Source organism: Apodemus sylvaticus, chromosome 4 (genome assembly GCF_947179515.1).
Source record: "Apodemus sylvaticus chromosome 4, mApoSyl1.1, whole genome shotgun sequence".
Classification (NCBI taxonomy): Eukaryota; Metazoa; Chordata; class Mammalia; order Rodentia; family Muridae; genus Apodemus; species Apodemus sylvaticus.
Genome location: NC_067475.1, coordinates 125,147,060 through 125,291,238, shown reverse-complemented (window position 1 = coordinate 125,291,238; position 144,179 = coordinate 125,147,060). Strand labels below are relative to the sequence as shown.

At 36.7% G+C, this 144,179-nt stretch overlaps 1 non-coding gene and 1 pseudogene across 1 annotated transcript; one reads left to right on the top strand and one right to left on the bottom strand.

The window, feature by feature from the left end:
• The first annotated feature begins 5,268 nt into the window (after nt 1–5,268).
• LOC127683800 (U6 spliceosomal RNA) lies at nt 5,269–5,374 on the top strand. The gene has a single exon (XR_007977604.1). It is a non-coding gene; the product is annotated as a U6 spliceosomal RNA (small nuclear RNA).
• Nucleotides 5,375–37,599: 32,225 nt separating this feature from the next.
• Nucleotides 37,600–134,882, bottom strand: LOC127683704 (heterogeneous nuclear ribonucleoprotein F-like; annotated as a pseudogene).
• Nucleotides 134,883–144,179: the final 9,297 nt, after the last annotated feature.

Here is a 144,179-nt window from a genome sequence, read left to right as displayed (position 1 = left end):
TACAACTTAAAGGACCAGCAAATATCTTCAACAAAATTATGGAAGAAAAGTTCCCGAACCTAAAGAGACAGAAGCCCATGAATATACAAGAAGCCTACAGAACTCCAAACAGACTGGACAAGAACAGAAATACCTCCCATCACATAATAATCAAAGCCCTAAATGTACTAAACAAAGAAAGAATACTTAGGGCAGTAAGAGAAAAAGAGCAAGTAACATATAAAGGAAGACCTATCAGAATTACACCAGACTTCTCACCAGAGACCATGGAAGCTAGAAGATCCTGGGTGGAGCTCATGCAGACTCTAAGAGAACACAAATGCCAGCCAAGACTACTATACCCAGTGAAACTGTCAATCACTATAGATGGAGAAACCAAGATATTCCATGACATAACCAAATTTACACAGTATCTTTCCGCAAACCCTGCCTTACAAAGGATAATAGGGGGAAAAAACCATTACAACAAGGGAAACTATACCCCGTAAAAAGCAGGATATTAAACTTCTTTCATCAAACCCGAAAGAAGATAGCCACACAAGTATAAAATTAACATCAAAAATGATAGGAACTACTCCTTAATATCTCTTAACATAAATGGACTCAATTCCCAAATAAAAAGACATAGACAAACAGACTGGATACTTAAACAGGATTCTACATTGTGCTGCATACAGGAAGCACACCTCAGTGTCAAAGACAAAAAGTACCTTAGAGTAAAAGGCTGGAAGACAATTCTACAAGCAAATGGTCTCAGGAAACAATACGGAGTTGCCATTCTAATATCAGATAAAACTGACTTTCAACCTAATGTCATTAAAAAGAGACATGGAAGGACCCTTCTTGCTGGTCAAAGGAAAAATCCAACAAGAACTCTCAATCCTGAACATCTTTGCTCCAAATACAAGGGTGCCTTCATTCCTAAAAGAAACTTTACTAAAGCTCAAAGCACACACTGCACCTAACACAATAATTCTGGGTGACTTCAACACTCCACTCTTATCATGGACCTATCAGGAAATTAGAAACTAAACAGGGAGACAGTGAAACTAATTGAAGCTTTGGACCAATTGGATTTAACACACACACACACACACACACACACACACACACACACACACACAAGTTTTCATCCCAAAGCAAAAGAATATACCTTTTTCTCAGCACCTCATGGTACCTTCTCCAAAATCGACCATATAGTTGGTCACAAGACAGACCTCAACAAATATAAGAAGACTGAAATTATCCCATTCCTCCTATCAGAATGCTTTGGAGTAAAAGTGGTCTTTAATAACAATAAAAACAACAGAAAGCCCACATAAATGTGGAAACTGAAAAATACTCTACTCAATGTTACCTTGGTCAAGGAAGAAATAAAGAAAGAAATCAAAGACTTTTTAGAATTTACCTAAAATGAAGGCACAACATACTGAAATCTATGGGACACAATGAAAGCACTGCTAAGAGGGAAACTCAAACCTTTGAGTGCCTCCAAAAAGAAATTGGAGAGAGCATACAATAGAAGATTAACAGAACAACTGAAAGCACTGGAACAAAAAGAAGCTAATTTACCCAGGAGGAGAAGAGAGGAAATCATCAAACTCAGGGCTGAAATCAATCAAGTAGAAACTAAAAGAAGCAAACAAAGAATAAATAAAACCAGGAGCTGGTTCTTTGAGAAAAGCAACAAGATAGATAAACCCTTAGCCAGACTAACCAAAGGGCACAGAGACAGTATCAAGATTAATAAAGATTAGAAATGAAAAGGGAGATATAACAGCAAAAACTGAGGAAATTCAAAAAATTATCAGATCCTACTACAAAAGCCTGTACTCAACACAACTGGAGAATCTGGATGAAATGGACAATTTCTTAGACAGACACCAAATACCAAAAGTAAGTCATGATCAAATAGATCATCTAAACAGACCCATAACCCCTAAAGATATAAAAGGGTCATAGATAGCCTTCCGACGATAAAAAGCACAGGACCAGATGGTTTTAGTGCAGAATTCTATCAGACCTTCAAAGAAGACATAACACCAATACTCTTCAAACTATTTCACAAAATAGAAACAGAAAGAACACTGCCCAACTCCTTCTACAATGCCACAATTAAGTTGATACCAAAACCACACAAAGATCGAATAAGAAAGAGAATTTCAGGCCAATTTCCCTTATGAATATCGATGCAAAAATACTCAATAAAATTCTTGCCCAACTAATCCAAGAACACATCAAAACAATCATCCACCATGATCAAGTAGGCTTTATCCCAGAAATGCAGGGATGGTTCAATATAAGGAAATCCATAAATACTATCCACTACATAAACAAACTCAAAGAAAAAAAAACATAATCATTTCATTAGATGCTGAAAAAGCAGTTGACAAAATTCAGAATCCTTTCATGCTAAAAGTCTTGGAAAGAACAGGAATTCAAAGCCCATATCTAAACATAGTAAAAGCAATATACAAAAAAACTGGTAGCCAACATCAAACTAAATGGAGAGAAACTTGAAGCAATACCACTAAAACCAGGGACTAGACAAGGCTGCCCCCTCTCTTCCTATCTCTTCAACATACTTCTTGAAGTCCTAGCTAGAGCAATTAGACAACATAAGGAGATCGAAGGGATACAAATTGGAAAGGAAGAAGTCAAACTATCACTATTTGCAGATGATATGATAGTATACTTAATGATCCAAAAATCTCTGCTAGAGAACTCCTACAGCTGATAAACAACTTTAGCAAAGTGGCTGGCTACAAAATCAACTCAAACAAATCAGTAGCCTTTCTATACTTAAAGGATAAGCAGACTGAGATCGAAATTAGGAAAATGATACCCTTCACAATAGCCACAAACAGCATAAAGTATCTTGGGGTGACTCTAACCCAACAAGTGAATGACCTATATGACAAGAACTTCAGATCTCTGAAGAAGGAAATTGAAGAAGATCTCACAAAATGGAAAAATCTTCCATGCTTGTGGATTGGCAGGATTAATATAGTTAAAATGGCCATTTTGCCAAAGGCAATCTACAGATTCAATGCTATCCCCATCAAAATTCCAACTCAGTTCTTCATAGAGCTAGAAAGAGCAATTCTCAAATTCATCTGGAATAACAAAAAACCCAGGATAGCTAAAACTATTTTCAACAGTAAAAGAACTTCTGGGGGATTCAGTACCCGAGACCTCAAATTTTCCTACAGAGCAATAGTGATAAAAATTGCATGGTATTGGTACAATGTCAGGCAAGTGGATCAATGGAATAGAATTGAAGAACAAGAAATGAACCCACACACCTATGGTCACTTGATCTTCGACAAAGGAGCTGAAAGCATCCAGTGGAAAAATGATAGCCCTTTTAACAAATAGTGCTGGTTCAATTGGAGGTCAGCATGCAGAAGAATGAAAATCGATCCATTCTTATCTCCTTGTACTAAGCTCAACTCCAAATGGATCAAGGACCTCCACATAAAACCTGACACACTGAAACTAATAGAAAAGAAACTGGGGAAGACCCTTGAGGACATGGGCACAGGGGAAAAGTTCCTGAATAGAACACCAATATCTTATGCTCTAAGAGGAGGAGGAGGACGAGGAGGAGGAGGAGGAGGAGGAGGAGGAGGAGGAGGAGGAGGAGGAAGAGGAGCAGGAGCAGGAGCAGGAGCAGGAGCAGGAGCAGGAGCAGGAGCAGGAGGAAGAAAAGGAGGAAGAGGAGAAGGAGAAGGAGAAGGAGGAGGAGGAGCAGGAGGAGGAGCAGGAGGAGGAGCAGGAGGAGGAGGAGGAGGAGCAGGAGGAGGAGGAGGAGGAGGAGGAGGAGGAGGAGGAGGAGGAGGAGGAGAAGGAGAAGGAGAAGGAGAAGGAGAAGGAGAAGGAGAAGGAGAAGGAGAAGGAGAGGAGAAGAAGAAGAAGAAGAAGAAGAAGAAGAAGAAGAAGAAGAAGAAGAAGAAGAAGAAGAAGAAGAAGAAGAAGAAGAAGAAGAAGAAGAAGAAGAAGAAGAGGAAGGAGGAGGAGGAGGAGGAGGAGGAGGAGGAGGAGGAGGAGGAGGAGGAGGAGGAGGAGGAGGAGGAGGAGGAGGAGGAGGAGGAAGAAAAGAAGAAGAAGAAGAAGAAGAAGAAGAAGAAGAAGAAGAAGAAGAAGAAGAAGAAGAAGAAGAAGAAGAAGAAGAAGAAGAAGAAGAAGAAGAAGAAGAAAAAGAAGAAGACCACAAGAATTGACAAATGGGACCTCATACCACTACAAAGTTTCTGTAAGGCAAAGGACACTGTCAAAAGGACAAAACATCAACCAACAGATTGGGAAAGGATCTTCATCAACCCTAAATCTGACAGAGGGCTAATATCTAATATATACAATGAACTCAAGAAGGCAGAACCCAGAGAACCAAATAACCCCATTAAAAAGTGGGGTACAGAGCTAAACAAAGAATTTTCACATGAAGAACTTCGGAGGGCTGAGAAGCACCTTAAGAAATGCTAAACATTATTAATCATTAGGGAAATGCAAATCAAAACAACCCTGAGATTTCATCTCACACCAGTCAGAATGGCTATGGTCAAAAACTCAGGAGACAGCAGGTGTTGGCAAGGATGTGGAGAAAGAGGAACACTCCTCCACTGCTGGTGGAATTGCAAGATGGTGCAACCACTTTGGAAATCAGCCTTGCAGTTCCTCAGAAATCTGGGCATGACACTTCCAGAGGACCCTGCTATACCACTCCTGGGCATATACCCAGAGGATTCTCTGGCATGCAATAAGGACACATGCTCCATTATGTTCATAGCATCCTTCTTTATAATAGCCAGAAGCTGGAAAGAACCCAGATGTCCCTCAGTGGAGGAATGGATACAGAATATGTGGTATATTTACACAATGGAATACTACTCAGCAATTAAAAACAATGAATTCATGACATTTTTAGGCAAATGGTTGGAACTGGAAAATATCATCCTAAGTGAGGTAACCCAATCACAAAAGAATACACATGAAATACAATCCCTGAGAGGTGGATATTAATTAGCCAGAAGCTCTGAATACCCAAGACACAATTAGCATAACAAATAACTCCCATGAAGAAGTAAGGAGAGGGTCCTGATCCTGGAAAGGCTTGATCTAGGATTGTAGGGGAGTACCAGGACAGAGAAAAAGGAGGGAGGTGATTGGAGAATGAGTGGAGAGAAGAAGGCTTATGGGACATATGGGGAGGAGGGAACTAGGAAAGGGGAAATCATTTGGAATGTAAACAAAGAATTTAGAAAATTTGTGCTCGCTTCAGCAGCACATTGACTAAATTGGAAAGATACAGAGAAGATTAGCATGGCCCCTGTGCAAGGATGACACGCAAATTTGTGAAGTGTTCCATATTTTTTCCATGAATGAAAAAAAAAAGAAAAAAAAAGAATATAGAAAAATTTATAAAATGGGGTAAAGAGCAAAACAAAGAATTTCCACCTGAGGAATATCAAATGGCTGAGAAGCATGTAAAAAATGTTCAACATCCTTAGTCATCAGGAGTATGCAAATCAAAACAACCCTGAGATTTCACCTCACACAGGTCAGAATGGCTATGATAAAGAAGTCAGGAGACAGCATTTGTTGGAGAGGTTGTAGAGAAAGGAACACTCCTCCACTCCTGGTGGGATTGAAAACTGGTAAAACCACTCTTGAAATCAGTTTGGAGGTTCTTCAGAAAACTGATCATAATACTAACTGGAGGACCCTAATATACTACTCCTGGGCATATACCCGGAGAATTTTCCAGCATGTAATAAGGACACATGCTCCACTATGTTCATAGGAACCCTATTTCTAATAGCCAGAAGATGTCCCTCAGTGGAGAAAATGTGGAATATATATATATATATATGGAGTACTTACTATTCAGCTATTAAAAACAATGAACTCATGAAATTCTTAGATAAATGAATGGAACTGGAGAATACCATCCTGAGTGAGGTAACGCAATCCCAAAATAACACTCATGGTATGCACTCACTGATAAGTGGATAATAGCCTAGAAACTTGGAATACCCAAGACACAATTCACATATCAAATGATGCCCAAGAAGAAGGAAGAACAAAATATGGACACTCTAGTCCTTTTTAGAAGAAGGAACAAAATACCCACAGAAGAAGATACAGAGACAAAGTGTGGAGCAGAGTCTGAAGAAAAGACCATTCAGATACAACCTCACCTAGGAATCCATCCCATATACAGTTGCAAAACCCAGACACTATTGTGGATGCCCACAAGTGCTTGCTGACAGGAGCCAGATATAGCTGTCATCTGGGAGGCTCTGCTAGTGCATGACAAATACAGAGGGGGACACTCTCAGCCAGCCATTGAACTGAGCACAGGATTCCCAATGGTTGAGATAGAGAAAGGACCATAGGAGCTGAAGCGGTTTGCAGTGCTATAGGAGGAACCAGAATATGAGCCACCAAATACTCCCAGAGCTCTCAGGGACAAAACCATCAACCAAAGAGTACACTAGGAGTTACCCATGTACACAGACACATTGGCGGGAGAGGATGATCTTGTTAGACACCAAATGGAGCAGATGCCCTTGGTCCTGGAAAGACTTGATACCTTAGTGTCGATGAATACCAAGACAGGGAAGCAGGGGTGGGTTGATTGGGGAAGGGGAAATGGCTTATGGGATTTTCAGGGGAGAGAGAACCAGGAAAGGGGATGACATTTGAAGTATAAATAAAGAATATAGCTAATTTAAAAAATGGGTTATGGAGCTAAACAGGGAATTCTCAACTGAGTAAACTCAATAGCTCTAAAGCACCTAAAGAAATGTTCAGCATTCTTAGTTATCAGGAAAATGCAAATCAAAAAAAAAAAAAAAACCCACTGAGATTTAACCTCACATCAGTCAGAATGGCTAAGATGAAAAACTCAGGGGGACAGCAGATGCTGGAGAGGATGTGGGGAAAGAGGAACATTGTTCTTCTCCATTGTTGGTGAGATTGCAAGATTGTTGGTGAGATTGCAAACTGGTAAATCCTCTCTGGAAATCAGTTTGGTGATTCCTCAAAAAATGAGACATAATACTACCTGAGGACCCAGCTATACCACTCCTGGGCATATACCCAGAGGTGCTCCTATATGTAATAAGGACATATGTTCCACTATGTTCATAGCTGCCTTATTTATAATAGCCAGAAGATGGAAAGAACTCAGATGTCCTTCAACAGAGGAATGAATACACAATGGAGTACTATCAGCTATTAAAAACAATGAATTCATGAAATTTTCAGGCAAATGGATGGAACTCGAAAGTGTCATCCTGAGCAAGGTAACCCAATCACAAAAGAACTCACATGGTATGCACTCACTGATAAGTGGATGTTAGCCCAAAAGCTCAAAATAAATAAGTTGCAATTCACCCAGCAAAGGAAGCTCAAGAAGAAGGAGGACTTAAGTGAGGATGCTTTGGTTCCTCTGAGAAATGAAACAAAATATTCACAGGAGCAATAAAGGAGGCAAAGCGTGGAGCAGAGACTGAAGGAAAGGCCACCCAGAGACTGCCCTACCTGGGGATTCATCCTATAAACAGTCACCAAACCCTCACACTATTATGGACAACAAGAAGTACATACCAAAAGGAGCATGTCATGGTTGGCTCCAGAGGGGCCCTGTCAGAGCCTTACACATATTGAGGCAGATGCTGGCAGCCAACCATTAGTCTAGATATGGGGTCCTCAATGGAGGAGTTGGAGGGTGATCCAGAGGAGCTGAAGGGGTTTACAGCCCCATGAGAAGAACAATGATGTCGACCACCCAGATGCCCCAGGACTCCCAGGAACTAAACCATCAACCAAGGGGGTACACATGGGTACCAGCCAAAATTGTGGCAGAGGAATGCCTGGTCAGGCATCAGTGGGAGGAGTGGTCCTTGGTCAGGTGAAGGCTCAATAGATGCCCCAACAAAGGGAAGTTGGGGGTGGGGTGGGATTGGGTCAGGTGGAGGGTCATATACTTGGAGGCAGGGGGTGGGAGGTTGGGGGTTCTCAGGGAGGGGGAAACTGGGAAAATTTTACCATTTGAAATGTAAATGAAGATTATATTCAATTAAAATATGAAAATAAATAATAAATAAATAAATCTCTGCATAACTTAACAAAAACTTGTATTACTTAATCATCTAAAAGCAGTTTATTCTAGCAGTTATAGAAGGACTGCGTCTAAGCCTTGTATTCTTAAATGTGTTATATAGGCACAATGCCTACATGGGAGTAACAACGTTAATTCCAGTTTCATATCAATAAATTCTGAACCAATATAAGAGATTACAACCTCAACTTTGTATCAATTATAAAGACTTCTACCAATGTAAGATCTGGCTATGTAATGTTTTGCTTAAAAGTACATTTGCTAACCTATCCCTATTTATCTATTTCTATAATTTCTATGATATTACTATATTCCCTTTTTCTTTTCCACTCCTTCTCCTTTACCTAAGAAAGAAGGATAGAGAAGAGGAAATGAAAGGTAGAAATCCCTGAGTTTAAGTTCTTTAGTTCCCTCCCTGTCCAAAGCTACATTTGTAAAGTATCCTTAAAATGATAACACACCTATAATTCTTAAGATAATCAGAACCATCCACTCCACATACGGAACTGGGACAATGATTGTCTTCTGTCTTCTTCTAGCTGAATTGGGGGGAAGAATTCCCATCTGGGGGCCCAAAGGGAAAGAAGATAGTTTGAGAACTAGCTGGCATCATCTGCCTTCCTGTCACTATGTGGTGAGAGAGTTCGTGGATGTAGATTAGATGACATCTTGACCACGACAGTCTGAAAGTCTGGAGAGGCAAGTAAAATTCTGGAAGCAAGTCTTTAAAAGAATCAGTTTTGATGTAGTTGAAGTAGAGTCAAGTGCGAATGGTCCTGGAATCTCAGCATCCTGGAGTGTGAATCTTTTCAGGGCTGTCTTTCTCTTCTTTCATCCCTGTCATATACAAAACTTAAAAGCAACAAGTAAACAGGTAAAGACATTCACACAGAGCATGCAGGGGGCACAGTTTGGCCAATGAAGATCATTAAAGAAAGACGACTGACTGCCTTTCCTCAGGTTAGCTTGATCACCTAGCCAACCTACAATGTAACTGTATATCCATGTCCTCATAAAGGATGGTATGTAACACCTAGTAAGTGTTAATGGCTGTGTATAGACATTAAAGTCTCAGCCAGTTCCAGGGCTGTCTCCATATACAGAGACATAAACATCACCACATATACAGCACCTATTTTGTTGATTGTGTTAATCTCCCTTTTCTTCTCTGTCACCAAGGTCTTCAGGATGTTTCCCTTTGTCATGTCTGATTTTTATCAACTTGGAAGGAACCCACAGCTTTTCTTTTCCTGTGGAAACATAGGCATAGCCTCTCCCCGAGTGTAACACATTGCCCATTCTCCATTCTGATGTTAGAATAGCCTTAATGTAAGCAGGCTGGTTTAGTTCAATAGTTCTTTCCACAATCCAATGTCTTTCAGCATCTGTAGTGTTTTGTTCATTGGCATTTAAAAAAATTAAAGTTAAAAAAGTACTATGTAATCTATCCTTGGGGGTTCTTGCTGATCCTTTTTGCCTATTAAGTATCTCCTTTAGAGTTTGATTGGGTCTCTCCACAATTTATTGTTCTGTAGGATTGTGTGGTATGCCTTTAACATGTTTTATATTGTAGTATTCAAAAAACTGCTTCATCTTATTAGAGATATACACCAGCCCATTGTCTGTTTTAATTTGTGTTGGTATTCCCATAATGGCATAACTTCTAACAAATGTGTAATTACAGAATCAGCCTTTTCTGATGGTAATACAGTTGCCCATTGAAATCCTGAAGATGTGTCTATAGTATGGTGCACATATTTCAGTTTGCCAAACTCTGTAAAATGGAAGACATCCATTTGCCAAATGTCATTTCTTTGGGTACCCTTAGGGTTATTTCCCATAGGCAATGGAGTCTGCTTATATAATGAACAAGTAGGGCACTGCTTCACAATTTTCTTGGCTTGTTACCAAGTAATAGCAATACAAATAGGTTGGTCAGTCAACCACCTTAGCTGTTGGTGTTTTGGCAGCTGTGGCTCCTTGGAGGTAAAGCTAAATTGTCAGCTTCTGCTGTATCTTGTTTATGGGCAACTTGGACAGTCTGTAACTGCCTTTGATAACATTCCCTAACTAATTTAAGATTTTTAGTAGGAGCCTGACTAGTTTCTTGGTTAGATACTGAGACTGAGGCGATATTAATTTGGATTTTCACTGCTGTAATAGATCTCTTCCCCATAAGTTAATGGCTATATCAACCATGTATGGCCTCAATCAAGAGATCTGGTACTTTGCGTTATTTTGGATAAGATCCCAACTCCTTGAAGTTGGATGTCTACTTCTTGAAGTGGCCAACTTACAGGCCAAGATTTTGGAAAGATAATGGTGGCATCTGTTCTAGTGTCAACCATTACTTCAATCTTAACATTGTTTACTAATATTCTTAGTTTTGGCCTGTGATCCTGTATAGAAGTTTGCCAAAATATTCGTTTTGGGGTTCCTTTGAGGCTTTCTGAATTGTCTATAGAACTTGCCTCAGACTTATCTGGTCTCAGAACATCTGTTTTTGAAGCAGTAACACTTAATTGTCCTAAGGAAGAGAACTCTCCCTGCCTGGCATTGGGGTCATCGAAAGGCCCCCTGGGAGTTTTTTGGCAAGATGTTGCTCCATTTGTCTGTTCTTGCTCTACATTCCCTAGTCAAATGTCAGCCTCTGCCACATCTTTGACATATTCAAAAAGGCATAGGCCCCCTTTTGATATTACTTTGTTTTTTTCTACAGTCATTTCTGAGATGACCCCACCTACCACAATTAAAACATTTGAAATCTTGGGTCATTTCTAGGTGTCTGTTGGCATTTTCTCCTTTTACAGTCATATCAGGTGAGCAAGATACCACATCAGTTGTAAATCTAATCCACTTTTCTCTTCATGCTGACCTTGCCCTCAGTGGTCTGATTACTTCTTTGCATTCAGTATCTGCATTCTCAAAAGCTAAAGACTCAATTATTGTCTTCCTCACTGCAGAATCTGATATACTCCTTTCCACAGCTGAGGTTAGTCTTTGTAAAAAGTCAGGGAAAGTTTCTTGTAGACCTTGTATGACTTGAGTAAATGGTTCAAGTCTTTTCCCTCATTCGGCAACTTTGTCCCAGGCCCTTAAAGCTGACAATCGACACAAGGCTAAGCTTTCTTCATCATATATAGCCTGCACTTCTATCTCAGCAAAGTGATCTTCATCAAACAGTTGGTCTACAGAAATCTCTTTACCCCTGGCTCTATTTTGTCATGCTATCTCCCTCGCCCTGTCTCTCCACCATGCGACCAATTGTAAATTAGCAGCAGGTTCTAGTATTGTTCTTGCCATATCCTTCCAGTCTTGTGGGACTATTTTATTTCTAATAGCCCAAGAAGTCAGAATTTGCTTCACAAATGGCGAATGTATTCCAAAATTTGTGACACTTTCTTTAAATTTTCTTAGACCTAACACATCCACAGGTTGCCATTTGAATTCCTGATAACCCTGTGGATGATCATCATCTGGAGGTCTTTGTTGTATATTGACAGGATAGACTAAAGTTTGTATTTTATTAGCCTTTGGATGGCTTTCTCTACTTTTATCTTCTGTCTCTCCCTGAATATTTTCCTTTTCCTTGAGTTCCTGTATTTTCTGTTCAAGGTTCTGTCTCCACATTTTGATCTTTTCTTTATATCACAATTCTGATAGTCTACTGTCCATTTTATTTTGATTGATTAATTTTAAAAGGTTATTCTCTAAGTCTAGCTTCCAATCCTCATTATTTTTTTTCTGTTGCTCTGTCTGATATGTGAACTGCTGCATCCTTTGTTCTAGCATTACTTGTAATTTCTTTTCTAAGGCAAGGAATTTTTTGTCTAGGACTCTGTCTTTTGAGATGACATAGTAAAATCAAGAGAATAAGTATTGTAATACCAATGTCTTTTTCCTCTAAATCCATTCCTGTCCAATCATTCAAAATATTATCACATAGAGCCAAAAAGGTCTTCATTGTTTTTCCTATCTTTAAGTATCAAGATGCTATATATCTCTCTTATATTAATGAATTACCTGGTCTGGAACACTTTGTATATACTGCTCAAACTGTTCCGGGTTTCTGTGGCAGTTAACGGTTTATCTCATGTTTGTTAGGTTCTAAACAACACGTTGGGCACCATTTTGTTGCTACTTTGTTTCCAAGCCAGTTCCCTGGTAAAAGAAAGCTCAATTTAATCATGAGATTCCACCTCACACCAGTCTGAATGGCTTAGATTAAATATTTAGAGAACAGCAGATGCTGGCAAGGATGTGGAGAAAGAGGAACACTCCTCCATTGCTGGTAGTTGTAACCACTCTGTAAATCAGTCTGGACTAGATGTTCCTCAGAAAATTAGATATAGTTCTACCTGAGAACAGTGCTATACAACTCCTGGGCATATACCCATAAGATGCTTAAACATATAATAAGGATACATGGTCCACTATGTTCCTAGAAGCGTTATTTACAATAGCCAGAAGCTGGAAAGAACCCAGATGTCCTTCAACAGAGGAATGGATACAGAAATCGGGGTATATTTACACAATGGACTACAACTCAGCTATTAAAAACAATGAATTCATGAAATTCCTAGGCAAATGAATGGAATTAGAAAGTGTCATCCTGAGTGAGGTAATTCAATCACAAAAGAAAGGGCATGGAATGTACTCACTAATAAGTGGATATTAGCCCATAAGGTCAGAATAAACATGATACAACTCACATACCTCAAGAAACTCAAGAAGAAGGATGACCAAAGTTGGGGGTACTTCAGTTTTTCTGAAAAAGGGAAGAAAATACTCACTGGAGTCATTATGGAGACAAAGTGTAGGACAGAGAATGAAGGAAATGCCACCCAGAGACTGTCCTATCTGGGGATTCATACTATAAACAGTCATCAAACCCAGCACTATTATGGATGGCAAGAAGTGCGTGCCAAAAAGAGCCTATTATGTCTATTAAGTCAGGGATCATCTCCTGAGGTTCCCTGCCAGAGCTTTACAGATATAGAGGCAGATGCAAGCAGCCAACCATTGGACTGAGCTCGGAGTCCCCAACAGTTGGAGGGAGGAATGGAGGAGCTGAGGGGATTTGCAGCCCCATGGGAAGAATGACAATGTTGGCCAATCAGATCCTCTAGGGCTCCCAGAGACTAAGTCATCAACCAAGAAGTACACATGGTTCCAGCCACAATTGTGTCTAAAGATTGCCTTGTCGGGCATTGTTGTGAGGAGAGGTCCCCAGTCCTATGAAGGCTAGATAGATATACCAGTGTGGGGAAATTGAGGGGGGCTAGGTGGAAGTGGTTTGGGCGCAGGTGTATCTCCTTGGAGGCAAGGGGTGGGAGGATGGGTTGGGGGACTTTCTGGGAGTAGGGGAAACTGGGACAGGGTATAACATTTGACATGAAAATGAGTAATATATTTTTTTTACAAAAAGAATGAAAACATTCAGATGACTTATTGGTACTAGGTAAATATTTAAGCAACTTGAAAGTAAAATCAGACCTCAGGAAAGGGTATTTTTGATGGTATAGCCTATGAAGCATAGAAACTTCTAATCTTCTTGCATCTACTTCTTGTGTGTTACTATTACAGGTACTACATGCTAGTGTTGGAGGATTTGGTAGCTTTGATATATAATTTTAATCTCTTTTAATGTAAATACTATTTCTCTAATAAAAGTATATATACACAATTCCTTTGTTTATAATGATTGACTTTTCAATATGAATAATCTTTGTTGTTTAAAAATTCTGCCTGTATTCTCCAGTAGGATAATAAAATACAAATTTTTTTACGTGAGACAGACAGAAAAAGTTATGGAGCAAAGACTGAAGAAAAGGCTATCCAAAGACTACCCCACCTGTGGATCCATACCATATACAGTTGCTCATAGGGCTTATAGGATAAGTGAAACAAGTATGGCTAAATTTAAGGGCAATACCACAAGAATAATTGAGAAACACATTTTTTTTGTTTGTTTTTTAAAATATGAGTCATGCTATATTTTTAAATGTGATTTATTTTGTTGTTGTTGTTTGCAATTCAAATGATATTCCCTTTCCTGGTTACCCCTCTATGAACCTCCTTCCTCCTTCCCCCTTTCCCCCTTACCTTTTGCCTCTATGAGTGTGCTCCTCAGTCCATTCACCTATTCCTGCCTTACCCTTCCAGTATCCCCCTATGGTGGGGTATAAAGCTTCCCTTCCCTCCCATTGATGTCATCTGGAGACCTCCTGGTTGGTGTTTTAGTCCCTGGGATTTCAGGGTGGTCGAGTTTGTTGGTGTTGCTTTTATTATGGGATTGCAATTCCCTTCAACTCCTTCATTCCTTCCCCTACCTCTTCCATTGTAGTTCCTAAGCTCAATCAGATGGTTGGCTGTAAGTATCTGCATCTGTATTGGTCAGGTTATGGTAGAACTTCTTAGAGAACAGCCATATATAGCTGCTGTCAACAAGTGCTTCTTAGCATCAGAAATAGTGTGGGTGTTTGGTGTCTGCAAATGGCATGGATTCCTAGGTAGGGTGGTTTATCAAAAGCCTTTCCTTCAGTTTCTGTTCCATTTTTGTCTTAGTCTTTTCTTTGGACAGGGATATTTCTAACGGGGGTGTACTTTACATTAACGAAGGGAAACAGCTTCATCACAAATCCATCAAGTAACCCTGGTGAAAAGAGTTTGGAAGTCCTAGCCAAAGAGGAAGCCCAGAATCCTCAGAAACCACAGATCCCGTTGCTGTTTTGTTTGACAGCTAATAGTACAGTGTGATGAACCCACATTTGAGGGAAGTTCAACCAACCAGATGCCCAAGAGCTCCCAGGGACTAAACTACCAACCAAAGAGTACACCTGGAGGAACCCATGGCTCCAACCAATTATGTAGTAGAGGATTGCCTTGTTGGACATAAATGAGAAGAGAGGCCCTTGATCCTGGGAAGACGCGATACTCCAGTGTAGGGGAATACCGGGGCAGGGAGGTGGGAGTAGGTCATTAGGTGGGTGGGGAGGCACACTTATAGAAGTAGGAGGAGAGAGAATAGGATAGGAGTTTTCTGGAGGGGAAACCACTGGGAAAGGGGATATTTGAAATATAAAGAGAGAAAATATCCAACTAAAATAAAGTTTTCTCCTTCCACCTCTTTGATGTCTGAATCAGCAGCATCACACCAAAAACACAGCTAAAAAGCAAGAAAGGAAAAAAAATGTAATCAAATTCACTAGGTAAACAAGTAACAGTGATATAGGAATCAGTAAAACCCTACCATTGACAATGCTAAATTAAAACTATCTTAACTTTTGCTTGACAGTGTGCACCCTAACAGTAACACAGTATTATGGAGGACTCCTGAACAATTAATAATTTTGTTGAAGTCAATAATCCAATTGTTAACTTTTGGAATAATTTTCAAAAATTGTAAATTAAAGCATAGATGTTAACTGGACAAGTACATATATATGTACATGTATGTATGTACACATGCATATGTATATTTATTATTTGTACATATATAATATTTTTGTAAAGTATTGATGTTAAGAAGACAGAAAATTATACATTTTCTGTCTTCTTGTATGTATATAATAGGTACAATATTTATATATGCATATATATAATATATATATATATGCATCTGTGTGTCTATATAAATATACATGTATATTCACATATGCCATAGGGTACAGATCTAAGTCAAGAATTCTTAGTCCATGAAACTCAAATGGCTGAGATCCATTTTATAAATATTATGGCTGTTAACTTTGTGTTTTGAGGAACTCTTAGCAGTGTGTGTAGGTGTGTTTCTGACTCTTGGGTCTTCTCTTGGAACTCTTTTCCTTTTATTTGGATTTGCATTGTGTAGCTGGATATGAGGACTTTTGTCTTGTCCTATGTTTTGCTGTGATTTGTTGTTGTCTCTTAGAAGATACTTCTTTGTGGGAAAAACAAAAGGGGAGTGGAACTGAAGAAAGGGGAAGGGAGAGGGAACTGAAAGGAGTGGTAGAGATACATTGTATGAGAGAAGAATTTATTTTCAATTTAAAAAATCAGGGGAGAAAACCCTAAATAAATATTCCACATCCTTATTTACTGGAGAAATGCAAATCGAAACTGCTTTTAGATTTCCTCTTATAGTAGTCAGAATGCCCAAAGATAACAGAATCATTGGTAGTTCATTTTGGCAGGGGCAGTAGGAGTAACCATCCTTTTCTGGTGAAGACCAAATTTGCCCAACCACCATGGAGATCAGCAGTGACCGTTATTCTGCAAGGTTTTAATCTATCTCTGGATCCAGCAATACCATTTCTTGAAACATTACTCAAAATGTTTTATCCTATCACATAGGTGCTAAACCATGCTAAACCATGTTCATTGCTGCTATATTCATATCCACCAGACAGTAGAAACAATTTAGATGTCTGTCAACAGATGAATTGATACAGAAAATGTGGTAATTTACACAATGAAATATTACTTAGCAAGCACAAACAAAACGAAATAATTACTAACAAATAAAAGCCAGGAAACCAAGCAACTACCTACAAAAAAAATTTCATGCCATTGTCAGGTGAACACATGGATTTAGCTGTAAAAAGAGAAAAAACATACATCCTGAGTGCTAACCCAACTCAGAGAAACAAATATAGTACACATTCATTTATTATGGATATTTGCTTTTAAGCCAATGATAACCAAGCTATAATCCATAGAACTAAAGGTTTTATGTATAATGTTCTAGGTTGGGAGTAAGAGCTCTTTATAATACATAGTGATGAATTGTGAAAGAATTATATGAGTGGTTTAGTTGGAGAGGAGAATGGTTAAGAGAGACGAGTAGGGAGTATTGAGGAGACAGCTAAAATTAAGAGCCTTTGAGGGGTAATACAGAAACCTAATAGAGTAGAAGCTTCCCAAATGTGTATATGTATATATATATATACACACACACACACATATATATATATATATATATATATACATACACACACACACACACACACACACACATATATATATATATATATATATATATATATATATATATATATATATATATATATATATATAAAAAATCAAAATGAAATCATCACTAATTAATAGGGGGAAAAGATTCCCAGCTGTCAATCTGTTTATTAGCTAGGACTTATTAACAGCTAATTGAGTTACTGGCCATAAAAGTCTAATGAGAATCTCCAAACAACTCAGGCTATTGCTTAAATCCAAAAGATATGACTAGTCCAACTACTTCAACAGAAATGGCTCCCTTCTGCACATTCAGCTCTCTTTGGTGAAGATCTATTCCTACAGTCCTTATTCACCTTCACTAGTGGACTTTTAGTGTATTACTTACGAAACTGAACTATGCTGTATAACTTAGACACTCTCCAGGATTCTTATGCCTTCATAATATATACCATGTGGGCAATTTGTATGCATTTGCACATTTATATTCAGTCTCAAGATATTGACTTGCCATCCTTAGACCAAGGGCTGTAAAGTACAGGGTTCACTGTAGTCGTGCTGAGTTCATTAATCATAGCTGATTCTTCGGCCTCAGCTGAACAGCACACAGAGTTTTAGATGAAATATGATAGGAATGGGCCATAGCTCAGTTCCCATAGAATGATTTTCCCCTCTGGAACCTCACAAATGAAAACACTATTGTCTACTTGTCTACATTTCTCTCATAGGTTTTTATAATCTAAGATCCCCGGAGTACAGACCATTAGGCACTGTGTTCAGTGCTCTACAGCCATCTTGGCCCCAAGTTCCAAATTCTTCAACAGCCCTTCCACAGAAATAATCTGAGCCGAATATGCCACAATGTGGGATCTATCACAACATCTATGCTCTTCTGGAATAATTTCTGTTCCAGTTTCTTTTCTGTTGCTGTGATTAAAAATCTTCTGGTCAAAAGCAACCTAGTGGAAAGGAAAGGGTTTATTTTATTTTACAGGTTACAGCCCATCGTTGGTGAAATTCAAGGTGAGTCTTGAAAGCAGTGAGTTGAAGAGAGGTGTGCTTATTATTCCACACATCATTAACTCTGACCAAGAAACTCATTCCCAGCCAAGGGAGTTAACATTTCTAGCTCTTTGAGCACCCTCGTACTTAGCTAACTTTCTTACAAATTTAGGGACCACCTGCCTACAAACTGATTCAACCACACAGTGGGATAAAACTTTGTACATCAATTAACAATGAAAACAATCTCCCAAAAATGTATCTCCAGGCCAATCTTAACTGGACAATTGTTAAATCAAGACTCCCTCCTTAGTTGTCTCCAGGCTGTGTCAAGTTGGCAGTTAAAGCTAATTGGAATAGTGTTTATTTACAGTAACTAGTCATCACAAATCTGTTTAATGTGAATTACTTATATGTGTTGGAATATGGATCAGATTATCACAAAAAATAATTCAAAATTGTACAATGAAGTTATCTATTAGGGATCTGATATCATCATCACTATCTAAAAATTAGAATAAAAAAATTAGAATTACAATGAGCAAGTAAAAGCATTAGAGGAAGGACTGAAGGAGCTGAATGGGGATTGCATCCCCATAGGAAGAACAACAATATTGACTAACCAGACTCCCTCCACCCTAGAGCTCCCAGGGACTAAACCACTAACCAATGATTACACATGGAAGGACCCCATGGCTACTTCAGCAGATTTAATGAAGGATTGCCTCATTTGGCACCAATGGGTAGAGAGGGTCTTGGTACTATGGAGACTGGATGCCTCAGAATAGAGGGATGCTAGGGCAGTCAGGTGGGAGTGGGAGGGTGGCTAGGGAAGCACCCTCATAGAGGCAGGGGCAGGAAAAGTGGGATAGGGGCATGCATAGGGGACACTGCAAAGGGGAACAATATTTGAAATGCAAACAAAGTAACCAATTAAAAAAAGTATTATTTCCTCCAATATTAGGTACCTCAGGAAGAAAATCCTTTTCCAACAAGAAGCCACACCTGCCTTCCCACAGACCTCTCCCATTGTCTTAGGTTCCTCCTTCAGACACCTCCTGCCTAGCCAACTGCCAGACATTCAAGTAGGATGTCTACTACATGTAAAGGCACCAATTCCTTCCTTGTCTCCATGTCCTAGCCACTAATGGTATAAGCACTCCCTGCTGGATCAGAGGTTAGGCATGTCACCAAGCCTCCTGTTCCTAATCAGGTAGAGACCCCATTATTCAATGATAGATCATACCAGTCAGAAGATCAGAGAGGAAACAAGCAAAACACCCAGTCAAAAAAGACAAACTCTGAAATCCTCATATATACCTAAAATTATCACAGATCAAGATGCCTAAATGCCAGCTTCAGTACATAATTAACAAAATCCAGGGCAATATGTCACCACCAGAGCCCAGCTGCTCTGAATATTCCAACATGCCTGAAGCAAAAGAAAAAGATCCTTAAACCAAATTTATAAAGATGATAAAAGTCTTTAATTATGAGAATAAAGAAATCAAGAAAAAGACAAGCAAAACACTTGGGAAAATGTCTAAATCCCTTAAAGAAAGCAAAAATACAAACAAACATAAAAAACAAAAACAAAACAAAAAACCCACAATTTAAGAAATTGAATAAAGGTGTTCAAAATATGAAAAATGGAAATAGAATCAATACAGAAAACACACCCAGAGGAGTTCCAAAAATGAAAAAAATCTAGGAATTTGAGCAATCCCTTCAGATGCAACAATCAACAACAGAATACAAGAGATAGGAGACAAAATCTCAGGGGTTAACATATTGTAGAAGAAATTGATACTTCAGTCAAAGAAAATATTAAATCTAAAAATTTCCTAATAGAAGACGTCCAGGAAATAAAAACCATTTTAAAAAGACCAAACATAAGAATGATAGAAAAGGATAAGAATCCCAACTAAAAAACCAAGAAACTATTTTCACCAAAATCACAGAAGAAAAAAATTATTCTTTGTCTTTATTTATTTACTTATTTACACTAAAGATTTTATTCTCCCCCTACCCCTGGTCCAACCTCTGACTGTTCCATATACCATACCAATTTCCCAAACCCCATCTCAACTGGGATATCTCCCCCACCCCCTACCCACCCAACCAGACCTCTAAACTCCCTTGGGACTCCAGTCTCTTGAGTGTTAGGTGAATGTTCTCTAACTGATCCCAGACCTGGAAGTTTTCTGCTTTATATGTGTTGGGGGCCTCATAACAGCTGGTGTATGCTGCCTGGCTGGTGGTCCATTGTCTGAGATCTTGGGGGTTCAGGTTAATTGAGACTGCTGCTCCACCTACAGGGTCACCCTCCTCTTCGGCTTCTTCCAGCCTTTCTCTAAATCAACCACAGGGGTCAGCAGTTTCTTGCCATTTGTTGGATGCAAATATCTGCATCTGAGTCTTTCAGCTGCTTGTGGGTCTTCAGGAGTCTGGTCATGATAGGTGCCTTTTTAACAGTGTTCATTAGCCTCAGTCATAGTGTCAGGCCTTGGGACCTACCCCCTTTTCCTACCCTAAAGAAGGGGGTGCCTATAAAATTGAAGAAGCATACAGAACAAAAAATAGATTGGCTTAAAAAAGAAAGACTCCTTGCTATATAATATTTGAAACAATAAACATACAGAACAAAGAATATCATAAGAAGCAAGGGTAAAAGGCCAGGTAGCATATGCAAGCAAACCATTTAGAAGTATACCCAGCTTCTCAATGAGGAGTCTAAAAACCAGAAAGACCTAGATAGATGTCTTGCATACCATGATCCAACCATAAATGTTAGCCCAGACTACTATACTTAGTGAAATCACCATAGTAAACAATGTATTTCATTGTAAAGTCAATTTTAAACAGTCTGTATTCACAAATATGCCTCTACATAACATTCTAGAAAGAAAATTCCAACTCAAGGAAGTTAACTACATCCATGAATTCACAGGAAATAAATCTTACACCAGCAAAATCCAAAAGAAGGGAATGTATGGATACATAAACATATACAGACGACACACACACACACACACACTCACCAACACACACACACATATATATACTCTACCACCACCAGAAACAGCAACAATTACAAAATAGAAATTAGCAATCACTGGTCATTGATAACTGTCAATATCAATGGACTTAAACCCTCCCGAAAATACACAGATTAACAGGATGGATGTTAATTGTATCTATATAAAATTTTCCATGACAGTCTTCAATTCTAACATGTTTTTCTATATTTTTCTACAATTTTATCAGAAATACTTTCCATATAAATCTTCAATTCTATCATAAAATGCTTCTGTCCCATATTTCAATTAATTTCGCAATGTTTTACATGTCTACCATTTTACTCTTTAATTTTCCATGAAAATTGTCAATTTTAATGTGTTTGTTTGAAATATTTTCCATGTAAGTCTTTAATTTTATCATAAAGTGTTTCCACTTCCCTTTACTTCCCTTTTCAATAAATATAAAAAAATTAAAAAAAAGAAAAATACCCAAGATCCATCTTTCTACTGCACATGGGAAACACACATCAACATCAAAGATAGACAGTCTGTCAGAGTAAAGTGTTGCAAAAATATTTTCCAAGAAAATGGGCCTAAGAAGCAAACTGGTATAGCCATTCTAATATTTAAACAATTTCTTTAACCCCAAATTCATCAAAAGACATAAGGGAAGATACTTTACCTTCATCAAAGGAAAATTCCAGCAGCGTGATACGTCTTTTTCTTGCTCCAAGCACAAGAGCAGCCATGCTTTTAGAAGAATCATTACTAAAGCTTAATCCAAAGATTGTCCCTTACACATAGATAGAAAAAGACTTCAATATCTGAATCTCACCAGTGGACAGGTCATCCATACAAAATCTATAGGCAAGAAACAATGGAGCTAACAGGTGTTACAGGACTAGGCAACTAATAGATATTTACAGAATATTTCACTACAACACAAAATAATAAACTCTCTTATTTGCAACTCTCCAAACTTTCTTCCAAATTGATCAGATGTTCAGTCACAAAGCAATTCTCCAAAATACAAGAATATCAAAATACCCCTGCATCATATCAGACTAACACATATTACATATGGATTTTATCAACAAGATCAAGAGAAACTCTACAAACTCATGGAAACTGAACAACTCTTAACTTCATGAAGATTGGGTCAAGACAGAAATAAAGATAGAAATTAAAGACATTCTAGAATACAATGAAATTTATTTCATCATGTGCACAAACTTATGGAAAGAATGTGAACCTAAGAAGAAAATATTCCAATTAACAAAATCAGAAGTAAAAGGGCGGCACAATAGATACCAAGGAAATTCAAAGAATCAGTAGGTCATACTTTAAAAAACTGTAATCTACAAAATTGGAAATTGTAAAAGAAATGGTTATCTTTCTCTATACCTACCTACCAATAAGCTAAGTTAAATTAAGATCAGATAAAAACGTTAAATAAACTTTTAACCCCTATGAAAATAGAAGCTGTCTGTAGAAGCTGTTATTAAACACCTTCTGTGTTGTGGCTGGAAAAATATTAACAAAAATAAATACATATCCCTCATATATACAAATGACAAATGGTTTTAGAAAGAAATGAGCAAAGCAAAACCCCTCACAATAGTCACATACAATATAAAATTTTTAGAGGTAACCAGAGCCAAGCAACTAAAAGATTTGTATGAAAAAACCTTCTTAAGTCTTTGCACAAACAAATTAAATTAGATAAAAGAAGTTGTAAAGATCTCCTATATTCATTGATCAGTAAAGTTAACATAGTAAGATTGACAACCTACCAGAAGCAATCCAGAGATTCAACACAATCTCCACAAAATTAAATCACAATTCTTTACAGACTTTGAAGGGCAATACTAATTTTCATATGGAAAAACTAATAATCCAGGATAGTTAAAACAATCATGAGCAATAAATGAATATTCACAGAAGACACTATCACTGATACTACTGAGATATAGCAATAAAAACACATGGCTTAGCCATAAAAACAGAGAAGGTTATAGATGTAAATCAATGGAGACAGACATAAATCCACACACGTATGACCATCTGATCTCTGATGAGTTAGAAAACACAATAGAAAAAAAATATTTTCAGCAGATGATACTGGTATATATGGATGCCTGCACATAATAAAAATAGATCCATTATTGTTACCTGCACAAAATCAGGTCCAAGTAGACCAGAGATATCAATATAAAACCAGACACACTGAATTTTATTGAAAGGAAAGTAAGGAAAAAGCTTGAATTAATTAACACAGAGGTCAATTTTCTAAAGTAGGACAGTAGTAGAGTTGGCACTAACATCGACAATTAAAAAACAGGACCCAGCAAGGCAGCAGCAAGAGGCTGCGGCTGCAGCAGCCCATCCATCCAGTGGAGAGGGCCGCACCCACCAAACCAAGGCGACATGGACAAGGCAGGTCCTATGCCCACTACTACTGGCCACCACCTGCAAGCTGGGCTGCATGTAGAGGAGTTGCAGCACTTTTTAACCACACTGAAGCCCCATTAGACCTGTGCGTCCTGCCAGCCAGTTATGAGAGGCACTCTGCCATCTTGGCTCCCAGACTCCAGAGAGAACTGACAGAGCCAGGTATGCAGACACAGTCCGAGGCTAACATTGTTTGGGTTTAAGCCTGGGAGGCTTTTGCCTGCACAAAGGTCCTGGGCAGCTAGGTGGGCTGTCTGTGTGCCTACCCGGCCAGGGCGTTGTTTGCCCTGAAGACTGTCCAGCACTTGCAGAGGTGTGTGGCCATCTTGGCTATTAGACGCCAGAGCGATCTTAGGGACAGAGCCAGCTATGAGGACATAGCCCGAGGCGAACATCGCTTGGGTCTAAACCTGTTAGGCTTTTGCCTTCACCTAAGCCCTGGGCAGCTCGGTGAGCCATCTGTGTGCCAACCCAGCTAGGAGGTCGTTCGCCCTGCAGACTGCCCATCACTTGCAGGGGCGTACCTTGACATCTAGGCTACTTAACAGAACCAGTTAGCAGGCATAGCCTGAAGCAAACATCACTTGGACCTAAGCCTGTCAGGCTTTTACTTGGACTCAGGGCTGGGGCAGCTAGGCAGGCCATTTGTTCACCAAACTGGTTGGAGGATCTTTTGCCCTGCAGAGGGATCAGCACTTAGAAAAGGTCCCTGCAGCATCTGTCATCATCACTCTCTAAAGGAGCAAAGGGGCAATACCAGGTTCACAGAGACAACTTAGGCCAGGTCACACTAGCGCTCCAAGGGCACACAGGAGGAGGGCAGCACATCAGCAATCTGTGCCAGGGGAAACCCAGTCATCCAGAGGTGCTGAAATAGCCTTACAGGCTCACAGGGTTTCAAACACCAGCCAGTGAACAGAACAACTAATGCCAGAGATAACAAGATGGCAAAAGGCAAATGTAGGAACATTACTAACAGAAATCTAGGAAGTATGGCAGCATCTGAACCCAATTCACCAACAACAGCAAGACCTGGATAGCTGAACACACGAGAAAAACAAGATTTAGATTTAAAAGCACAGGTCATGATGCTCCTAGAGGAACACAAAAAGGACATAAATAAATCTCTTAAAGAAATACAAGGGAACATGAGTAAGTTAGAAGCCCTTACAATGGAAACACAAAAATCACTTAAAGAAATTAAAGAGAATAGGGGTCAACAGATAGAAGCCAATAAAGAGGAAATGCAAAAATCACTTAAAGAAATGCAGGAGAAAATGAGTGAACAGGCAGAAGTCATGAAAGAGGAAACAAAAAAAAAAAATCTCTTAAAGAATTAAAGGAAAACACAAACAAATGATGGAACTGAGCAAAAGCATCCTGGATCTAAAAACAGAAGTAGAAACAACTAAGAAATCACAAAGAGAGACAACTTTGGAGATAGAAAGCCTTGGGAAGTAATCAGGGGCCATAGATGCAAATATCAGCAACAGAATACAAGAAATGGAAGAAAGAATCTCAGATGCCGAGGATACCATAGAAACCATTGACTCCACAGTCAAAGAAATGCAAAATGCAAAAAGCTTTTAACCCAAAACATCCAGGAAATCTGGGACACAATGAGAAGAGCAAATCTAAGGATTATAGGTACAGATGTGAGTGAAGATCTAAAACTGAAAGGGCCAGCAAATATCTTCAACAAAATTATGGAAGAAAATTTCCTGAACCTAAAGAGAGAGATGCCCATGAATATACAAGAAGCCTACACAACTCCAAACAGACTGTACCACAGCAGAAATACTTCCTGTCACATAACAATAAAAACCCTAAATGTACTAAACAAAGAAAGAATATTAAAAGCTGTAAGAGAAAAAAGCCAAGTAACATATAAAGGAAGACCTATCAGAATTACACCAGACTTCTCACAAGGGACCAGGAAAACTAGAAGATCCTGGGCAGATCTCATGTAGACTCTAAGAGAACACAAATGCCAGCCAATACTACTATATCCAGAAAAAAAAATCATCATAGGTGGAGAAAACCAGGATATTCCATGACAAAACCAAATTTACACAATATCTTTCCACAAACCCAGCCCTACAAAGGATAATAGGGGGGAAAACTCCAATACAAGGATAGAAACTATACCCTGGAAAAAGCAAGATAGTAACCTCCTTTCATCAAACCTAAAGAAGATAACCACTCAAATATGAAAAAACATAAAAAATGACAGGAAGCAATAATCACTATTCCTTAATATCTCTTAACATCAATGGACTCAATTCCCCAATAAAAAGACATAGACTAACAGACTGGATACATAAACAGAACCCTACATTTTGCTGCATACAGGAAACACACCTCAGTGTCAAAGACAAAAACTACCTTAGAGTAAAAGACTGGAAGACAATTTTATAAGCAAATGTTCTCAGGAAACGAGCCAGAGTAGCCATTCTCATATCAGATAAAATTGACTTTTAACCTAAAGTCATCAAAAGAGACAGGGAAGGACACTTCTTACTGGCCAAAGGAAAAATCCACCAAGAATAACTCTCAATTCTGAACATCTACACTCCAAATGCAAGGGCACCCTCCTTCGTACAAGAAACTCGACTAAAGCTCAAAGCACACATTGCACCCAACACTCCACTCTCCTCAAAGAACCGATCAGGAAAACAGAAATTAAACAGGGACACAGTGAAACTAATTGAAGCTTTGGAACAACTGGATTTTAACAGATATTTATAGAACATTTCATCCTAAAGCAAAAGAAATATATCTTTTTCTGAGCACCTCATGGTACCTTCTCCAAAATCGACCATATAATTGGTCATACGATAGAACTCAAGAAATATAAGAAGACTGAAATAGTCCCATGCCTCCTATCAAATCACTGTGGAGTAAGAGTGGTCTTCAATAGCAACAAAAACAACAGAAAGCCTACAAAGACATGGAGGCTGAACAATACTCTACTTAATGATACTTTGGCCAAAGAAGAAATAAAGAAAGAAATCAATGACTTTTTAGAATTTAATGAAAATGAAGGCACAACATACCCAAATCTATGGGACACAATGAAAGCAGTGCTAAGAGGAAAACTCTTAGCCCTGAGTGCCTTCAAAAAGAAACAGGAGAGAGCATACACTAGAAGCTTAACTGAACACCTGAAAGCTCTGGAACAAAAAGAAGCTAATTCACCCAGGAGGAGTAGAATACAGGGAATCATCAGACTCAGGGCTGAAATCAATCAAGTAGAAACAAAGAGAACCATACAAAGAATCAACAAAACCAGGAGCTGGTTCTTTGAGAAAATCAACAAGATAGATAAACCCTTAGCCAGACTGACCAAAGGGCATAGAGACAGTATAAAAATTAACAAAATTAGAAATGAAAAGGGTGATATAACAAAAGAAACTGAGGAAATTCAAAAAACATCAGATCTTACTCAAAAGCCTATACTCAACTAGAGAATCTGGATGAAATGGACAATTTCGTAGACAGATACCAAATACCAAAATTAAATCACGATCAAATAGATCATTTAAATAGTCCCATAACCCCTAAGGAAATAAAAGGGGTCATAGAAAGTCTTCCGACCAAAAAAAGCACAGGACCAGATGGTTTCAGTGAAGAATTCTATCAGACCCTCAAAGAAGACCTAACACCAATACTCTTCAAACTATTCCACAAAATAGAAACAGAAGGAACACTACCCAATTCCTTCTACAAATTCATAATTAAGCTGATATCAAAACCACACAAAGGTCCAACTAAGAAAGAGAACTTCAGACTAATTTCCCTTATGAACATTGATGCAAAAATACTCAATAAAATTCTTGCCCACCGAATCCAACAACACATCAAAATGATCATTCCCCATGATCAAGTAGGCTTCATCCCAGGGACACAGGGATGGTTCAATATACGGAAATCCATCAATGCTATCCACTACATAAACAAACTCAAAGAAAAAAACCACATAATAATTTCATTAGATGCTGAAAAAGCATTTGACAAAATTCAGCATCCTTTCATGCTTAAAGTCTTGGAAAGAACAGGATTCAAGGCCCATACCTAAACATAGTAATAGCAATATACAGCAAACCAGTAGCCAACATCAAACTAAATGGAGAGAAACTTGAAGCAATCCCACTAAAATCAGGGACTAGACAAGGCTGCCGCCTCTCTACTTATCTTTTCAATGTTGTACTTGAGGTACTAGCTTGAGCAATTAGACAACATAAGGAAGTCAAAGGGATACAAATTGGAAAGGAAGAAGTCAAACTATCATTATTTGCAGATGATATGATAGTATAATTAAGTGACCCAAAAAACTCCACCAGAGAACTCCTACAGCTGATAAACAACTTCAGCAAATTGGCAGGTTATAAAATCCACTCAAGCAAATCAGTAGCCTTCCTATACTCAAACGATAAGCAGGCTGACAAAGAAATTAGGGAACTGACACCCTTCACAAAAACCACTAACAATATAAAGCACCTTGGTGTCACTCTGACCAAACAAGTGAAAGATCTGTATGACAAGAACTTCAAGTTTCCGAAGAAGGAAATGGAAGAAAACCTCAGAAATTGGAAAAATCTGCTATGCTCATGGATTGGCAGGGTTAATATAGTTAAAATGGCCATCTTGCCAAAAGCAATATACAGATTCAGCACAATACCCATCAAAATCCCAACTCAGTTCTTCATAGAGTTAGAAAGAGCAATTCTCAAATTCATCTGGAATAACAAAAAAAAAACCCAGGAGAATTAAAACTTTTCTCAACAACAAAAAAATTCTGGGAGAATCAGTACCTGGACCTCAAGTAATAATACAGACGAATAGTGTTAAAAACTGCATGGTATTGGTAAGGTGCCTGGCAGGCAGATCAATGGAATAGGATTGAAGATCCAGAAATGAACCCACACACTCATGGTCACTTTATCTTTGACAAAGGAGCTGAAAATATCCAGTGGAAAAAAGATAGCCTTTTCAACAAATGTTGCTGGTTCAAGTGGAGGTCAGCATGCAGAAGAATTTGAATTGATCCATTCTTATATCCTTGTACTAAGTTCAACTCCAAGTGGATCAAGGACCTCCACATAAAACCAGACACACTGAAGCTAATAGAAAAGAAACTGGGAAAGACCCTTGAAGACATGGTCACAGGAGAAAAGTTTCTGAACAGAACACCAATAGCTTATGCTCTAAGATCAAGAATTGACAAATGGGACCTCATAAAATTACAAAGTTTCTGTAAGGCAAAGGACACCATCAAAAGGACAAATCAGCAACCAACAAATTGGGAAAAGATCTTCATCAACCCTACATCTGACAGAGGGCTAATATCCAAAGACACTCAAAGAACTCAAAGAACTCAAGAAGGTAGACCCCAGAAAATGAAATAACCCTTTTAAAAATGGGGTACAGAACTAAACAAAGAATTTTCACCTGAACTTCAGATGGCTGAGAAGCATCTTAAAAAATGTTCAACATCTTTTAGTTATTAGGGAAATGCAAATCAAAACAACCCTGAGATTTCACCTCACACCAGTCAGAATAGCTAAGATCAAAAACTCAGTAGAAAACAGGTACTGGCAAGGATGTGGGGAAAGAGGAACACTCCTCTACTGCTGGTGGGGTTGCAAATTGGTACAATCACTGTGCAAATTAGTCTCGCGGTTCCTCAGAAAACTGGGCATGTCACTTCTGAAAGATCCCACTATACCACTCCTGGGTATATACCCAGAGGATTCTCCAGCATGTAATATGGATACATGTTCCACTATGTTCATAGCAGCCCTGTTTATAATAGCCAGAAGCTGGAAAGAACCTAGGTATACCTCAACTGAGGAATGGATGCAAAACATGTGGTATATATACACAATGGAATACTATTCTGCCATTAGAAATAATGAATTCATGGAATTCTTAGACAAATGGAGGAGGAGTGGCCCCTGTTTCTGGAAAGTCTTAGTGCAGCAGTATAGGGCAATACCAGAACAGGGAATTGGGAAGGGGGGATGGGGTATTGGGAGGAGGGAAGAGGGCTTATTGGGCTTTCATGGAGTCGGGAGCTAGGAAAGGGGAAATCATTTGAAATGTAAATAAAAAATATATCAAATGAAAAAAACAAAAAAACAAACAAACAAGCCCCATGAACTGAATATCTTTAAACACTGTCAAAATGTACCAGTCTGTCTGGTACAAAGTTGAGCAGTACTCTGAGGAAGGAGTGAGGATGATCTCAGTAAAGACAGAAAAGAAGACTCAGAGATAAAGGTTAGAGATCAGGAGAGCTGTCCAGTTAGTGCTATGAGTTTAGCTCCCTTAGGTTTTTCATAATTTACAGTAGGATGGGAAACAAAGTCATAAACCATCAGAGATAATGGTTGATGTACATTCAATATTTGTGCCCATCCCATTTCTTTCCTCAAGATTAACAGAACATTCACTCCTCCCTGTGCTTCAAGTGTAGCCCTTCTCTTTTTTTGATTTTTTTCTTAATTTTTATTAGATATATTCTTCATTTACATTCCATATGTTATGCCGTTCCCTGGTTTCCCGCCAAAATTCTCATAACCCATCTTCCCTCCCCCTGTCCAATCAACCCTCTCCTGCTTCCCTGTCCCAGCATTCCCCTACTGTGGCAGTGTAGCCCTTCTTATCAGTCCATGTGTTTGCAGTCTAGGAAATCTGTCAGTAGACTCTGGTGTGATTTGACTCTGCCTAACAGCCAGGATTTCATAGAAGCAGCCAAATGGCCCCCAGTACAATGAGGACAAAACAGTAGTGTGTAATCTGAGGATGGGCTTTCACCAACTCTATGCCTTATAGAGAGCTCATATCCAAAATATATAAAGAACTCTAGAAATTAAACACCAATCCAATTAAAAATGGATTTACACATTTAAACAGAGAATTCACATCGGAAGAATATGGCACTGATGAAACTTAAAGAGATGTTCAACATCTTTAGCCATCATGGTATTGCAAATAAAAACCACTGTGAAGTTCTCCCTTAAGCTTGTCAGAATAGCTGGGATCAATAACACAAGTGATAGTTTGTACTGGTGAGGATGTGAAGCAGGGGAACACCCCTCCATTGTTAGTGGGAATAAAAACTCATACATCCACTGTGGAAATCAGTATGATCATTTCTCAGAAAACTGAGAATTTATTTACCTTCCAACTCAGTTATACCGCTCTTGGATATTTACCCAAAAGACAACCCATTTTACAATAATGACTATTCCCCAACTATGTTCATAGCAGCTTCATTTATAATATACAGAACTTGGAAATAACCTAGATGTTCATGTGCTGAAGAATGGATTAAGAAAATGTGGTTTTATATATACAATACAGTATTACTAGGTTGTTATCAAAAATGATATAAAATTTGCAGGCAAATTGATGGAATTAGAAAATACCATCCTGAGTAAAGTAACCCAGATGTTGAAAGGCAAACATGTAGCCACTTACAAGTAAATGAGCTTTTAGTTAAAGGATATTCACACTGCAATCCAGAGACCCAACAAGACCCTGAATCAAGAAGGGTTATAGAGGAGAAGCATGGCTATGCCTTAGAAAAGGAAATAGTTTCTGTAGCAGGGTGAGAGGCTGGTAGGAATGGGACCAGGAGGTCAAGTGGAGAGAGAGAGATGGAGTGATGAAAGGAGAGGGTATGGAGAGAGGCAATGGGAATAGTTGAGCATTTAGAGAGCAATTAGAAACAATGCAGTTTAAATTTCCTGGAACCACTAATAATAAACCTAGAGAGGACTCCTAGTATCAGAGGATGTGCAGCCTGATCCAGACATGTGTAACCAGGTAATGCTTCCAGCGATGGGTCTGGAACACCAATCCTAGCCCAAAAGTCTTATCTGTCTTGCCTGCAAGGCGTGCTGGGGCAATGGTGATTCAGGGTTTGTGTGGGTTTGACAGCTATGGCTGGTCTAACTTTGAGGTCCAAGCCAGAAGAGGGACTAGATGCTTGAATCTACTTTCATGGATAATCAGGAACTGGAATCTGGAGGGCTCAGGGACCTAGGGAAGAACCAAACAAGACTGTCAGAATTGACAGCATTTGCCTGCTTACTAAAACTTTTTCTTCTTACTTAATTACATTGTCCAACCTTGATATAAGGCTTTATGCCTCAACTTATTGCAACTTGTTGCTCTATGTTTCCATGATAGCTCTGAGAGACTTGCCCTTTATTCATGTGAAGTGGAGGATAAGTCATTCTGCAGAGACGGGGAGTGTGTGTGTGTGTGTGTGTGTGTGTGATGAGTTGGGTGGAGGGGATGGAGGGAAGGATACAGTCCAGATGCATTGTATAAGAGAAGAACAAAGAAAAAAGAAAAAAAATCAGTCACTTTCCAGCTGCTAATTGAATACCATGCTTTCTCAGGCTTGATCCAAGAGAGTTGAGTTAGCAGTGTTGTGTCTTTCAAAGCCACAGACCTGAGTAGTCCACTGGGCTCTCTTGTACTCATGCCATCATGATGGGCATAGTACTGACTGCAAAGAGGAAGGAGGGACCTTTTGGTATATGAGCAACACTACTATTATTCTCCCTTTGATGGCATGGTAGTAATTTAGTCAATTTATTTATATTTTTCAACTAAAATATACATACTGTTTTATGTGTACCCACGGTTGTCCCTTTCGCAACAAATTAGATTCCTCTACTCTCAAATTCAAAATAAATGGAATCAACTGGTGTGCAATATTTAATTATTTAATTAATGTTTTAAATTATGAAGCACAATTTATACCATGGACAGCAGTGGGACATAACAGAAACAGCTCTGAAGTCAATACAAATATGAACTCTAGGGAAGAGCGTGGGATGAGCTTCCCAATGAATTGTAATTAGCAATAAAAAACAAACAAGCAAGCAAATGCTCCATAGTTCAGGCAACTGGGAATTAGCCCACAGAAATACACTAAGTATCAAAAATCTGTTTTACAAAGCTTCCATAGTATTCATTCAAAAGTATTTTTACAACCAAAATTTAAAAGCAAAATAATTAGTGGTTTAGTGGTTTTCTAGCTTTAGGGGAATGTTTAAAGTGGCAGAGAAAGCAAATGAAGCTCTAAGAGAGGAAGCTGCTCCAGTCAAGATGGCTCAGTTGGTAAAGTATGTGCTGTGCAATTCAAGGGCATAAGGTTGGTTCTGGAGATCCAATATAGAAAGGCTGGCAGCTGGCCTATAAACCCAGTTCTGGGAATGGTAGGACAACAGAAAAGTAGGCCCTGATATTTATTAGTAAGCCAAACTAGCTAGCATGGTCAATTTGACAAACTAAGAACTTGGCCACAAAATCCTGCTTTAAAAATATGGAAAACACATATTTCTTATGTTATCAAGAACAACAAGCAGATATCAGGGAAACTATCCTCTCACCTTCATTCTCAATAGCGCAAATAAAACATGTGCACCACATAGATGCATGCACAAAACACATACCACACTAATAAGTACAAGCACGTCATACCTCTCCAACACACACCTCAATGGAGGAAGCTTCTGGATCTTGGTCTGATAAATCTGTTTAGCATTTTAGATGCAATCTGACTACTATAGACATTTAAAATTTCGTAGAAATAAAAGTAGAATTTAATCAGAAAATGGAAATGCCATGGCCATTATTGGATTATGCTAGTTTCAATTCTGATGGGTAATATTTTCAGATTTTGACATTGCTTTTACAGTTGGGAGATGTTGGAAAAACTACTCTGAGCTACTTCTACTTTGTTTCTTAGTATGTATGTATTTCAATAAAACTTTAAAAGCAAAATAAAACAATTTACCTTTTAGTTAAAGAGTCATAAGAGCCTAACCAAAAACTAATGTTGCTTTTAGAATTGCAATGAGACTTTGATCACATTTTTGAACACTTATTTTTAGAAGTAATTGCTTTTAGAAGTGATCATAATTAACTCTATTTTGTTTTGCATGAGTTCAAATTATTTATTCATTTTTCCTTTAATTGAAAATAGGGTTTTTTTTCCCACATAATGTATTCTGATTGTAGTTTCCCCTTCCCCTACTCCTCCCTGTTTCTGCATATCTGGACTCACAGCCTTTCTGTCTTTCATTAGAAAACAAGCAGGTTTATAGTAATAAATACTTTAATACCATATTATATTATTAGAAACAAAATATAAGATGAAACTAAAACCAAGTGATTTATTATGATGTAGTGTCAGCTTTTGCAGATATCTAGGCTTGAGAAGGTGTGTGTTGGCCTAAATGTCCTGTTAGAATCTAAAATACAAACAATAGTTCTCACACATGGTAGGAGATTAACAATATGTTACTTGCTTGTCTTTAGCCTCTAATGCCTCTGTTGCTCAGCATGACCCTGAAGTGCCTGCCTCCACTTCCTAGGTGCAACAATTCAGAGTGCACAGTTGATCTTAACTTGACAATTAATAAACAGACTTCAATTTGGTATGAAGCACTAGCTCTTTTGCCTCCTATATCTATATACATTTTGGTAATACCTGCTTTTGGTTCTTCTTTAAATCTCAAAGTTTATTCTTTTCTTCATTCTAGAATTCTCAGACTCTAATTCCTAAAATAGTTGTACCTAGAAGACCCTGTTATAGATCTTTCTATATAAATCCAAGAATTTCATCAAATCCCAGTAGAGAAATACATAATTTATTGTCAGAAAAGCAATATCTAGCAAACAGTGCAAATATTGTTTTTCAGTTGGAATTTTAACAGAGATAGGAGAACTCCATATATATTTCAGCAGTGTTTAAAAGCAATACATAAATGATATAAAAGTTTAAAGTCTCTCTGAAAAAAAAAGGCATTTCCCTTATTTTTTATTCTTTGATTATTTAGTGGTTTTTTTACATGGTCAACCCACCTATTCAATAATTTATTATTACTTAAATCTTGAATATAAACCATATTCACTAGGAAATATTGCTTATATGAAATGCTCTCCTAAATGTTAAGATTTGGATGGTATGTTAAACTTTTAGATTTTTAAAAAAAATATTTAATTATCATGTATCTATCTATCTATCTATCTATCTATGTATTTATTAATTTTTGTATATGAGTAGTGTATGTGTATGTATGTGGAGTATGTCCATACTTGGTATCCATTTAGGCTAGAAAGGTATATTGCCTATAGTTTCTGGGAACCAAATATGGGTCCTTTGCAAGTGCAACAAGTGCTCTCAGCTGCTCAGCCAATCCTTCAGACCTTGCTTTAGATATTTAAGGTAGCAATACGATTTATTCATTAAAAGTATAGGATAATGTGCATCATTATAGAATAAATAAGATATTTTTGTGGAAAGAAAAGGTGAAAAATGTTTTGAGGAAAGCAGGTTTTGCAATTTTTTTTTAAATATTAGTAAATGAAGATTGGGTGTGGACAATGTAGTCATTTAAATGACTCATATACTGGTAATAAAAGCAAACCTTTAAGAAACAATAGCTATTTTATGTTAGGTGGCTGTCATTGTGAAACAAAAGTTCCTCACAGAAAATTGATGTCCAAGTAAAAGCATGATGATTTTTAGAGCTGGGAATAATGTTTCGTTATTGTATATTTTCTTTTTGTAATAGAAGAATATTGTCACACAAGATAATATGATCCATATGAAGCAGGTGGTTAAGAAGCAAATAAATTACCAGCAGATTTCTAATTATAATGCACTCTTAGTCTTTGATGATAAACAACAGATGTGTGTTTACGAAAATACATTATAGTAGAATCAGGTCAATAGAGTCTAAATGAACAAGGCTTAATTTATCTGTACTTTCTTTTGGATTCAAGGGGATGGCCTATTTAAAAGAGACACTATATAATGCAACATGAGTTCAAAGGAAATTAATTTAAATGAGCTAATCGATTATCATTTTCTTCAGTTGTCTAAATAGAAAAGGAAGTATTTCAGAATGCAAACTGACACAAGGAAAGTAACTGATCAGCATTTTATTGTAAAGATATGAAGGAATATTCTAGAACAATAGAGGACTCAGTGCAATTCTCTATCTTTTGCTTTTTATTTTTACATATATTTGTTGTGTTTGTGTGTGAGTTTGTGTGTGTGCGGGAGTGTTCAGACATATGTAAGACATGATGGGTTTGTGGCCATAAGAGGACAATTTTTAGAAGTTGATTCATTCCTTTTACCATGTAGATGCCAAAAATAGAATGCAGATTATATGGCTCAGTAGCAGGTATCTTTATCCAACTGTAACATTTCATTGGTCTGTCTGTTTTTAAATATAGTTTCTATATTGAAGGTGTTCACTATTTGCTTGCACTTATCTCTAAAAATTAGAGATATTTATTTGCAATATTGTTGTATGTTTAAAGGGTTATTGAATGAAAAATCACATTTGCTTTTATGGGAAAAATGTTAACAGAAAATTCAACAAGTTTCAGTTAGAAAAATATACCCAAGAGAAAATTATAATACAAAAAAGGCTTTAGTCTGGGCATCAGGAATTGCTTTAACTTAAAGATTTTAAATGAAATATAAACTAGAAGGAAGGTGCAAAATACTTCTCTTTGCATCAAGGATCTAGCACCTTGGAGCTCTCCAGAAAAAATACATTCCCCTAGTATATTCACTGTGATGTGCTTAAAGATTCAGTCAACATACAGAAAACTACTTAACTCAGAATATCATTCTTAAGAAACGATAATTGAGAAGAGCAGAAAAAGAGCATACTCAATATTACATGCTAGTAGGAAAGTTTGTATGAAAACACTAAAGAAATCATTTCTCTAAAATTCATATTTTCACAAACTTGTGGTGCCAAGTGTATCTGGCAGATACCTCTACTGGTCTTGACTGGTTATTGGCAGCTTGTGAGATTTAAGCATTTCCACACTAATAATCATATCCATTTATGCTATTCTGACCACGGAGGCTGACCCTCTTTTTTTTAATTGAATATCATCTTTATTTACATTGCCAATGGTAAAACCTTTTTTGATTTTCCCCGTCCCCAAAGACCCCCAACCCCTCCTCCAACCCCCTCCCTCCACATATATGCCCCTCCACCCAACTCACTCCCACGTCCCCCCTTGATTTCTCTTTGTTGGGGCATCTATTGAGCCTTTACCACTCCTCCCACTGATGCCTGAGAAGACATTCCTCTGCCACATTTTTGGCTGGAACCATGTGTACCCCTTTGTTGATGGTTTAGTGCCTGGGAGTCCTGGGGCATCTGGGTGGCAGAAATCATTGTTCTTCCCATGGGGCTGTAAACCCTTTCAGCTGCTCCGAACCACCCTCCTGTTCCTCCATTGGGGACCCCACACCCAGCCCAATGGTTGGCTGCTAGCATCTGCTGCTTTATTTGTAAAGCTCTGGGAGGTCCCCTCCAGAGACACCCATGGCATGCCCCTTTGGGAATACATTTCTTTTCGAACATAGCAGTGTCAGAGTTTGGTTACTGTTTATAGGATGAATCCCCAAGAAGGACAGTCTCTGGGTGGACTTTACTTCAGTCTTAATTCCTCACATTGTCTCCCTCGTTGTTCCTGTGAATATTTTGTTCCCTTTCTCAGAGGAACCAAAGCACCTTCACTTAAGTCCTCCTTCTTCTTGAGCTTCCTGTGCTGGGTGAATTGTAACTTGTTTATTTTGAGCTTTTGGGTTAACATCTGCTTATTATGAGTGCATACCATATGAGTTCTTTTGTGATTGGGTTACCTCACTCAGGATGACACTTTCTAGTTCCATTCATTTGCCTAAGAATTTCATGAATTCATTGTTTTTAATAGCTGAATAGTACTCCATTGTGTATATATACCACTGCTTCTCTATACATTCCTCTGTTGAAGGACATCTGGGTTCTTTCCAGCTTCTGGCTATTATAAATAATGCTGCTATGAATGTAGAGGAGCAAGTGTTCTTATTACATGTGAGCATCTTCTGGGTATATGCCCAGGAGTAGTATTTCTTGGTCCTCAGGAAATACTATGTCTAATTTTCGGAGGAATCACCAAACTGATTTCCAGAGTGGTTTTACCATGAAGCTGACACTTTAAGAGCTACTCACTGACTGGCTCTGCTGCTGTCACCCCTGTGCTCTGTATCATCTGGCTGCTATGAAGCCTGATTGCTAGCCTCTGTTGTTGAATTTAGGGAGAGCTCCTGTGTCTCTGCTGCATGTAGATCCAGTCCTTCAATGAAGCCACCGCTGTTTCTTCAAAAATGGCAAACACAACATCAGATTCTCTTATTTCTCTCCCATCAGAACCAATCTCAATGTGAACTATCACAGCTTGGAGTGGAGAGAACTCATAAATATCATTCTCCATTGCTTTTTAGGGCAGCCCTCCTCTCATGTGGAAGAATGGCCTGTGGTGCTCGGCATTGTGAACTTTCTGTGGTCATAAGTTCCTGAGAGACATTAGATGATGTCATAGCCAAAACCAAGGTCACTGTGTTCTTCATAGTTCCAAGAGTCTGCACTATAAACATCAGACTTGATCATATCCAGGACTGGCTGTTTCATAATGCCAAAGTACCTCTGGGCTATGCCAGGTCAGTCATAGAACCCAGTTCTCTACAAATACACAATGCACAGAGGTGAATCAGAATATGACCTAACTTCTTCCTGACTGCTCTTGAAGACTTCAACATGCCTGTGCCCTATTCTAGTCTTGTTCTTACCTAGAAATTTTTTGCCTCAAAATTGTGATGCAAAATGAATGAAAGCCTCCCCTTTAATGTTACCTTCAAAGTCAATAGGTGATGTGATGCTATTTGGTACTGTTTCCAGCCCTAAGAAGTACCAAATGATTTCTTCCTTTGGGAATCCAAATGGGAGTCCCTGAGTCCTCACAAAGCATTCATTGTTACTGTTGGCACTGATTGAATCAATGTAATTCAAGACCCAGTCTATGTTGGTTCTTAAAGACTTGGCCTCCTCAATAAACCAATCTCTGTCCTTCGTCGATCCAATTTTATATCCTCTTCTGAATCAAGTTCCACACAAGCCTCACCACTCTACCTGCCTTTTTATTATAAATGAAATAAACACATGTGATCCGATCATGAGTTGTCTAGTCAGACAGGCAATTTTATATCTCTTCAGTTAAGCAAGATCACGGTGGGCCACAAAGTTTGACCACACAGTCTTCACCTCCCTCCAGGAACTGCTTCCTAGGCACTTGACAGGGTTGTTGTCACACAAACTTGGCAATGTTTTTGTTGTTTAAAGTACCACTACAGATGCCTTATGTAGAAAGGACTTATGAAAGATAAATGTTTTCCATAGAAGAAGGCACAAGGAAGCTATATTCTTAATAATCAACAGAGCCTATGAACCTCAACTTCTGACACTTTAAAAAATCTAGAGGGATCCTGGGAAAATAAAGGTGCATCTTCATTTAGTTCTCAACCTTCAGGAAAACTAGGCAGAGTTCACAAATGACAGAATTAAGTTGGACACTAAAATACATTCTGTAATGAAGTTGATGCCCTTAAGAAGTGGGCATTTTGGCAGCAGCAGTGGCAGCAGCAGCAGCAGCAGTGGCTGGTCCAGAGGAAGGGCCATCAGCAGTAGAACCAAGCGGACAGGGTCCAGGCAGACCCTGCGACCACTACCACTGGCCATCACTGGCCAGCCAGGCTGCGAGCAGTGGAGGATTTATGGCGCCTTTCACCACACAGAAGCCACATCAGAACTCTGCCTCCCGCCAGTCACATACGAGGCCTCCATATTGGTTCTCGGTCGCCAGAGAAATCAGAATGAGGTACGCAAATATAACCTGAGACCAACATCGTGGGGGTCTAAGCCCGACGGGCGTTGGCCTGCACCCAGGCACTGGGCTGATCGGGGGGCGGGGGGGGGCACCAGGGTTCAAACCCGGCCAGGAAGTTTTGTTCCCAGGGCCGGCGCACGTGCCACCACAATTTTGCCTAAGGGAAGCCAGAGAGACCTAGCAGGCAAAACCAAACCGGCTAACAGGCATAGCCCGAGGCAGACATAGCAGGGGTCTCAGACGGTAAGGCCCTGGACTGCTCCCAGGTCCTTGGCTGCTCGGTGGGCCATCTGTGTGACGACCCAGCCAGGAGGTTGTTTGCCCGGGCCGGTGTGCACCGCCACCATTTTGTCTACAGGAAGCCAGAGAGACTAGCAGACAAAACCAAACCAGCTAACAGGCATAGCCCGAGGCGGACATAGCAGGGGTCTCAGACGGTCAGGCCCTGGACTGCCCCCAGGCCCTGGGCTACTCGGTGGGCCATCTGTGTGCTGACCTGGCCAAGAGGTTGTTTATCCGGGCCGGTTTGCGCACCACCTCCATTTTGCCTACAGGAAGCCAGAGAGACCTAGCAGGCAAAACCAAACCAGCTAACAGGCATAGCCCGAGGCGGACATAGCAGGGGTCTCAGACGGTCAGACCCTGGACTGCCCCCAGGCCCTGGGCTGCTCGGTGGGCCATCTGTGTGCTGACCCAGCCAGGAGGTGGTTAGCCCAGCAGACTCTCCCAGCACTCTCAGGGAGCGCGCACATGCCACCATCCTAGCCACCTGACAGAACCAATTAACACTCACAGCTGAGGGGAACTTTGCTCCGACATTGCCCTGACAGGCTTTTGCCTAGACTCAGGGACTGAGCAGCTAGGCTAGCCTTGTGTGCACCAACCCGGTTGGGAGTTCCGCTGCCCAGCAGAGAGATCAGCACGCAGAAAAGGTCCCTGTAGCATACAGCCTCAGCTCTCCCTGAAGGAGCAAACGGGCACCTTCTGGCTCACAGACACAATCTGGGGCAAAGAACACTAGGGCTGCAAGGGCACCCAAGAGGAGGAAAGCACATTAGCAATCTGCAACAGGGGAAACCCTGCCCTCCAGTGTTGCAGAAATAGCCCTAGAGCCTCTCAGGTGGCTGAAACACCAGCCAGAGACAAGACCAGTTAGCTCCAGAGAACAAGATGGCAAAGGGCAAACACAGGGACGCTACTAACAGAAATCTAGGCAATATGGCAGCATCTGAACCAAACTCTCCAACATCAGCAAGTCCTGGTTATGCCAACACACCAGAGAAACAAGATTTGGATTTAAAATCACTGTTCATGATGCTGCTAGAAGAACACAAAAAGGACATGAATGAATCTCTTAAAGAAATAAAGGGGAACATGAATAAACTAGAAACCCGTATAATGGAAACACAAAAAACACTTAAAGAAATGCAGGAGAATAAGGCCCAAGAGATAGAAGCCAATAAAGAAGAAAGGCAAAAAAAACCTTAAAGAAATGCAGGAGAACTTGAGTCAACAGGCAGAAGTCATGAAAGAGGAAACACAAAAATCTCTTAAAGAATTACAGGAAAACACAGACAAACAAATGATGGAACTGAGCAAAACCATCCTGGACCTAAAAACAGAAGTAGAAACAACTATGAAATCACAAAGGGAGACAAGTTTGGAGAAAGAAAACCTTGAGAAGAAATCAGGGGCCATAGATGCAAATATAAACAACAGAATACAAGAGATGGAAGAAAGAATCTCAGATGCCAAAGATACCATAGAAACCATTGACTCAACTGTCAAAGAAAAGGCAAAATGCAAAAAGCTTGTATCCCAGAACATCCAGGAAATCCAGGATACAATGAGAAGACCAAACCTAAGGATTATAGGTATAGATGAGAGTGAAGATTTACAACAGAAAGGGCCAGCACTATGGAAGAAAACTTTCCTAACTTAAAGAGAGAGATGCCTATGAATATATAAGAAGCCTACAGAACTCCAAACAGACTGGACCTGAGCAGAAATACCTCCCGTCACATAATAATCAAAACCCCAAATGCACTAAACAAAGAAAGAATATTAAAGGCAGTAAGAGAGAAAGGCCAAGTAACATATAAAGGAAGACCTATCAGAATCACACCAGACTTCTCGCCAGAGACCATGAAAGCTAGAAGATCCTGGGCAGATCTCATGCAGACTCTAAGAGAACACAAATGTCAGCCAAGACTACTATACCCAGCAAAACTCTCATTCACCATAGATGGAGAAACCAAGACATTCCATGACAAAACCAAATTTACACAATATCTTTCCACAAACCCAGCTCTGCAAAGAATAATAGGAGGAAAACTCCAATACATGGAGGGAAACTACACCCTGGAAAAGCAAGATAGTTACCTTCCTTCATCAAACCCAAAAGAAGATAACCACTCAAATATAAAAAGAACATCAAAAATGACAGGAAGTAATAATCACTATTCCCTAATATCTCTTAATATCAATGGTCTCAATTCCCCAATAAAAAGACGTAGACTAACAGACTGGATAAGGAAACAGGACCCTACAATTTGCTGTATACAGGAGACACACCTCAGTGTCAAAGATAAAATCTACCTCAGAGTAAAAGGCTGGAAGACAATCTTACAAGCCAATGGTCACAGAAAACGAGCAGGAGTAGCCATTCTAATATCAGATAAAATTGACTTTCAACCTAAAGTCATCAAAAGAGACACAGAAGGACACTTCTTGCTGGTCAAAGGAAAAATCCACCAAGAAGAACTTTCATTCTGAACATCTATGCGCCAAATGCAAAGGCACCCTCATTCATAAAAGAAACTTTACTAAAGCTCAAAGCAAACATTGCACCTAACACAATAATTGTGGGGGACTTCAACACTCCACTTTCCTCAATGGACCGATCGGGAAAACAGAAACTAAACAGGGACACAGTAAAACTAATTGAAGCTTTGGACCAATTGGATTTGACTGATATTTATAGAACATTTCACCCTAAAGCAAAAGAATATACCTTTTCTCAGCACCTCATGGAACCTTCTCCAAAATCGACCATATAATTGGACACAAGGCAGACCTCAACAAATATAAGATGATCGAAATAATCCCATGCCTCCTATCAGATCACTATGGTGTAAGAGTGATTTTCAATAGCAACAAAAACAACAGAAAGCCCACATACACATGGAGGCTGAAATATACTCTACTCAATGACACTTTGACCAAAGAAGAAATAAAGAAAGAAATCAGAGACTTTTTAGAATTTAATGAAAATCTAGGCACAACATACCCAAATCTTTGGGGCACAATGAAAGCAGGAAATGGGGAAGTGGGAAGGGGTGGGCGGGAGGACAGGGGAAGAGAACGGGGCTTACGGGACTTTCGGGGAGTGGGGGGCTAGAAAAGGGGAAATCATTTGAAATGTAAATAAATTATATCGAATAAAAAAATGAAAAAATAAAAAAACTAAAAAAAGAAAAATGGAATCATGAAATTTACAGGCAAATGAATGGAACTAGGAAAAAAATCATCTAAGGTAAGATAATATAGGCCAAGAAAGACAAATATGGCCTATATTCACTTATTAGTGTATATTAGCCACCAAGTAAATGATAATCATCTTACAATCTATAGACCAAGAGGACTTAGGTGAAGAGGAGGGCTATAGGGAAGAAGAATGGGTATGTTTGGGAAGGGGAATGGAATTGATTTTGAGGTAGTCTTGGGCAGGTGCGGGCAGGAGCAGGAGGAATCAGTTGTTGAAGAAAGCAGGAATGGAAGGAAAGAGTATATGTATAAATAGCTATAACTGAGGGATGGCTGTTTGGAAGTGGTGTGGAAACCTAGTGTAATAGATACTTCCTGAAATATATGATGATGATCCTAATGAGAATTCCTAGTAATGGGTATACAGTATAAGAAGGCCATCTCCTAGAGACAGCCAATGCTCCCCAGTGTCTGGACTGGGTTGAATTTGATTAAGTTGTTGGTCAAGGAGTGTCATGCAGATTCCCTAAACTAGCCAGACCAAAGCTAGGACAGAAGGTTGCTCTCTAAAAACTGACAACCAGGCCCCATTTCAGAGCAAAACATCCTCACACTTCATTGGACATGGAGTTGTCAAACTTGTGCTTGCTTGAAGTCTTCACCTGTACCTTCTAATCTCTTTGTAGTGGGAAGGAACTCTGTATGCTACCAAAAAAGATGTGGACAGCAACATGGGTACCAGTCCTTTGACTTACAATCTGTCCTGTCTGCAACATACCCTGGGGTAGAAGTGCCACAGAATTTGTTGGAGGAGCCAACTAATTTCTGACACTGATTGAATGGACAGGAACTAGACACTGAATATCATAGAGATCCAAGGTAGAACCCATCATGACACATGAAAATAAATGAGTGAATGAATGAATAAATGAAAGAACAAAACTTCTTAAATAAATAAATAAATTATTCTTAATGACATTCTGTTATACTTATAGATTGGTTTCTTGTCTAGTCAACATCAGAGAGGCTTTCTCTGGCAGCAGATGGAAGATACAGAGACTCACAGCCAGACATTTGGAGAGAATGTCTGATGTGGAGGTCTCCATCAAATCCCTCCCCTAAGAACATAGGAAATTCTGTATAAGAGTGGGAGAAAAGACTGTAGAGGATACCATGAGAACATGCTCTACTGAATATACTAAACAGAACTCACATGGATTCACAGAGGCTGAAGCATCAAGTATAGAGCATGTAAAGGTCTGTACCAGGTCCTGCATCAGATATATATCTTGTAACTGTTAGCTTTGTGCTTTTATAGGATTCCAACTTGTTGTAACAGAGTTGTGTTTGACATTTTTGTTTGGTCCTGGGGCTCTTTTTCTTCTGTTGGATTTCTTTGTTCAGTTTCTGTATGTGGGTTTTTTGCCTTGCCTTATTGTATTTTGTTTTGTCTTGCTAGGTTGTTGCCTCTTAGAATCCTGCTCTTTTGAAGGGCTTCCACTCTATTGACAGGAGACAGAAGGGGAGAAAGAGAAGCACAGAGTTAGTGGTTTGGTGGTGGAGCTTGGAGTAGTAGAGGGAAGGGAAGCTATTCTTGGGATGTATTGTATAAGAAAAGATTTCATTTTCAATAAAACAAGAAAAATAAATTAATACATAATATATTTGCAGCTCCTATATATGGGTTACTCCTTTCTTTCTAACACTTTCCATATAATGTAATTTCATCCTGGTGTGCTATGCAATAGAAAAAAATGTGTTAAAATTTCAGAGGCTTCAATATATTCTCTTATTTTTGTCATTTTAATGGATTTTGAGGGACTACATTGCTGATGTCTTAATACTTTCTGTTTAATTGATTGAATTAATCATTACTAAATTTTTAACTTGATCACAGTTTTAGAAAAATTTTGCATTTTTCAAAATAATATATTGTTCATGTGAAGTTCGATAACTTACTGAATCCTTTTCATTTATTCATATCAATATGAAGTTATTATATTTATTTAGTTTCAGTGCCTTCAAAAATACCAAAAACCATATTTGATAGAACCTGTTTGCTCTCTAAGAAATTATACTATAAATTGATATTTTATAGGGCTTAATTCCATTGAATCACAACTACAACATTGAGAAAGGACCACTAGCAACTATGTTAGATGTTTTTATACTTTCAATAAGTTAAGGGATTCAAAGAGATATTAGAGCTCAGATCATAGAAATTCATAGTATGTAATTATATGTACTTTATATATATATATATATATATATATATATGCTATATAAATATAAACTAAATATAGAACTTAACATTACCTGGAATTTATTGAAAAGTCAGATAAGGTAAAAAACAAACAGGCATAATTTTTATGTTGACTATCAGGAAACAACAGAGGGGCATCTCTGTGACGTCAGTTGGCAAAGTTAATATTTTCAAGGAGCATAGTGTGGGACCTCAATTATCAAAATGAAGGAAAGAAGCACACGACTCTTGAAATACTCTAAAATATCTGTTCTCTGGTCTTTCTAGGTGTAAAAATGAAAACGCATGAACAATATCAAATAGCAAGACAACACCTCTTCTCATGCACATTGATGCATTTTAGGAATCATTGAGAAGTGTCTCAAAATACAATTGATGACTGAAGATGATGATAAGACTTTATTCAGCTCAGTTATACATACATCAGCCTCCATGTTTGCATTATCTATGCAAGTAAAATCTTTAAAATACAGCTTTGCGATGTGTGTGTGTCTATCTCTGTTTCTCTGTCTCTGTGAGTGTGTGTGTGTGTGTGTGTGTAGGTAAGAACAAGCATGCACATATATGCATATAATCTTTGCTGCATGGAAATTAGTAGTTAGGAGTTTGGTGTTTCCGTCACTGAGCTGCTGGGCCACTGATTCCTTATCATCCACCTGGATCCCTTTCCTTATGGCTTAGCTTTAGGATTTACACTGCTTTTATATTTTACAATATCATAATATTTCACAATAATCCATGGACATGAATTCAAGTCTTTATGTTTAATTAGCAAGTTCTTTACACACTGATTCATTTCTCCAGAATTGAATTCACCTCTTTCCTAATTTTAGGAGCAATAAAAGTTGTTTGTGGGACAATTTTTATTTAGCTTTAACTTGGGAAACATTAAATGATGGAATCTTTGTTTCATAAATCAATTATATAGAGCTACTCAATTCTTGAAAAACATTTAACTTTCTACAAGCTTGGAAAAAGCAGTAGTAATAAGACAATACTCAATTATATTCATTATACTTTCTTTTATATTCTAATGAAAATTGAAACATGGCATTGTAAAGATTATCTAGGATAGTACACGGTATTTAATAAAGACAAAAACAATTCCCTTTTAAAACTCTTCCTTAACTTTGGAAGTCTATTCACATTTATAAATCTGTGGTCTTATTTTTTGAGATGATGACTAGCAAATGTTTATTTAAACCTTGGACTATTTACAAACACATCACACAGTTTTAGATGACTTTCAAAGCTGCACAAGTCAAAGCATCAACTTTATGCTTTTGAAATACACTCATTTATGTGTGTGTATTTGTGTGTGTGTGTGTATGTGTGTGTGGGTGTGTGTGTTTGTGTGCCACACAGAATGCTTATAGAAGTCACAGGGATTGCTATTCTACCATTGCTACTCTCCTCCAGACCATGTACATTTCAGAACATGAACACAGATTGTCAGGTTTCATGGCAACTCCTTTAAAAATACTGGAAAACAGATGGCGGGGGGCAAGTTGGAGGGAGGTGGGACTGTGTTGGGTAGAGGGGCATATACATCAAGTCAGAGGGTAGTAGGAGGGGTATGGAATCGTTGGGGAGGGGGGCTTTTGGGAGGGGGAAATTGGGAAAGGTTTTACCATTGGCAATGTAAATAAAGAAGATACTCAATAAAAAAAAAATACTGGGCCATCTAGTCAGCCCCATTTTTTGCTTTTAGAGCACAGTGGCCACTGATGCATCTGTCCCTTTAGACGCTTTGCACCCAGATTTCATATGACAGGTTGTGAGCAAGTTTTCTTCACACTTGTCTTATGCTGTGGTTTATTCTATATACTCAGTGGATCCTTATCATATGGACTTCTTAAGATGGATGTCAGAACAGGAAGCAGATGAGTAGCATACTTCAAGCTTAGAATGTGTAACCTCATGCTGGAAAATTATGTAAAACCATCAATTTATCCCACAGTAAGCACTAATATCAGAACGAAAGCATAATTTTAAGCAAAAATTTATTGATGAATTGATTAACTAATTGTAGTTAAAAACAGGAGTGATTCAAGCCAGTGACTGCATCACAGAAAGCTTACCCTATACAAGGTAGAGATACATAAAGGTTCCATTGTGTAAGTATCCTGAATACTTGCAGAAGGCTCACACCATGGGCAAGTCTCCTCTCCAGCACTCATTTGTTCCTTATCTAGCCTCAATTTGTTGCAAGCCGATCAGGTTTGATTGTTTTCTGAGTCTTGTTAGCTTCCTTTCTCCCACCAGAGGCTTATTTCAGAGAATTGTAATTAACAACATGTTCAGAGATGTTGCTGTGTCAGGAGCACACTTTTTTTAAAAGCTATAAGCTCCTGGTTAATCAGAATGGTTTACCAATTGTTCATGTTTCTGATCATTCTTACAATTACATAGCAGTTGCTCTGTTAAACTACATGCTGATCCTTTTAACAGGTCAAACAAAGCATTACAAGGACATTACAGAGAATATTTAATATCATAGTAATAAAATACATAGCTATATGAATTCTAAAATAATGTTAAATTAAATGTTCATTTTTTACGTTATTTAAACAATGAAAGAATAGACTTGTAACAGTTCAATTATGTTAAGTCTTGTCTGTTTAGACCTATAGAAGATACCACTAAATTACATAATGTTCAATATTGATCTTGCAAGGAATCTAGTGATAAAATTAAAAGATACATTCTCTATAGACTACAGAAGAATGTTAAATCTTGTGCATATTTAGTAAGCAACTCTCTCAGTCTATGGAAAGATTACCTATTCTTTATAGGATTGTTCAAATTTGATACATGACAAATAGGAGCTCTTTTTCTTAAGAATATTCCTAAGTTAAAATGTAGTTCATTGAGAGAACTATGCATCTAGGGTGGGTGTAATGCAGTAGGATCATTGTTGTTACCTCTCTTTCTAGAATGCCTCAGCATGTTTGGGCCTAATGGATTCTTTATTAAAGAACAATATTTTTGCTGTATTATTATTATTATTATTGTTATTAATTATTCCATTTGTTACATCTCAAATGATATCTCACTTCCCAGTTACCCCTCCACCAACCGGCCATCCTACCCCTGCCTTCCACTCTCCCCTTTGCCAGTATGGGGGTACTCCCACACCCACACACTCTCTCCACCTTACTACACCAGCATCTCTCTATGCTGCAGCCATTCCAGCATCTTCATATATTTTGAGGCATACTGCAGATCCCAGTAACAGAAACAAATTGAGAAGACCAAAGCAGAGGATAACAATGATAAAAGTCAGATCATGATGCTGGCAAATAAAAAAGGGAACATGAACATATGAATAGAAAGGAGGAGTGACTCACTGACCCAATGAAGGCCAGAGGTACACTGGCAAAAGGACAACCACTGTAGCATACAATGCTGAGAACCTAGATCTCTGCAAGCACGATGCTGCTGAAACATCACCCTCATTCTTCACCCTGTACACAAATACACATAAAATCAGATCAAAGGCTCATTGTTAGACCTGACACAATGACACAACTATGTCTTGCCATGGAATTTTTGAATGTGACTTCAAACCTCACAAGAAATGAGAATAAAAGCTGTGTGTGTGTGTGTGTGTGTGTGTCTGTCTGTCTGTCTGTCTGTCTGTCTGTCTATGTCACAGGTGAAATGCTGGAGTGATTCACATCAAACAAAAAAGCTTCTGCCCAGGAGACATGAAAAAAAAAAAAAAAAACTAAGCAAAGCCCTCTTCAAAAAAAAAAAAAAACAGAACTATAGAAAACATGCCAACAAATGGTGCAATTAAAATTAGAAAATGTTCTGATTAGATCTTGTATTTTCTTTTAAAATTATTTTATTGTTTATGTATAGATGATTTGCCTCTGCATATATATATACTTACCACTTGCATGACTATGGTCCAAGAGGGCCAAAGGAAGCTTCAGAAAAACTTACAGATACTTGGAAGCTGCTATGTAAATATTGGGAATTCAATCTGGGATCTCCTGAAAAGTTACATATGACCCTAAACACTGAGTCATCTCTTCAGCACATAATGAGATTTTCTTTCCTTTCCTTTCCCATTCTTCCTTCCCTTCCATTCTTCTCTCTTTATTCTTCCCTTCCTTCCTTCCTTCCTTCCTTCCTTCCTTCCTTCCTTCCTTCACTTCATCCTCCCTTCCATTCATTTTTTTCCATTTTATTTTATTTTATATTTTATTTTATTTTTTGAGACAGAGATTTTCAACACAATCTTGGCTCTCCTGGAACTCACTGTATAAACCAAGATGGTGTACAACTCACAGAGATCCATCTGCCTCTGACCACTTAATCCTAGGATTAAAGGGTTATGTTACTATTCCTGGATAGAGTTTTATCTTGAAAAAAAGATGCAAGAAAGTTTTTCATATAACCTAGATGTGCTTATCATTAGCTCTAAGGAAACAGAGGTAAGACTACGAATAGATAACATTTCATCCCAAACTGAGTGCTTAATATAAATACCAAAGTCAAATAGTAAACACTGTGCTGAACAACTAGGTATTTAGAGCACTTTCTAGTTTTAAAGGGGACCATACATTAACTCCCGAACACACAACTGGCAAATCTAGCCTGTATCTTTAATCCCAGAGCATGTGATACACTTTTCTGACCTCTGCTGGAACCTGTGATTGGGGGGGGGGTACATAAACAGACCCATAATTATAGACATAACTTAAAATATAATACAGAATGCTAATAAAGGTGTGAGCAAATGAACTCATATACTGCTGATAGTAATTCAAATTATCAGCACTGACATTATGGAAAAGTTTGTAAGTTGCTCAAAAACCTAAAAGTAGATCTGGGACAAGATCCAACTATGTAACTTCTGGGCATGTAGCCAAAAGAAATGAAATCATGACAAAGATATCATATAAGTCCATTATTTATAATTCCTAAGACATAGACTCTGTAGAAACCCATTTGTAAATGAATAAAGAAAACTTGGAGATTATACAAAAATTCATTCAGTCTCATACATGCAGAGTAATGGATAGAATTATAGAATTAAACTGCTTTGTGCTAAGATAAATAAACTATGCTTAGAAATACAAATAATATTTAGTTACTCTCTTTCATAAACAAATATTGAAAGTAAATAAATCTTGAGCATATATGTGGTACAGGGAAGTTAGTTATGACTAGCGCACTTTCTATGGGCAATATTATTTAATCATTTAACATGTCATTCAAAAATACCACTGTAACCTTTTGTTCATTATACTAATGACAGGAAACACAAGAGATATTATAAGAACAAAAGTATCAAATCAAATCTTTATGTGATAATTGTATATACGGCACAAGAACCATGATTTAGAGAAAGTGTTTTCAACTAGAATTAGTTTTCTATGTCTGTGAAATGTTTAAATATTAGATCTTTTATTATTTTTTATCAAAACTTAAAATTATTCTAACAGTATATGAAAAATGACTTTAATTTGGCAAATATTTTTAAATAAGTTCTGTGGTATAAGGAACTTAGAAAATTTCAATTTAATTTTGTTTACCAAAATTGATGTGATTTTTTACTTCAATCTACTTATCATTTCTAGTACTTAAAGCATAGATAAAATAAAAGTAGTTAAAATAATTTTAATTATTTAAGTTAACAAAGTGCATTAACTTCTCAAAAATGTATTAAGGAATAATATCCTTGTAATATTCAATATCAGAAACAATGCCATTGCATTTAAGCAACATCAAAATCTCTAATCAAACCTCATTGATCATTCAGAGGAGGATTAGAAAAGTAAAATACTTATGAATATTTTCTATAAAGGCACTGAAATTATATTACTCATCAAATGGGATTATCTTATTAACTGCCACAAAATTATTTCCATGCCTATAAAAGAGAAAATTTAATGACATTTTGGGATTTGTAAATGCATTCTAAAGCTACCATAATAAACATAATGTGTTCAAAGAAAACATCACAGTCAAAATAACACTATTAATGCAGCTTGTTCAAAATTACCTGGTAAAATAATTGTTTGGCATTGTGCCAGAAACTGAAATGAGCAGGCAGCAAATAATTCATGAAAAAAGTATGAAGAAGAGATATCCATTTTCATTGTGTAAGACACAATATTTGACTATGCAACATGTTTTAAATGTAAAACGACCTTCAAAAGTAAAAATACACTTGTATGCATCTTCAATATTACATTAGACACACATACACAAATTATTCATATTAAATCTAAGTCTGAATATTTTTAATTGTTTTCATGTCATAGTTTTCAATAGAGACATTATTATACTGTCAACAGCACTGGAGTTTTACATCACTTTGGTTTGGCAATCATGATCATCCGCACAGAATTTTTCAGTGTATCTTTAGTTTCAGCCTTAAGTCAATTTTATCATTTGCAATTATTGGGAAAAGAAAAAAAAAGATATTACAGAAAAAATTTATTGAACACCAAAAGCCAAGAATAAGAGAAGTGTGAGTAAGTTTAATGTGATGTACAGAAAAGTTTTAATCAAGTGGATGTAAAAATTTTCAGTATTTATGTAATTTTGTACATATGTGTTTATATTTATGTATTACCACAAGATCAGTTTTTTTTTGTTTATTTGTTTTCTTTTTTTCAGTTTAGTGAGGCAGGTTTTGCGTTCAAGGCCCAACAAGTCTGGAAATTGTTTTGCTGATCAAGTTGCCCCCAGACTTTTAGCCAAACTCCTCCTACTTTTCATATCTTGGGGTGACATGTATGTGTCATTGTTCTAACTCATAAATAACTATTTTGGATTGAGTAATAATCACCAAAATTATCAAGTAAATGTATCTTGGTTTTTATTTGTTTTTGACCAAAATTATTTAAAATAGTTCAAATTTAGACTGCTGGTACTCCTACAGGGTCACCCTTAAGATCTCTCAAACACTGGACCCCAACAAACTGGTAGTACACAACACCTGATATGAGACACCCAACACATATACAGCAGAGGATTGCTGGGTCTTGGTTTAGTCAGAGTAGTTACACCTAACCCTCAGAGACTTGAGGCTCCAGGGAGTTTAGAAGTCTGGTGGGGTGCGTGGTGGGTGATGTGGACATCCTCATAAAGTCCTTGGCTCAAGGAGGAGGTATAGGATGTGGAACAGTCGGCGCGTGGACCAGGAGGGGAATAAAACCTGGAGAGTAAAATCATAAACAAGCAAACAAAAAAAAAAAAACAAATAAAAGATAAAAAAGGAGTTAAAATTTGAAAAAAGTTCAAATTAATTTACGTCATGTAAAATAGAATTTTATAGTTCCATAGTATGTGAAAAACTCTTTGGAAATCTGCAGCACCATACTCAGTTTAAAACTCAAATACAACTAGTGAACACAGGTCTTGAAAACTTAAGGTTTGAGGAAAGATCTTAATAATAATCTTCTATGTCTGCTCCTTTCACTAGCCTATATGATAACTGTGTACATGAGGATGAATTGCATCTGGTGATCGCTTAAACACATATCACTTCTTCCCTAGTCACCATCTGTTAGGACTCAACCTTGTAAAGGGAGAAGATCTCATAACTAGCATTACTTGGCGATATGAAATCTAGTGTTTCCATGTGAAAGAAGACCAAAGAATAAAAAGTCTCATCATACATATTGATAAGCTGTGGTTTTTGGAGCTTTACCCCTATACAGTAATCCTTTCTAAATAGTACAAACATCAGGGATCTATGAGAAGAAAATAGTAGGGTATGCAGCTCAGTTCCCAGTAGAGGAAATACAGCAAGTAAACTGTAATATAGAAAGCAAGGTCTTTTCCCAATTTGTTGGTTGCCAATTTGTCCTTTTGATGGTGTTGTTTGCCTTACAGAAACTTTGTAATTTTATGAGGTCCATTTGTCAATTCTTGATCTTAGAGCATACACTATTGGTGATCTGTTCAGAAACTTTCCCCCTGTACTGATGTCCTCAAGGGTCATCCCCAGTTTCTTTTCTATTAGCTTCAGAGTGTCTGGCTCTTTGTGTAGGTCCTTGATCCAACCCTACATCAGATAGAGGGCTAATATCCAATATATACAAAGAACTCAAGAAGCTAGACCCCAGAAAAACAAATAACCCTATTAAAATTGGGGTACAGAGTTAAACAAAGAATTTTCACCTGAAGAACTTCGGATGGCTGAGAAGCATCTTAAAAAATGCTCAACTTCATTAGTCATTAGGGAAACGCAAATCAAAACAACCCTGAGATTTCACCTTACACCAGTCAGAATAGCTAAGATTAAAAATTCAGGAGACAGCAGGTGTTGGAGAGGATGTGGTGAAAGAGGAACACTCCTCCACTGCTGGTGGGGTTGCAAATTGGTACAACCACTCTGGAAAGCAGTCTGGCGGTTCCTCAGAAAACTGGGCACGTCACTTCTGAAAGGTCCTGCTATACCACTCCTGGGCATATACCCAGAGGATTCCCCAGCATGTAATAAGGATACATGCTCCACTATGTTCATAGCAGTCCTATTTATAATAGCCAGAAGCTGGAAAGAACCCAGGTATCCCTCAATAGAAGAATGGATGCAAAAAATGTGGTATATATACACAATGGAGTACTATTCAGCCATTAGAAACAATGAATTCATGAAATTCTTAGGCAAATGGATGGAGCTGGAGAACATCATACTAAATGAGGTAACCCAGTCTCAAAAGATCAGTCATGATATGCACTCACTAATAAGTGTATATTAACCTAGAAAATTGGAATACCCAAAACATAATCCACACATCAAATGAGGTACAAGAAGAACGAAGGAGTGGCCCTTTGTTCTGGAAAGACTCAGTGTAGCAGTATAGGGCAAAACCAGAACAGGGAAGTGGGAATGGGTGGGTGGGAGAACAGGGGGAGGGAATGGGGCTTATGGGACTTTCGGGGAGTGGGGGGCCAGAAAAGAGGAAATCATTTGAATTGTAAATAAAAAGTACATTGAATAAAAAAAAAGATAGAAAGCAAGGTAAGGCTGTTTATAGAATATTGGTTTGAGCCATCAAAGCAATATTTTTTGTAAAATTTCTGAACAAGATCAAAACTAAGCATACCATTGAAATACTATACAGCCAAATATAAATATCATAACTCACATGTTTAGAACCAACAAACCATCATGTGAAATACATATTGTATGTTAAAATAAAAATATATAAAGAATTCAGCACAGGGGAGTTCACTGAGCACAATTAGACTCTCTAAATAGACAAGATGTGCTTCTTTACCATCCTATAATGGATACTTATGTCTGTCACATTCATAGCTGCATGAGAGCTTCATCCATCCGGATAATGGAGAACCAAGACTGTCATATTTAACCCTCTAGTGGATTGATCTGTTCATATTAGAAAGATGTAAAGAAACCATCTGAGTCATGCCATATGGGCATCCCTGAAAGAGAAAATGATGTTATAAGGTTTGGAATATGGAGATGATGAGCATCCTGGACTTAGTTTCCCTCTGAAAGTGGAAATAAAAACTAATTAAAAGATAAAATGTGATTCTGTGATGTGTACAATGACCTACAAAGTAGCAAGTGATTCGGAGGATCATTGTGCTGTGTGATTCTGACCCACAGTGGAGGGAAGGGAGAGGGTTCTCATTACAATTCAAATTCTCCTCTCTTCTGTACTTGATACCCTGGATTACACAATGCATTTTCCATATTATTTTTCACTAGTCTTAATTGCATGTGGTTATATGTTTTACTGTAATTTATCCATGTATATGGTGTTTTAATCCATTGTTCTCTCTTGTTCTCTTCTTATTCCAACTAATAAGTTAACTTTGCCTTCTACCACTCTTCTATTTTTATGGTGTGTGTGTGTGTGTGTGTGTGAAAGAGAAAGACAGAGATATTAGGACAGAGACAGAGAGAGGGAGACACAGAGAGAAAGAGAGACTCAAAGAGTTTTGTTAAGTTTTTTAAATGAGTGTGGTGGGCTACATTGTAGGACCATGTGGAACTATGTAGTGGTTTCACACTGAGGATAAGTCTGGTCCTTCCCATTAATAATTACCTGCACATAAAACTTCAGGGTGTTATAAGGCCCATTAATGTTAGAATCTCATACAAAAATTACAGCTACTTTAAATGCAAAATTCTAAATTTAATTCATATTTAGATATCTGTATTCCACCCAATTGTCTCTCTACCTCTGGTTCTAATATTCTTTCTGCTCCTCATTCATCTACATTCCCTGAGCCTTGAAAATGGGGTCATTGGTGGGGGAGAAATGGTAATAGTAACAGATAAATATTGAAATGGTAAATATTTGAGGTAAAGATTGAAATGGGAATTTTATTGACCAGATTACTTTTCTCTCTTTGAGTTTGCATTGTCAGCAGTTTTCCCAGCACTCTCATCAACATGATAGGAAGTTTACAAAGCTTTCTCCTGCTGAGTATTTACATTTGTACCACCCAGTTTAGCTTCCTTATTATGTACATTTTTTAACATACTTAAACTGTAAACTGTGTCATCGAGTTATGCAAGCTTTCTTCTATTAATATCCTGGGAAGGTTTATGTCTGATTGCATATTTAATAATCACTGATACTACTGACTCTAATGTTTTCTGCATTCTTATTGAGTTGCTTGAATGCTTCTGGTATATTAGACAATATTAATCATTTATTATTCAATTATTGGCCCGATTTTTATTTTTTCTGTTTATTTTCTTACTCTTGGCTTAGTCACAATGAAAATAGAGGCAAATCTATTATCTTTTTACAGATTCTCATCATCTGACCCAGGAGTGGTTCAATTTTGTTACCTCAAATTTTGCAGATTTTGTTTGTTTCAATGCAAGTGCGGCATAAAGGTTGCTGGCTGCTTGGAGTTTGCTGTTCTTTAGGTCTTTCTTTTAATTCTATCATAAGAGTGCACATGAGACTTAATATTCTTTTTTGTCTCCCAGTTTTTTAAGTGTTTGTGCTTATCTTTATTAGAATAGGAGACTTGAATAAATCATTTAGTTTTTGGCTATTTGTGCCTCCTTAATGATGGAAAAGGGTTTTCTAAAAGTAATCCCCACATCTATCAAGTTAGAGCACATATAGCCTTCACCCTAATGGGCAACAAATGCTTTCATGCATAGATACTATGTGCTACAGATGTGGAATGGTATTTCAGCCAATCTTCATCTTTTAATGGGCACAGTTGTAGTTAAATGTGTGGCTTGCTTTGGTAAAGATCTATTAAATGATTCTGGTTGTGCCTAGAGATTTTCCAATGTCAACCTAAGCTTGTCTATTGCATCTGAGGGATTTCTAAGGCTCATATACTTGATCTTAAAAAACTGGTCTGAAAAGAATAGATTTTTTTCTTTTCAATACACATTAGAAAAGTCAATCAATATTTTCATATTTTTAATTAAAAGAATTGTAGACTCATATGCATTTACCAGAAATAATACAGAATAGTATCTAATTTTCACCTTGCTTTCCCAACTGAGAATACCATGCATTATTAAAGTACAATATCATAATCAGAATTTTGACACTAGAACAATATACTAATTTTATTTGAATTTCCCCAGTTTTATGCATACCAAGCACTTGTGTGGGCATTTATACTGTTTTGCTCTGCCTTAAACCTGACTTTTCTCCCATAATCATATGCAAGCATCTCTATAATTTTGTCATTTCAAAAATACACAAATTGAATTATGCTATATATAAAATTGCAGGGTTAGCTTATTTTCACTGAAGATGACTCCTTTGAGATTCATCTACATGGTTGTGTGTTGCATGGTATTACCACCATTTTTGTCCTATTCATTTTTTATTCTTTTTTAAAGGCTTATTTTTATTCATGTATATGTGTCTATGTGTTTGCCTCACCAATGGGACACACATCTGTGGATGCCAAAAATGGGCATTGAGCCCCCTGGAGTAGGAATTACAGGAAGTTCTGATCTACCCAACATGAGTGCTGGGAAGCAATCTCAAGTCCTCTGTAATAATAAGTATGTTGCCTTACTACTGAAAAAGAAAGAAAGAAAAGAGAGAGAGAGAGAGAGAGAGAGAGAGAGAGAGAGAGAGAGAGAGAGAGAGAGAGAGAGAGAGAGAGAGAGAAAGAAAGAAAGAAAGAAAGAAAGAAAGAAAGAAAGAAAGAAAGAAAGAAAGAAAGAAAGAAAATGGTCTGAAAAACAACCCTATTCCTAGTCTCTTATCTACTAAGTCTCTTTTCCCAACAAGGCTCTTGCTCTGCTTGAATTCAGTTCTTCGTGTATAAAAATAATCTTAAGTGAGAGAGAAGCCACATTTTAACCTTCAATTTTCTTTTGCAGTTTCTTATGCATATTTATTAAAGAGCATCAAAGCATCTGGAAATAATACCAGATAGTAACTGCTAATGAGCATCTTTAATTTCCAAGTCAGTCTTTTTAAGTTGAAGGACTGAGGCAAAAGCTAAACATATTAAAACATAGTTCATTAGAAAGTATAACTAGTCATGATCACTGTTATTTTTCATTGCCTGGGAATTTCTATATTTCAGAAAAGTGCATCCTATCTAATGAATTGCTAAGAAATTAGGAGGCAAACACCAATTTTAAACATTTAATCTGTAGTGTGCCTGCAATGTGCCTGCAGTGTGGTGTGAAATGAATAGTTGAGGTTAATTCACTTATTCTTTACTTAGAAAAGTCTAGTCATGGTTAGCACAACTACCAAACTTTTAAAATTTGATATAGAATTCCCATTAATATTGCAAGGTGTTTTCATATTCTCTCATCCAGATTCTTGTAGATTCTTAGTAGGAACAATAACCAGGAACAGAGTTAAATTTACTTTCCTCTAATTATATAGATTGCTCCATAAAGATATTGTATAAATCCATGATCTATTTATAGTGAAATATTTTACTTTCTTTTTTTCAGAAATAAATCTTATATTTATACTCTTAATTCCCGATAGTGAAGCCAAGACAATTTAATGAAGAAAGAGCAGGCCTAAACAAACTACTGCAAGAGTTGATACCTGCATAGAAAACAAGATTGTGTTCCTTCACACGTGGCTCAGTTTCTCTCTCTTCTCCTTTCAGTGCATTTTTTTCTTTGTTTTTTATACGATATATTTTTTAATTACATTTCAAATGATTAACCCTTTGCTGGCTCCCTACTCCCTAAAAGTCCCATAAGCCCTCTTCCCTCCCCCTTTTCCCCCATCTACCCTTTCCCAATTTCCTGTTCTGGTATTGCCCTATACTGCTGCCAGAGCCTTTCAAGAACCAGGGTCACTCCTCCATTCTTCTTGGACATCAATTGATATGTGAATTATGATTTGGGTATTCCAAATTTCCAGGCTAATATCCACTTATCAGTGAGTGTATACCATGATTGATCTCTTGAGACCGGGTTACTCACTTAGTATGATGTTCTCCAGCTCCATCCATTTGTGTAAGAATTTCATGAATTCATTGTTTCTAATGGCTGAATAGTACTCCATTGTGTATATATAACACATTTTTTTTGTATCCATGCCTCTGTTGAGGGACATCTCAGTTCTTTCAGCTTCTGGCTATTATAAATAGGGCTGCTATGAACATAGCGGAGCATATATCCTTATTACATGCTGGGGAATCTTCTGGGTATATGCCCAGGAGTGGTGGAGCAGGGTCCTCTGGAAGTATTGTGCCCAGTTTTCTGAGGAACTGCCAGACTGATTTCCAGGTGGTTGTACCAATTTGCATTCCCGCAAGCAGTGGAGGAGTGTTCCTCTTTCTTCACATCCTCACCAATACCTGCTGTCTCCTGAATTTTTAATCTTAGCCATTCTGACTGGTGTGAGGTGAAATCTCAGGGTTGTTTTGATTTGCATTTCCCTAAAGACTAATGATGTTGAACATTTTTTAAGATGTTTCTCAGCCATCTGAAGTTCTTCAGGTAAAAATTCTTTGTTTAGCTCTGTACCCCATTTTTTAAAAGGGTTATTTGCTTTTCTGGGGTCGAACTTCTTAAGGTCTTTGTATATATTGGATATTAGCCCTCTGTCAGATGTAGGGTTGATGAAGATCTTTTCAAAATTTGTTGGTTGTCGATTTGTCCTTCTGATGATATCCTTTGCTTACAGAAACTTTGTAATTTTATGAGGTCCCATTTGTCAATTCTTGATATTAGAGCATAAACTATTGGTGTTCTGTTCAGGGACTTTCTCCCTGTACTGTTGTCCTCAAGTGTCTTCCCCAGTTTCTTTTCTATTAGTTTCAGTGTGTCTGGCTTTATGTGGAGGTCGTTGATCCACTTGGAGTTGAGCTTAGTACAAGGAGATAAAGATGGATCAATTCGCATTATTTTGCATGTTGACCTCCAGTTGAACCAGCACCATCTGTTAAAAAGGCTATCTTTTTTTCACTGAATGTTTTCAGCTACTTTGTCGAAGATCAAGTGGTAATAGGTGTGTGGGCTCAATTCTGGGTCTTCAATCCTATTCCATTGATCCACTTGCCTGTCATTGTACCAATACCATGCAGTTTTTAACACTATTGTTCTGTAGTACTGCTTGAGGTCCAGGATACTGATTACCCCAGAAGTTCTTTATTTGTTGAGAATAGTTTTAGCTATCCTGGGTTTTTTGTTATTCCAGATGAATTTGAGAATTGCTCTTTCTAACTCTATGAAGAACTCAGTTGGGATTTTGATGGGTATTGCAATGAATCTTTCTCTGAAGAAGGAAATGGAAGAAGACCTCAGAAAATGGAAAACTCTGCCATGCTCATAGATTGGCAGGATTAATATAGTTAATATGGCCACTTTGCCAAGAGCAATATTTTACTTTCAATCTGTCATGTGTTTTTAACATATATATTACTTCAGGTTTTTCTAGGAGATTGATTCTATGTTCAGTGGAAGAACATGTTTCAGGGGAATGTAGTGGATAGTAATAAAGCAAGAAATAACCATCATGTTACTCTGACCTCTTCATGCATGTTCATACAATTGCACATACACACATGTAAACAAACATGCAACAATATATGTGCATAAGTGTATGCACATGCACGCACAAATGAAAATGAAAAACAAAATGAGAAATTTTAGTCACTCAAATCTTGAACGTTATGGTCAAAGATTACACTGCAAGTAGATTTGGATTCTGGGGACACCATTGTTATTTAGCTAGATAAAGGCTGTGATTCTCTGTCTTCACTTGGTCAACTACATATACAAGCAGAAAAGATGGAAGCTCAGTGCCAACCATTCTCTCTCCTCATAGGAGGTATCATTTTACTATATTAAAGAGCAAAAACAAGTTCATTTAATTGTATTAATTCTCTAAATGGCTTCTCTTAATTTGCAATCACAGCAGGGGCTGCAGTTTTAACAAGTACATTAAAAAGAAAACATCTCTATCTATATAAATTCATAGCCCCTTTTATCTTCATAAGAGTTATACTTAAAGACAGAAGATTTTGTTACTCTTGTGCATATTTTTCTGTTGCTACCCCTACAGCATGCAAACTACAAATATATCACTACTGCCATTATTCTAAGAAAATATGCTGTACTATGCTTATTGTAATGCACCCAATATAAGCAACACAATTTCTATCAGTTTGTATGATAATACTCAACTCTTATGACTCATAATTCTTCAGTGTGAAAATACAGATACAGTTTAAGTTGGCATGTAGCTAAATCATTGCTATTGTAATGGTATCTTGAAATATGATCATCATTGCTTTTAAGATCATTTACTCTTTTCTTCACTAAATTGAGTGGTGTGATGTGTTTTCAGCTCCTTAAAGTTATTAATAGATCTCTGAAAGTTTTCAATTGTTGGAAAGCACTCAAAGTGGGAATGAGGGCTTTAGACATACCTTTGATGTGACATAGGATTGAAGTAATCAATAAAGCTTTTAACACAGTGTTTTTCACTTTAAATGCTAAAATTTCAATTCTTGTATTATCTCCTGCCAGTGATTGTGCCAGATTGCATATTGATAGTTATCTACCAGGGCAAATAAGTATTATCAGTTAAAGTTGTTTCTAAGTTCAAGTAGAGTTTCATGATTGCTTCCTTTCAGAATACCAGAGCCAGTCTCAGATCACACTCTAGTCACAGAATGGAGCTTTTCTTACATATGAGCATGCTTCTGGAATCTATGATATGGAAACTTTTTCAGTACTAACTTCTAAGTGGCAAAAATAAGTATTTAAATTTTTACCATATGCTTTCTTAATAAATTCATTGTATCTTTAGAGCTATATAAAATGATGAAAAAAATTTAATTTAGAATTATTTCACATTTGTACCACAGGGAATCCTTTGGGGGGGAAAAACAGTACTAAGTTCAACACGATCATGCAAGTCTTAAAATGAGAATGGATTGTAAATTGCATGAATTGAACTCTTTTCTTTTTTTTTTATTCCATATATTTTTTATTTACATTTCAAATGATTTCCCCTTTTCTAGCCCCCCACTCCCCCAAAGTCCCATAAGCCCCCATCTCTCCCCCTGTCCTCCCACCCACCCCTTCCCACTTCCCTGTTCTGGTTTTGCCCTATACTTCTTCACTGAGTCTTTCCAGAAAAAGGGGCCACTCCTCCTTTCTTCTTGTACCTCATTTGATGTATGGATTATGTTTGGGGTATTCCAGTTTTCTAGGTTAATATCCACTTATTAGTGAGTGCATACCATGAGTCACCTTTTGAGTCTGGGTTACCTCACTTAGCATGATGTTTTCTAGCTCCATCCATTTGCCTAAGAATTTCATGAATTCATTGTTTCTAATGGCTGAATAGTACTCCATTGTGTAGATACACCACATTTTTTGCATCCACTCTTCTGTTGAGGGATACCTGGGTTCTTTCCAGCATCAGGTAATTATAAATAAGGCTGCTATGAACATAGTAGAGCATGTATCCTTATTACATGGTGGGGAATCCTCTGGGTATATGCCCAGGAGTGGTATAGCAGGATCTTCTGGAAGTGAGGTGCCCAGTTTTCGGAGGAACTGCCAGACTGATTTCCAGAGTGGTTGTACCAATTTGCAACCCCACCAGCAGTGGAGGAGTGTTCCTCTTTCTCCACATCCTCTCCAACACCTGCTGTCTCCTGAATTTTTAATCTTAGCCATTCTGACTGGTGTAAGGTGAAATCTCAGGGTTGTTTTGATTTGCATTTCCCTAATGACTAATGAAGTTGAGCATTTTTTAAGATGCTTCTCCGCCATCCGAAGTTCTTCAGGTGAGAATTCCCTGTTTAACTCTGTACCCCATTTTTTAATAGGGTTGTTTGGTTTTCTGGAGTCTAACTTCTTGAGTTCTTTATATATATTGGATATTAGCCCTCTATCTGATGTAGGATTGGTGAAGATCTTTTCCCAATTTGTTGGTTGCCAATTTGTCCTTTTGATGGTGTCCTTTGCCGTACAGAAACTTTGTAATTTTATGAGGTCCCATTTGTCAATTCTTGATCTTAGAGCATACGCTATTGGTGTTCTGTTCAGAAATTTTCTCCCTGTACCAATGTCCTCAAGGGTCTTCCCCAGTTTCTTTTCTATTAGCTTCAGAGTGTCTGGCTTTATGTGGAGGTCCTTGATCCATTTGGATTTGAGCTTAGTACAAGGAGACAAAGATGGATCAATTCACATTCTTCTGCATGCTGACCTCCAGTTGAACCAGCACCATTTGTTGAAAAGGCTATCTTTTTTCCATTGGATGTTTTCAGCCCCTTTGTCGAGGATCAAGTGGCCATAGGTGTGTGGGTTCATTTCTGGATCTTCAATCCTGTTCCATTGATCTGCCTGCCTGTCACTGTACCAATACCATGCAGTTTTTAACACTATTGCTCTGTAGTATTGCTTGAGGTCAGGGATACTGATTCCCCCAGATTTTCTTTTGTTGCTGAGAATAGTTTTAGCTATCCTGGGTTTTTTGTTATTCCAGATGAATTTGTTAATTGCTTTTTCTAACTCTGTGAAGAATTGAGTTGTGATTTTGATGGGTATTGCATTGAATCTGTATATTGCTTTTGGCAAAATGGCCATTTTAACTATATTGATTCTACCGATCCATGAGCATGGGAGATTTTCCCACTTTTTGAGGTCTTCTACCATTTCCTTCTTCAGAGTCTTGAAGTTCTTGTCGTAAAGATCTTTCACATGTTTGGTAAGAGTCACCCCAAGATACTTTATACTGTTTGTGGCTATTGTGAAGGGGGTCATTTCCCTAATATCTTCCTCCGCCTGCTTATCCTTTGAGTATAGGAAGGCCACTGATTTGCTTGTGTTGATTTTTTATCCTGCCACTTTGCTGAAGTTGTTTATCAGCTGTAGGAGTTCTCTAGTGGAGTTTTTTGGGTCACTTAGGTAGACTATCATGTCATCTGCAAATAATGATAGTTTGACTTCTTCCTTTCCAATTTGTATCCCTTTGACCTCCTTATGTTGTCGAATTGCCCGAGCTAGTACCTCAAGTACAATATTGAAAAGATAAGGAGAGAGGGGGCAGCCCTGTCTAGTCCCTGATTTTAGTGGGATTGCTTCAAGTTTCTCTCCATTTAGTTTGATGCTGGCTACCGGTTTGCTGTATATTGCTTTTACTATGTTTAGGTATGGGCCTTGAATTCCTGTTCTTTCCAAGACTTTAAGCATGAAAGGATGCTGAATTTTGTCAAATGCTTTTTCAGCATCCAATGAAATGACCATGTGGTTTTTTTCTTTGAGTTTGTTTATGTAGTGGATTGCATTGATGGATTTCCGTATATTAAACCAACCCTGAATTCCCGGGATAAAGCCTACTTGATCATGGTGGATGATTGTTTTGATGTGATCTTGGATTCGGTTGGCAAGAATTTTATTGAGTATTTTTGCTTCGATGTTCATAAGGGAAATTGGTCTGAAGTTCTCTTTCTTTGTTGGATCTTTGTGTGGCTTTGGTATCAGCATAATTGTGGCTTCATAGACGGAATTGGAACTCTTTTCTTATGCAGAATTAAATACCATGATACCACATCATATAGAATAAAAGATAGATCAAGGTACTTTTTTTTTAATCTTTATGTATTTATTTACTTACACTGCAGATTTGATTCCCACACACCCAGTCCACCCTCTGACTGTTCCACATCCCATGCCTCCTCCTCAACCCTGTCTCCATGAGGATGTCCCTACCAAACACCCCCTTCCCCATAAGACCTCTAACCTCCCTGGAGCCTTCTGTCTCTTGAGAATTATGTGCATCTTCTCTGACTGGACTCAGACAGGACAGCCTTCTGCTGTATATGTGTTGCGAGCCTCATATCAGCTGGTATGTGCTGCCTGGTTGGTTCAGGATTTGAGAAAACTTGGGGGTCCAGATTAATTGAGACCACTGGTCCTCCTAAAGGTCACCATCCTCTTCATCTTCTTCTAGCCTTTATCTAATTGAATCACATGGGTCAGCAGCTTTTGGCCATTGGTTGGGTGGGTGCAAATATCTGCATCTGTCTGTTTCAGCTGTTGGGGCTTCAGGAGTTCAGTCATGCTAGGTCCCTTTTTGTGACTGCTCGATAGCCTCAGTAATAGTGTCAGGCTTTAGGATGACCCCTTGAGCTGGATCCCACTTTGGGCCTGTCACTGGAACTTCTTTTCCCCAGGCTTCTCTCCATTTCCATCCCTGCAATTCTTTCAGACAGGAACAATTATGGGTCAGAGTTATGACTGTGAGATGTCCACCTTCTCCCCTATTTGATGCCTTGTCATCCTGCTGGAGGTGGGCTCTTTAAGTTCATTTTCCCTGCTGTCAGGCATTTCATCTAACGTCACTTTCTTTGAGTACTGAGAGTCTCTCCTCTCTCAAGTCTCTGGTGCCTTCTGGAGGAAACTTCCAACTTTCTACCTCCCAAGGTTGCCAGTTTCCATTCTTTCTGCTGGCCCTCAGGGTTTCAGTCATTTTCCCTCAACTAATACTAGATCAGGTCCTCCCCACAACCCTGTCTACTTTCCCTCCCAAGTCTTTCCCTCCCTCCTCCCTTATGATTGCTTTTTTCTCCCTCCCAAATCGTACTGAGGTTTCCTTAATTGGGCCTTTCAGCTTGTTTATCTTTTTGAGTTCTGTGGACTTCATCTTGTACATTCTGCTCTTGTTGTTGTTTTTGTTGTTGCTGCTGCTGTTGTCTAATATCCACTTACTAGTGAGTACATACCATGCATATCATTTTGGGTCTGAGTTACCTCACTTGGGGTCTCAGGATGATATTTTCTAGTTCCATCCATTTGCCTGAAAAACTCAGAATGTCCTCATTCTTAGTAGCTGAGTAATATTCTATTGTGTAAATGAACCACATTTTCTGTATCCTTTCTTCTGTCATAGGACATCTGGGTTGTTTCCAAATTCTGACTACAACAAACAAGGCATGAACATAATGGAACACATGCACTTGTGGCATGGTGGGGCAACTTTTGAGTATATTCTCGAGTGGTATTGCTGTATCTTCAGGTAGATTTATTTCCAATTTTCTGAGGAACCTCCAGATTGATTTACAGAGTGGTTGTTCCAGTTTGTAATCCCACCAGCAATGGAGGAGTGTTCCACTTTCTTCACATCCTTTTGTCACAACATTGTCACCTGAGGTTTTAATCTTAGCCATTCTGATTGATATAAGGTAGAATCTCTGGGTTGATTTGACATGCATTGTTCTGATCACTACAGACTTTGAACATTTCTTTAGGTGCTTCTCATCTATTTAACAATCCTCTATTATGAATTCTCTGTTTACTTCTATACTCCATATTTTGATTGGCTTGTTTGGTTTTGGTGAATAGCTTCTTTAGTTCTTTATATATTTTGGATATTAGTTCTGTACCGGATTTGGAGTTAGTGAAGTTTTTTTTTTTTCCCAATCTGTAGGTTGCCAATTTGTCTTATTGACTATGTCCTATACCTTCCAGTTTCATGAAGTCCCATTTATCAATTCTTGATCTTAGAACGTGAGTCATTAGAGTTCGGTTTAGGAAATTTTCCCCTGTGCCAATGATTTCAAGGTTCTTTCTGACTTTCTCTTCAGTTAGATTCAGTGTAGCTAGTTTTATGTTGAGGTCCTTGATCTACATGGACTTGGCCTTTGTGCAAGGTGACAAATATGGGTTTATTTTCATTTTTCTACATACAGAGAGCCAGTTAGACCAAGCAGCAATTTTGAAGATGCTTTCTTGTTTTCCATTGTATATTTTTGAATTCTTTGTCAAAGATCAAGTGTTTATAATTATGTGGTCTTCAATTCTATTCCACTCATCAATGTGTCTGTCTCTGTACCAATCACATGAAGTTTTTATCACTATTGCTCTGTAGTAAAGTTTGAGGTCAGGGATGGTGATTTCGCCAGTAGTGGGTGGGCTGGTGAACAGGGTGATTGGGGATGGGATAGGATATTTTAGGGAGGAAACCAGGAAAGCAGATAACACTTGAAATGTAAATAAAGAAAATATCTAATAATAAAAATATTTTTGCTAGTATTTGTGTGTTTACCCAAATACTAATAATCTAATAGGAGATTTTAGGGGGGAAACCAGGAAAGCAGATAACACTAGAAATGTAAATAAAGAAAATATCTAATAATAGAAATATTTTGCTAATAATATGGGTGTTTACCTTTCCAGACGAATTTGAGAATTGCTCTTTCCATGTCTTTGAAGAATTGTGTTGTGATTTGGATGGAGATTGCATTGAATCTGTAGATTGTCTTTAGTAGGCTGACCATTTTACTATATTAATTATGCCGATCCTTGAGCATGGGTAATGTCTACATTTTCTGAGATCTTCTTTCATTTTTTTCTTGAGATACTTGAAATTATTGTCATACATATCCTTCACTTGATTGGTTAGAGTTACCCCAAGATATTTTATATTATTTGTGGCTATTGTGAAGGGCATTACTTCCCTAATTTCTCAGCTCTCAGCCTGCTTATCATGTTTCAATAGAAAGGCTACTGATTTATTCGAGTTATTTTTATATCCTGTTAATTTTATATCATGGTGAATGAAGGTTTTGATGTGTTCTTGGATTCAGTTTGCAAGAATTTAATTTAGTATTTTTGCATTGATATTTATAAGCAAGATTGGTCTGACATTTTCTTTTTTGGTTTGGCCATTTTGTAGTTTAGGCATCAGAGTAATTGTGGCTTCATAGAATGAATTTGGTAATGTTTCTTCTGTTTCTATTTCATAGCATAGCTTGAGGAAAATTGGTGTAAGGTCTTCTTTGAAGGTCGGGTAGAATTCTGCATTAAATCCAAAATTTTCCAGTTTTGTTGAATATAAGCTTTTATATTAGGATTTTATGATTTTTGAATTTTTCTCCATTTCTGTTATGTCTCCCTTTTCATTTCTGATATTGTTCATTTGGGTACTGCCTCTGGGATCTTTAGACAGTTTGGCTAGGGGTTATCTATCTTGTTGATTCTCTCAAAGAACCTACTTTTGGTTTTGTTTGTTTTTTATATTCTCTTTGTTTCTATTTGGTTGATTTTCTCTTGGGTGAGTTTGCTTCCTTTTGTTCTAGAGGTCGCAGGTATACTGTTAGTTTAATAGTGTACAATCTCTCCAATTTCTTTACCAGGACACTCAGTGCTATGAAATTTCCTTTTAGGGCTGCTTTCATTGTGTTCCATAAGTTTGGATATGATGTGTCAACATTTTCATTAAATTCAAGGAAGTCTTTAATTTCTTTCTTTATTTCTTCCCTGAGCAAGTTATCATTGAGTTGTTCAGTTTCCACATGTATGTGGGCTTTCTGTAGTTTTTGCTATTCTTGAAAACAGTCTTAGGCCATGGTGATCTGATAGTGTGCATGGTATTATTTCAATCTTCTTGTATCAGTTGTTTTGTAACCAATTATATGGTCAATATTGGAGAAGGTACCATGAGGTGCTGAGAAGAAGGTGTATTCTTTTGATTTAGGGTGAAATGTTTTGCAGACATCTGTTAAATCCACTTGGTTCACAGCCTCTATTAGTTTCACTGTGTCTCTGTATAGTTTCTGATTCAATGACCTATTTATTCATGAAAGTGGAGTGTTAAAGTCTCCTACTCTTATTGTGTGGGGTTCAATGCATGTTATGAGCTTTACTAAAGTATCTTTTATGAATGTGGGTGCCCTAGCATTTGGAGCATAGATTTTCAGAACTGGGACTTTCTCTCGGTGGATTTTAACTTTGATTAATATATATAGTGTCCTTACTCATCATGCTTGATAACTTTTGGTTGAAAGTCTATTTTACTGGTATATTTTACTGATATTAGGATGGCAACTCCAGCTTGTTTAATTGGGGCAATTTGCTTGGAAGATTTTTTCCATCCTTTTGCTTTGAGATAGTGTCTTTCTTTGTTATTGAGGTGTGTTTCTTGCATGCTGCAAAATTCTTGATCTTGTCTGTGTATCCAGTTTGTTAGCTTATTTCTTTTTATAGGTGAGCAGAGCCCATTCATATTGAGAGTTATTAAATACAGATGTCTGTTCGTTCCTGATATGTTTGTTTTTGTATGTGGTTTTACTTGCTTATGGTATACTCTCTTTTTGGCTTTGTTGTGAGATGTTTTATATCTTGTCTTTCCATTGGTGTTGATACCTTCCTTGTGCTGGATTTTTCCTTCAAGGATCTTCTGTAGGGCTGGATTGGTAGATAGATACAGTTTCAATTTGGTTTTGTCCTGAAATATTTTGTTTTGTTTTCTCCATCTTTGTTGATTGACCTTTTTGTTGGGTATAGTAGCATTGGGTGGCATTTTAGTTCTCTTATAGTGTACATGACCTCTGACTACGCTCCTTTGGCTTTTATTGGTTGTGTTGAGAATTCTACTGTAATTCTACAAGGTCTAACCTTGTATGTTACTTGGTCATTTTCCCTTGCAGCTTTTAATATTCTTTATTTGTTCTATGCATTTGGTATTTTAATTATTATGTGACTATAAGATTTTCTTTTCTGGTCCCATTATATGGTGTTCTATAGTCTTCTTGTACCTTTGTGGCAATCTCTTTCTTTAGGTTGGGGAAGTTTTCTTCTGTTATTTTATTGAAGACATTTCCAGGTACTTTGAGCTGATTATTCTTAGATTTGGTCTTTCTATTGTGTCCTGATTTTCCTGGATGCTTTGGTTTAGGAGTTATATATGTTTTGAATTTTCTTTAACAGTTGCATCAATCTTTTCTGTGGTATCTTCTATACCTGGGATTCTCTCTTCTATCTCTTTTATTCTGTTGGTAATACCTACATCTGTAATTCCTGACCTCTTTCTTAGGTTTTCCAAGTTTGTTTCCGTTTGTGCTTTCTTTACTGTTTCTACTTCCACTTTTAGATCTTGGACCATTTTATTCAATTCCTTCACCTGTGTGTGTTTTCCTGTATTTCTTTAAATGATTTATTTGTTTCCTCTTTAAAATCTTCTACCTGTTTACATGTGTTTTCTTGTTCTTAAGTAAGTTATTTGTATCCTCCTTAAAGGACTCTACTATATTCATGAGATAGGATTTTAGGTCACCTTCCTGATGGTTTGTTGGTGTATTCAGGGCTTGCACTGTTGCTGATGATGCCCACATGCATTGGCTTTTGTTGCTTATGGTCTCATGCTTGCCTTTTGCCTTCTAGTTTTCCCTGGTGTTTTCAAGTCTTGGTGACTATGTCTAGATTTTGCCTCTTTTGTCCCTGTGCTTGTTTAGGTCTCCAGATAGGCATGTGGACCTGGGCATTGCAGACCACCTGTGGGCCCTTCCAACTGGGAGCTCTTCACAGGGGCAGAGAATCAGGTGATCTATTTCCCTGACTCCAGTAGATTTCCCTGGAGGCATTCAGACTGTTGGGTCTTCAGAGGAGCAGTCAAGCTGCTGTACAGTGTGAAGATGTTCTTAATGGGGCCTAAGTACTATGGTTTCTGTTTCCCTGTGTGCAGCAGAACTTCCAGGAGGCTTTCTTTCTGTTGAGTCAGTTGCTTTGCTTGCCACAGAACTCCTGTGAAGAGTCAGAACCTTTTGGAAAATTTCACCAGGACCCACCCCACTGTTTCCAAAAAGGAAAGGCTAGTTACCATTTAGCAGGATGGACAGACCATTGGCCTCTTTGGATGGGGAAGATCTGGAGGCAGGTTCCTCTGAGTGGAGAAGGTCTGGAGCCTATAAACATATTCCACAGGACAAACTCTATAAAGACTGACCAAAAAGGCTTGGGGGTGGGGGCTTGCTGTTTCTTTTTTGGGTCCAGGACAAACTCTTGTGTTTTGCATTGATTGATTCCTGGCTCCATCTTGTTTACTCAGGGGATCCCCTATACCTGGGAAGTCTTCAGATTGTGGTGTCTGTTGCCCAGTTGCCCTCTGTACAGAGGAGCTCTTGGGAAGACTTCAACCTGTGGTGTCTTCAGGGAAGCAGACAAGCTGATGATCAGTTGCTCAATTGTCCTGTGCACAGCAATTCTCCTGTCCTGGAATGCCTCAGGCTGTGGTGTCCGTTACCCAACTGTTTCTTTTCTTTTCTTTTCTTTTCTTTTCTTTTCTTTTCTCTTCTTTTCTTTCTTTTCTTTTCTTTTTTCTCCTTCTTTTTAAATTAGGTATTTTATTTAATTACATTTCAAGTGTTATCCCCTTTCCTAGTTTCCCCTCCTAAAACACCCTATCTCATTCCCCTTCCCCTACTCACCAACCAGCCCACACTCTCTACTCAGTCCTGGCATTCCCCTATACTGGGACATCCAGCTGACTGTTTTGAGTGTGGTGGATTTTCTAGGATGGCTCAGGATTTGGTGTCTTCTGGGGAGCAGACTAACTATCAGTCTGCCCAAACAGAAAGGACAGGACAGAAGGGGAGTGGTAATGAGGCACAGAGGGGAGTCTTGGGGGGGTGATGTATTCCAGGTACACTATGCTCCCATTGATAGCTCTGGGATGAGGGTGGGTTTCTACCAACTGTTTTGAGAGCAGTGGATCCTCTAGGATGGCTCAGGATATGGTTTCTTTATGGAAGCAGTTCAGTTAGGAGTCTTGCCCAGCAGAAAGGACCAGACAGAAGGAGATCAATTAACATTAAATCAGAATACTTGCTTTCTAATTATTCTAAACACACATAAAGAATATTACTTTAAAAATTTGGAACATCATTCAGAAGAATGCAAACCGAGATCCATTCTTATCTCCTTGCACTAAGGTCAACTCCAAATGGATCAAGGACCTCCACAAAAAACCAGACACACTGAAACTAATAGAAAAGAAACTGGGGAAGATCATTGAGCGTATGGGCACAGGGGGAAATTTCCTGAACAGAACAGCAATAGCTTACGCTCTAAGATCAAGAATTAATAAATGGGAACTCATAAAATTAGAAAATTTCTGTAAAGCAATTGACACTGTCAAAAGGGCAAAATGGCAACCAACAAATAGGGAAAAGACCTTAACCATCCCTACACCCGAGAGAGGGCTAATATTCAATATATACAAAGAACTCAAGAAGTTAAACTCTAGAGAGCCAAGTAACCCTATTAAACATGGGGTACAGAGCTAAACAAAGAATTTTCACCAGAAGAATCTCTAATGAAATTTCCACCTTAAGAAGTGCTCAACATCATTAGTCATTAGGGAAATGCAAATCAAAACAACCCTGAGATTTCACCTTACACCAGTCAGAATGGCTAAGGTCAAAAACTCAGGAGACAGCAGGTGTTGGCGAGGACTCCTCCACTGTTGATGGGGCTGTAAGATGGTACAACCACTTTGGAAATCAGTCTGGTGGTTCCTCAGAAAAATGGACATGACACTTCCGGAGGACCCTGCTATACCTCTCATGGGCATAGGACTCCTCCACTGTTGGTGGGGCTGTAAGATGGTACAACCACTTTGGAAATCAGTCTGGTGGTTCCTCAGAAAAATGGACATGACACTTCCGGAGGACCCTGCTATACCTCTCGTGGACATATACCCAAAGGATTCCCCGGCATGCAATAAAGACACATGCACCATTATGTTCATAACAGCCTTATTTATAATAGCCTGAAGCTGGAAAGAACCCAGATGCCCCTCAAAGAAGGAATGGATACAGAAAATATGGTATATTTATACAGTGGAATACTACTCAGCAATTATAAACAATGAATTCACAAAATTTTTAGGCAAATGGTTTGATCTGGAAAATATCATCCTAAGTGAGGTAACCCAGTCACAAAAGAATACACATGGAATGCAAACTCTGATAAGTGAATATTAATTAGCGCAGAAGCCCTGAATACCCAAGGCACAAATCGGATAACAAATGACTCCCATGAAGAAGTATGGAGAAGGTCCTGATCCTGGAAAGGATTGATCTAACATTGGAGGGGAATATAAGGACAGAGCGAAAAAAGGAGGGAGGTGATTGGAAAATGGATGGAGAGAAGAAGGTTTATGGGACATATTGGGAGGGGGGATCTGGGAAAGGTGAAATCATTTGGAATGTAAACAAAGAATATAGAAAATAAAAATATTTTAAAAAATGACAGGAAGTAATAATCACTATTCCTTAATGTCTCTTAACATCAATGGACTCAATTCCCCCAATAAAAAGACATAGACTAACATGGATACTTAAACAGGATCGTACATTTTGCTGCATACAGGAAACATACCTCAGTGTCAAAGACAAACACTACCTTAGAGTAAAAGGCTGGAAGACAATTTTACAAGCAAATGGTCTCAGGAAACAATCCAGAGTAGCCATTCTAATATCAGATAAAATTGACTTTCAACCTAAAGTCATCAAAAGAGACACTGAGGGACACTTCTGGCTGGTCAAAGGAAAAACAAACCAAGAAGAACTCTCAATCCTAAACATCTATGCTCCAAATGCAAAGGCACCTTCATTCATAAAAGAAACTTTACTAAAGCTCAAAGCACACATTGCACCTAACACAATAATTGTGGGTGACTTCAACACTCCACTTCCATCAATGGACTGATGAGGAAAACAGAAACTGAACAGGGACACAGTGAAATTAATTGAAGCTTTGGACTAATTACAGTTAAGAGATATATATAGAAATTTTCACTCTAAAGCAAAAGAATATATCTTTTTCTCTGCACCTCATGATACCTTCTCCAAAATCGACCATATGATTGGTCACAAGATAGACCTCAACAGATATAAGAAGATTGAAATAATCCATGCATCCTATCAGATCACTATGGAGTAAAAGTGGTCTTCAATAGCAACAAAAATAACAGAAATCCCATATACACATGGAAACTGAACAATACTCTACTCAATGATACCTTGGTCAAGGAAGAAATAAAGAAAGAAATCAAATACTTTTTAGAATTTAATGAAAATGAAAATACAACATACCCAAATCTATGGGACACAATGAAAGCAGTGCTAAGAGGAAAACTCATAGCCCTGAGTGCCTCCAAAAAGAAAATGGAGAGAGCATACATTAGCAGCTGAATGACACATGTGAAAGCCCTGGAGCAAAAAGAAGCGAATTCACCCAGGAGTAGAAGGCAGGAAATCATCAAACTCAGGGCTGAAATCAATCAAGTAGAAACTAAGAGAACCATAAAAAGAATCAACAAAACCAGGAGCTGGTTCTTTGAGAAAATCAACAAGATAGATAAACCCTTAGCCAGACTAACCAAAGGGCACAGAGACAGTGTCCAAATTAGACATGAAAAGGGAGATACAAAAAGAGAAACTGAGGAAATTGAAAAATTCATTGGATCTTACTACAAAAGCCTATACTCAACACAACTGGAGAATCTGGAGGAAATGGACAATTTCCTAGTCAGATACCAAACACCAAAATTAAATCAGGATCAAATAGATCATCTAATCAGTCCCATAACCCCTAAAGAAATAAAAGGGGTCATAGAAAGTCTCCCAACCAAAAAAAGCACGGGACCAGATGGCTTCAGTGCAGAATTCTATCAGACCTTCAAAGAAGACCTAACACCAATACTCTTCAAACTATTCTACAAAATCGAAACAGAAGGAACTCTACCCAACTCGTTCTATGAAGCCACAATTATGCTGAAATCAAAACCACACAAAGATCCAACAAAGAAAGAGAACTTCAGGCCAATTTCTTCTCTTATGAAGAAATACTCAATGCAAAAATACTCAATAAAATTCTTGCCAGCCGAATCCAAGAACACATCAAAATGATCATCCACCATGATCAAGTGGGCTTCATCCCAGGGATGCAGGGATGGTTCAATATATGGAACCACTAATGCAATCCACTACATAAACAAACTCAAAAAAAAAAAAAAAACCATATGATCATTTCATTGGATGCTGAAAAGCATTTGACAAAAGTCTGCATCCTTTCATGCTAAAAGTCTTGGGAAGAACAGGAATTCAAGGGCCATACCTAAACATAATTAAAGCAATATACAGCAAACTGGTAGCCAATATCAAACTAAATGTAGAGAAACTTTAAGCAATTCCACTAAAATCAAGGACTAGACAAGGCAGCCCTCTCTCTCCATATCTTTTCAATATAGTACTTGAAGTTCTAGTTAGAGCAATTAGACAACATAAGGAGGTCAAAGGGATACAAATTGGAAAGGAAGATGTAAAATTATCACTATTTGCAGATGACATGATAGTATACTTAAGTGACCCAAAAAAACTCCACCAGAGAACTCCTACAGCTGATAAATAACTTCAGCAAAGTAGCAAGTTATAAACTCAACTCAAGCAAATCAGTTGCCTTCCTATACTCAAAGGATAAGCAGACTGAAAAAGAAGTTAGGGAAATGTCACCCTTCACAATAGCCACAAACAATATAAAGTATCTTGGTGACTCTAACCAAAGAAATGAAAGATCTTTAACACAAGAACTTCAGGTCTCTGAAGAAGGAAATCATAGAAGACCTCAGAAAATGGAAAAATCTGCCATGCTTGTGGATTGGCCGGATTAATATAGTTAAAATGGCCATCTATCCAAAAGCAATATACAGTCAATGCAATCCCCATAAAAATTCTAACTCAGTTCTTCACAGAGTTAGAAAAAGCAATTCTCAAATTTATCTTGAATAACAAAAAAAACCCAGGATAGCTAAAACTATTTTCAACAGTAAAAGAACTTCTGGGTGTATAAGTATCCCAGACCTCAAGCAATACTACAGGGCTATAGTGTTAAAAACTGCATGGTATTGGCACAGGGACATGCAAGTGGACCAATGGAATAGAATTGAAGACCCAGAAATGAATCCATACACCTATGGTCACTTGATATTCAACAAAGGAGCTGAAAACATCCAGTGGAAAAAAGATAGCCTTTTCAACAAATGGTGCTGGCTCAACTGGAGGTCAGCATGCAGGAGAATGCGAATTGATCCATTCTTATCTCCTTGTACTAAACTCAAGTCCAAATGGATCAAGGACCTCCACATAAAACCAGACACACTGAAACTAATAGAAAAGAAACTGGGGAAATCCCTTGAGGACATGGGCACAGGGGAAAAGTTCCTGAACAGAACACCAATAGCTTATGCTCTAAGATCAAGAATTGACAAATGGGATCTCATAAAATTACAAAGTTTCTGTAAGGCAATGGACACCGTCAAAAGGACAAAACGGCAACCAACAAATTGGGAAAAGATCTTCACCAACCCTACATCTGATAGAGGGCTAATATCCAATATATACAAAGAACTCAAGAAGTTAGAGCCCAGGGAAACATATAATCCTATTAAAAATGGGATACAGACCTAAACAAAGAATTTTTGCTTGAAGAAATTCGGATGGCCAAGAAGCACCATAAGAAATGTTCAACATCATTAGCCATTAGGGAAATGCAGATCAAAATAATTCTGAGATTTTCACCTCACACCAGTCAGAATGGCTAAGGTTAAAAACTCAGGAGACAGCAGGTATTGGTTAGGATGTGGAGAAAGAGGAACACTCCTTCACTGCTGGTGGGACTGTAAGATGGTACAACCACTCTGGAAATCAGTCTGGTGGTTCCTAAGAAAACTGGACATGACACTTCCAGAGGACCCTGCTATACCTCTCCTGGGCATATATCCAGAGGATTCCCCAGGATGCAATAAGGACACATGCTCCACTATGTTCGTAGCAGCCTTATTTATAATAGCCAGAAGCTGGAAAGAACCCAGATATCCCTCAATAGAAGAATGGATACAGAAAATGAGTGGCATATGTACACAATGGAGTACTATTCAGCAATTATAAACAATGAATTCATGAATTATTTAGGCAAATGGATAGAACTGGAAAATATCATCATAAGTGAGGTAGCCCAATCACAAAAGAATACACATGGAATGCAATCATTGATAAGTAGATATTAATTAGCCCTGAAGCTCTGAACACTGAAGATACAATTAGCATATCAAATGATTCCCATGAAGAAGGAAGAAGAGGGCCCTAATCCTGGAAAGGCTTGATCCAGCATTGTAGGGGAGTGCCAGGACAGAGAAAAGGGAGGCAAAAAGATAGGAGAATGGATGGAGAGAAGAGGACTTATGGGACACATGAGGAGGGGGGGCGACTGGGAAAGGGGAAAGCTTTTAGAATCTAAACAAAAAATATAGAAAATAAATAAAAATAAATAAATAAAAAAGTCTTTTTTGCATATGAAATGTTAAACTTGAACTTCTCTTCTTAGAGTACTAAAAAACATATTCTTGAAGATTGCATTTGTTGCTACCATACATGCTAAAATATATCAAATTTACTGACAGGAAAAACAATATAGAAACAGAATATTTTGAGAGAAGTATAAATATTACGAAGACAATATAACATAGGAATCGTAAGCTTTTTAACATTTAATTTTCTGTGTATGCATGTGTCTTTTATCCTGACATAATAATATCAACTTGATCTTTTTCTTCAAATTTTCTAAAATTTTATATCTGAAAACATACACATAAACATAAGAAATTAATTGCAAGTTTTAGACTATTCTTTCAATAAATGATCAACTGCTCCTGTTGGAACATCACTCTAATCCCATCAATTGTGCCTGTCAGAACATAACAATAGTTCCATTGTGTGAGAGGTAGGGCAAAGAGCATGGATTAAAGTTCATCCTCATCTTTATACTGAATGTGGAATCAACCAGATATACATAATACTTGCAAAACATAATATCATCCTTAAGATGTCAAAAAGCTTAAGAGTCTGCCTGTTCCAATAACCCACATATTTACATAAAAGGAGAAAACAAAGCTTGGTAGAACTAGAATATGGAGATACAGTGAAGTGAGTATTGGAAGCTGTAGCTACAGGAGAGTAGATGAGCACTGAATGACACATGAAATTCACAATAAAATGGAGATTCTAGAGCATGCTAAAATGAAATTAGTACTAGAGAATTGTGAGGCATTGTTTTCATAATATTATTTATCAGAATGTCCTCCAAGTCAAGTATGACTTGTATACAATGCTGGCCTCTGGTGGAACATCATGGTATTTGATAACTCTCTCTCTCTCTCTCTCTCTCTCTCTCTATATATATATATATATATATATATATATATATATATATATATAATAAATGCTATGTCCAATTAGACATTGGACCCTTAAGAAACATAATAAAAAGGGATGTGGCCCTCTAACAAGTGCAGGAACCACTGGAAAAACATGAAAGAATAGTGTTTGCCATCCACCACAGAGCACCTTGGGGAATAGAATTCCACAGGTTGCTAAAATTTGTTTGTAACATTTTTACCTAATAAGTATTTGTAAGTAGACTTTAAGGAAAATAGTAAAGATAGAAATGCAGTTGTTGGGGATGAAAGTCTTCCCACCACCATTAGCACCAGGGAGCCAGGAGACTACACAGTCTTCTGTGCACAGCCTGCCAGGAGAGAGTGATCTCCCAGCAGAGCTTCCATTTCTGAGTGCAAAGGTGAGATCTCCAACTTCTCTCTAGAGGGGAACAGCTAGAAGCACATAGGACCTAAGATCACTGGAACAGCTGGGACAGAAGTCTTCTTGACATCATTAGCATCAGGGAGCTGGGAAACTCCACAGCCTTCTGTGCATAGCCTGCCAGGAGAGAGAGAGAGATCTCCCAGCAGTGTTTTCACTTCTGATCTCAGAGGAGTAAGGACACAGGCTTACAGGCCCACAGGAGGAACAAACTCCAGCCAGAGACAATACCAACTAGCATCAGAGATAACCAGATGGCGAAAGGCAAACGCGAGAACCCTACCAACAGAAACCAAGGCCACATGGCAACATCAGTACCTAGTTCTCCCACCATAGCAAGTCCCATACACCCCAACACACCAGAAAACCAAGAGTTGGATTTAAAATCCTATCTCATGAAACAGATAGAGGGCTTCAAGAAAGACTTAAATAGCTCCCTTAAAGAAATACAGGAGAGCATCGGTCAACAGGTAAAGCTTTTAAAGAGAAAACACAAAAATCCCTTAAAGAAACACAGGACATCATGAGTCAACAGGCAGAAGCCCCTAAAGAAGAAACACAAAAATCCCTTAAAGAATTACAGGAAAAGACAAGCAATCAAGTGAAGGAACTGAACAAAATCATCCAGGATTTAAAAGTGGAAGTAGAAACAATAAAGAAATCACAAAGTGAGACATCTCTGGAGATAGAAAATCTTGGGAAGAATTCAGGAGTCATAGATGCAAGTATCAACAACAGAATACAAGACATAGAAGAAAGAACTTCAAGTGCTGAAGATACCATAGAAAACATTGATTCAACAGCCAAAGAAAATGCGAAATGCGTAAAGTTGGTAACCCAAAACATCCAGGAACTTCAGGACATAATGAGAAGACCAAACCTAAGGATTATTAGGTATAGACAAGTGTGAAGATTTCCAACTTAAAGGGCCAGTAAATATCTTCAACAAAATTGTAGAAGAAAACTTCCCTAACCTAGAGAAAGAGATGCCCATGAACATACAAGAAGCCTTCAGAACTCCAAACAGACTGGACCAGAACAGAAACTCCTCCTGGTACATAATAACCAAACCCCAAATTCACTAAACAAAGAAAGAATATTAAAAGCAGTAAAGGAAAAAGGCAAGTAACTTATAAGGCAGACTTATCAGAATCACATGAGACTTCTCACCAGAGATGATGAAAGCTAGAAGATCCTGGGCAGACTTCATACAGACCCCAAGAGAACAAAAATGCCAACCCAGGCTACTATACCAAGCAAAACTCTCAATCATCATTGATGGAGAAGCCAAGATATTCCATGATAAAACCAAATTTACACAGTATCTGTCCACAAATCCAGCCCGAAAAAGGATAATTGATGGAAAATGCCAACACAAGGAGGGAAACTACTCCCCCGAAAAAGCAAGAAAGTAATCTTCTTCCAACAAACCCAAAAGCAGATAGATACCCACAAAAACATAAAAATAACATCAAAAATAACAGGAAGCAACAATCATTATTCCTTAATATCTCTTAACAACAGTGGACTCAACTTCCCAATAAAAAGACATAGACTAACAGAAATATTTCTCATGTAAATCTTCAATTTTATCAGAAAATGTTTGTAATTCCCCTTTTTATTTAGTAATTTTTTATGTCTACCATTTTATCTGCATTATTTTTCATGATAATCTTCAATTTTAATGTCTTTCTATATATTTCCTCTATTTTATCAGAAATGTTTTCAATGTTAATCTTTGATTTTTATCACAAATATTTCTAATTCCACCTTTGATTAATTTAGAAAGTTTTTATATCTACCATTTTATATGTAAATTTTCCATGAAATAGTCAATTTTAACATTTTTGTCTATATATTTCTTTAATTTTATCAGAAATATTTTCTATCTAACTCTTCAATTTTATCAGAAAATGTGTATAATTCCACTTTCAATCAACTTAGGAATATTTTTATGGCTACCATTATTATATCTATATAAAATTTTCCATCATAATCTTCAATTCTAACATGTTTTTCTCCATTTTTCTACAACTTTTTCAGAAATATTTTCCATGTAAATCTTCAAGTCTATCATAAAATGTTTCTATTTCATATTTCAATTAACTTTGCAATGTTTTACATGTCTACACCTTTACTCTTTAATTTTCCATGAAAATTGTCCATTTCCACGTTTTTCTATGCATCTCTTCTATTTTATCTGAAATATTTTCCATGTAAATCTTTAATTTTATTATAAAGTGTTTTTACTTCCATTTTCAATAAAAAAAATCAAATTTCATCAAAAAGAAATGTAGCTGTTTTCTTTCATTTAGAGTAAAACAATGTAGAGACTGTGGATAAATAGATTAACATTATAGGAATGTTTGTATTCATGTTGCATATAATATACATAACATGGTGCTGGACACTTGGCAAATTCCAGGAGATTTCCTAACTTTAAAGCATAGAGTAACTCTACATAAGTATTGTATAAGATGCTCAAAGTATATGTATGTGTATATGTGTAACAAATTATATCTCTATAGTAAATTCAATAGATAGTCGTGAAAACTGTGTCTTAATAAATATAAAAATCAAAAATGACTAGATCTAATGTTTTTTCAATCCAAAAAGTACATTTTAAAAAAATCGTGTTTATGTCTGTATATTTATGTACATGGACATGTGCTGTGTGTGTGTGTGTGTGTGTGTGTGTGTGTGTATGTGTCTGTGCGTGAGAGAGAGAGAGAGAGAGAGAGAGAGAGAGAGAGAGAGAGAGAGAGAGAGATGTGGATATTGGAGGACAATCATGGGTTTCAGTCCTAGCTTTATCTCTTGTTTAAGTCGGGATTCTTGCAGTCCAATTTGTGCTCACCAGGCTTTAAGCTTCTGGCATTTGCTGCTTTCCTGTTATCATTCCATCTTGTCAGTGATGCGCTGTACTTACAGATGTGCCCTTCTCATTGGTCTTTACATTGCTTCTGGCTGTGTGAACTCAGGTCCTACTGCTGGAGAGGCATGTACCTTAACTACAACTTATCTCCCCAGTATTAATGCTACAGATTTTTATTAAATTTCAAATCTTGTCACCAGTGCAGAGGGTCAACATAATTGTGTTATGTGATTTGATCCAGGAATGCCACCAATCAGGCCTTATCTGGTACCACTGATAGAGAGATCAAGTTAAAATTTCAGAACACATCATTCACTCAGATAAAATCTTTGATATATTCTTTGTCAGCTATGGTCTACTGCCAGATAGTAGTTCTTTTCTTATAGTTAATTTATATAAACAGGAAACAACCACATGTACACCTCAAGAAATCATTGCTATTTATTGAGCACCAGATTTTTCACAATTCCATGTATGTGTGAAAGAGAAGCCATCAATAAAGATTCAGGAAGGCCAGATGTTTTTTTAAGTCACACTGTGTTTCTATCTTTGGTATTAAATGTTAAATTGATTCCACCAAAGGAAAATTAGGTGTACATCAAAGAATTGAGAAATAATAAAATCAAATGATCCAGGACTCAGAAAAAAAAAACAACATGTTCCTGTCTTTAGAAGGGAGTCTCATACCTATGCCATTTTTCTATAATATGGTTTAATAAAATTAGAAGTGTAAATTCAAATACAGCTGGAACCAATTCTGGTAAGACATAATTCCTTCTGCTACATGATTTGTGAGAGATTAACTAACTCTATAACAACTTCAGATTAAAAAAAATCACCACATATGAAATCCTGCAATAATTTGTCCAATTTATAATACAATAAGGAATGATGCAAAGGCTCTTTACCAAGAAGAGCATTGGGTATCTGGAATAAGGGCTGCCATCTGCATGTCACCCAAGAAACAAGATAACAAAATTGAACAAAGTTGAGCCAGGACAAACTTTCTTGATAGTAAGTCTAGAATAATTCTCAAATACTTATGTTTATACTGTTCTCACCCTTCAAATCAAAGTTTCCAGACTGGTGAAAGCCTCCCCATTATGTTTTACCTATATCAACACTATTTGATTGTTAAATGTTCTCTGCTTGTTTCTTAGCCTCACTGCTCTTGTATATCTTACATGTTTACTTGCATGCATATATGAGCACCATGTGTATACTACTGTCCACAGAAGCCCAGAGAGGGTACAATAATGCTCTGCTGCCACAGTCACAAGTGAGACTTTGGTTTGTGAGAGCTTTGGTTGGGTGCTAGAAACACAAGCTCAGATCCTCTGTAAGAGCAACCAGTGCCTTAAGTACTAAGCCATCTCTCCAGGCCTGCTTGCATGAGTTTCTAATGCATATTTCAGTCATTTTATCTGTTTCTAAATTAAGCATTTATTTCATCATATCTTTATTTTAGTCACTGTGTATTGATTTTTGTATTTAATTAATATCACAATATGTACATGAATGTTAACTTTCTTATTTTTACTATATTTTAGAGTTAAAATATTACAGTGATTAGACATAAATGACAATCTCCTAAGCCAGACTCTATAACAAAGTGCCTCCCTCACTTTTTGCTTCTGTTTACTGATCAAGATTGTTTTGATTCATTAAAAATATTTTCCATGTGTGATTAAAGTTTCATCTCTACAGCATGCAAAAAATATTTTGGTGAGTGTTATTTTCTGTTCTTATTTGAATTTCTGTCTAATGTAAAATTTCTTTCTAAGAAAGTGATTGCAATAATGCTTGGTATTATGTTTTATATACCCTGGCCTTCTATGCTTTTCTTAAATTGTAAATTAAATAAAACTAGAATATTCAGAAGGTTATCCTATCTTCTCTAAAATTAAACATGTTTCTGTCAAATATATTTTTATTCTTTGTACCAAACTTAGTCTTTCATGATTCATCACAAGCATATGAGACTATAACAGTCTTTGTTCTCTTTTTACCAATAAAAATATGTGTTTCTTCTATGCATATGTACCCATGTGTGTACATGCCTAGACTCATGGCCCATATACACAAACACATGCATACACTCATATAGAATAAAAAACAGTATTTAAAGAGAAATGATCAATGTCTGAACAGGGTCAATACTAACTTAAAATTGAACTGACAATGTGCACCTATTCAGAGCTCTAGGATTTTGTTCAAACTCAAGACCATTTCTCTCTCTCTCTCTCTCTCTCTCTCTCTCTCTCTCTCTCTCTCTCTCTCTCTCTCTCTTTCTCTCTCTCTTTCTCTCTCTCTCTCTCTCTCTCTCTCTCTCTCTCTCTCTCTTTCTCTCTCCCATTCTCCCATTTCTCCGTATGTATTTGGATATCTGCAGTGGCAACTGAAGTTACAGGCCATTATAAGCTGCCTGATATAATGAATCAAACTTGGTACTTCTGTGAGAGCAGTTGAGTGTTCTTAGCCAGTGAGTCATCTCAAAAGCCCTGGGACACTGTGCTTGTAGTCATTCCATCCCAGTGGAATTAGAGATGTTGGCGTCTATGGAATGCACTCACAATTAGTTAAAATATTGTTTTAATCATCCATCTAACAAAGAGTTATTTACTTACATTTATTTAAAAGTTTATGAATAAACTCTTCCCTCAAACTAACATTGCCTATAATTTATATTCACTTATGATTCTATTTGAGTTCAGCAAAAATTGCTTAACTAAATTAAAAAATTAAGTCTACTATGTCTCTTTCTCTCCCTCCATCCCTCCTTTCTACTTGCTAGTTCTCTCTGTCTCTCTGTCTCTCTCTGTTTCCCTGTCTCTCTCTGTCTCTCTCTCCCCTCTTCAAATCCTCAAATCTACATTTTATAGATACATATTTATCTACTGATAACAATTGTATCATATATATATATAGTATCACATATATATGTATTGTATGTATATATGTATATATATATATATATATATATATACATGTCATTGTTATTTTTTACTTTTTAATGAGTTTTTTTTCCAAATATTCTGTACATTTTTAGTTTTAGGTATGATGTTTTGGGGTAACAATGGACACATTTTTTTCTTTTGTTATTTGATGGAAGTTTTATGGGGAGAAGGGTCACAGGGAAAAAAATGGGCTTGGAGGAAGATGTGTCTTAATATTTAAAGCTTTTCTACATGAGGTTTTTGTCTTTTGGCCCTTTAATCAGTATGGGACAAAGGATATGTATTTTATATATTTGGCCATAATTTTTGGATAAATGGGCTTTATTTTTTACCTTTGGGAGATTATTCTCTTGCTCCTATGTCCTTTTTATTCAAGATGTATTTGAATATATATTCTTATTACATATATTGCAACATTGTATGGTAAACACAGACGCACAGTCTATATACTTTCATTAATGAACAAACCCAGCCATTCCTCAAGAAATCTGGATACATCAGTGGATGATAATATGAAAAATATTCAAAACGCAATTGTGACACTGAAGATTTTATTAAAATAGTCTTATTTTAGTATTTTCAGTTGTATGAGGAGCACACAGTTGTGTGTACTAACTAGTGAATGCACATCTAGAAGCATGCATCTTTTCACATTTGTAAAAGACACTTAATATTAATTATATGGCTACAAATTATATATGTTGGTTGTTTTCAAGATTTAAAATCCATAAACTCATCTAGGGGATTATGTAGTATCTTATGTCTGATCTTCAGTTCCTGACCCTCTTATTGGATAAGAAATGATTCTGGGATTTCATCCTGTAAGAAAACTCTTTAAACTCCAGGAAATCTTCAAAAATGAGCAGGCTCCCTCTAACCTAATCTGGTGAATGACTGAAGTTTTTCAGTGTGTTCCAAAGTTGCACCTTCTGATAGTGATGCATATTGGGGTGGACTTTAGTAATGCAGCTGATGTTGAGTCGTCCATGCCCCTTTAATCACTCACAATCCTGCAATAACTCCTATTAAACTCTTTGGCTCACCAATCCAGACTTTAGTCTGTCATTGGTTTTTCCATGGGTGGCAAGGAAGCGTCTGTGTGTTCATTTTTCCTCATGAATAGATCCCAACAGCACTCATTCCTCTACCAACAAGCCTTGGGAATTCTAGTATGTGCCATTGTACACAGCTATATTTTTGCATACTTAAAAACAATGGATTGAAATCCTATAATCCTCAAACTACTCAAATTCCTGAAAGGTTCATGACACTCATGCCCTGCCTTTGTTGTATGGATTTCTAAATTTCTTGATGACTTCTTACTTCATTGCTTGTTTTCTCTGCTGATCCTTTCAGTCATCCCTTAGGTGGTGCATTAACACTTTGTGAAATGGAGTTCATAAAGAAGGAGAAAATTCTAGGACTTTCAGATAATTAAGAAATTGTAGTGGTTACCTTTCAAGATGACAGTTTTTAGTTCACATTACATCTTGTTAAGAGAAAAGCTTTACAAGAAGAAAATGGTTTCATTCATAGAATCATAATGCTACAAAATAACTGTCATTACTGCAAGAATGCACCTCAGAAGGATATACCAGAACAAACACCTCTATAAGTACTACTTCAACGATGAAAATAAATATCAAATATCAAATAAACACCAATCTACTTGAGAGACCAGAAATTTTTAAAACATATTTAAGTTCATTAATAATACTGCTTTTTTCTTCAAGAAAAGTTATACTTGCAAAAACATGACTAGTTAAACAAAATTTACAATTGGCTTAGGTCCACTAAAAATTAATTCACACAGAATATATTAGATGATCTCATTCGATTAATTTTAAATATTTGTTTATATTTTATATATATGAAAGATTTTTTGCATGTATGTATGTAGTTCAAGAGCACCAAGTGTTCTTAGTCACTCAGCAAAGTCATTGCCTTATAATATCTTTTAAGAAGGTATGTCAATTTTCCTGCAACTTGTATTTTTAATAATAATATTATTTGTGGATTCTTAAAAATCTTGTTTTCATTTAGTATATGATTTAGTATTTATAAAGTTAAAGTATTGACTGTTATGAATCTACCTTAATAATGTGAAATTTAAAGGTTCCAGAGAACAATATTATTCTTAGATAATACAAACAATATAGATTTACTAGACCTGAGTCTGTTTGTATCTCTTTGGTCTCATGTAAGAAATTTTATCTTCCATATTTACAGGAAGCGATGCTGTATGAAGTTTAGGATGGCCAATGCTTTTCTAGGAAGACTGTAATTTTCCATTGGTTTTCATCCCTTAGCTGATGCTCTTAGTGTTGTGCTGGTAGGCTCCTTTTGCAAGTCTCAGGAGTATGTTAAATTGCAGACTCCTGGAGGATATAACACTTTGTCTCAAAGTAGCACAAAAATGCTTTACTTTGGTTTGAGTGTGAAAAAATACATTGAAGATAGTTCAAAATCTTGTAACTATTAAAAATCAACTATACATTTCTACATGTCTTTTCCTAGATAAAGGTTAACTATCATAGTATCTGGTATCAATGGATGAAATAATTATCACAAAATCCTATACATCACAGCACTATAAAATTAGAAATCACAGATACTCTATACTCCATGAAAATTTTTTGTGGGTTTTATATACTGAAGGTAATACTAGGGGGCTAGGAATATGACTATGTTGGTAAAGCGATTGCTGAAAAAGCACGATTACATGTGTTTCTCCCCCCCCCACCCCGCCACTGCCTGCCACCTCTGTACCAGTGATAAAAGGAAGGTATGATGGAATTCACTTGAAACACTTCAGTAATGGGGAGGCAAAGACAGGGGATATATTCAGGTTTAGGGGCCATCCATCTTAGTAGCGTCAGTGAGCACCAAGAAAAATCCTGTTTCAAAAAAAGGCAGGGCTCAGTTGTTATGACAGTGTATTACTCTTGCAGAAGATATGGTTCTGTTCCAGGATCCAAATGGTGAGTCACAACTGCCTGAAACTCAAATTTCTGGGATTTGATGACCGCTATTGCAATTTATACAGCTAGGAAAACACAAACATAAAATAAAATACTTTTTTTTAAAAAAAAAAAGTAAGATGAATGGTGATTGAGAAGCAATATCAGAAATTGTCCTCTGACTTTCACATGCTCTTGGACACACATGTTCACATGCATACAACATACATACCACACACACAGATATATGAACTCACTACAAGGACCAATACTAAACCCCCCCAAAATGCCATGTAGTGTATATAGATCAAGTAAATAAAAATAAGTAATTTGCTTATTTGTTCTTTATTATTCAGTCTCTATGAAGTTGTTAGTATTAGGTTGCCAACAGAGAATGTGTGTGACACAATTGTGCTTTTATAGTTGGTTCCAGTGAACTTCTATTCACAAGTTTATGGATTGATTTGCTTATTGTACTTCACTAAATTTTCACTACTACTACCTCACAAGAATCACTGTAAAGCTAAGAGGGCTGTGAAGGTCACATAGAAATTTTCTAGGGTACACAAGTGCATGACCAACCAAGTGATTTAGATCAGTCTACAGTCACAGAGACATTCCCTTGTCTCCTTCAGGGAATATCTAACCTTTATCTCTGAAAGTTTTTTATTTATTCATTACCTCACACAAATGTATTCAGCTTTTACTCAATACAATACAAAATATTATAAAATGCTTGTCTTTTAAAGCATCTTTAACTCTTGGCTAAATTTATGATTCTGCAACATTTTTGCCTCCTCACTTCATGAAACTTAAATACAGGATATAATAATAGCTCTATTTTGTACAAATTAGAATTACATGACCTATGATAACCTATTTTATTTTTAAACGAAATTGCTACATGTGAACATATACATATTGCTGGATATGGCTTCAATCCATTATGTATACAAAAGACAAATATAAAATTATTTCTAAAATTTTGGACCTAGGACATATATTTGCTACACAACACTCATTATCAGTGTCTGATGTCTAGAACTCATAAAGAATTTTAGAATCAAATTAACTCTATTTTTATCATATCATTAATATGTTCCTTAAGATTACTTTTGGGTCAGATCTTGAATAACTTTTTAGACATTTGGTACAAATGGTTTGAAATGTGTGTTGATGAAAACATTATCTTAACTTTTTGCTGTACAACATTTATGTTCTTGCAATATATAGAAAAAATCCAATACTTTGTGTACAAAGGTTCTTCTTCAACTGCACACAGTTGCCACTCAGTGTGTCCTCATATGACCTCACTTCTTCAAAGTTCTCTTTGGTGTCCCTAATTATTAGGATACCACACTAGTATTCTGTGACTGGGGGATCACCCTGGGGGACATGACAAAGGGAGACCTCCTGAAGGCCTTGGCTACAGACAAGAAAAGGGAGACTAGCACAATCAACAAAGTAGGTGATGTATATGTGGTGATATTTATGTCTCTATATATGGAGACAGTCCTGGAACTGGCTGAGACTAAAATGTCTATTCACAGCTATTAACATTTATTGGGTATTACATATCATCCTTATATATACACAGTTACATTGTAGTTTGACTAGGTGATCAAGATAACCTGAGGAAAGGCAGTCAGTCAGTCGTCTTTCTTTAATGATCTTCGCTGATCAATCTGTGCCCCCTGCATGCTCTGTGTGAATGTCTTTACCTGTTTGCTTGATGCTTTTAACTTTTGTATACTACAGGGATGAAAGAAGGGAAAGACAGCCCTGAAAAGATTCACATTCCAGGATGCTGAGATTCTGGGTCCTTCCATTCCAGCTTCTCGCTTGACTCTATTTCAACTGCATCAAAACTGATTCTTTTAAAGACTTGCTTCCAGAACTATTCTTGCCTCTCCAGCTTCTCAGAATGTCATGGTCAAGATTTCATCTGACCTGGAAGCACAAACTTTCTCACCACATAGTGACTGGAAGGCAAATGATGCCAGCTAGTAATCAAAATTTCTTATTTCCCTTTGGGCCCCCAGATGGGAATTCTTTGCCCCAATTCAGCTGGAAGCAGACAGAAGACAATCATCATCCCAGTTCCTCAGGTGGGGTAGATGGTTCTCATTATTTTAGGAATTATAGATGTTATCATTTTAGGGTTATTTTACAAATGTAGCTTTGGACAGGGAGGGAACTAAAGAACTTAAACTCAGGGATTTCTACCTTCCCTTTCCACTTCTCTATCCTTCTTTCTTAAGTAAAGGAGAAGTGGGTAGAAAAGAAAAAGGGTGATATAGTAATATCATAAAAATTATAGAAATAGGTAAATAGGGATAGGTTAGCAAATGTACTTTTAAGCAAAACATTACATAGCCAGATCTTACATTGGTAGAAGTCTTTATAATTGATACAAAGTTGAAGTTATAATCTCTTATATTGGTTCAGAATTTATTTGATGCAAATTTAAGGCTTTCATTGGTATAAATTTATTATTGATATAAAATTGGGATTAATATTGTTACTCCATATAGGCATTGTGCCTATATAACACATTTAAGAATACAAGGCTTAGACCCAGTCCTTCTATAACTGCTAGTATAAGCTGCTTTTAGATGACTAAGTAATACAAGTTAAGGGCTAGATAGCAAACTCATGGTTGTGAGTTAGCTAAAAGGGTTTTCCTGAGTTATTTCAATTAGAAACAGCCAAGAATAGTCAAGGCTTAATAGTAAGAGATGTTTTAGGTAGACAGATGGTCTTCAAAAATGTCAGAAGTCCACAGAATATATTTATTGACATTTCTATATTAAAGGCCATTTGACTGGAGACCTGTCTGCTCCTGACAGCACTCCTTTCCTGAATTCAAAGAACTTGAGCATCAATGGAGTTGCTTCAGTGGTGGTGAGACAGTCACCAGACAAGAATTGCCTCATTTCATTTACAGACAAATACTGTCCAAAAAATGGACACACTAGGCAGAATAGTCGACTGATAATCTCTGCCAAGACAGAGTAATCAGCCCTTCGAAATTCTGCATTACCAAGGTTTGTCAGATTATCCTGGGCCAGAAGGGCAAAGACTGATGCCCCAATGTCTTGGTGTATAGGGCCTGTCCAGGTGATCACCGGTCTCTATAAATTTGCTAAGTTTTAGAAGCTATATTTTGTGCTTCTCATATTTCCAGGTAATATTAGTCATTCTTGGATTTCTGATCGGGTTGAATACTAATAGTCTTATGGCCAGCCCAAGCTGTTTAGCATTTAAAAAGATGATACAGATTTGAGAAGATGGTTTTCAGATGAGTTACAGTATAAAGCCAGGACTTGAGTCAGGTGTAGAATAATAAGTCTTTTAAGTTCGAATCGATGACAGGGGTACTACTTAATTGATAAAAAATTATTGACTGGGTATTAGGGCTATCCTGTATGTTATAAGTTTCAAAGGTTGGGGAGCACCCTCATAAAAGAACGGAGGGGGAGAATGGAAGACATGGTTTCTGGAGGGGAAATTGGAAAAGGGGATAGCATTTGAAATGTAAATAAATAAAATATATAATAAAAAAAAACAAAACAAAAAATGGTACTATATAACATAGCTATGAGAACCTTAAAAAACCTGTTTTACAAGTTATATTATATACAAACACACATAACTAGTTGATGTTTGCTTGAAATTTCTCTAATTTTCTTTCACTTCTCCTCAACTATAAAATAGTTAAAATATTTAAAAACTATTTTTTAGGCATTTAACTTGTTTGCTTCTGTAATGTTGTCAGGCTTTTTCTGCCTGTCACCAGATCTTGGATCTTGTCACTGCATCTGTCAGCATTTGCTGATATAAAATGGGATCAAAACAGCCATGTTTTCTGCCCAAGGTCAAATAACATGTATAACTGGAATTTTTAACAAGAATAACTTATGGTCTCAAATCATAATGGGATAAAATTCCTTTAAAGGTGTTTCATTTGTATTCCATTTTGGAATGTAAACAAAGAATATAGAAAATAAAAATATTTTAAAAAGAAAAGGAAAAAAAGAAAACAAAAAAAAAAGATTATAATACATTACTTCACTCTTCCATTCCTTTCCACCATCAATCTCATGTATCTGACTTTCTCTTTTATATTCATGCTCTTATTTCTCAGATTTCTATTTTGTTCATAAATGCTGTTCTTAGCATTCCTCCTGAAAAGAAAGAAAGCTCTTTGGTTGGTTTTATTGAGGAAAGAGATTTATATTTCTTTAATTTTTCATTTATTCTTTCAAATCTCCAAATGCTCAGATTCCTAAGTTTCTCCCTTTTTACTTCTATATTAGAACAGAGCAAAAGAATCTTATGGAAAACTGTCTTGCTTGGTAATGTCCATGGCTGAAAACTAAAGATCACTGTAAAAGTTTACATTGAATCTTTCATTTTTACAATACAGTCTTGTCAAATTTTCATGATTTCTCTCTGCAAAAACATATTTAAGCCTTGAGCTTTTGCATTACAGTACAAATGTTTTGGAATATCTTCCTTCTGTTTCACAAGAACAAGGGAGTGCAGTGTGTGTGTGTGTGTGTGTGTGTGTGTGTGTGTATATATATATATATATATATATAAGATACAATGAATAAATATATACATTACATTGATATGTCAATTTCTGGTGTACTGAGACATTTACACACGCATTTTCTGAAGAAAACAGCAGAGCATGACTTTTTCTGGGACAGCACTAATATGGGAGACCCAGGATGATGCTTCCAAGTCCCATTCTCTCCACATACCAAATGTGAATAACTTCAATTCATGAGCCTTTCCAGGTTCCAACAATACATTTTAAACATTTGGGGTTAATTTTCAATTTTTCCTTCTGTATTCAACTGTGAAAACAGCAATCCCACTTTCTTCTTTGGAACAGTCCAGGAAGTGTGTCTAGAGACATAGTTTCCTGAAAAATCTTTGCTATCCATGAAAAGATGATCCCTGTAATCTCAAAATAGACTCTTTTATTCCCTTAGGATGTGAGGGTTTTAAGGATTCTGAAACTGTTTTATACATGTATTTATAAGTCATCTAAATGCTATATTATAATCCATTTTTGTATGCAGTACCTTGAGTGATACATTTGAATAACCTGTCGCACATAGCAGGCAAGTGGCAGTTGATGCTGAGAGCTTCTCTGGATTCAACTGGTTCACTTTATGTATTATTTTTTGAAATTCAATGATTATGTAAAAACAGGCTAAAGCAATATATTAATAATGCAATATACTAACATTGTTTTAAGCAATTTTAATAATATCCTCAACCTCTCAATCAATCAAAGAGAGGACCTTCATAGGGTATCAACATTTATTCTTCTTAATTGTACATACTCACATAGAGAAAAGAGACAAAACAAACAAAGCATGACACTTAGTGTTCTTGTTACTAATTCTTCAGTATTTATTAATCATGAAGATTACCCGTGTAATGCCAGACAATGTTGTAGAGAGGAATTTATTTAATTGTTAAGACTTAAAATAAGTTGTATTTTGTCAAACTGCTATCTTAGATTTTTCACGGCCCAAAATAGATGCAGTTATACTACCACCATGACTTAGATCAAATAAAGTAACATTTGATATACAATAAAGACCATAGACTCTTGTGTTCCAACATGTAGTATATGCTCATTCTCCTTGTATTTTTTGTCTGTCCATAAAGGGGGATATGTTGAGGTTATTTAATAAAGCCACCTTTTTCAGTACCATAAATATCTAGCAGCCAGTCAATTAGAACTCTCAATAGATAATCAGACTTCTGTTCTCTTTGTGCCCATTCTATAACTCTATTTAGTAAGAAGGAAAGGATAAAATACTATGATAAATATGTACTATTAAAAGGATAGATTCCTCAGTACAGAAAGACATATCATGATATAAAGGAGGAAGGAGACTATGACAAAAGAAATAAATGACACATGTAGCTTAGGCACCTGAATAGGAACGATTCTGATGAAGATGAAAGACAGGAAAATTAAAAGAAGGAGGGAAATTGAAAAAAATAATATAGACCTCATAGGCATGGTTTCAAAGCTCAGTGAGATAAGAAAACCTATTGAAAGAGGAGATCATTAATCATAGGTATTTCAATTAGTTGGTATTGACTTGGATGGCAATCATGGCATTGATAAGAGAAGGTTCCTTTTCTGCAGGCAAGACAGCCTGCTTCCTGACATACTTTCCGAGCAATCCATAAGGAGCCTGCCTATTGCACACTTAGCTCTAATGTGGCTGGCAAATGAGACAAGGATGAAAAATAGAATTCTGCCGCAAAGCCATCCCAGTCCAGTGATCATGGGGGCCATCCGCACACAGGTGCCCTTGAGTCTGCCTATGAAGGTAACAGAGGGAAAGCACAAGAATTGAGTAAATAAATACGAGAAACCATTAGAAGATGGGGAATTGCCTTTAAAAGTTAGTTAAAAAGTAAAAATCAATTTCAATCTCAGAACATTTATGAGAATGATGTTTTTAAGTAATAAATAATAGGCAAGAATTTGTTTTCTCTAACTTTTGAAAATAAATGCAGCTTTTCTGTTGTCTATTTAAATTTTCTTGGTACTAGGAGAAATACACAGACTCACTTCTCTAAAAGTTTCTACCATTTCAGAGTAAATTTATTTGCAATTAGTTTTAGAAGTAGCTGTGTATATGATGTAAAAAATAATACCACATATTATTATCATAAAGAAAATAATGTTTTGGAAAGAGACAGGTACATTAATCTCTTTTTGATGTTTTCTTTATGCTGGGGATCTTGCCCAGGGCCTTGTATAGAAGGCAAATTCTATACAGTGAAGTTGCAATCTATCAGGAAATGTTGTCCATTGTGCAATGTTTGGCCTTCAATCACCACAAGACAGCACATCCCTACTCCCTGTGCTAATGAACTTGTGAATCGTATTTCTGCTTTGATCCTAGACTGTTATTTACTGCATGTACGAATACTTCTATGTGTCTGTACCCTAGTTTACTCCTACCTCTATGTCTTCCACAGTAGGTTTCTATTTGTTCACTCACATGTTTCTTCCCTGGGACTAGTGAGAAAATATGCTCATGTTTTCAGTCAGGGCCTGCAAACTTACACTTAACTCTCTTTTAGTATACCAAGCTGACATGCTGAGTTTAATATTAACATTCTTAGTGTACAGGCATGAAAACCAAATCAGGAGGCAAGAAGGTCATCTTCATGGAACCAAGACTCAAAGAAGCAGGATAAAGGCATGGACACAAAATAAATCATTGTCTACCTGTATCTGCTATGTCAGGTGAGGCAGCTACTGCTTACAAGCTTATGTATAAGATCTTTGTTGGTTTTAATAAAATAATTATTACTAAGCTGTGATTACAAGATTAAACATGTGTCACCCTAAGACTAAGAGAGGGTAGAAGAACTAAAACCTGAATTTGCAAAGCAAAATATACAAAGCCCCACTGATTTCATCAGAAATAATTAGAAAAAGCATATTCTAAAGCAAATTATGAATGGTATAGTCATGAGACAGAGACTCAGGCAACCCCAAATACTATGCCCCAAAGCAAGGACAGTTTCAAAAAATGTTCATAGCAACATAATAAAGTGATACATCAAGAAACTTGTTTGTATCGGGAAAATGGATTATACTATAGCAGGGAAATCTCAGCTAAAAGTCACAAAATGCTTATCTTTTGGGTTGAGAAAAGATATAAGTGAGTAGCCAAAGGAACTTTGCTAATATGCACAAAGATAGACAGTTTTGGACAGGTGGACAATGAGTAACCATTTAAAGGATTTTGAACCATCAAATTCTATCTTTCCATAACCACTGAAGATCTCGTTACTTAAGCAGTCTTTTAAAATGTTCAATATGTGTGCAGTTCCATCTTGAGAATTTCAGCCAACAGAAATCATTGTAGAAATTCTACTGCACTTCAACAGATAATAGAGTTTTATGATTGACCAGGCAAGAGGTAATCTTCATCCACTGGACAAAGCAACAGTCCTTCTCTAAAGTGTAGCTTGAGAAGGAAAAGAGAGAGGAGATGCTGCTAGCAGACTTGTGAACTCATATTGCCTGCAGAAAGGAAAAACCTAGAGTCTGTGAGAGGGTTTGTCTAGTAGAGCTAATGTATGTAGAGACATCCTTTACATTTATAGATTTATTGATTCAATACATTTGAGCCTTTCATTGTTTACATTTAAACCATACATGTTAGAGTGACAAACTATTTTCTCATTCATTTCTTACTCCCTTATAGGTAGCAGCATGACTGGTAACAGTACAGAGCTGAAGAAACAGGAAGGTCTTTGCATAGGTTATTTTTATAGCATTGCCCACCTCCTGAGAAATGGGCTCCTTTTATTACAACGTTCTTGAATAATACATCCATATTTCATGTCCATACACTTCAAGAGACCCTTTCTTAAGTATCTAACAAAGATTTACTGATGTTATCACTTTCATAGTCCTGCCAAAATCTTCTAGTATGTTATTTAATTCAGAAAAGAAGATGTTATTCAAAAACATTACTGTTATTTTATCTTTCCCTTCAGATTTTGGTAATAAATGCATTTCCCACGTACTTTGTTAGAAGGACACAGACATTTTTATATCACCAGACAGTTGCCTGAATAGTGCTAGTAAATAACAGCTGGCACTCAGTTAATTCAGAAAATATAATGGCTTCTTTCCCACTGCTTTAGCATGGATACTGAGGCAATATAATATTTGAGGGCAGGAAAGGAATATTCTAGTAGATTGCATTTTTAAAACTATTAGCACATTGTCATTAGCACAGATCCAGAGTGATTTTGTGATTCCCTTATAACACTTAGTTCCTTAAGCAGACATATAGCTGGAAAGATAACTTGAAAAAAAGTAAAGTGACTGATGTACGTTCAGGCTGCATAGAACCTGATGGGATTACTTGATTCAGAGACATAGCAGGTTTGTTTTCCTTAATTTTAAGGGGCGTGTAGGCTCACAGAGAATATGCATGATTGAAAGTAACCACCGAGATCTATGATGCGCCTTGGCGCAGACAACTTCAACCTGTGGATTTCATAGTTAGCAATATATCTAAATAGATGTGATTATTAATTCGTTGCTTCTGTTGTTGATAAAATCTCAAATAAATTCTTTAACTCCAAGTGAGATATCAGGAAATTTGTCTTGTATACACACAAAATTGCCAAGTAAGTATCTAGCTTATTCTGTAATTAGAAATAGCAAAGCAAAAATTCTAAAACTAAAATGTGCCATACGATAGCCACCTAAAAGATTAAGAATAACTGGAATCAGCAAGATTTTTAGGAGGTGGAATTGCTTGTCAGGCTTGCAATTGAGCCAGAAGATCTGAATTCAGTCCCCAGGACTAACATAAAAATTCTCTAATTCCTAGGACATGGGAGCTAAAGGCAGGGAAATTGGTATGAAGCTGCAATATGCTTGCACTATATGGCCACATTAAAAAAGACCTCATCTCAGAAGTTGCCAAAATGTTGTCCTGTGAGAGGCACATGTGTTCTGTGGAAGCATTTCCATGTCTAGTCCATCACCACATCTCTTTGCTTCCTTCTCCCTGCCTCTCTGTCTATTTCACTGTCTCTGGGTCTGTCTGTCTACTCTCTCTCTCTCTCTCTCTCTCTCTCTCTCTCTCTCTCTCTCTCTCTCTCTCTCTCTCTCTCTCTCTCTCTCTCTCTCTCTCTCTCTCTCTCTCTCTCTCTCTCTCTCATACCCACATACACAGAGAATCGCATGTATACACACAGAATAAATCTTTAAAATTTAATAAATAAATAAGAGTGTCTTCACTTGTGCAACAGTAAGGAAAGTAAACATATCATTAAGCTGGTCTGCCAGAGTGAATGTAAAATCCAGGAAGAAAGGATTTCAATCACTACAAAGAGACATTGTTTGGATTTCAACCAGAATTCTGCCTGCAAAACTGCTCACGGAAGACCAGTAATTACCCTTGAGGGCTATTGGTGAGAATTGAATTTTCATTCAATAAGACTGACACTGGGCCTGGAGGGGAAGGGCTTGAAGCTTGCTGTTTGCAAATTAAATTATAAGGATAAGATAAAGATGCTGGGCTTGTCACTCTGTCAGTTGGATGGGATATTATTGAGGTGTTTGAATAGATGGTGACAATAACAGCTGTTTGTTCTTCCCCCTTTGACTCTGTGGACATGCTGAATAGATATGAGGATGTGACAGAGCTTAACGTTATCCCTGGATACAAAATAAATTGTATGTACTCACACACAGAATCATTTTTATTAAAGAAAAGAGATTTATTGTAAAAGTATCACTTAGGATCTAAATTATCTGAAAGCAGTCAATCACTCTTTGCAGGTTATATCATCAAACAAATATGCAGCTTATCATTCTAGTGAGTGGATTAATTATAAATTTTTTCTCAACAAAATGAGTCTTTTTCTGGATCTAAGAGGCAGAATGTATCAGATGTATGCCTATTTGCATGCATATATATGTTCCTGTTTATAACTATATATGTTACATTTAAAGTAGAAATGAGATAACTTCTGATTTTAATATCATTTACAATGACATTAGTCATTTCATAATTTTAACAGATAGTGTATTTAGAAAAGCAAGCACAGATGGCAAATAGACAAAAGCATGCCTTTAGTTAAAGGCTCTTGATAGGTTGTTAGAAATTAATTGATGCCACTTCTTTCTGCTTTCATCTTCCTTTTTACATGTTTGTATTAATCAAATTTGGTTTTCACATTTTCTTTCATCTATAGGCTATTTTATTTGATAATTTATCTGGTTTCCCCTCTGCAAACCCACTATCATATCCCCTGTCCCCCTGCTTCCATGAAGGTACTGCCCCACCCACCCACTTATGCATCAGGGCACTAGCATTCCCCTATGTTTGTGCATCAAGACTCTTCCTGACTAAGGGCCTCCTCTCCCACTGATGCCAGATAAGGCAATCTACTTTTACATAAGAACCTGGAGTCATGGGTCCCTTATAATAATACTTATTCATTATTATTACTATTGCTGTTATGCACATATATGCCTCTACTACCCATGTCAATCCTCCCTCCTCCCCATAATCTGTTTTCTTTGATGTTGGTTGATTTTTAACTCAGTTTAACCAGAGCCCTCTATATTTCTCCTGACTTGGATTTGTACAGTATGAATTAATGGGCTTAGAGAAGAGTATACAATGAAGAAAATTTTTGTCTTTTCCTCAGGATCCTACAGTAGCTACTGTTTCAATTGATACCTACAGTTCTACATATCTTGGGCAGGAATCATCTGGAGACCTCAGCCCTGTGAATTTATGGTGAAAGCATATAGTTTATGCTTACAAAATGACACTTACCCAAACATCTCCATATCTTCCAGATCTTGTATGGCTTATATTCCCTCTTCCATAATTGTCTCTGAACCCTAGAAGGGGCATGATAATTATCCTGCTTAGTGACAAGAACTCAGTCTTCATTATTCTCAGCGCCTTGATCCTTCATGATTCTCTGGGTTTACCATCATTCACTGAGGAGAAAAATATCTCTGATTAAGGCAGAGAGTAGCCTTTGTATATGAGTATACACATAAATATTCAGAAGTCAGTTTTATATTATGTCAAATTAGTTAAACAACAGTTCTCTCTAGGATGTTTGATCAGGTTTTCTATGGAAGGAACGAATTCCCTTCTGTGGAAAGACTTGGTTGAGTTTTAACTCAGTTTAACCAGAGTCCTCTGTATTTCTATTGACTTGGATTTGTACAGTATGTATTCCCTTCTGTGGAAAGACTGTGGAAAGTAATCACAAACTGTCTGTTATCTATAGAATAGCTTTGGTACTATTGAATCAATGAGGGCATGCTTTCTGGTATTCTACGATTGTTATTTGTAGAATTCACAGTAGGCACAAAACAATGTTGTTGACCAAAAGAATCAAACGGAAAATCTGTACATAAATCCACATACCTATGGCCACAGAATTTTTAGTGAAGTTTTCAGAAATACACAACTGAAAAAAGAAAGGATCTTCCACAATTGGTGCTTATCAAACTGAACAGCAACATTTAGAAGAATCCAAATAAACCAATACTTAATATCCTGAACAAAATTCAATTTCAAAAGGATAAAAGACTTCAAAATAAACCAGTTATACATTGATCCTGATAAAAGAGAAAGTGGGGATTAGCCTTGAACTCCTCACTGTAGGAAAATACTTTATGAACAGAACACTAAGTTCAACAATTACAAATCAAACTTTATGAAACCTAAAAGCTTCTGCATGTCAAAAGGCATTGTCATTTAGAAAAGTATTAGCCTACAGAGTAGAAAAAGATTTTTAGCAACTGTACATTCATTAGTGGCCAAATATCAAAAATATATAAAATACAGCAGCAGCAACAACAACAACAACAACAACAACGCACACACATATGCACACACACACATACACACACACAGACACAACATTAGATATATAGAAAATAGATAACCCAATTAAAATTGGGGTCTAGATATAAATAAAAATATCAAAGTAGGAAGTTCAAATGGAAAAGTTATGCATTAGCTATTCAGGGAAATACAAATAAAATCCACTATGAGATTTCATTTTATACTAGTCAGAATGGCAAAGGTCAATAAAACAAATGATGTCTCATGCTGTTGAGGATATATAACAAGGAAAGCAATCACACATTGCTGAAAGAGCACAAGCTCACACAGCCACTACAGAAATCAATGTGTCTATACCTCAGGAAGATGAGAATACATCTACCTCAAGATCTACCTACTTTGGAAAGAGGCAAGTGGGGCTTCCGGGCAGCCAGCAGGAAGAAGTCTGTGTGCTCAAGTGAATCCAGCAGGCCCCAGCAGGAGCCTTCAGGTGTCTGCTTCGGGGTGTGAACAGCCTGGGACACAGCACTCGGTCTCCAGGAAGTGCGGGAGACCTGGTGTGCACCCAGAGGCAGTCTGGGAGCTCACAGCACAGCTCATTCCTGCGGCCTGGAGCTTGGGCTTCAGTCCTGAGGCCTCTGGCAGTGGCCCTCAGGCCTCTCCACTTCTGGATCCAGATCAGCCTGAGCGGCAGCACCACATCTCCAGGTCCTGGGGGAGGCAAGTGGGGCTTCCAGGCAGCCAGCCGAAGAAGGCAGTGTGCTACAGTGAATCCAGCAGGCCCCAGCGGGAGCCTGCAGACGCCTGCTTTGGAATCTGAACAGCCTGGGACTCAGCCCTAGGTCTCCAGGAAGTGCAGGAGACCTGGTGTGCACCCAGAGGCAGTCTGGGAGCTTACAGCACAGCTCATTCCTGTGGCACAGAGCTTAGGCTTTAGTCCTGAAGCCTCTAGCGGTAGCCCCCAGACCTCTCCACTTCCGGATCCAGAACAGCCTGAGTGGCAACACCACATCTCCAGGTCCTGAAAGAGGCAAGTGGGGCTTCCAGGCGGCCAGCGGGAGAGGTTGGTGAGCTCCAGGGAATCCAGCAGGCCCCAGCAGGAGCCTTCAGGTGTCTGCTTCTGGGTCTGAACAGCCTGGAAAACAACACCCTGTCTCCAGGCAGTGCAGGAGGTAAGCTGTGCACCAGAGGCCACCTGGGAAGGGGCAGCTTGCACTGGTGAGTCCAGTATTGACAACACCAACTAACACCAGTGAGAACTAGATGGCAAAAGGCAGACGCAGGAACATCACTAACAGAAATCAAGGCAACATGGCAACATCTGAACCCAATTCTCCTTTACCAGCATGTATACCCCATCACACCAGTAAAACAACATTTGGATTTAAAATCACTGGTCATGATGCTGGTACAGGAACACATGAAGGACATACTTAAAGAAATTAAGGAGAAAATGGATCAAAAGTTAGAAGCCATTGCAAAGGAAACACAAAAATCATTGAAAGAAATTCAGGAGAATACAAAAGCCAATAAGGAGGAAACGCAAAAACCACTTCAAGAAATACAGGAGAACTTTGGTCAACAGGCTGAGGTCATTAAAGAGGAAACACAAAAATCTCTTAAAGAATTACAGGAAAGCACAAACAAGCAAGTGAAGGAGATAAGCAAAACCACCCAGGATCTAAAATTAGAAGTAGAAACAACTAAGAAAACTCAAAGGGAGACAACGTTGGAGATAGAAAGCCTTGGGAAGAAATCAGGGGACAAAGATGCAAATATCAACAACAGAATACAAGAGATAGAAGAAAGAATCTCAGATGCTGAAGATACCATAGAAACCATGGACTCAACAGTTAAAGAAAATGCAAAATGCAAAAAGCTTGTAAACCAAAACATCCAGGAAATCCAGGACACAATGAGAAGACCAAACCTAAGGATTATCGGCATAGATGAGAGTGAAGATGTACAACTTAAAGGACCAGCAAATATCTTCAATAAAATTACGGAAGAAAACATCCCTAACCTAAAGAGAGAGATGTCCATGAATATACAAGAAGCCTACAGAACTCCAAACAGACTGGACCAGAACAGAAATACCTCCCATCACATAATAATCAAAACACCAAATGTACTAAACAAAGAAAGAATATTAAAGGCAGTAAGAGAAAAAGGCCAAGTAACATATAAAGGAAGTCCTATCAGAATCACAGCAGACTTTTCACCTGAGACTATGAAGGCTAGAAGATCCTGGGCAGATCTCATGCAGACTCTAAGAGAACACAAATGCCAGCCAAAACTACTATATCCAGCAAAACTCTCAATCACCATAGGTGGAGAAACTAAGATACTCCATGACAAAACCAAGTTTATCCAATATCTATCCACAAACCCAGCCCTACAAAGGATAATAGGAGGAAAACACCAATACAAGGAGGGAAACTTCACCCTGGAAAAAGCAAGATAGTACCCTTTCATCAAACCCAAAAGAAGTTCACCAATCACATTTAAAAAATAACATCAAAAATGACAGGAAGTAACAATCACTATTCCTTAATATCTCTTAACATCAATGGACTCAATGCCCCATTAAAAGACATAGACTAACCGACTGGATACATAAACAGGACCCTACATTTTGCTGCTTACCTGAAACACACCTCAGGGTCAAAGACAACCACTACATTAGAGTAAAAGGCTGGAAGACAATTTTACAAGCAAATGGTCTCAGGAAACAAGCTGGAGTAGCCATTTTAATATCAGATAAAATTGACTTTCAACCCAAAGTCATCAAAAGAGACTCTGAGGGATACTTCGTGCTTGTCAAAGGAATACAACAAGAAGAACTCTCAATCGTGAACATCTATGCGCCAAATGCAAGGGCACCTTCATTCATAAAAGAAACTTTATTAAAGCTCAAAGCACACATTGCACCTAACACAATAATTCTGGGTAACTTCAGCACTGCACTTTCCTCAATGGACCAATCAGGAAAACAGAAACTAAAGAGGGACACAATGAAACTAATTGAGGCTCTGGACCAATTAGATTTAACAGATATATATATATAGAGAGAGAGAACATTCTATCCTAAAGCAAAAGAATATACCTTTTTCTCAGCACCTCATGGTACCTTCTCCAAAATAGACCATATAATTGGTCACAAGACAGAACTCATCACATTTAAGAAGATAGAACTAATCCCATGCATCCTATCAGATCACTATGGAATAAAAGTGGTCTTCAATAGCAACAAAAACAACAGAAAACCTACATACACGTGGAAATTGAACAATAGTCTACTCAATGATACCTTGGTCAAGGAAGAAATAAAGAAAGAAATTAAAGACTTTTTAGAACATAATGAAAATGAAGATACACCATACCCAAATCTATGGGAAACAATGAAAGCAGTGCTAAGAGGAAAACTCATAGCCCTGAGTGCCTCCAAAAAGGAAATGGAGAGAGCATACACTAACAGCTTAATGACACATCTGACAGCCCTGGAACAAAAAAGAAGCTATTTCACCCAGGAGGAGTAGAAGGCATGAAATCATCAAACTCAGGGCCGAAATCAATCAAGTAGAAACAAAGAGAACCATACAAAGAATCAACAAAACCAGGAGCTTGTTCTTTGAGAAAATCAACAATATAGATAAACCCTTAGCTAGACTAACCAAAGGACACAGAGACAGTATCCAGATTAACAAACTTAGAAATGAAAAGGGAGATAAAATAACAGAAACTGAGGAAATTCAAAGAATCATCAGATCCTACCACAAAAGCCTATACTCAACCCAACTGGAGAATCTGGAGGAAATGGACAGTTTCCTTGACAGATATCCAACACCCAAACTAAATCAGGATCAAATAGATCAACTAAACAGGCCCATAACACCTGAAGAAATAAAAAGGGTCATAGAAAGTCTCCCAACCAAAAAAAGCACGGGACCAGATGGCTTCAGTGCAGAGTTCTATCAGACCTTCATAGAAGACCTAACAGCAATACTCTTCAAACTATTCCACAAAACAGAAACAGAAGGAACTCTACCCAACTCGTTCTATGAAGCCACAATTATGCTGATACCAAAACCACACAAAGAACCAACAAAGAAAGAGAACTTCAGGCTAATTTCTCTTATGACTATTGATGCAAACATACTTAAAATTGTTGCCAACTGAATCCAAGAACACAGCAAAACGATCATCCACCATGATCAAGTAGGCTTCATCCCAGGGATGGAGGGATGGTTCAATATAAGGAAATCCATCAATGCTATCCACTACATAAACAAACTCAAAGAAAAAACCATATGATCATCTCATTAGATGCAGAAAAAGCATTTGACAAAATCCAGCATCCTTTCATGCTAAAAGTCTTGGAAAGAACAGGAATTCACGGCCCATACCTAAACATCGTTAAAGCAATATACAGCAAACCGGTAGCCAACATCAAACTAAATGGAGAGAAACTTGAAGCAATCCCACTAAAATCTAGGACTAGACAAGGCTGTCCTCTCTCTCCATATATTTTCAATATAGTACCTGAAGTTCTAGCTAGAACAATTAGACAATGTGAGGAGGTCAAGGGGATACAAATTGGAAAGGAAGAAGTCAAATTATCACTATTTGCAGATGACATTATAGTCTACTTAAGTGACCCGAAAACCTCCGCCAGAGAACTCCTACAGCTGATAAACAACTTCAGCAAAGTGGCTGGTTCTAAAATCAACTCAAGCAAATCAGTTGCCTTCCTATACTCAAAGGATAAGCAGGCTGAGAAAGAAGTTAGGGAAATGACACCTTTCAAAATAGCCACAAACAATATAAAGTGTCTTGGTGTGACTCTAACCAAACAAGTGAAAGTTCTATATGACAAGAACTTCAGGTCTCTGAAGAAGGAAATCGAAGAAGACCTCAGAAAACGGAAAAATCTGCCATGCTTGTGGATCGGCAAGATTAATATAGTTAAAATGGCCATCTTGCCAAAAGCAATCTACAGATTCAATGCAATCCCCATCAAAATCCCAACTCAGTTCTTCCCAGAGTTAGAAAAAGCAATTCTCAAATTCATCTGGAATAACAAGAAACCCAGGGTAGCTAAAACTATTCTCAACAACAAAAGAAATTCTGGGGGAATCAGAATCCCTGACTTCAAGCAATACTACAGAGCAATCGTGTTAAAAACTGCATGGTATTGGCACAGTGACAGACAAGTGGACCAATGGAACAGAAGTGAAGATCCAGAAATGAATCCACGCACCTATGGTCACTTGATCTTCGACAAAGGAGCCAAAAACATCCAGTGGAAAAAAAGATAGCCTTTGCAACAAATGGTGCTGGATCAATTGGAGGTCAGCATGCAGAAGAATGCGAATTGATCCATTCTTATCTCCATGTACTAAACTTCACTCCAAGTGTATCAAGGACCTCCATATAAAACTAGACACACTGAAACTAATAGAAAAGAAACTGGGGAAGACCCTTGAGGACATGGGCATAGGGGAAAAGTTCCTGAACAGATCACCAATAGCTTATGCCCTAAGATCAAGAATTGACAAATGGGACCTCATAAAATTACAAAGTTTCTGCAAGGCAAAGGACACTGTTTAAAGGACAAAACGGCAACCATCAAATTGGGAAAGTATATTCACCAACCCCACATCTGATAGAGGACTAATATCCAATATATACAAAGAACTCAAGAAGTTAGACCCTAGAGAACCAAATAACCCTATTAAAATGGGGTACAGATCTAAACAAAAAATTTTCACCTGAAGAAATTCGGATGGCCGAGAGGCACCTTAAGAAGTGCTTAACATCATTAGTCTTTAGGGAAATGCAGATCAAAACAACCCTGAGATTTCACCTTACACCAGTCAGAATGGCTAAGGTCAAAAACTGAGGAGACAGCAGGTGTTGGCGAGGATGTGGAGAAAGAGGAACACTCCTCCACTCCTGGTGGGGCTGTAAGATGGTACAACCACTTTGTAAATCAGTCTTGGAGTTCCTCAGAAAACTGGACATGAGACTTCCAGAGGACCCTGCTATACATCTCCTGGGCATATACCCAAAGGATTCTCCGGCATGCAATAAAGACACATGCTCCATTATGTTCATAGCAGCCTAATTTATAATAGCCAGAAGCTTGAAAGAACCCAGATGCCCCTCAAAGGAGGAATGGATACAGAAAATGTGGTATATTTACAGTATGGAATACTACTCAGCAATTAGAAACAATGAATTCACAAAACTTTTAGGCAAATAGTTTGATCTGGAAAATATCATCCTAAGTGAGGTAACCCAATCATAAAAGAATACACATGGAATGAAGTCTCTGATAAATGGATATTAATTAGCCCAGAAGCCCTGAATACCCAAGGTACAAATTGCATAACAAATGACACCCATGAAGAAGTATGGAGAGGGTCCTGATCCTGGAAAGGATTGATCTAGCATTGGAAGGGAATATAAGGACAGAGAAAAAGGAGGGCGGTGATTGGAGAAGGGAATGAGAGAAGAAGGTTTATGGGACATATGGGGAGGGGGGATCCGGGAAAGGGGAAATCATTTGGAATGTAAACAATGAATATAGAAAATAAAAATATTACAAAAAATTTCTTCTGTAGGTTGACAAAGTGGTTAACTTGGTGAAAGCACTTTCTTTCTTTTGAGCCTAATAAATTGCTTTCTAATCATCAGTCCACATGGTAGACAAAGAGAACCAATTCTCTAAAATTGACTTCTGGCCTCCATGTACACATTTTTGCAAGTATACACATGTCTCTCTCTCTTTCTCTCTCTCTCTCTCTCTCTCTCTCTCTCTCTCTCTCTCTCTCTCTCTCTCTCTCTCTCTCACACACACACACACACACACATACACACCTTAGATAAACGTAAAAAAGTGTTATTTCTCCTGTATCCAATTTTCCTTATTTATAGGCTGAATATTTTAATACTTCTTCAAAGGATTTTAATAATCAGAATGAACATGTGAAACAGCAAGCTCAAAGTTCTCATAGCCCCATTTATTTCCATTTCATTAGTCTTCAATGTCGTCTGCTCTACTCATCTTTTAAACTCACCCCATCTGATTTTCACTCAGCAGTAGGCTAGTGAATGTTCTATGAAGAACAGGGCTCTGGTGCGGAATGAGTTTTGAGATTCACGATGTAAACTTGTGTTCCCTCTGAGGCCACATTCAGCCTTGTGTTCTACTTCAGTTATGCTGAGTGGTGTTCAGATGTGATATACGCAGTTGGCAACATTAATGTGTTGTGTTTATTTATATCTAGGAACCAAGTCCAGCAATCCCACCTTCACACATGCTCACCTCACTAACATGCCTCTCTTAAATAAATTTCCAGTATCTGCCATCACCTTTTTGTTTTATAGTGGTTTCCATGGAGGCTCTAAACAGCACTGTTAATATAATGAGTGGTCTCCAATTGCTAAATCAGATATTTTGTTTCTATCTTCTTGTTCCATCTAATATTACCATTTCACACAACTGAGTACATCTTAGTCATTTAAGCACTCTGCTCATTTGGTGTCCCCAACTTTCATTACCCCAACTGACTCCAGAACTCCTTGAAACTTTTCCTCTCTTCTTTCCTGGCTTCTCTATGGCCTTAACGTCCCCGTGCTCCACAAACAGTGTCCGTTTGAAAGATTACAGTAGTGCCTCTGGTATTTCAGCCAAACTCTTAGTACTGAGCACCATCATAGAATGGCAATATATCAGTGCCTCTGCTTGTATGTGGCTCTACAAACAGTGTTTCTTTATGGATTTGCAAATGTGTCAATAAATCCAAACACTTAATCTCACACAATTGTTCACTGTACATCTTTCATTAGAAATAGAACTACAAAAAAATTAATGTCTAAGCATAACAACCTCTTAAGTTAGGATAGATTGAAAAGAATTATTGCCATTGCTACTATTGCAATTGAGAGTAATAAGGACTACAAGAAGTACAGTAACCATTTCCATTCATGATATATATATATATATATATATATATATAAATGATATCAAGTAATAAAACTTGTACTTCCACTTAACAAAATTCTTCATAGCATCACTTCAGAGGAAAGATGATAGTTTGTTAAAGTTACTTTTCATCACATTATGCACAACGAAGCACTGCTTACTCTTAGGACTGGTAGGGTGGGCTGCAATTTTAATTGAGAGGCTGACAATAGTAGGTTCCTGACAATACTGTAGCACAGATGAATACACATGGAGGAACTCATGGCTCCATCTACATATGTAGGAGAGGATGGCCTGGTTAGGCATGAATGGGAGGTGAGGCCCTTGGTCCTGTGAAGACTCAACGCTCCAGTGTAGGGCAATTAGGTCAGGGAGGTGGGAGTGGGTGGATGGATGGGGGAACACCCTCAAACAAGCAGGGGGGATGGGATAGGAGGTTTCCGGGGGCGGGGGGACGAGACAGGGAAAGGGGATAGCATGTGAAATGTAAGTAAAGAAAATATTCAATAAAAACAAAGACTCAAGTGTCATTTTCATAATTTTCTTTGAGGTGATTCCCAAAACCTACAGAGAAGCATTCCTCAGATGTCTGCTAGCGGAATTATTTAATTATGAAAAAAGACTAGGATGCATTTAAGAGAAACAGAAATATTATATTTTCTTTCAATTGTTTCAGGGAAAGGGCAGCGAAGTCACTTTTTTTTTTTGGCTAGGGAGAGTGTTTCTTATTTGTTTTTCACATTTATCCTTAAAACCTGTTTGAGATTCCCTTAAATAGTAGCACTGCAACATTTTAATAGTTTTGTTCCTAGTTTTCCTCTCTCTATTGTAGCTATCTAAATATCTCAATAAATCCTTAGAAGAATGCAAAGTAAATAAAATTTCATTACCAAAAGTACAATAACATAATACAGAATGTTTAAGTAAATTTGATTTGGAGAAATAAACTTTTAGCATAGCATATGGATATCAAATGGTTTAAACATATAGTTCAGTTTCAGTCCAAAAGCATTTTTCTTAGTTGCATATTTACTTTTACAATTTTGTGATATTGTCCTTACTATCAATATTAAAGGTTTACAAGTTAACTTCTTCTTATGAATAGTTGTCCTATAAGCATCCAAGAGTTTGATTATTCACACACAGAGACACTCAGACACACAGACACACAGAGAGAGAAAGAGAGAAGGAGAGAGTGAGAGAAAGAGAGAAAGAGAGAGAGACATTAAATATTCCTCAAAATGTCTTCCCAGTTGTATTGATTAAACATACCAGACCTTGAAATTCTGATATTAAGGCATTATTAGAAATCAGAATTTGAAAGTGCCAATGGTGCCAATAGAATTCAGGTTGTTCTTTATCACCCTTCTTACCATCTTCCTCCTCAACCTCTTCCTTATCATTTACATTAAAGTTAAATCAATAGCTGTACTTCATTAGAAGTCACCCATACATCCATATGAATGAGAAACAACTTAGGTCACACTCTGTATTTGGACTTGACACCATACCCATCCTAAAGTTAATTCAGTAATATTGCATCTATCCTACAGTTCCTACTTGAAAAAAATCTCAGATATTTATTTATGCATAAATTAGAAATTTTCTCTCACAAATAATCTTTCTAACTAATAAATTCATTATTCATGTAAAATTTTAGCACTTGATTATCTAGATACATATTAATGACTCCATTTATTAACAAAAACTACTGATGAAAATGTCCCACTTTCTTTCAAAGATGTTGGAGTTTATAGCTCCAGAACCTGTTTAACAAATAACCTACTTGTCTCCTAGTAAAATACAGTCCTTTAATAACTGAATCCCTTAGTCTGTGGAAAGGATAACAAAGTTTTTTATGAGACTAGTGTTATAATTGTCAGAAGCCCTATTTTTCCTATGAGTCTATAAAGTTAGTTATCTTCACTTCTTTGGGAATCACAGTGGAATCTTCCTAAAAGGCTGACTCCTCAAAAGGACTTGTAATCTGTCAGTTTTGTGTATTTTAGACAGTTGTTGGTTGTTTGGGGTTTGTTTATATTTTGTAGGTATTTCATGAGACATTTAGAGTGGCTATTAAAATCACAAAATATATGGAATCAGTTAGGTGTGCCAGATTTCTTTTAGGGCACCTATCTAGGTTTGCATGATGATATCTCTCCAGATTTCTAGGAGTGAAAGACCTATTTCTGGAAGTACTGAATGTGCCCAATTATAAATTAATTCAGTTATAAAAAGACAGGGACATTGAGTTGGATTCATCAACTTCCTACACAAAAATCAAGGTGGCAGATTTGTATTTATCCACAATTAATTTGATATTTTTAAGGACAAAATTGCTAGGAAATGTGGTAGTAAATCATCAGGGGCATATTAACATTATAGCTTACATCATCATAGCAAGTGCCATTTTTTAAAATTAATCTTTGATTTCAAGTAGTCTTAAGTTTAACAAAAATTAAATGCAAAGCCATCTACAAAAATACAAAACTTTCCAGTCTCAAATTCTGACATCACAGTGAATCACTGATCATGTTCAATGACAAGAGATGGTGATGAAATGGTTGGTACCATAATTTGGAGTTTTGGAATTGTACATCCCTTAGGATTTGAGAAGTGTTTTCCATTAGGGTATCAGGCAACATAGCTTAATGTCCTTAAAGATTTGTGTACTAACCTTAAATAGTCTTTCTTTCCTGTCTGTTCTCATGAGAGCTGTATGTATCCTTTCTCAGACTCGTTCTGTTTAATATTTCTGATTTGACACTTTGTCTGCCCTTATTTAGATGTCACTGTCACAAATAGCTGCTTTCTTCTACATACTCATTTTAACTTAAAGGTGCATGTTATGGGCATGTTTGTATTCTAGCCAGAGTGATGAAATGGGTGTAGTATGTCTGAAGTCCAGCTAGATCACCCAAACTTAGTTCTTTGGATGTGATGCCTTGCCAGAACAAGTATGTTACTGGATTAAAGTCCCTATCAGGCTTTGGAGATTATTTCCTTGGGAAGTAAAAATAAAACAATGTCATTCAAGAAGTCTCCAAAGCTTAATAGAACATTTTTGTAAAAGAAATTTGAAATGCTGAGAAGACAGGAATTTTCAACCAGTGTATATGCCTGTTAGTTGTGCAGGAAGCTCCAGATATACAGCTTTCCTGAAATATTGCCAATGCCAGTTATTCTTATTAGTTCTGATGATCCCTGAGTTATCAATGTTTTTGTGAATAAACTGCCACAGAGTTTCTGTAAGTAACTCCAACACATTTGTTCATTAAGGTTCATTAAGGTAGTCTTGGGTGAAGGAATTTGTTTATTTGTTTATGTATGTTTTATACCATATATATTCAATAATCTGATATATGTATATGATCAAATTCCCTCAGCACACCATCACTATTTCCTCCAATATTTATATGCTCAGTTTTTAAAACTTACTGAACTCACTTAGTTTTGTCAGTACCTGCATAAGATGCATAGGTACAGGGTCTTCTTTCTCCTGGAGCATAGGTACTTTCTTAACCTAAGAATTATATAGTAACAAAATATTGTGACCAAAAGCAAATTAGGAGGACAGGATTAATTCATCTTACAACTCTTAGGTTACATGCCATCCTAAGCAAAGTCAAGGCAGGAATCCAAGACAGGAACCTGGAGTGAGGAATTGAAGGAGAAACTATGAATGGAAATCGCTAATTGGCCTGTTCACCTTTCTTTTTTTCCTTATACAACTAATGATCACATTCCCAGTACCTTTAGTGGACTGAGTGCTTCCACATCAAACATGAATCAAGCAAATGCAAAGACTTGCCTGCATTGCAATCTAGTAGAGACTTTATCTCATCTAGCTTGACCTTTTCCCAGATGTGTTTCAGTTTGCATCAAGTTGACAAAATCAGAAGCTACTAGGACATGTAGCTTCTTCGAGACCACTTTATTAAAAAGAGACTATCTCTTCTACTGTGATCATAAATTACTAATATTTTCTCTCTTAGAGATAGGATTTTTTATGAGTCCATACTTTGATACATGGTGAACATTTTTCTGGCTGAGTTGTTTCAGTTTCTGTGAATATTCTCATAACTGTTTATTTTGCAGGGGCCCTGTTTATTCAGAAAACACATTTCATGTTGTTCTTACTAACTTTTTACTCCCTGTTCTGAAATGATCTCTTGAGCTGTGATGAAGGGATGTGATTGATTGGTTGTAGATCTTTGTGTAAATCGTCAACTTCCATAAAATAAGCTTCTCTAGTGATAATTGAAAGGTGGACTAAGAACTGTGTAGCAAGGTAACGCAATCACAAAAGAATACACATGGAATGCAATCATTGATAAGTGGATATTAATTAGCCCTGAAGCTCTGAATACTGAAGATATAATTAGCATATCAAATGATTCCCATGGAGAAGGAAGAAGAGGGCCCTAATCCTGGAAAGGCTTGATCCAGCATTGTAGTGGAGTCCCAGGACAGAGAAAAGGGAGCGGGAAAGATAGGAGAATGGATGGAGAGAAGAGGACTTATGGAACATATCGGGGGGGGGGGACTGGGAAAGGGGAAGGCTTCTAGAATGTAAACAAAGAATATAGAAAATAAATATTCTTAGCCATTCTGACAGTGTAGGGTGAAATCTCAGGGTTGTTTTGATTTACATTTCCCTGATGACTAATGAAGTTGAGCATTTTTTAAGATGTTTCTCCGCCATCTGAAGTTCTTCAGGTGAAAATTCTTTGTTTAACTCTGTACCCCATTTTTAGTAGGGTTGTTTGGTTTTCTGGGGTCTAACTTCTTGAGTTCTTTGTATATATTGGATATTGGCCCTCTATCTGATGTATGGTTGGTGAGGATCCTTTCCCAATTTGTTGGTTGCCAATTTGTCCTTTTGATGGTGTCCTTTGCTTTACAGAACTTTGTAGTTTTTGTACTCATTAATAAGTGGATATTAGCCTGGAAAACTGGAATATCCAAAACATAATCTTCACGTCAAATGAGGTACAAGAAGAACAGAGGAGTGGCCCCTGGTTCTGGAAAGACTCAGTGTAGCAGTATAAGGCAAAATCAGAACAGGGAAGTGGGAAGGGGTGGGTGGAAGAACAGGGGGAGGGAAGGGGGCTTATGTGACTTTTGGGGAGTGGGGGACCAGAAAAGGGGAAATCATTTGAAATGTAAATAAAAAATATATCGAATAAAATAAAAATAAAGAAAATATAAAAAACAATATGTCTTTTGCAGTTGGTTTAATACTATTGTTTTTAACAGAATAAGGGAGATAGAGTCTCTGTAAGGATAATAGCTTGTCTAAGTACAGGTTCCTGACTTCATTAATTATGTCAAGCATGGGTTTAGTTCTGTAGGATAGGACTTAAAGCCAATCAAAATGCAATTGCTTCCTCTCAGGATTTTTCTGCTACTACTGTTCCTTCAGGTATATCTTCCTAAACAGTACTTATTATAGCTCACATGCCTCACACCATGTGAATATATTTCTTCCCTGGTAGCATACATCAAATCTTCCAGTGTTATGAATATTAGTCAGTAGAAATAAGGTTTCAATTTATTCAGTAGATAGATTTATATATGTTTCACAACTTAACCATGTGTGATTTTCACCAATAATTTCTGGAGGGAATACAAGATCAATGGCAATAAGCTGCAATATTTGGGAGACATCATTCATCACAATTTCAAAAGAAGCATCCCATTCCTAAGAGGAAAATATTTTATCTATAATAAATTATGCCTAAAAAGGTATTTACCACTGTTATATGTTAACTTCATTTAAACTATTTTATATAAACATATATTTTAGGATACTTCTATAGCTGTAGGTTTGAATGGGGCTAATAAAGGACTTAAGGTACAATGGGCTTTCCCATTAAGCATATTGTTTCCTATCTGGCTATAGGTTGTTTTTCATTTGTTATATTTTATTGATTCTACATCTATTTTACCCAGTATAAATTTCCCTGTATTGAAGCAATGCATCAATTTATTTCAATCAGGTACTTTTCCATCATCTGCCAAATCCTTCGTCTTTCAGAAGACACATGCAATATCAGTAAATTGTGTGTTTACTCCATGCCCAGGAGGCAGAGACATTCTGTCTGAAGGACAAATATGACAGATTTTAAATTCACAGCTTGCCATTTCTAATTTATTCCTAGTATATTCAAAGGGAAATAAAACACTTTATCTTTAGTCAGTGACTCAATCTGTAGTGGAATGAAAAAATAATACATAGAATGATGATGCAAAATATCACCATCCTGCATTAATCTGTCATCAAGTGCAACTAGAAACAGTGTTGAGAAATTTACAGAAGAAATAGGATTGAGGTGTCTCTCTAAGAAACAATAATAGATTGGAGAAAGGAACTACAATTGACATAGGTACCTATTTTTACCTTTAATATTTTTTCAATATTGCCAACTTTATTAGATTTTATAGACAGACATTCTAATCCTTATCCCCAACTAAGGTATCTTCTATCATCTTCTTCTAAAACCATCTTTTATCATCTTGGTTTCCTTTGATAATGTTAGACTGCCCTCCCTACTGTTCAATCCCCTTCCTTCCTTCCTTCCTTCCTTCCTTCCTTCCTTCCTTCCTTCCTTCCTTCCTTCCTTCCTTCCTTCCTTCCTTCATCCTTTCTTCCTTCCTTCCTTTCTTTTTTCCTTCCTTCCTCTCTATCTCTTCCTTCTTTCATTCCTCATAGCTTCCATCTTTTTCTCCCCTTAAGTCCTTTCCTGCCTTTTCTTCCTCCTTTATTCATTTTATTTGAAATATTAGCTTGTGCAATATATTCATCAAATATGATGTTAATTTATTTATTTATTGGATAGTTTATTTATTTACATTTCACATTATCCCCCTTCCTGGTTTCTTCCTCTGAAAACTCCATACCCTATTCCACCTCTCCCTGCTACACTGAAGGTGCTCCCCCTACCCACCTGCCCACACCTGCCTCCCCACCCAGGCATTCCCAAATACTAGGGCATCAGGTCTTCACAGGACAACGGACTCCTTCTCCCATTGATGCCTAACAAGGGTATTCTCTGCTAAATAATTACTGGAGCCATGAGTCATTCTCTGTGTACTCTTTGGCTGGTAATTTAGTCACTGGAAATTCTGGGGGTTCTTGTTATTATTGTTGTTCTTCTGATGGGGTTGCAAAACCCTTCAGCTCCTTCATTCCTTCCCCTAACTCTTCCATTGGGGTCCCCATGCTCAGTTTAATTGTAAAACCCCAAAGCATCATCAGGCTGTGATAAATTTTATTTTCATTTATTTATTCCAAATTGTGAAAGAATTATTAGCAAAAAAGTCATAGAATAAAGGGAAATTCCTGAATTATTTTCTAACTTCATGGTAATTCTGATGGGATTTTGAGACAGGCACAGGAGTGAATTAATAATTTAAAACAACTTTAAATTAACTTTCAATAATGATACACATTACTGGCATACCCAGTGACATTTCAACACATGTGTACAAGATGCACAAATGGAAGCTGAGTGATTAGCATTTTCCTCTCTTTGTCATTTCTTTCCGTGAAGAAAATTTAATGGGTGCTAAAACACAAATAACAGTAATAAATTCTGGTTTCCTTTTGTGTAATGAGATAAAGGCCTAGGAAAATAGCATTTGAATCTGCTACTGCTTGTCCCCTCAGCAGATATTCAAAACTAACATCTATATAATCAGAAAACTTAATATTTTCAGATCTCTCACATAATTTCTTCAACTGGTATACTCATTTCAGGATTTCCTAGCTTGCTTTACCTGTTCATTTTATTGGACTTGTGTCAACCAGATAATGAATGGATTCCATCTAGACAAGAATGTACTGAGTTCAATGAAAGAAATTAGTGTGCTTTAAAATAATTAGAGTTCTACCTAAAACAGTGGCTCCCAGTCTATAGATTATGACTACTCTGAAGGTCACGTGTCAGATATCCTGGAAATCAGATGTTTACATTACAGTTTATAAAGTAAAAAATTACAGTTCTGAAGCAACAAGAACATAATGTTATTTTTGGTGTAACAATATGAGGAAATGTATTGAAGGGGCAACAATAAACTCATGGGAGCAAATAAGGAGACAAAGTGTGGAGCAGAGACTGAAGGAAGGGCCATCCAGGGACTGCCCCACCTGGGCATCCATCCCATATACAGTCACCAAGTCACCAAATGCAGACACTATTGTGGATGCCAAGAAGTGCATCCTGATATAGCTGTCTCCTGAAAGGCTCTGCCAGAGCCTGATATATACAGAGACAGGTGTTCACAGCCAACCGTTGAACTGATCACAGGAGTTAGAGAAAGGATTGAAGGAGCTGAAGGGGCTTGAAATTCCATAGGAAAAACAATAATAATAACCAACCAGAGCTCCCAGGGTCTAAACCACCAACCAAGGAGTACACATGGTGGGACCCATGGCTCCAGTCATATATGCAGCAGAGGATGGCCTTGTCAGGCCTTAATGGCAGAAGAGGCCCTTGGTCTTGTGAAGCCTCGATGGTCCAGTATAGGGGGGGGGGTGAGGATGGGAAGGCAGAAGTGGGTGTGTGGTATGTGGGAAAGCACCCTCATAGAAGCAGGAGGAAGGGGGATTGGATAGGAGGTTTCTGGGGGGAGACCAGGAAAGGGGATAACACTTGAAATATAAATAAAGAAAATATCCAATAAAAATAAAAATAAATTACAGCATTAGGCTGAGAAACATTGACCTATAACCTTTATCAGTAGGCCGCAGGTCTAATTTAGAGAATACTTTATGGCTAGTGTGAATTTTTTGCTGTGCATGTTTTTGGCACATATTTTCTCCTAAGTGAAGAAGTAAAATTCTGGATATCTGGTATGCAGTTCTCAATTGTCACCATGAGCATGTGTGTACTCGGGCTTTGTTTTGTTTTGTTTTTGTTTGTTTGTTTGTTTGTTTGTTTATCTTTGGGAAATATCTACCATGCAGAAGCATGCCATTGAAATAAGAATCACGTAAATGACAAGCAAGCAAAGCAGTCATTCCTGGTCAACTGAAGTAAATATGTGGGCTTTGTCACAGGGCATTTAGATGCAGCTCTCTGGCATGTATTTACTGCATCCTGCACCAGCAGTTTTTGGTTGCAGTACCAACCTTGTAAAAACCCATCATCAAAACCAGCTCCATTTAAAAAAAATCTTTCCTTAATGTCCTTCCCTATACACTCAGGTTATCTAAGAACTGTAAAAATAGAGTGGACTTAACATGGGTGGCAGTCCACTAAGAGATCATGGATTGATAAATTGCTATCATTTCTCATAGTAGAGAAATCAGCTAGGATGTCACAGAAGGAATACCATTTTTTCAAACTGCTGAGTAGTCTATTCTAGGCTCACAGATAACAATTCTACCCTTTCCCTGAGTTGAGCAGTTCACCAATAGTTTCAAGACAGATAAAACCTCTCTGCTTCATAACTGAGCTATATATCAGGGACCATGGAGGTGTAGAGTCATATCATGGAGCAGATACAGTGCATTGTACACACATTCTCACTTTAACAATGGTGCTGAAGTAAGTGGCATGAGGCAGCATTGGTTGTTTGTCTTCAACTTATGAAAGTGAAATTTTGTGCTTTCTAATAGATTTTAGTCAAAGGAAAGCCAATAAATTATCATTATGACAAAAAGTAGTTTTCAAAGTTGAAATGAGAATCTCAGCAACTAACAAAAATGGAAAGACAGAAGCACATTATTCTTTATGATTACATCTCAAAGCAGTAGGTCTCAAGACCTTAAGAGAAGCAATCTTCAGTCAAGAAACCAGCAAGAGGCTTATTTAGCTTTTAAAGAGATTAATATGTATTTTGGAAAGAAAGAGCATAAGTATGTTTTATAAGCTAAATGTCCTAGTGAAGAAAGCATTTTTTTTTTTATTTTCAGTGGGAACTATTTTTTTGTATTAATTTAAGAAACACAAAACAAAAAGCATTTACCTTGACCATCAAGACTGTACAATGCAGTCTCTTCTTAGTGAGTTAATAGTTCTTCTTTCCTCCACCATGCTTTATCCTCTGCATCTGCTGTTCTTTCAAAAACCATTGTCAACAAATTAGCCATTGGGCACCTTCACTGATCCTTCTCTAGTTCTTATCTAGGTACCAACTAAATTCTTCTTTCTTTTACTTGAACATGAACCCAGTGTTACCTGACTCCCAAAATATAGCTTCATTCTATTTTCATGTAGTTGCAAGGTCTTCTGTTTAGACTAATATTCAGATCATTACTCTACTTTTGATGACTCCTAAGCACTCCCTCAGTAAGGCCAGTGAGAATCCAAGAAGTTGAACAGATGCTCCAAATCTTTCATCTGGTTTTGGTCTCTTTATTTTTTATTTTATTTTATTATTTTATTTTATTTTATATTTTATTTTCTGGTGTTATCTCCTGGTTATGCTTTCCTTTGTCAGTAGATCATTCCTGTAGCAAAAACTAAATATGATTCACCAAGTACAGTGCAGTCCTCTTAGCAGGCACACACCATGAAACAGCAATAGTTTACTTAGAAAAAAATCCTCAAGGCTCACCAACCAGCCTAATGAGATGCCACAGGAATCTCAGGAGCAATTCTTTGGTGACTTTCTCTCAAGGTTAGCTTTTCTACAAGCTGAGATCAACAATGGTATGAAAGGAGAACGAATATACATATGTCATTATTACAGAATAGCTAGGCAGAACATATCAAACCAATATTCTCTGCTCTTCTCTCACTATGAAGTCATATTTATAATTCCTTCTTCAAGCATCCTTTCATGTGTCTTCTCTATCAAAACATCTTTTTACTTGTGTGCTCCAGAAAAATCAACATTTGACATAACTGGCTTTCAAAGTCAACCACAAGTTTGCACTTCAGTTTCATTTTTCTGTTTCTTCTCTGTAGTGTCCATGTGCTATTGTGCAGAGTGGGGAAGGGTATAGTGAACTGAGTTTTAAGGTCCACATCGTCCCTTGTGGCATCCAGACTCCAAAACACACCAGAAAGGAAAAGATGAAGCAAGCTGCAGAACAGATGCGGCAGTAAGACCCAGGTCTGGCAGTGAATGTCCAGATGGGAGGAGGTTTCCTCCAGGGATCTCAGTATAACAGCTCTTCAGTGTTATAGATCTTTTAGATGAAATTCAATGAAACAGCTTCCAAAGACCTTATTTAAAGAATCAGCTTCTATAGATACAAGTTATTCCGGGTAATCCAAAGGTTATATAATTTTGTGGTACAGGGTATGAATATGCAGGGTAGGTAAAGGTCACTGGCTGAAGACTAAGGCCTGAGATCCCTCATTAGCATGGGCAGGTATTCCAAGAATCTCAGGGACAGGATTATGTGAAGTCCCTCAGCGAGGTATTGTGGGGTTCTGAATCTCCCAAGCAGAGAAGAGGCAGCCCCACTGACAAAGGGATTCAGCCACTTTGTACCAAGCTGGGGGCTTTCTGGTTATGTCAGACTTCAATCTCAGCAGCAGGGCTTCCTACTCCACCCTGTTCTTTAAGGTTCTTCATTGACTAATTTTGTCTGGACTATCTTCCAGATGTCTATACATCTCTGTTTTTTTCTTCAAATTCTATCTTTTCAGTAAGGATGATTCTTATTACCTTTTCTAAGTGTAAGAATCTTGTAAATTTCTGACTCTCTTAATTGTTCTATTAAAAGCATGTATAGTATTTCTATTTTATCCATTTAAAGTTTCTAACCTCCTTTATTTCCAAATACAGTTATGAAGTTTCCCATCTCAAGGAAATGTTGGGCATTATACATTATGAATTCCCCACACAACACAAAATGATCCATGCAAACCTGGAATTCAATAGATCATATCTCAATCAAAAAATAAATTGAAGAATAATTCATATTTCTCATGAATGCACTTTGTATGACTTACATACTATTTTGTGTGCAGAAAATTCTATTGAAATACTTTAAATACAATAACATTATAAGCTTTGTTCTGAATGATTCCATCACATATAGTGTTTGTCTATCACAATGAATAAAACAGAGCACCTTGAAATGATTGGCTATCATTTTACTCTTTTTTTTATACGATATAATTTTTATTTACATTTCAAATGATTTCCCCTTTTCTAGCCCCCCCACTTCTCGAAAGTCCCTTAAGCCCCCTTCTCTTCCCCTGTCCTCCCACCCACCCCTTCCCACTTCCCCGTTCTGGTTTTGCTGAATACTGCTTCACTGAGTCTTTCCAGAACCAGGGGCCACTCCTCCTTTCTTCTTGTATATGTATGGTATTCCAGTTTTCGAGGTTAATATCCACTTATTAGTGAGTGCATACCATGATTGATCTTTTGAGTCTGGGTTACCTCACTTAGTATGATGTTCTCCAGCTCCATCCATTTGCCTAAGAATTTCATGAATTCATTGTTTCTAATGGCTGAATAGTACTCCATTGTGTAGATATACCACATTTTTTGCATCCACTCTTCTGTTGAGGGATATCTGGGTTCTTTCCAGCATCTGGCAATTATAAATAGGGCTGCTATGAACATAGTAGAGCATGTATCCTTATTACATGGTGGGGAATCCTCTGGGTATATGCCCAGGAGTGGTATAGCAGGATCTTCTGGAAGTGAGGTGCCCAGTTTTCGGAGGAACCGCCAGACTGATTTCCAGAGTGGTTGTACCAATTTGCAACTCCACCAGCAGTGGAGAAGTGTTCCTCTTTCTCCACACCCTTACTCTTAAGTTGTATTCTCACATAAATACATGCCTTCTCAATTTGATATCCAAGGCAGTTACATTTAAAATTGCACAGATATTTCTTCAAGTTCTTTATCCTTCTTAGAACTCTGCTGAGTTCAGTGTTTTATATTCCATTGAATTTTCTCAAGATATTGTGTATGTTCTCCCTTAGCAGCCTTAGCTAACAGATTTTTTTAAGTTCCTACAGTATTTGTGATCCAATTTTCATTGTATTAATTAAATTTTATTATCACAAAGTGCATGTTTGTGGAATGAATCTTAGCTCTAAAAGTACAAACTATGAGATTTTTGGTTTTTCATCCCTAAATGTTTGATCAATTAAGAACCAATAAATGTACACAATGTACCTAATACATAAAGTGATCACTGTCACTCACCATCTCTTTCCATCTCAGTACATTTAATATATGGCTCCATGCTACAGGCCATTTGATATTTTTCTAAAGTTCCTCTTCTTATAAGTCAAGTTAATTATTCTATATTTTCAATTACAGTTATAGCTCTTAAAGCCTAATAAAGAAGAATGAAATAGTTTATGGGAACCATTTGTCTAATAACTCCAGATATGTAGCATATTCTGGTAGTGAATTTTATTTTGTATCAAATGATACATTTTGACATATATATGTCAAACAATATATATGTCAAAATGTATCATTTGATACCAAATTATATATATAATTTATATATATATTATAATATATATATACAATCTCATGGAAAATTAAAGCCTTTCATTTTGTATGGAAAGTTCTAAAGATATTGGGTGTAAAATGGAAGTGAATACACAGTACATTTTAGAACAGGATACTTGCAAGTTGAAACAAAAAAGATAGCCTAAGAGAAGGTGAGCTACTCCATTGTACCTTGTAATTTGTTAAGAGATAAAGTAATCACAGGATAACAGCTTGAGGAAATTCCTGAAACTCAGCATATCCTCCCTCTCCAAGTATATATAAACAGAGATTTTGGCTGAAGTTCACTTGTAGATTAAAACCAGTTGCCTGGGAAAAGCTGAACTGTCTGAAAGAGACCCAGACATTTGATCCAATGGAGAGGGCACTAAGTTGTTGAGCTGCCTGCAGGCTGCTCAGCAATCTCTAGGTTTCCTCTTTAGTTTTCTGTGTGCTATGTTGTTATGAGCTTAGAACTCATTAGTTCTGTCTGTCATTATATTTTTATCTGAGGTGTATAGGTATCTGTTCATTCTTCCCAGGAATATTTTCACCCACCAAAAATTGTACAGTAAGATGATAGATGTCCAACCACTATATGTAATTGCGAGTGTTATTTGCTGTTTTACAACTTTACAATAAAATCCAATTATTGAAGATACAACAGTTCTACAGCATAGAACATGGAGAAATCTAGCTAGTATTCAAGAAGAGCTAACTCTACTGGATAGCATTCATAGTTGTAGAAGGTGTTATACATGTTACCAAAAGACAAAGGAAATCATTAGTTTTACTTAGGTATGAAACTGAGAGGTGTAATAATGACCTACATGCCAGATATATACTCTGGTGACATATTTTTAGGTAGTAATCAACAACTTTTTGACTGGAATTATGACCTGGTTGATGAGATAAACTTACAGTTAGACAGGTAGTGGATACAGGGCATATAATAATTCTGATGAATGAAGAAAGTAATAAAACAACTTGTAATGGCCAATAAGTCAGCATATCAGCCAACTCTCTGAATAGAAACTTCTTAGAGTAGAAGATAATTAATAGAGTTACCAAACTGGTCATGGTACAGAGACTGAGAATCTCTACATTGCTGAGCCTCCAATGGAATATCTTTATCAAACTCCTTCTCTCAAAGCTGAGGATTCATTGTACACTTAGAGAATGAACCATTGTAAGAGCTAGAGACAATAGCTGATAGTTAAGGAGATATTATTTTTTAGCAGCTTGCATGAAACCTGTGAATGGTTAGATTCTTCATTTTCCACTGAGGTTAGTCAAGGCCATCCAGTTAGCAAAACATATCCCATGTACAGACATCAGTTTTCTAGAAAGTACTCACTTCAATTGTTCAGGACATACATGAAGATCAGGCTGTATATTTGCCACATACGAATGGAATGGAGAGGTCTGGGTCCAGCCCTTATATGTTCTTTAATTGATGGTCCAGACTCTGAGAGCCCAAAAGGACACAGATAGTTGAGGCTGTTGGACCATTCCCATTAGGACCAATATTCTTCCTATTCTTCTCTAAGAATCACTGAATTCCATCCACTGACTGTGTCTGTGTTTATAAATCAGCTGCTGGGACCATAACCGATTATCATTAATAGTGTCAGGGATTTGTGCTTGCCCATGGGATGGTTCTCAAGTTGGGTCTGATGATGACTGGGCATTTTCTCAGTCTCTACTCTGTCCTTTGTGCCTGGGTTTCTTGTAGACAGAATAAATCTTGGGTTGAAAGTTTTGTGGTTTAGTTGCTTTATTTATAGTTCTACCAGAGTCCCTTCCAGGTTATTGAAGGTGGCTTCTTCAGTGTTGGGAGCCATCAGGGAGAAGCTAAAATCTAACAGGTGATCTTCCTGAGATGGGTTTACCTTAGGTTAAAGTCTACAACTTATTTGTTACTTTAGGCAAGGCCTAGATTTCAGCTATTATTAAATATATAAATATATATACATATATATACATATTCATATTCATATATATGTATCAGGCCACCATTTTCAGAAGATCTCTGCATAGTAACCAAGATGTACTATCTTGTATTGACGCTACATAGAATGATTTCTTAATTTTAATGATGATTCTATAAGAATTCCTAAAGTTATAGTAATTATTAAGCTGTTTTCAGATAGTGAAAACTTCAATGAGAATTCTGCCACTTTTCAACTGTCATGAGTTGATTGCTTCTGAAACAGCAAGCAGGCATCTACTACTCGGCACATATTTCAAGAGTTTGTAAAACATTTAACCAAAGAACAGAAAAAAGGAACTAATGATTTAATATAGATGCAAAACAGAAGATAAAATATTGAGTGGGTTTATCTATAAAAAATGAACTAATAATTTAGTTACAATTGATATGTTTTTTTAGCTTTCCATGAACCTGCAGAGCTGGCAACCAGATAATTGCTCCTAATGAATATGAATGCAAACATTCTCTGTTTTAAACTTATTTGATTTATAGTTTGAATTTATGTGTAGATTTGTGGAGAATTTTTTACTATGTGATCATGTATTGTGTAAGAGGTATAAGTGCTGAGGACAAAGAAAAAAGACAGACCTTATTCCCTTTTATTCTTAGAAGCCCTTTTCTCCCTTTTTCTTGAGCCCTTATCCACCTTTTCCATAAGCCTTTCCATATCCTTTTCATGGGAACCTTTTTAGAGAGAACTTAGACATATAGGTTAAAATAATGTTTTAAAGTATCCCCTTTTCTTCCTGGGATTTCAACTAGCAGACTGGAAGTTGGAGCCCCAGAGATGGAAGAGAGACTAGTTTGTTTGTTTGTTTTGTTTTTAACCTCCTGCTGTTTTTAATGAAGTACTAAACAGTTTTTTCACCTCTCTTTTGTCCTTCCCCATCCCTCTTCTTCCCAGTTCTCTCCCTCCATCTGCCTCTTATGATTATTTTATTCTCCTGTCTTAGTGAGATTCAAGCTTCCTCACTTGCGTGTTACTTCTTGTTTAGCTTCATAGGATCTGTGCAATTTAGCACAGTACCTGTATTTTATGGCTGTTATCCCTTGCATGGTATGTCCTCCTTCCCTTTCCTAGATACATCTCTCTGTTACTTCTAGTACCTTACTCTATATCTCCCCTTTGTAGTTCTAAGGATTGTAGCTTGGTTATGATTGAACTAATGCTAATATCCACTTATAATTAAGTATATGCCATTTTTATCTTTCTGGATCTGAGATATCTCAACTCAAGGTGACAATTCTAGCTACATCTATTTGCTTATAAATTTCATGATGCCACTTTTTAAAAAACATCTGAGTAATTCTGTGTTTTGTAAGTGTATGACATTTTCTTTATTCCTCTCTTCAAGGACATTCACATTGTTTCTAATTCCTGGAAACTATTAAAAGAGCCCCAGTGAACATGTTCTTTGTGGTAGGATGAAGTATGCCTTGGGTATATGCCCAAGAGTAGTATAGCTTTACCTTGAGTTAGTAGATTCCCATCTTCCTAAGTAACCACCGCAGTAATTTCCTTAGTTGCTGTAGGAGTGTGCCCCCTAGCAGTAATGGATGCATGTTGATCCTGTACACCATACCCTTGGCACCATGAGCTGTTATTTGCTTTGCTGAATTTAACCATTTTGACAGATATAAGATGAAATCTCAAAGAAGTTTCCATTTTAATTTTATCTGATTATTAATGATGTTAAAGTTTTAAGTGTTTCTTGGACATTTCAATTTTCTCTGTTTTGAAGGCTTGGTGCCCCAGTGTAGGGGAATGCCAGGACAGGGAAGCAGAAGTGGGTGGGTGGGGAAAAGCCCTCATAAAAGAAGGGGGAGGGAAGATGGGATATTCAGGTTTTCAGGGGGAAACCAGGAAAATGCATAACATTTGAAATGTAAATAAAAAATACATAGAATAAAAAAGTTAAAAAAAAAGAAAATTCTCATTTTAGATCTCTACCCATGATTTTTTGATATCTGTTTTCTTCTGTTTTTTATGTTTGAATATTAAACCTCTTTCTAATTAATAAAGTAAAAAATAGGCTCAAACTTTGAATGATGATGTTATTTGACTTGCAGAAGCTTTCACTCATGAGGTTCTATTTATTAACTGTTAATGAGTTCTTGTGTTAAGGGTGATTTGTTTAAAAAGGCTTCTCCTATGCCTATGAGGCTATTGCCTGCTTTCTGTTCTAGCAGGTTCAGGGTATCTGCTTTATTTTGATGTCTTTGTCTCATTTGGAGTTCAATTTTGTAGAGGATGATAAGTATGGATCTACATAGATTCTTCTACATCCACTTTGACCAACATCATTTCTTTTCTTTTCTTTTTTTCTTTTTTTTTTTTGAAAAGCATGTTCCTTTATAGAAAAAAAAGAACTAAAAACATTTTATGATAAAATTGAAGATTTACATGGAAAATATTTCTGATAAAATAGAAGAGTTATATGGAAAAACATGTTAAAATTGACAATTTTCATGAACAATTTGAAGAGTAAAGTAGTAGACATAAAAACATTGCTTAATGAATTGAAAGAGGAAGTAGAAATATTTTATGATAGAATTGAAGATTTATATGGAAAATATTTCTGATAACATTTTAGAAAAATGTAGAGAAACATGTTAAAATTGAAGATTATCATGGAAAACTTTACATAGATATAATAATTGTAGGCATATCCCTAATGACTAATGAAGTTCTTCAGGTGAAAATTCTTTGTTTAACTCTGTACCCCATTTTTAATAGGATACTATTCAGCCATTAGAAACAATAAATTCATGAAAATCTTAACCAAATGGATGGGGCTAGAGAACATCATACTAAGTGAGGTAACCCTGACTAAAAAGGTGAATCATGGTATGCACTCACTAATAAGTGGATATTAACCTAGAAAACTGGAATACCCAAAACATAATCCACACATCAAATGAGGTACAAGAAGAAAGGAGGAGTGGCCCCTGGTTCTGGAAAGACTCAATGAAGCAGTATTCGGCAAAACCAGAACGGGGAAGTGGGAAGGGGTGGGTGGGAGGACAGGGGAAGAGAAGGGGGTTTACAGGACTTTCAGGGAGTGGGGGGCTAGAAAAGGGGAAATCATTTGAAATGTAAATAAATTATATCGAATAAAAAATTAAAAAAAATAATTGTAGGCATAAAAGTATTCCTATGTTGATTGCATAAAAGTATTCCTATGTTGATTGAAAGTGAAATTATAAATATTTTCTGAAAAAGTTGAAGATTTACATGGAAAATATTTCTGATAAAATTGAAATATATAGAAAAACATTAAAATTGAAGATTATAATGAAAAATAATGCAGATAAAATGATAGACATAAAAAGATTATTAAATTAATTGAAAGAGGAATTACAAACATTCCTTAATGATGCTGCTTTTTCCACATGGTTTGTTGCATTTTTTGTATACATTTGAAGGCTGCATATTTGTTTGTTATCTTCATGTGTGAACATATGAATATGCCTTGAGAATTATGTGGAGAACCTGAGGACAATTCCCAGATGTCTTCACCTTCTACCTTTCTGAGCTGAGTTATCTTTTTATTGTTGTTTTTTTTCTTAATCAGGCTGTGTCATTTGGGGATTCTTGTTTACATGACCCGTCTCCCATACATAATGAACACTGGGATTTCTGATGTTCGTGTGATGCCTCCAAGTTTTATGTAGATTCTGAAATTCAAACTCAAGTTCTCACATATATATGACATGTAGATTTGCCAGCTTGTTCATCTCCATAGCTTATAAATAAGCATTATAAATTATCCTATTCATGCTAATAATGTGATACTTAGCTGTGCTTAAATATACAAGTAATTAAACAAAATACAAAATGAGCTATCTTATTTAGATTAAAATATCCTGACTTAACTGCATAGTTTTATCATTAATTTGGGATGAATGAAAATTCATGTCATATAATTTATAATTTAGAAATTAGAGAAACATTCTAGAGACCAAGAGTAAAATGGCCGCTGTATTAATCTACAATAGGGAGTTTTAAAAAAGAATGACACTATCTAAAAATACACATGACTTATGTGCTAGAGTTTGCTTCATTCTTTAAACATCATTTAATTATTCAAAATGGCATGTGATAAGATGTAAAAGGATAACTTTAAAAAGGAAATGTCAAGAAGGATCACTAAAGTGAATATAGTTTTTGTACATTATGCACTGTCCACTAGACAAGCCACTTTCCATTCATTTATTCTGGCCAGCTAATCTAATAAATTAACCTGAGGGACCATGGAATAAGATTCAGCACAATTATAGCTCCATAGCTTTCATTATGATTTCATTATTACCCTATTCTACTTAGATCCATACTAATAATTCTGAAGAATAATTTTGACTCATAATTCAGTGGAAATTTTTCTACCAAAAGTCCACTTATTAAGCATTATTATCAAAGAATTACATTTATTAATATATTTTAGTGCAATTTCTAGGAAAGACATTCTCATTATTTCAAAGCAAGGGATAAAACCTTACAAATAAAAATAGAAACAGCATAGGCAAACAATATAACTTTAAATATGCCAAAGTGTTACTGAATGTGCCTGGTGAGGGTGTGTCAGGTATGCAATATCTTCTAATGACCCTAAGCAAATGTTTGCTTAGACTTCAGTTGTAAAATCTTTAGAACCTCTCTTACCAATCTCTAGCATCTTTATTTTGTATTCAATAGAACAATTTACAAGCTTTCTTAAATATTAAAGAAATGTATAGAGAATATATGCAGCTGGTTTATTTTATAGTATTTTCAGACAAAAATCCAAATGCATCATAACAATTTCATTTTTTAAAATGTATTTATTTATTATATGTAAGTAAACTGTAGCTGTCTTCAAGAGACTCCAGAAGAAGGAATCAGATCTCATTATGGATAGTTGTGAGCCACCATGTGGTTGCTGGGAATTGAACTCAGGATCTTCGGAAGAGCAGTCAGTGCTTTTAACCACTGAGCCATCTCTCCAGCCGCCACAATTTCTTATTATTACAATTTTTAAGTGGCAAAGATACTTGTCAACTTGGCAAGCTTAAATTTGCATTAATCTTGATATCTTCTGATGTTTTCAGCCACTTTCAGTGAATTCTTTTTTTTTTATTCTTTATTTACATTTCAATTGATTTCCCCTTTCCTGGTTCCCAGTTTCTGAAAGTCACATAAGACCTCTCCACTCCCCCTTTCCCACCCAGTTTGTCTTTGTTATGTTAAACACCTCTAATCACACCATTATTTTTTCAGGGTTTGTTTCTCAGCCTTATGTCCAAACATCTGAATTTTTTTATCTCTATATCTTAGTGTATGTGTGAGAATTATTATTTTTTCTATATTCATCCTTGATGCTGTTCCTATTCAGACTCCTAATCAATCTAAAGCTTATCTGTTATATTTTGTTTGCCACAGTCATGTGCCTCTCCTTTGCATTAATTTGCTTTTATTGAATCCCGAATATTGGATTACACTTCCCTTGAACAGCAGAATCAGTACTTACTAATCTTCTTATTTAATGCATTGCAAGGCAGGATAATGGAGACAGTACAGCTAATTGGGAATATTTTCTAATTTGAATACAGATTTTTTTCATATGCATAGGAACACATTAAACAAGGGGACACAGAATTCATAAACTCATTGTAGATTCTCCATTATGGGTAATTTTCAATGAAATTGGATTAAGAATTGGAGTGGAAACTATTTTTAATCAAAGAGAAAACAAACAACTAGAGTAAGAAATGAAGTTTATGGAATGGAAATGCAAAGTTAAACTGTAGACTAAGGCCGTGTGCATGTGGCTAAGGGCATACATGAATCCAGTTTCTCTTATTAATTATTTGGAGCACTAATATCCTAAAATAAAAGTTAGTATGCAGATTTTTCTATACACTCATAAAATGGACATTGAAAACCTCAGGCAACTGCTACCAGATGCTTCTTTTTCACAAATGCTTGTCCAATAATCTTGGAGATAAGAAAACCTGAGCTAATTATCTACATTTGTATATTTGAATATATCCATTATCATAATATTCTAGATGTCATAAAGAATTTATGTGCATCCAGACTTAGAAGGAACCAAAGAAGCAGGATTGACCCAAAGAGAAAAGACATAAACACAGTGATGAAAAAAAGAAATCAAATATAATATGCAACATGGAGTTTTAAATTAAAACCTTCATAATTAAAAAGGAAATAATTCTGAATAAAATTAAATGAATATTAACAATAATCAGTGTGGAAGTGTTGATTAATAAATTCACTACAAATAAGTCAATTTAAAAATCATGTTTTAATGTCAGTGAATATATAAGATTGCTGTATAATTTAAAATAAAAAAGAAAATGAATTTTGTCTAGTAATGATAACAGGGAATTTTTATTATAATTTCTAAAGAACTTTATATTTTATAAAATATATAGGTGAGACAAGTGGTACAGGAATCCTTTCAAACAAAATATGATTAAGGGTCCAAACAAAGTGAAAGGAAAGGCAACTTGGAGAAAACAATAAAAATACAAAACACAATAAATATTTTTATATTAATCAGAATATATGTAAATAATTAGAATAAACTTAGACTAGAAAAATATGTATTATTTATAATGATCCTCTGCTAAACTTCTTTGAATTGATACATCAGACTAAACATGTAACATGCATATTTGCATCTGGAAATCAAAAAGCTTTATGTTGAGGGCAAGTAAGATTCCAAAGAAAGACACACAGACATTTTGTAAAATATATCATAAAAGAGAAACTGGTATGCTTAATGATGATGGAGAAAATACAATTATAATGTCATAAGATACACAGGCATAAAATTTAATATGAAAGCAGAATACTACTAATGTTATAATTTTGACAAAAGAAATGGACAAAATTCCAATTAGAATAGATTATTTAAATGCCTCATCTTAAAAACTATGTGTCAGATAAGGCAACCAGATCATCAAAAGGATGGTAATTTTGATTCACTAAATTAGTCTTGATCCATCTGAGTATAATCATCAACCAATGATTTGTAAAAAGTGATGCAGAAATTATGTGCAAAGACATTTTAGGCAGAAAAAGTAGCTAGTGACAATGTCCTGAGGTCAGTCATGTTTAGTGGGTACTGTGGACAACAAACAAAATGGTGAGAAAAGAGGTAGGCAAAGAGAAATTTTTCAGAAGGTATTTAGTGACTAGGATTTAAGACTACTAAGAATAAAATGAAATCTGTAAACTTAAATACCTTCTGAGGATTTTCATTTCAGATGGCCTAGGAAGGGATAAAACCATCTAGGGAAACTAATGCAGAGAATGCCTTCTATAGTTTGTCCTTTTATCTTTTTAGATTAGCAAAATGGTGTGATGGTTTTACACAGTAGATATTGGACTCCATGAGGCCTGCGTATGTAGGAGGCAATTACAGCTTGGCATTGGAACAGAAAATTTGCCACAATGGTAAGGAAAAATCATAAAGTCCATTCTTAGCCATGGCCAGGCTAGGGGACCAAGAGGAGTGACAGAAAAGATGGGAAAGCAGATGCTCATAAAATAATTTGTGTATATTTTGTGCATTTGCTATGAACCTGCTGATCCTCTGGGGTGGGTGCCAGGTGGAGTCTCATGGGTCTTCTCTTGGTCTAGGTTAATTACCCTCCATATGCTACTATGCTAATTATTGTCCACATGGTACTTAGGTTAATTGCCTTTGCATTTATACACACAGGTTAATTGCCTTCCACACGGTACTAGGCTAATTACCCCTCACATGCTACTAGGGTAATTATGCTTACATAGTACTAGCTTAATTATCCTCTACTTACTACTAGGTTAATTCTCCTTCACAGAGTACAAAGTTAATTACGCATCATCTTCATAGGTTACCAGCCAGTAGCAATATGCGCTAAGCACTAGAAGTACCTATATATAGCCCTAGGTTATTTAACCTTCATATGACACCAGATTAAATATACTCTCATGGTACTCAGTTAATTATCTTTTTTTACATGACTCTAAGTTAGTTGTTCTTCAAACGATGCTAGATGCTAGGGTAGTTATCAATCATATGGTACTAGATTTATTATCTAAGATCCAAGGCTACATTAGTAACTATATAATGTTTCAATTGGTTTAGACCCAGAAACCTCAGAGACAATCAGAGATATATCCACTGGTATTAGTAATGTAAGGGGATTTGTGAAATTTGTCCAAGATCTTATACAACACAAATTCATTTTGTTAATCATTTTGGCAAGTACTGTGTAATATGAGTGATTAATTTTAACTATACAAGTCCTCAGAACACATAATGGTTTTACCCTCCTATGGATACTAGGCATGGACATTATTACATAGGCAACTAGCAGGCTCATTGTATAGTATAAAAAGAGGTTGCCATTATTGATTGAAAAAAACACAGCCTACGTTCTCCTGAACACACATACACACACACACACACACACACACACACACACACACATTTAAAATGTCAATCTCAAAGTCAGAGATTGGCTCAGAAGGACACATTAATGAAACATTGATCTCAGCCCATTTATACCTATTTTGCACTTTTAGATTTCAGAACTTACAGAATAATTTTGTGTTGCTTTGTTTTGTCAAAATTATTAATGTGGTTGTACCAATTTGCAACCCCACCAGCAGTGGAAGAGTATTCCTCTTTCTCCACATCCTCGCCAACACCTGAAGTCTCTTGAGTTTTTAATCTTAGCCATTCTGACTGGTGTAAGGTGAAATCTCAGGGTTGTTTTGATTTGCATTTCCCTGATGACTAATGAAGTTGAACATTTTTTATGATGTTTCTCTGCCATCCGAAGTTCTTCAGGAAATCAGTCTGGCGGTTCCTCAGAAATCTGGGCATGTCACTTCCGAAAGATCCTGCTATACCACTCCTGGGCATATACCCAGAGGATTCCCCAGCATGTAATAAGGATATATGCTCCACTATGTTCATAGCAGTCTTATTTATAATAGCCAGAAGCTGGAAAGAACCCAGGTATCCCTCAACAGAAGAATGGATGCAAAAAATGTGGTATGTATACACAATGAAATACTATTCAGCCATTAGAAACAATGAATTTATGAAATTCTTTGGCAAATGGATAGAGCTGGAGAACATTATACTAAGTGAGGTAACCCAGTCTCAAAAGATCAGTCATGTTATGTACTCACTGATAAGTGGATATTCGCCTGGAAAACTGGAATATCCAAAACATAATCCACACATCAAATGAGGTACAAGAAGAACAGAGGAGTAGCCCCTGGTCCTGGAAAGACTCAGTGTAGCAGTATAAGGCAAAACCAGAACAGGGAAGTGAAGGGGTGGGTGGGAGAACAGGGGGAGTAAAGGGGGCTTATGTGACTTTCGGGGAATGGGGGACCAGAAAACGGGAAATCATTTGAAATGCAAATAAAAAATATATCGAATAAAAAAAATACTAATGTGTTGCAAGAATCATTGAATACCAATACAACATTCAACATGAATTTCATATACTTTTGTTCAAACCCACGTTAACCCACGTTAAGAGAAGAGTGTTTTATAAAATGACTTTGGAAAATTCCAATGCATTTTGAACAACAGCTATTCAGAGTGTAAAGATTTTGTGTGCTTGTGACAGTAGAATCAAGTAGTCTCTAAAAAAAAAAAATCACAGTACTACAAACTCGTATGCCAATAGATTATATAATAGGATGAGGTAAATAAAAGAATAATGGTAGCCTCCTTGTTTGGCATAAAGGGAATTCATGGAAACCCTAAACTTTAATATACATTTTTTTCTCTATTGCATGAATCCGTGATGTCCTGTACACCAATTATTCAGTCTCTATCTAGACAGAGATATTATCAAGGTTTATATAACATGAATTGTGTGTCCTCATTTTGACATCCAAAGTTTAAGCTGAAACTCAGCCATAAATGAATTAAGTTGTCTCTAAAGATGAATTTAATTATAGAGTTATAAAATATTATATGGAAGATAGCTTACTCAAGTAATAACATCATCAACAATGACTTATAAAATATTATATGGAAGATAGATTACTCAAGTATAACATCATCAACAATGACAATAACAAAACAAACTTTTTCCTCAGCATTTACTAAGCTTTCTACTGTATTGTGGTTTTTGAATAATAATATGCTCTCAGATAATTAGTTTACAAATATTTTTCCATTTGCCATGTTGTCTCTTCACTCTTAGATTGATTATTTTGATTTGCAAAATCTTCTCAGCAAGTACAAGTTGCCAATTTTTATGTTTGTTTCACAGTTAAATCAGGGTCACCATGACTCCCAAGCAGTATCTTAAATTATTTTCTCATTTTTCTTATGGTTGTTTCATAATTTCAAGTTGTATACTTTAGTATGTAATTACAAGTGGTTTTACTCTCTAAGTTTTTAAACTTTTTTTTACCAATTTCATATAATGTTAAATCTGAAACATAATATTATCATTATTTTCATATGTCTCCATTGTAAACATCCACAGAGATTCATCATAGTAGATTATCCACTGAGTCACACATTACACTAAAATTCCAAATATCAATTCCATGCTTATAATAATTCTTCAACATCTTTCAGCATTTTAAAATAAATTCTATATCCCTAGTGCCACTTTTTGATGAATGGAAGAATATATTTTGTAATTTCAACCTCTTAACTACCGTCTGGTGTTCTTTCCATCTACACTCTAAGTTAAAACATAGTTATAAATCCTTTTAATGCGTGTACTCTAGCCTTGATTTTACAATCTAACCTGGATGCTTTATGGCATGTCTGGGAATACACACCTTTCTAAATTCCTTGCCAAATATTAATTAGTAATTTTATTGCTACTTTTTAAGACCAAGAAGTTCACTTATATTAAGAAATATTAAGGGATCCTTTCTTCATTTTTTTTTTTTTGGCTCTACAAAGAACACTAAAACAAGCATTACATTTTTCCCATAAAGAAATAAGTAGTAGGTTACACCTCGTGCAAAATTGCAGCAACGGTTTTTCTTCTAACATTATATATAACATTCTTCCATTTTCCTCTCCTGTGGAATCACCTCCAAATATTTTGCCACTGTTCTTTTATACATTAGACTTGCAAAATACCTATCATGTGATAAACTTACCCTCTCTTCAGTATGTAGAAATAGTATCGCTGTGCACAGACGTTCTGTAAATGATGCAAAACTCCCACTTTGTTCTGTGATCTCTTCCCAAGATGTCTCTCCTCTTTTCCTAGTCCAGCATTCTCTGACTCCCCAGGAAAAGACTCGCTGTTGTACACAAGGAAGAAATATGCTCAGTATTAATGATTCTTATGGAATTATAAGTACTTTCTATTGATGGATATGGTAATTGACTTTATCAGTAAATTTCAAGATCGAATGAGGAAGTTATTAAACAATGTTACTCACATGGGCCAATATTTGATTGACTAACATTTTTTATTGGATATTTTATTTACATACATTTCAAATGTTATCCTTTTTCCAGGTTTAGCTGCAGAAAACCCCGTATCCCATCCCTCTTCTCCCTGCTTCTATGAGGGTATTACCTACCCACTCACCCACTCCCACCTCCCTGCCCTGGCATTCCCCTACACTGTGTCATTGAGTCTTCACAGGACCCATCATGATGATACTCCGGAAGTCCCTAGAAGCAGCTCAGAGAGTCAGATGCAGATATTTTCACCCAACCAAAAGACAAAAGCAGCTCATCACTGTGGTTGAATTACTGAAAGGCTGCAGGAAGCTGAGGAGAAAGGCAACCCTATAGGAGGACCAGCAGTCTTAATTTACCTGGGATCTCTCAGACACTAGACCACCAACCAGGCAGCATACACCAGTTGATGTGAGGCTCCCAATAAATATATAGCAGAGGACTTCTGACTCTGCGTTTAGTCAGAGAATGTGCACCCAACCCTCAAGAGACTGGAAGTCCTGGGGAGTTTATCTGGTTAAACCAGTTACCTGGTTGGGTGGGGGTTGGTATATTGGAATCCTCATGGAGATAGGGATTTGGGGAGGAGGTATGGATGTGAAACAGAAGGCAAGGAGATAAAATCTGGAGGGTAAAAAATAATAAGTAAAAGAATTTTACCAAAAAAATGAAAGAAAGAAAGAGAGAGAGAGAGAGAAAGAAAAGAAAGAAAAAAGAAAGAAAGAAAGAAAAGAAAGAAAAGAAGAGAAAAGAAAAGAAAAGAAAAGAAAGAAAAAGAAAAATACTACTCTTAATACAAAGCTTCATTCATGTAATGCTCCTTCCCTTCATCAATCTCACTGTGAACTCGTTTGGAATCCTCGGACTTCGCTCATGTTTCCTTTCTTTCTTTCTTTCTTTCTTTCTTTCTTTCTTTCTTTCTTTCTTTCTTTCTTTCTTTCTTTCTTTCTTTCTTCCCTCCTTGCTTTTAATATAACTATTAAAACTATGGGCATAAATATGGGCAAATTAATATTCATCTTCCACTTTTATAATCCAACCACTAACTGAAAATAATTGAAGGCCTCTACATAGATTGTTCATATTGTGCACTCTCAGTTGTTTTCCTTCCTCTGTAGATCGTAGCCCTTGCTTTCTCATACAAGCCAACAGTATATCTCTCCAAGATAAATGCTTCCTAACAAACTGTATGATTCCCGTTAGTGCACAACTAAGTTATGATTGTTTATTCGCTCAGTGGTTAAAAAGTGAATCTTTAAAAACCTAAACCAGATTGGGTTATTGTGTCAAATATAGATTCAAATTATGTATAAATGTTTTTTATTTATTTGTTAACAATTCATTGTGATGTGGAATATCTGATTTATATACATGCATGATTGTCTCATTCAATATAAAGCTTTTCATTTTAAATATATCAGTAATTTTTACTCTAAACTATGGATGCCTTAGAATATTGTATATGGCTTAAGAAAAAAGTATATACAGATAATAAATAATTGATTAGAAATATCATGACACATTTTCTTCAACAAATCCCTCTATTTTTCATTCATTTCCCAGGTAAAATTATGATCCAATTACTCTGCATCTTACTGTAGCATGCATAGCAATTTGCACAAGGTAGCCTTTGAATAAATTGATGTGTGGTTTTAAAAGGTATATTTTAGTAACGTCATATTATTTTCACTAGATACTCATCTTCTAAGTACTGTAATTCAGAAAAAGGACTTGGTGTTGTTATAGACCTGTAATTCCTCACATGTATTTTTTTATACAGTAATTTATGAAGTACAAAAAAGCTATTAGGGACAGTGACAATATTGAATGACATGGGATAGGGATTGGTGTTTTAACAAATGTGAACTTTTATGACAGTTCTGGGACCCTGTTCTGTTTTTGGAATACTATTATAAGTGGACTCTGTAAAAAGAAACCAAAGAGTTATTTTATATACAAACACTATATTTCACATATTCTTAAAAACTTTTCAAAGCAGTTCTATATGCCCTCTATTATGAAAGGTGACACACAATACTATTTTAAAATGCAACTTTAAAATTAATTTCAGTGTTTATCATTTGTTCTTCCATAATCTAGAAACATTTATTCCAAATGTTGTGGCATCTAGCACTCCATTTCCTCAGTTTAAGTAGGTAAAAAATTATGTGGTAAGTTTATGTTATAAATGGAACTGTGTTCCCCAACATTTGCTGGTTAGTGTCCTAACTCTTGATATAGTTCCATGTGTATACAGTGTTTGTATGGAGACAATGACATTGAAATGTTTACATATGATAGTGACTCTAATCTGATGAAACAGTTTTCTTCACAAAAAGAGGAAATGATGCCAACAATATCTCCATTAACTCTATGGACTTCTGTCAGAAGACTCTGACACAGCTGAAGAAACAACAACAGCAACAAAAAGAAAACAAAAAGGCTCAAAAAACATAAAGCAAAAAAAAAATACAAAAACAAACAAACAAAAAAACCAAAAACAAAACAATCAAACAAAAACCCAAGAGAATAATGCAATGAACAGAAAGCTAGGTAATAGTAGGCCAAGAGAGATCTTACCAATAGTATTGGTTTGAATAACCAATGCTTCTTGTGGGCTCAGGCATTTAAACACTTGGTCTCCAGGTAGTCTAAGCAGCTCCACATGTTGAGCTCATTATCCTTTTATCACACTTTTGTTTGAAGATATGATATCACAGCTCCCTGATCCTACAGCCATGCCTTCTCTCTGTGTCCTGACTCCCAAGATGGAATCTAGCACCATGGAACCATCACCAAAGCAAATAATATTCACTGTAGGCTACATGTTCAGGGTGTTTTTTATCAAAGCAATGTTATAGTAAATAATAGTCCAGAATACACATTTACTATTCCCTTGACCTAGTTCCTACAACTCTGAAAGCATACATTTTAGGTCATTTGGACTGTGAAAATTCTAAGTTATCCTGAATGCAATAGTACAACAAAAGATTCAATTATGTTGAATATTTGAGCTGAGACATAGACTTCCAATTCTGGATGGATGAAAATATTGACTACAGTGCTTTTGACATTTTGTCAGATATGCCAAAAAAAAATCATATCACTAGAAATTAGCTTTTACTATCCCACAAAGAACAGACCTCCTGAAAGTGATTTGCATTTTCCTAATTTATATAAGTCTTTAAGAGACATTCATATTATATTTCCTCTTAAAGTTTTGCTGACCTATAATATGCATCTACTAATATTTTGAAGAGGATTTTATCATTTAACATGTCCTAGTAATGTGATTTCAAGTACACTTTTCCAGGAGAAACTAATAACTAATAATTAAAAGAAATCACATGTACCTTTTGGAACGGTTTCTTAATTGCAACTCATTAAACCAAATTGCGACTTATTATCTCTATTATAATTTCCAAAATAGACTTTGTAATGGTCTTTCTGTCACTTTTACACATTGTAACACTAATTTATAATATTTGATAAATCAGGATTCTTATGTAACATGCCTCCATGCTGTACATTACACAGCAATAATTATTTTCTATTTTCAAAATTTATTGGAAGTATCAGAGCAGGTTTTCCATTTCTCCTTAATAGCTCAACAACGCTTACATGAATGGAAGCAGATGGACTCAGTTTCTAACATTTGTTCCTGATTTTTTGAAAAGTTAACTATTATGTTTGTAATGATTTACAATGCAGTATTTCAATATGCTTTATGCCTGAGGAAAAATCATTCTACTAAAATATTACAAAATAAAAATGTCATTCTGCAATGAGTTCATATCTCTCATTATAAGTAAACTCCCAGGCATTTAAATGGAATGCAGAAAATATTAAGTTATAATTCTATTTTATGAATCAGCTAGGTTACTCTAAGTCTAGTGAGCAGATATTAAGCATACAATTTATTCTAAATACCAGAAAAATTATGCAATGACTGTGGAAACAATACCAGCACATTTACATAGAGAAGTGATCATGTCCTCTCTTGTTTATATATATTGTGACAACAGAACACCAATGTTTAGTATTTTTATAAAAGGAAGCAGTAAAAGAGAGCCTATAAAACAGAGACTGAAAAATTTGAATGACTTTTTACTTGTCTTAAAATTTTTAGTAATAACTAGTGTAGCTTACTTACATGAAGCCATGATTTGCTTTTTTTCTAGCTTATGAAATTTCTTAGTATATATATTATATATTTTGCCAGCTTGAAGCTTGCTGTTTTATTAAGATGTTTTATGGCAAATCTGCACATAAAATATCTAACATCATACTCAATATCCACATCAATATATTTGAAAGCACTCTAAGTTAGATCAAATAATCCTTTTGTAGTATTTTCTCCATCTTTTCTCTTTACTCTGTGAACATAAGGAATTTGGGCAATCCTGACATACTTCTTACATCCCTGTCCTTCTGTTTTCATACATGCTTAATCAAAGCTAGTTTTTGTGAAACTATTCAGAATGCTGATCCTTTCCTTATTTTTAACACCCCTTTGTATTCTGTTATCTTTTTCTTTCTGAGCATATTTGGCTATGTTCATGTTTAAATCCCCATGTGAACACTTTTATTTATGAAACTCACTAACCAAAATACTATAAATTACTCTTATATCTATTTTTCACATTATGCCATACTTACTACATCATTACAACAATTTAATTTAGTCCTTATTAAATTCTACTAAAAATTACAAAATAAAAATGTCATTCTCTAATGAATCCCTGTCTTTCATTATCAGTAATCATTAGAAAGTAACCAATAAGAACGTAATCATTTTTTAAAATATTTTTATTTTCTATATTCTTTGTTTACATTCCAAATGATTTCCCCTTTCCCGGAACCCCACTCCCCATATGTCCCATAAACCTTCTTCTCTCCATCCCTTCTCCAATCCCTCCCTCCTTTTTCTCTGTCTTTATATTCCCTTCCCATGCTAGATCAATCCTTTCCAGGATAAGGACCCTCTCCATACTTCTTCATGGGAGTCATTTGTTATGCAATTTGTGCCTTGGGTATTCAGAGCTTCTGGGCTAATTAATATCCACTTATCAGAGATTGCATTCCATGTGTATTCTTTTGTGATTGGGTTACCTGACTTAAGATGATATTTTCCAGATCAAACCATTTGCCTAAAAATTTTGTGAATTCATTGTTTCTAATTGCTGAGTAGTATTCCATTGTGTAAATATACCACATTTTCTGTATCCATTCCTCCTTTGAGGGGCATCTGGGTTCTTTCCAGCTTCTGGCTATTATAAATAAGGCTGCTATGAACATAATGGAGCATGTGTCTTTATTGCATGCCGGGGAATCCTTTGGGTATATGCCCAGGAGAGGTATAGCAGGGTCCTCTCGAAGTCTCATGTCCAGTTTTCTGAGGAACCACCAGACTGATTTCCACAGTGGTTGTACCATCTTATAGCCCCACCAGCAGTGGAGGAGTGTTCCTCTTTCTCCACATCATTGCCAACACCTGCTGTCTCCTGAGTTTTTGACCTTAGCCATTCTGACTGGTGTAAGGTGAAATCTCAGGGTTGTTTTGATCTGCTTTTCCCTAATGACTAATGATGTTGAGCACTTCTTAAGGTGCCTCTCGGCCATCCGAATTTCTTCAGGTGAAAATTCTTTGTTAAGATCTGTACCCCATTTTTTAATAGGGTTATTTGGTTCCCTGGAGTCTAACTTCTTGAGTTCTTTGTATATATTGGATATTAGCCCTCTATCAGATGTGGGGTTGGTGAATATCCTTTCCCTATTTGATGGTTGCTGTTTTGTCCTTTTAACAGTGTCCTTTGCCTTACAGAAACTTTGTAATTTTATGAAGTCCCATTTGTCAATTCTTGATCTTAAAGCATAAGCTATTGGTGATGTGTTCAGAAACTTTTTCCCTGTGCCCATGTCCTCCAGGGTCTTCCCCAGTTTCTTTTCTATTAGTTTCAGTGTGTCTGGTTTTACATGGAGGTCCTTGATCCACTTGGAGTGAAGTTTAGTACATGGAGATAAGAATGGATCAATGTGCATTCTTCTGCATGCTGACCTCCAATTAATCATTTTTATTCTGACTTTACTTCCGGTATTCTCTGGTAGAACATGGCCTAACACAGGTAGAACATGGCTTAACAGATGTCAACAGGTGACAAGACGTAGCTTATTCTTTTTTTATTAGATATTTTCCTTATTTATATTTCAAATGTTATCCCCTTTTCTCCAAAACCTCCTAACCTATCCTCCTCTCCCTGCTCACCAACCCATCCACTCCACCTTCCCTTCCTGGCATTCACCTATAATGGAGTGTCTTCTCTGAACTGTTTGCTGTATAGTTTTATCTGTCTACCTAAATGAAACACTAAATGTCTAATATATTCTGCATGTCTCTTGTCCTTAGTGATTCTACTCTGCCTTAGCAGACATCGTAACTCTTGGTATACTCTAAGTTTTTTATATTATTTCCTTTCTTGTATCTCAAATTATGTGATTCTCTGTAGTTCTAACATTAACTTCCTTGGCTTTATACTGTCACTGAGAGAGTTCACCTTAATTGTTTGCAATGTCTAATAAGTTTTAGCATTTTGCTTTTGTCATCCTATGCCAAGACTGCTTGGAGATTTCACCTCTCATTCATCATCTGTATTGTGCATTTACTCTGTCTTAAATTACGAACTCTAATAGCCAAGGTTATAGTTCAAAACTATAAATAAAAGTAGGAACAATATCCCACAAATGTTATCCATAGAATTCCATTATATCAATTATCACATCCTGTTCATTGACAGAATTGTTGCTTGTGTCCTTGAGTGTCACACTGTTTTATGGGTCATTCTGTTCTACTGTATAAAACCATATCTGAATAGAACAATTACATTGTATTTTAAAGAGTTTCAGTCCAACCTGGAGATGCTCAGTTTATGGAGGCTAAAGCATGTGATAGAGTTATGACAACCACGATGAGTAAGGAAGAAGAGAACATAAAGATTCCAATTAGAATAAAGAAATAATTAGCTGTGTAAACCCCACTCCTAGATATTTATTTTTCTAGGCCCTACCTCAGAAACTTTTCTAGTTCTCTTAAACTTCTACCATCATCTGAGGATCAAAAATTCAATATCATTATATGGGGGAAGTATTGTTATATTTTAAAGCTATAAAACCTTATTACTGTTAGCCAGTGGAAATAGTTTCTGATGCTTCAATCTTTATTTCTTAGGCAGAAATTCCCTTTATCCAAGAAGAGCTTACATACTCTGATGCTTCTGGTTTATGTAATATTAGTACTTATAGGTTTTATTCTTCATGACAACACCTGCTTCTGAGTACCCCACACTCCATGCACCTATTACAGTTCTACTGGTCCATTTGCCCTGTAAGTTCTATTTTCCTTAGTTCTCTGTTGTGTTATGAATCCTATACATAGTAACTGAATCTCATTGGTTTTTTAAGTAATGAGGTAAGGCACCTGCTCATAAAATACAAAATAAGTCCAGTCTCTTTTAACACATACTCTTATTTTTTCTCTTGTTGCTACAAAATTATTTTCAATTTTGCTTGATTCTTTTAAGATGTGTCCCATCATACTTGCTATTTTGAATTCAGTTCTCATAACTCTCCACCAATGCAAACTCATCCTTTTATTGAGTTGTATCCTTTCTGTAATATCACTGAGTTGAATATTTTTGTTTGTTTAGATGCAAGTTTCAAGTCTGAACTTTCCTCAGTCACTTCTTCATTTCTGGGCATTTCTATATGTAAAATTAGTACTATATAAGAACAGAGTGCAGGTGTTCACTACTAAACATAATACAAGACCAGCATAAGGTGAGTACTATTCAACTACATATAAAGAAATGTTTAAATGCAAATCTCTAAAATCAATCCAATATGTGTGGAAAATTCACATTTTCAAGCAAATAAAAACTACTACAATATGTTCAAAATCATTGAACATAAAACAGAGCTAGTGAATTAGAAACAACTCTCACTTGGTAAATGGCAATTTCCTGAGGTACTGAATTTCCCTCATCTAATCATTGCTCTACTTTATCAATACAGTTTGGTTATTTTTCCTTGCAAGAGTAGGTATTTACTGAATCATTTTTTTCTTTCATAATAGCCAATCATAATAAATCAGTCACTAAATAAAGTAGACATTAAATGTTCCATCCAGGGATCCTTACATTCTTCCAACAATGTTATCCATGGACCAAGGGCTATTCAAGCTTTGTAGTTTCTCTATGATTCTATTGGTTGCATGATGATGTTTCTTCATCTCCATTGTTCCTTGTGTTTGGCATAAAATCTCTTCTTAAATTATTTGTGTGAATCATTTTTTGAAATGCAGTGTATTTAAATGCCTTGGATTTTCAACCTTCTTAATGCAGAGGCACTTTAATACAGTGACTTCCAAACATAAAATTATTTTTCGTTGCTAATCCATAACTATAATTTTGCACCTGATATGAATATTAATGTAAATGTCTTATCTGCAGGATATCTGATATGTAATACCAATGAAAACTATTCATGGCTCACAGGTTGAGAACCTCTGCTTTAACGCCCTATTGAATATTGTTTAAATGTATAACTTTTATATTTTGCCTTTCTCCTTAGTTATAAACCAAATTCTCACAGAGCCTGGTTTACATTTGCTATTTACTATGCCTGCATTGTCTCTTCTTCTTAACTACAGATTTGCTAAAATCCTAACAACATAATATTACCCGTTGAAGCATTTCCTGCTTACTAGTTTTAGAAGTGATTATTCTATCATCTCTAATGAAGTTTCCACATGTATCTCTTTCAGTAAATTTTAAACTGTCTTTATTTATTTTGTTACTAGTTTGTTTCCTCCAAAACATTTTTGATAGTGAAGAAAAGTGCATGTTTTATTTAACTTTGCTGAAGACTGTGTTTAGTACTTGCTCTGTATTTAACCCCCAAGAGAATTAATGGATGTGTGATATCTAAGGTGTGCAATAGGGAAAGCAGGAGACAAGTAATATAAAAATTTCATATGAGAAATATTATACCCAAGTGCTTGAAAGCACATATGTTGAGAGAATAAAGAACATGATTTAAAAACTAATAAAAATGATATATTCATTTGAGTGGAAGTGAGGGTCAAAATGACTGGTGTCTTATTCAAATGGCAAGGAAGTGCAGGATAGGATTTAAAGTTTGATTTGAAAGTCACATTGAAACCAGCATTACTGGAAGATTTCCATATTGATTGAAAAACTGAATATTTCCAAGTGAAATACCAACAATGACTAAACAATCCAGTGAGAAAATACATACGCAGAATATGCATTGTCATATGAAAATCCATTTTGCTTTCATAAATAATGACAGTCATTTAATACTTTATAATTTCTGTTTCAGGTCATAATAATTGATGACTCATACCACAATAGATATTTTTAGTGTGATTATAGTATGACATTTTGGGTAACTGATCAGGAGGAATTATTATGACATCTCTAGTGACACATCATGTCTATATTTACACCCTAGTCACACAGTGAGAATGAAATACCTCTTATGTATGTTGGACAAAAAAAACAAAATACAGGAACAAAATTATTCAATTTATACATCAATTCTTAACAATAAGGCATATCATTGTTTTTGTGTTCAGATGTCTTTCAGGATAAGTAAGAAAAGAATGGAAAAAATCTGATGAGTGAAAATAAATGTGATAATGTTCATGAGATTCATGGCTGCTCTGTAGATTACAATTGTATTCATTATTTGATTGTAAATACATTATTATTTGATTTTTATTTTTAAAATTTAATTGCACTTTGTGAATGTGCTTTAAAGTTCGAGTGTATATTTGAGCTTTCATTCTTGAATGTGCGTGTGTGTGTGTGTGTGTGTGTGTGTGTGTGTGTATGTTTGGGCATGCTGCTGTTTAGACATGGTATAAGCTCGTGTGGGGAGGGGCATGTATGGGTGTGAGTATGAGTATACAAGTTTCTTTTCTCTGTAGCATGAATGCATTATAGAGATTAAGCTTAGGTTGTCAAGCTTAGCAGCAAGGGTCTATATCTGCTGAACCATCTCCCTAGTTACAACAATTATACAAAGTTTGAAATTGTTATCATTGGGATAAGACTACAAAGAGGATCCATTTAAAGAACACACGTCTCCTGTAC